General features: G+C 41.8%; 4 protein-coding genes and 1 long non-coding RNA gene across 15 annotated transcripts; 3 read left to right on the top strand and 2 right to left on the bottom strand.

Moving 5' to 3' along the window:
• The first annotated feature begins 9,482 nt into the window (after positions 1 to 9,482).
• CAST (calpastatin) lies at positions 9,483 to 75,152 on the top strand. 4 transcript variants are annotated; one of them, XM_040541743.1, is made up of 30 exons: positions 9,483 to 9,638; positions 15,389 to 15,454; positions 23,256 to 23,327; positions 40,000 to 40,059; positions 45,588 to 45,638; positions 46,943 to 46,999; positions 47,138 to 47,257; positions 48,861 to 48,968; positions 49,428 to 49,529; positions 50,028 to 50,108; positions 50,208 to 50,261; positions 50,861 to 50,956; positions 51,126 to 51,215; positions 51,810 to 51,911; positions 53,034 to 53,117; positions 53,878 to 53,925; positions 55,951 to 56,055; positions 56,344 to 56,445; positions 60,418 to 60,519; positions 61,571 to 61,654; positions 62,452 to 62,499; positions 62,617 to 62,712; positions 63,286 to 63,384; positions 64,521 to 64,622; positions 66,962 to 67,054; positions 67,919 to 67,972; positions 68,437 to 68,526; positions 71,467 to 71,541; positions 72,766 to 72,832; positions 73,902 to 75,152. In XM_040541743.1, exons 1-29 carry the CDS (start codon positions 9,594 to 9,596, stop codon positions 72,814 to 72,816), a joined length of 2,337 nt encoding a protein of 778 aa, XP_040397677.1. In that variant the 5' UTR covers positions 9,483 to 9,593; the 3' UTR covers positions 72,817 to 72,832; positions 73,902 to 75,152. The 4 variants fall into 4 exon arrangements, with proteins under 4 accessions (XP_040397677.1, XP_040397679.1, XP_040397678.1 ...); XM_040541745.1 differs by lacking the exon at positions 9,483 to 9,638 and adding an exon at positions 9,797 to 9,904; XM_040541744.1 differs by lacking the exon at positions 9,483 to 9,638 and adding an exon at positions 9,807 to 9,914.
• An 894-nt stretch (positions 75,153 to 76,046) lies between these two features.
• On the bottom strand, positions 76,047 to 92,911 carry ERAP1 (endoplasmic reticulum aminopeptidase 1). 2 transcript variants are annotated; one of them, XM_040541741.1, is made up of 18 exons: positions 92,128 to 92,911; positions 91,462 to 91,600; positions 90,098 to 90,232; positions 89,398 to 89,518; positions 88,899 to 89,053; positions 88,236 to 88,349; positions 86,708 to 86,839; positions 86,018 to 86,149; positions 85,786 to 85,869; positions 85,268 to 85,425; positions 84,686 to 84,765; positions 84,224 to 84,407; positions 81,234 to 81,390; positions 80,962 to 81,146; positions 80,063 to 80,224; positions 79,044 to 79,184; positions 78,857 to 78,938; positions 76,047 to 77,527 (listed from the first exon to the last, which is right to left on the bottom strand). In XM_040541741.1, the coding sequence occupies exons 1-18, from the start codon at positions 92,613 to 92,615 to the stop codon at positions 77,381 to 77,383; spliced, it is 2,796 nt and encodes a 931-aa protein (XP_040397675.1). In that variant the 5' UTR covers positions 92,616 to 92,911; the 3' UTR covers positions 76,047 to 77,380. The 2 variants fall into 2 exon arrangements, with proteins under 2 accessions (XP_040397675.1, XP_040397676.1); XM_040541742.1 differs by lacking the exon at positions 76,047 to 77,527 and adding an exon at positions 77,801 to 77,956 and having other exon boundaries at positions 92,128 to 92,848.
• A 7,445-nt stretch (positions 92,912 to 100,356) lies between these two features.
• On the bottom strand, positions 100,357 to 102,643 carry LOC121062106. The gene is made up of 3 exons (XR_005815410.1): positions 102,524 to 102,643; positions 101,289 to 101,381; positions 100,357 to 100,493 (listed from the first exon to the last, which is right to left on the bottom strand). It is a non-coding gene; the product is annotated as an uncharacterized LOC121062106 (long non-coding RNA).
• A 2,591-nt stretch (positions 102,644 to 105,234) lies between these two features.
• LOC121062107 lies at positions 105,235 to 107,114 on the top strand. The gene is made up of 2 exons (XM_040541748.1): positions 105,235 to 105,764; positions 105,904 to 107,114. Exon 2 carries the CDS (start codon positions 105,991 to 105,993, stop codon positions 107,020 to 107,022), a length of 1,032 nt encoding a protein of 343 aa, XP_040397682.1. The 5' UTR covers positions 105,235 to 105,764; positions 105,904 to 105,990; the 3' UTR covers positions 107,023 to 107,114.
• Positions 107,115 to 117,558: 10,444 nt separating this feature from the next.
• On the top strand, positions 117,559 to 140,339 carry MELK (maternal embryonic leucine zipper kinase). 7 transcript variants are annotated; one of them, XM_040541625.1, is made up of 18 exons: positions 117,559 to 117,898; positions 118,341 to 118,453; positions 118,740 to 118,825; positions 119,280 to 119,396; positions 119,961 to 120,104; positions 121,953 to 122,021; positions 123,164 to 123,256; positions 124,052 to 124,150; positions 126,759 to 126,827; positions 127,399 to 127,497; positions 128,368 to 128,454; positions 129,592 to 129,720; positions 133,726 to 133,872; positions 134,593 to 134,821; positions 136,549 to 136,642; positions 137,091 to 137,259; positions 138,639 to 138,742; positions 139,852 to 140,339. In XM_040541625.1, the coding sequence occupies exons 2-18, from the start codon at positions 118,390 to 118,392 to the stop codon at positions 140,027 to 140,029; spliced, it is 1,977 nt and encodes a 658-aa protein (XP_040397559.1). In that variant the 5' UTR covers positions 117,559 to 117,898; positions 118,341 to 118,389; the 3' UTR covers positions 140,030 to 140,339. The 7 variants fall into 7 exon arrangements, with proteins under 7 accessions (XP_040397559.1, XP_040397556.1, XP_040397558.1 ...); XM_040541622.1 differs by having other exon boundaries at positions 117,822 to 117,898; positions 134,596 to 134,821; XM_040541619.1 differs by having other exon boundaries at positions 117,839 to 118,024.
• Positions 140,340 to 142,879: the final 2,540 nt, after the last annotated feature.

The raw sequence follows: 142,879 nt of genomic DNA on the forward strand, positions 1-142,879 counted from the left end.
TTGCACTCAAACAGTATGTTTGTTTGTTTTTTAAAGTGCAAAACTATTGTCAGTTTTAAGGGTCTTATGGCAGGGAACATTTACTTTCTCACTTGAGGCCATTGTTTTTGCCACATTTACTAATCACACAGTTATTCTCTAGCTTATTGCTCCACCCCCTACACTGCTATGCAGCTGGCCTACTGCCTCACAAGAACAAAGCAGAGCAGATTTGTCACCCGACATCTGCAGACTCTGAATCACAGCAGAGGTATGAAGCCAGTGGAGAAGTTCTCACTCTGCCACCCAGCAGACACAAGGCTGAGGGAGAGATTTGCTTCCCAACCCAAGCCCACAGTCTGGCACAGCTCCGCTGCGAGGGGTTTTCTCTGCTGCTTGCTCTGGAAATTGGCATGTAAATTGGGCACCCTGGGGTGTGGAAAAGGCACAGGAATGGACCGCTTGTGCCAGGGAGGTGGCTGGGGCAGCCAGGCGGGTTTCTGCAGAACAAGGCTGGGCAGGGTGCAGCTGTCCTGGGCCAAGTAATCTCAAGTAGTGCAAGACCAAACAAATGCATTTCCTCAAGCAGAGTACTTTGCTCAGATTTTACTGCTCTTCTACCCTGCAGTTAATTGAAACAGCTTTCTTTTTGCAGCCTCTGGGGCTATCTGTGTCCCAGATGTGCCAGCATTGATGAGAACAAAATATAAGTTCCTGCCTGTCTCAGATCAGAAACCCTGTGCCTGTGCTAGCCACCACATTGCTGCAGTTGCTGTGTATTTGCAAGTGGAGCTCATGTCACATGCACACGGGAGGCTTGGGGCAGCCTGTGCTGTGCAGCAAAGGGCATCCGAATATCTGCATGCAGCTTTCCGAATGGACACTACCTGGAGGGAATCGCAGTGGCACCTTGGACAGCTGGGCTGCTGGTCTCCTGCAGCCTGGCTCAGAGATGCAACACATTATTCTGGGTAGAAAATGTGGATTTGTGGTTCTGTGATGTGTTCAGGGCTCTGTTACCTTTGTAATGTTTTGCAGATCAGCTGGAATTAACTCATGCTGGACTTCTGCACTAAGCAGTTTCATGGCAAAACAAGTCCTTTGCATTCCTGTAGTGAAGTCTGGTCCTGAGCATGCATGGCAACAGGTCTCACTGCAAGACACAGCCACCCACAGCACATTGCAGCACAAACATGAAACTAATGCACGGCTTAGAAAGGAGAAGTACTCCCAAGAGGGAGTGGTGCACTGTGTGAGGAAGTTTTCCACACTCCAGCACCATTAGTGCCACATTTGCTCTCAGGAGCGTGAGCTGGAAGGGTTGCCGCTGCAGGCAGGGCTACCCTACAGCAACGTGCTGCAGAGGCTGTTGCCCAGTCACCACTGCTTGGCCACTCAGGGAAATCAGTGGTTTGTTATTGTGCTATTCCACAGCTACAGAACATCTGCCATCAGTTACCAAGGGGGGAGTGACTTCTTTAGTGACTGAAACACAGTAAAACTAGGGTTAGGGATGCAGCAAAAGGTGAGGGCTTCTTTTCCCTGCACTGAGCACCATGGTCCTATTTCCAGGTGCTCACTTATCTTTTATTGTGTTTAGCATTAGTGCTTCCTTTTCCTTTTCCTTTTCCTTTTCCTTTTCCTTTTCCTTTTCCTTTTCCTTTTCCTTTTCCTTTTCCTTTGCCTTTTCCTTTGCCTTTGCCTTTGCCTTTGCCTTTGCCTTTGCCTTTCCCTTTGCCTTTCCCTTTGCCTTTGCCTTTCCCTTTCCCTTTCTCTTTCCCTTTCCCTTTGTTTCTTTCTTTTTCCTTTTCTTTTTCTTTTTCTTTTTCTTTTTCTTTTTCTTTTTCTTTTTCTTTTTCTTTTTCTTTTTCTTTTTCTTTTTCTTTTTCTTTTTCTTTTTCTTTTTCTTTTTCTTTTTCTTCTTCTTCTTTTTCTTTTTCTTTTTCTTTCTTCTTTTTCTTCTTTTCCTTTTCCTTTTTCTTTTTCTTTTTCTTTTTCTTTTTCTTTTTATTTTCCTTTTCCTTTTCCTTTTCCTTTTCCTTTTTCTTTTTCTTTTACTTTTCCTTTTCCTTTTCCTTTTCCTTTTCCTTTTCCTTTTCCTTTTCCTTTTCCTTTTCCTTTTCCTTTTCCTTTTCTTTTCTTTTCCTTTTCCTTTTCCTTTTCCTTTTCCTTTTCCTTTTCCTTTTCCTTTTCCTTTTCCTTTTCCTTTTCCTTTTCCTTTTCCTTTTCCTTTCTCTCTCTCTGTTTCTCTCTCTTTTTTTTTTCTTATTGTGAAAGATGTTTATCACCTTCAAAACAGCATACACCTGTGAAATATTTGTCATGTTACCCGTATTTCTGTTCAGACCAACACCGGTTTCTTGTTTCCCACACTTTCGAAACAGGAAAAAAATCCTGCAAAACATTGTTGCAGTTTTCCATAAAATGTGTTTTAATAGCCTGTACTTACTTTGACTTCCTATCTGTGGTTTTGACTGGAAGCTATATATTTTTTTTTTTTTTGAAAGACACAAAGAATAGTAACAACTGAAGAAAAAAGACTGGGACAGGAGAGATTCTGTCCTGCACAGAGTGTAGAGTCTCCAGTGAAGAAGAGCTTAAACTATGCAACCCAGCAAACATCAGAGCAGGGCAGTAATGGCAACGTGTCAGATAGCCATAATGGATTCAGGAATGTCACGCTGCAAGCAGACCTCTGTTTTGGAGACATGATGATTAATATCAATGCAGCTTGTAGCATGTTAATCTCACTTCCAGATCCAAGTTTATGCAAGACAAACCAGACGGTAACAAGGCTGTTAAATGCGTGACAACATGCACTAACCCCAGTACAGCCAGCAGGAGGTGATTCAGCAGTGTGGTGCTCACCTAAGAGGTGGCATTGTCTTCTTTCATTCCTGTTTTCAGGAGTACTGTGCAACTGTGATTAGAAATGTAATTGACAAGGTTTGTTTGTTTGTTTTTTCTTGCTCTAGAATGTAACACATAGATTATTTGTGCATGTGTGTAAAATGTGTATATGTTTGCATGACTGTGTCTGCATATTAATTCATTTTGCACAGATAACTATGCCCGTATGAAAGAGTGTACACTTAGATGAAAATGACAGATTTCTCACGGTCTGCATGCCAGAGAGGGCAACTTATATAACAACATTTTTCTTCGTTGTTGATATAACCCTGTTTTTAAGCTTGATAATCAGAACAGAAATATGGTGTGATATAAAGTGCTGTGCATAAACAAAATTCAGGGTCAATGCCTTTATCCACTACAAGCACCCTGTGTGACCTTGGACCTTCCTCACTCCTCCTGAGCCTCTGTTTAGCAATAGCAAAGGCAAAAGCCTTCCCCTTCCCCAGAAATGCTTGTGAACAGATGAAAGCCTGTGGGACGCACAACCTGCCATGGCAGGTGCAACATCCCTGCAAGGACAGGTGTGCTGCAACTCACAAGAACAGACAGAGCACAAAATTATAATTTCCTTCCCTCTCAACAGGATTTTCTTGTTTGCCCAAGGATTTTATATAGCCTGCCACAAGTGCAGAGGGAAGCATTATGGAGTTACTTTTGCAATTGCTGACATCTTGTTTCGCAGTCAGCTGCTGAAAATAAGTAAGAATGAGCATCAGCTCCCAGCCATCACAGCACTGGGGAAGAGTTTTCAAAATGATAGTAGGAAGAATATATATATATATATATATATATATTCTTGTGTGCAGTGCATGCAGGGCTGCCCTCCTACCAGCATGCTCCTGCAAGGCCCCAAGGGCCAGTCACAAAAATGATCACCTTTTGTGGTGCTGAAAGAGTCAGGGCCACCTTGAACTGCTGCTACCACTGGTAGCTACAAGTCAAAACCAAACTAAGGGGTCAGGCTCTGGCTGTCCCTTATGAACGCAGAGCAGAGGCAGGTGGAAAAGCTGTTTTTCTCCCTTTTCTGATCACTGCATGGCCTTAGAGATTCTCTAAGATTTCTGTCAAAATTGGGTATCAAGGTTAATATTCTGTTATGTAAGTTAGTGTAAATTACTTATAACTTTCGCTGCTGTTTTTCTGTAAATGATTATTATTTCATATTCAGTCCTTTTATTTTACCTGGGATTCGTGGTTAGTGTTCTAGTGCAGTATATCACAGAATTGTGCAAAATCATTGCAAGGCAGACACACATACATACATACACACACACATATATATAAATATACCATAGATATAAAAACATATATAATATGTATAAATACACTATTTATAAATTCAACATTCAAAATATTCCTCTGTTGGTTTTGTTTTTGCTTTTGGATTAGTTATAAACTACACTTGCATCTGTCTTGGGCTTCTTGAGCAGTAATTGCATATAGATCTGTGCATAGGCAGGTGAGAAAAGGAAAACATAAAACAAAATAGATAGAAAAAGAGGCAAAATATATCATGATGTGGTGGCACTTAAAAGCTTATCTTTGTTACCCTGGGATGGCCCAAGGCAAGTCACCCACAGAAATGATTTTCCGCATCATTACAAACCATTGCAAACAATGTTTCAACTTGTTTTACAGGATGTGTTTTCAGAAATCTGCTGTTTTTCACAACCCTTCCTCTGTTAATTCTCTTATAATACAGAGAACCTCAGGATGAATTTCATCTAGAGGTGAGTATTTTTTCTTACAAAGATGGCAACACTGTGTCCACAGTGGAATTAAATGTCAGTTCCTCTCCCTCCAAAACATTGTTTCAATGGCAAATGGAGATTAAGATAGAAAATACCCAGGAAGTATATGAAAGCTTTAAACTCTCACATGGATTTTATGATTTGCAAGGTAAGGCATTGGCACAAATAAAAACAGTTTGTTAAATTCTGCATGGTAAAAATGTGCACTGTGCTTAAAAGGTATGTATTTGATTTCACTAGCATAGTTTTATATTGATTAGTCTACAAATACTTTAAAATTTAGCTCTAAACACATGGAATTTTTTCATCTCAGGTTACATGGTGCTCTCAGACTTCCTTATGAGTAGTTTCTAGTTACAAAGTAATCAAAGCCTATGATTCGAGAATCTGAGACTATGGTCATTTTGATATGTACAAATACAGCATTCAGCAAAGTTCCTCTAGGATTATAAAAGATCAGAAACATCAAAGACATACATTTGCTATAATTGTATAATTTACTTTACACTTGAGAGAATATAATTCATCTCAGTAAAGGTCTTTTTAGACAAAACTAGCAGACAAATGAACTGCAGGTTAGCCACTCCTGCATAGTTGCAATGTTTGACATTCATTAGGGTAACGCCTCGCTCATCATACTTCCTTTTGGACCTCACTTTAGAGTCATAACCTTGTACAGTTCATATCTATATTCAACCCAAAGAAATGCCTGCAATTTAGTGAAAGCTGTATTTATATTGAAACAAATCAATGGCTTGAAACATGCATTCCCAAACTGTTTCCCATTCAATGGCTAGAAGTATTTGGGGAATATGGTGGTCTTATCTTAGTTGCCTGGAATCTCTGATGATTCCCAAAACTGACTGCACTGTTTGGTTTCCGCACCAGAAAGTGGCTGTGCTAGAAAGAAAGAACTTAACACATGGCAGTGGAATAGTCTTATGTGATGAAGCTTACAACATACATTTTTTTTCATTGACAATATGATGCATTCTGCTGAAGCTTCGCAATTTTCTCTATTCCAGTGTAATGTGCTTCAAACCACTGAATAAATAAAAAGCATTTGTGCCTATCAACCAAATTCAGTTCCGATGATTATTGAAAATTAATTTCCTTTTTTTTTTAATTAAAGACCAGATTAGCATTTTGTGAAACAATAAAACTCAAGGGAGACTATGGAATTAATAGTTATTTTGGTTGGTGTAAGGGTTTAAGACTTCTGTCTGTGCAAAGCAAATTCCCATTCAGCAGAGGGATGGAGTCCAGCAGGAAATCTTCAAGACAAACTAAATGAACAGAGGCCATAGAATTTATATGGTAAAAGAGAACATTTATGATGTGTACAAAAATATGGGCATCAATATATACAAAAATAAATACTCATTTTTCAGTAATAAAAGTTTGAAATATTGCTTTACAATGCAAGGATTGCTTTACAGTGCGAACTATTTGCCTATATCAACAGATAGGATGTCTGTAACTGAAAGTTCCAATTTCCATATACCAAACATTTTGTGAACAAAAGCAGTAGAAGAAATGAAATGTACATTGTCCATCCTTGTTACTGTTAGTGTGTGAGAGCAGGGTGGGACTACATGCATCCAGTGGGGGCAAAAAAAAAAAAAAAAAGTAGACCCTGCAATGGCCATAAGAAAGCGATATTCTGGCTTTTGGAAGAAGAGAACAGAAAGAGAACTTGTGAGAAGAGTTTCTTGGTCAACCAGAAGAAGAGGAGGAAAGAGGCTAAGTGTTGGCTAAGACTTGTTTGTCTGTTTTTTATACTGATTTCTGTACCTTTTTTAAACTGTCACAGATTAATATCCAATTATATGTGAGATTATGTATTTCATTTGTAAATTTGTTGAATGACTAGTAAACTTGCAGCACTACTATTATGCAAGTTACGTTAATATTATACATATACTTGGTAAAAAAAATCATCAGATCCTCACAGAAATTTGAGCACCTTTTTGCTCATAGGCATTTAACATTAACTGCAGCCCTTTGTTTGGATATGGTAGGGAAACATGAATCTGTGATTCTGAATTCCAATTTTAGTCTTCCAATACCTTGATTTTAATGTAAACGTGTCCATATAATGCATATCTCAATGACTGTTGAAAACATAAAACCAGGGTTTTTTTAACACTTGTTTACATTACACATTGTCGCAGTAAAGAACCCGTGTTCCTGATGGAGCTGCCTGCTCTTGCTCCAGCTAAGATACATCGAACAAACCATATGTCTGGGCTATCCATCACCTCTTTTAACTGTTTCTGACCAGCCCTGTGCAGAACTACCAGTGCCATATAAAATCTTGGCAGGCATCCGTGAGTTTGCTCACTTGCACATAACAAGTGGAGATGCTGTGAAGGAATAATTAGAAAATGCAACAGAAAAACAAAACAAAACAAAAAAAAACATAACTTTCAAATTGCACACCTGTACAATACTGAAAGCCTTCTTTTTTCATGACTAAAGGTAACGGGTACCAGATTGATTTGGATCATTACTAGTAACACCTCCACCCAAATACCCAGATTTTACCCAAATGAGCAAACGTTTTGACTGGTGCTTAAGTCTGCAGCAGTTCAAGAGATGACGTAGGCACCAGCCAGCTGAGACGACTTCTGTTATATGAACAGGTACCTGCTTTTTAATTCTCTGGTAAACATATGATGTCTACACTTTTAACACGTAGAAGTTACATAAACTAATTAAGAATAAATTATGTGCAAAATGGACAAATAAAAATGGTTTCCAAATCAGTGGCAAACTAGAGAAGCCATCTAATGGAGAAAACTGTGCATCCCCCTTTGCTCCAAAGCACAACTTCTTTGTAAGGCTGGAGACTGGTCAAACTCCAAAGCACTGCAGGCACACGCAGCAGCTGCAAGGTCTGGTTTAAGCAGCGGGAAGGCTCTGCTCCTCCCTGCAGCTATCCTGTGCTCAAGGGTATCCATCATACCTTGCTTGCTGGGGGTGGGTGCCATTTTAGGCACGGTGTATTTGAGGCAGGCTGAATCCTTTTGGAATGTGTGGTAGGTGTTTATGTACAGCAGAGCTGAATGCGATTTCTGAGAGCTGTTTCAAACTTCATTTTGATGCCTAACTTCTTCCTGGGACAGCTTTAAATTGACATTGTGATGGGTCAGCAGAATGCTCAGCACCTAGTATGACGCCAGACAATGTCACCAAGTTTTTTACCATTACTGACTTGTCACCATAAAACTCCACAACTTCAATCACTGACAGCATTGCCTGCTGCCACCAGGCACGTAGCAAGAGAAGGGGTGAAGCAGACAAAATGCTTCCCAGAGCACTGTGTCAGCAGGGAGGGTCCTCTGCCTGCAGCCGAGGAATGCAGTACTGTCTGTTAGACCTGCTGCAGTTACCACAGGTAAAGCAGCACACAAAAGGCTTGTGCAAAAGTAATGCAGTGAATATGTCCCTTGCCTTCATCTCTTCTGGAGCACCTTGCCTAGATGTGGAGCCCTGTGAGGTGCTCCTGTGTAATTGCTTTACATGTCCATGGTCAGATGCAAGACAGAGCTCAGCCAAGTGCTATGTGCTTAAAATTTTAGGCAGGTGACCTGCAGAGTGGAAAGCAAAATGCATACATGCCATAGCCCACATCACTTCAATGGCCAGCCATGAGTCTGCACTGAGTACAGAGGTAAAAAAAAAAAAGGAAAAGCAGGGATTGCTTTAGGCAGGTGATGTGTTTGAACCATCCTGGAGGTTCAAACCTGCATTCTGGAGGTTGAAGCCATTCTCCAAGGCCTTGGGGGACTCGCCTGCATCTACGTCTCCTTCTCTCTGTCTGACTGGAGAGGGCCTGAGCACTGACTGGGGCTGCTCCCCACTGGGTGACTTTGTCCTGCTGCCTCTTCCCGAGAGGTGTCAGGGCACAGCTGCTGAGGGGGCAAGAAATCCCCCCAAACCTGTTGGCTTCCTGCTGTTGACACACATGGCCTCCTCACACATGAGTGTGTCTAGGAACCACTGCTGATAATACTTCTTTGGAGTAGTTCTTTCATCCAATTGCCGTTCTACCCAACCAGCTTACATTTGGGAAACCTGGCAAAGAACACCTTACCTTCCTATTTCCTCTACCCCAGCTGTGCACAGACAAGACCTGGGCAAGACAAGGCAGGCTAGACATGCCAGTTCACGTACATGACCTGTGAGTGTGAACACGCATGTCCCCACACACAGCTAGGCGCACCAGCTCACAGGCAACTATTGCGTTTTGAACCCCCGCCCGCTGGAGGTTGACTTTATGTTATTATTTACGCCATTCTTGCCATAATAATTGAAGAATATTTACTGCATTGCTTTAATTCGTTTCTTCACCAAGGCGGCGGCGAACTGCTTTCTGTCAGCAGCCAGTTTCTCGTTTCAGCCACACATCCATGGGAGCAGATTTGACTCAAGTCTTTTTCCTCCAGGCACAGGATTACACCGTTCCTTATCACTTTTTATCAGTGCCACTTGGTCACGATCAACCTTCCAGCAGCTTTGCGTGACCATTAGCAATCCCTGACGGACTCGGAAGGGCTCTCACTACGATTTGGGCACCGTATTTCTGTGAAGTCTGAGCTTATTTCTGTGACGACCGGGGCGCTGAGGGTCGGGGGGCGTCCGAGCCTCGAGTGACGGCGAAACAAGGCCCCGGGGCGGGCGTTAACGGCGCCTAGCCGTGCGCAGCGGGCGCGGCCTCCCCGAGCTCCGCTCACAACCCGAGGCCCCGCCAGGGTGCTGAGGGGAGAGCGAGCAAGCCCACCCACAACCATAAAAATCTTCCAGCGATCCCTCCCAAAAGCCAGTCCCAGAGGCTGTCCAGACCGCCCGGTCCCGCCCCCGGGCGGCCGGAGCCCCCCGCCACCGCCCGCCGGGGCAGGAAGAGGCGGGACGGGCTTCGCTGGGCGCCGGTGGGGCCGCGCCGACATGTCGCAGCCGGGCCCGGGCGGGCCGACCTCAGGCGCCGCGGCGGTAAGTGGGGAGGGGGTGGCGGGGGGGGAGCAGCCGCGGCGCCGGACCCCGACCCGTCTGGTGTCCACCGGCCCTCCCCGGGTGCCCCCCGGCCGCTCCCCAGCCCCACGGGCACCGCCCTGCCCCGGGGCCCGGCGGCGGGCGGGGCGCGGCCGGGGCGGCCCCAGGCTCGGGGCGGCGGGCGGGGCGCGGCCGGTGCGGAGCCGAGGCGAGGCGAGCCGGGCGGCGGGGAGCAGCGGCAGCGCCATGGCTTTTGCTCGGTGGTGGTACGCCATGGTAAATACGGGGCAGGGGGCTCGGGGCCGCCGGGGACCCCCGGTGCACCCCGGTTTGGGAGGAGCAGGGGGCGGCGAGTGGAGGCTGGTGGGCGCCCGTGCTGCGCCTGGCGACACCCGTTGAGAAACGGGCGTTGTACGGGCGTAGCTCCCCAAATCCTCCCTGCCCTGTGCGTAAGCGGCGCTGGAAAAGGGGCTTTTCATGCTGCTGGCTGTTTTCGTAATCCTATGAATAATGATCACGGTGTGCCACCCGATCAAATCTCGGCGATTAGTGCTTGGCAGCATAAGGCAGAGCTTACGTCGGACTGTTTCTGCTTGCGGAAGGAACTGTGGTGCGTGTCTTTTTTCAGAAACATGCTCTTAACTGCAGGTACGTCATGGAGGTGCCAGGAATAGTTTTCGCTTGTCAGATACTCCTGAGTAAACCACAGCACTCTGATGGCTCTTTGTGGTTTAGTTCAGCTTGGGTCACTGCTCATTAGTGTGATGGATCCTGTAATTGCTTTAAAAAGTCTTTTAACTTATTTATTAATTATTACTCATATTTATTATTATTACTCATATGAGGAAACAGTTGGTCTTTCAATGGAGTGGCGAACAAAAAAACAGCACTCTTAAAGTTTTAAAGAAAGTATGTGTCATGTAAGGTAACTTCCAGACAAAACATCAGTTTATTTCCTGAACATTTAAAGAGGTAAAAGGAATCCATTTGATTTCTGATTGTAGTTTTAAACTGATCAAAGTAGATTATGTGATTAGTAGGTTATGTGATTAGTAATGTTTTCAAGTGTCATCCATTGCATTAAGTCAAATCGGTTCAGTGTGGTGAAGCTAAGGCAGGGTCAGAAGTAGGGAAGTTTGGGAATAGCTGCATTAAGTGATGGCAGGAACATTAAAGGCCTCTGTAGTCATGGCCTCTTGAATCCAGGGTACAAAAAGATACCAGGACAACCTTGCTACCTTTGCTCAGGTAAGGAAGCCACTCCTCCACATGCTGTGTGGGAAGTCAGCACTCATAGCTACTGGCACCAGAATGTCACTGGCTGTCCTCTGCATGAGACTGGTGTTCTCCTGTGTTCTCTGTACGTCTGTCACACAGGGCAGTTTCTGCCTGCAAGGCTAACGATTGAAAGATGGTCTAAAAGATGAGGAAGTGGAAGAGAGAAACGGACACAAAAGAGATTCAATGCTTGTTTTACCTTTTTTTTTTTTTTTTTTTCCTGGATGGTGTGTGTAAAGCAGAATGTAATGACTGTAAGGAGAATATATCTTTCACCTGTCCGTTCCATTCATTTCTCAATTCTTGAGTGTAGCTCCCTGATGCATCTTTCCAACTGGCAGTTTTCTTAACAGCATCAAAGATATGTCTGTTTCCCAATTATAATTGGAACCAATGGTCAGATTCCTATCAGCATTAGGTGATTGTCTTCTCTAATACCCATAAGGCAAAATTAGTTGATTTCAGCTGAGAGTGTTGCAAATAGACTTCCCTTCTTACCCAGTTACTACATGTGTCGTCACTACAGTCCTCTGAGATGCTGTGCAACATCTTTGAACCGAAGGGACTCCTGGGGTTTAGAAGGAATGTCTTGAAGCAAGACCTTTAGCTGAGTTCTGATTTTTGCAAGTGCAGGCTGAGAATGCAGTTATGCCTTCAGTTATTATTATTTTGCTTGGTGCTTTTTGCTTAGGTCAGTTACTTTATGGCTTATGAATGCCCTTTGAGTTGGAAGATAAAGGTGTGTCTATGAAACAATAGCGTTATGGTGCTTTTGTGCACCACAGAGCGTGATGAAGATCTCAGGGTAAACTTTGTTGCTCATGTTACTTCTTCATTTATTTTGACATAGATTTTTTTTTTTTAAAGATGTTGTGATTATGAATGTTGTCCTCAGGCAGTAAAGTTGTAAAATATTTTGAACCACTTTATTTTTCCAACAACTATAAGGAAGTGTTATTAAGTTATCTGGTTAAATTTAAAATCTAACTTAGGTTGTATCTTAGCTATTTTCTTATCGTGGAGCAGGAGCTGCTGCTGCCTACTAGCTTGGTTACAGATATGTTTCTACTGTGTACATACACTTCTTTGGCATTGTAAGAAAAGATGAGCAGGGAAAAAGGACAAAAAGCTCAAAGAAAAAGCAATCTCTCTCACCTATAAAGGGATGTAAAGGAGCAAGTCATGCATACCTTCCCAGAACAACTTAGCTTGCTAAGCAAATTGATTTATTTATTAATTTATTTAGGCTAGAAGATTGGAAGCTTGGAAATACGGACAGACAGGAGCTGTTGAAGGGAATTTTTAAAATAGGGTCCCTTCTCATATCTTAAGAATGAGCTCTTTAAGGAACCAGTGTGATCTTCCTAGAAAGTATATTAGAAAGTTGTACATAACTAGGCTACCTCCTCAGGATGGCAGGTGAGTGAGGTAATACTTCCATACACTGTTTGATTATTGGAGACCATCAGCACTTCATCTGTACACAGTGCATGACTCCAAGTGACTGGATAAAAATTACTTTGGTTGGCTTACGTCCATATGTGCTTTGTTCCAAGTGTTAAACTAAACAGTATTTGGATTTTAAGTCAAAGCCTCAGTATTGTAGATGTTGTTAGACATAGTCTTCTGGTGGGAAGACTGCAAGCACCTTGCCTCTGTCTGACTTGAGCTGAGGGGTGCCAGAGTTGTGGTCCTTGTCCTCTCTGGCCAGTGAAGCTGCACTGGTGTCCCTCAGGGATGTGGAACTGATCTGCTTGAGGGGTGGCTGAGGGAATCCTGCTGGCCCTCTTGTCCTGTCCTTTACCTCCCCTCAGGTGGTCTATGGGGACCACAGACCGCTGTACATGACAGCCTGGTCAGGTGTTGGGAAAACAGCTCTGACAGCTGAGAGGGGATGCTCTGAGCTCCAGACGGCTGCTGGGACACACTGTAGCAGTGCAGGGACTGGTGCCTTATTGATGCTATGGTCCCATCCGGCACAGGTTTCCTCGGTGTGAAGATGAGGAAATGGCATTAGGGAGGAAGGGTAGGACCTAATTTGTCACTGGGCAAAGTCTGCTGTACTCGGTAGGAATTAGGTAAGGTTCCTGCTCTCTGTGACTTGAAAAGTTTAAAATAGATTAAAAAAAAATGAATAGTCCAGACTTGAGTTGGTGTTACTGTTTTTAAAGCTGTGTCCAAACCAGAGGAAACAAACCAATGAAAACAACAAAATATGTGCAATGTACAGGAAGGCGTGCTTGCTTTCTTGGCCAACCTCCATGACAATAATTAGGATCCCACTGGGATGCCAACGAAGCCTAGCATTCCATGAAGTATGCTTTCACAATTGTACGCAAGTTAGATGTTTTCTGTGTTAGTAACAGTAAGGGCTGCAGGGGGACTCAGCTTCTAACGTGCTGTGGCGAAGGGTCTGGAGGGGAAGATGAGGAGCAGCTGAGGTCCCTTGATTTGTTCAACCCAGCGGAGAGCAGGCTGAGGGGAGGCCTCATGGCGGCCTGCAGCTCCCTCATGAGGGGAGCAGAGGGGCAGGCACTGAGCTCTGCTCCCTGGGGACAGCGACAGGACCCGAGGGAACGGCATGGAGCTGGGACAGGGGAGGGTCAGGCTGCCTGTTAGGGAAAGGTTCTGCACCCGGTCGGGCACTGGGACAGGCACCATCCTCAGGGATGTGGTCACAGCACCGAGCTCAATAAGCATTTTGGGCAACGCTCTCAGATACAGGGTTTGGTTTTGGGTGGTCCTGTGTGCAGTCTTGAGTTGGACTCAATGACCCTTGTGGGTCCCTTCCAACCTGGGATATTCTGTGATCTTATAATGATATGCTGAGCATATCCGTTTAGGAACAGAGCCTAGTCTACCCTAAGAAGCTTTGCTGGGCAACAGAACTAGGTCCCAAGCCTTACAGCCGTGTTGCCTCTGGAGTCACCATTTTGTCAGTGAAAGCATGCTTACTGACATTGCTTTTATGGGTGTGCACGTTGCCTGTGTGTCGCATGCTTTTGCTGTAGCAATAAAAAGCGCAGATAACTAGGTTAATTGTGCCTGTACTGAAAGCACTATTATGGGGCTGTGAATCAATTCACCTGTAACCTGAAAAGACAGCCTAAGTGGTTTGTTTTTCCACTGACGAGGCAAATTTGGAGTATGAGAGTAGTACTTCCATTTTAAAAACTTGTCAAGTGAAGCCCAAACTCATTTTAAAGTCTTTAATTATTGGGGGTTGTTTAAAACAATTCATGAAATTTTTGTTTTGTGCTACCAAAATAGAAACAGTTAAGAGACATGATGCTTTTTTTTTCTAGTTGTATTTGTTCATTCAGCTCTAGTGTTTCCCAAACCTTTTTGCTGAAGTGCTTGAATACATTCCAGTTGAAGATAGTGTAGTGATACATGGATCATTACTTTCTCCCTGTAGCCATGTAAAGAAAAAGCTGTAGGAACTCATTACTTCAGTGGTTTAGAAAACTTCACCCTCCTGCTGCTCAGTCTTAGAACCAGGAAGTAATAAATGTTTCTGAACTCATCTCCTCTCTTTACATAACAAAACCAAACAGATGTGAATCTTCATTCTCAGATGTCTGAGTTGTTGTAGGAAGCTATACTAACAGAGATATTAGATAATAGCTTTATTATCTTGCTTTTTACATTCATGGGAAAAGATCTTGCTTTTTACATTAATTTTATTCTGAGATTAAGCAAAGAATTTTTTTGAGGGGCCATACTCGCCATTTTCAGAGATGCACACAGTAAAGGTTGTTCTGAATAGAATGTACTTGCTGAGTAAACTGTCATTTTGTCTATTGCCACATGTGGGGAACAAATGGGATCACATGTCAAGTTAGATGAAAACAAGAAGTTTAATGTCTTGGATGGAATGAAAGATACAGTAGGATTGAGAAGGAACTGATGTGCACCTGTGGCTGAAACGTAACAGAGATTTTATGTACCAACATATGAATCTTAGAAGTTGTAGTAACAGATTTCTCCCATGTTAGGAGGTCTGGGCATCGTGAGCATTTGAGTGGTTCTGAGGAAAGTTCAGGTGTTGGAGTAGATGGTGATGATGGGACATGCAGTGTTGGTCTATCAGAGAGAGCTGTTCTATTTCTACTGAAGCCAGTGGGACTCGACAGCATTACTGAAGAAATTACTGAGAGCACTGTGCTAATCAAGAATGAGTGATTGTATGAATGATGGTATCTTCCAGAACTTTTCACAGGAACAGTCATGTTTAAATGTTCTGCCACGAAGGTCATTTCTTTTCAACAGATTTTACTTGAAGTTATCCAGCAAGTCATTTAGAAATCCTGTCCATTAGCAAGAAGGGAAAGGGAAACTCCGTGTTCCATTCTGTCATATTGTGGTGGATGAAAGCAATCATACGTGCACTAAGATATTTCGGACTTTCTCTGCATAGAAAATATAATTTAAGATCTTAATATTTACACATCTGTTTTTTCTACTTACAGCAAGGTGACAAGAAGGCAAGTGAAGCTTCTTCCAAATCAGGACAGAAAAAGGCAGAAATGACAGAGGTAAAATCAACTGTTCAAATATATTGACAAGAAAAGTTTGGTAATGCATTTCCTCTGGTACAAATTTTTAAAAAAGTGGTAGTTTTCAGATAAATAACTGGTGACTGTAGTCACACATAATTAACTCCATGAATGCATAGTTTTTTCTTGCGCTGATGAGCAGCCTAATGGAAATATTTCTTTGCTGTCTTCTCCTTTCATAAATACTTCATGCTATTTTCAGTGGAAATTATCTCAGTGGATTTGTCTATTTTGCAGTGTAGGTACACTTTGGTATGCATCTGATGGCTTTGGCTTTTTGATTGTCCAGAAGCAGGGATGAAGCAGAGTGCACTGTGGCTCTTCCAGCCTTGTCTGTATCCTGGATTATCTTTCAAAGGGAAGATTCATACACAAATTTTGCACATCTGGACCATATCCTGACGTTGTTACAAATGTGCTCAGTGCTGTATTTTCCAGAAATACTTGTTTTTGGAGATGATGCTTCTTCAGGAATGGATATTTAGTGGTCAAAAGTCCATGACAGGCTGTAAGGTTGAGTTTACAGCAGGCAATTTTATAGTCTGATCAGCCAGTGTTAAAAAGCAGAACCCATGTGCGTTGTGGACAGTGTTAGGAACAAGGTCACCCTTCTTGCAGCCTCCAAAGCTGTGAGCCATGCAGAGAGAGTGTGCTACAGTGAGTCATGCTGGTAATGCAGTTGAAGTAGTAATTCAGAACCTTTGTACTATTTTTCCAAGAGTTTGCAATGCTATGTTTTTGTTTAAAAGATGGAGAATATTCCTGTAGTCTTCAGTTTTTGAAGCAGAGACTTGTAATGTGTCTGTAGATAGCTGTGGATGCCCATAAATAGAATGAGTTTGTTCATCTTGCTCCTAGAAGAGCTTATATAAATGATACACAGGATAAAAATGGTAAGGAAATGTTATGATATTTGAAAAGCTCATATTCATATTGAAGGGCAATTTTTAAAGCCCATCTACTCATTGCTTGGCTAAAATTAATAAAAAATGACCTTGTCTTTCACATTTTTAAGGTATGCAGTTCTCAAGAAGTAAGAGATAATGAGTAAGGCTTTGAAAAATAAAGTAATAAAAGGTCTGACATTGGTTTGAATAGGAGATGCTAGGTAGCCAAAACATCAAGGAGAATTCAAAATGAGTACCATCAGGGTGTAGAATAGCCTTTCTTCTGAAGCCCTTCATTCTTGGTGGCTTAAAAGTAGACTGAGAAAAGCTCAGCAGGTTTACTGTACATAGAAACCTACTTTGGTAAGACCCTCTTGCACAGAGGGGTGGTGTTGAGACACAGGGCTAGAATTGCCTTACTTAAGGCTATCCTACTGCTCAGTAGGAGAGAAGAGAAACCAGATCAGCGTGTACTAGGCTGGCGCAAGCAGCTGTATGATAAACAGCTTCCTCAAAGCCCAAAGGGAAAGCCATGAACATAAACACAGCGAAATATGGAGCCTGCTTTTCTTCCTGCATGGTATCAGTAGCCTAGCTGGTGGCAGTAGGCTACGTCTACTCCTCCCCTACAAATTAATCTTTTACAGTCCATTTTCTACTGCACTGAAGAGGCTGATGCTGGATTCACACAGCTAATGTATGCCAATGGACTGACAGGAAGAAACAGCGAGGAAGTGAATCAAGTGTCTGTTTCCAGCAACCTCCATTCTGCTTGATGGCTGTCTTGCCTGGGAAGTAGCTAAGCATGGTCCTTCCCAAGGGTCCATGCTAAATGTAGTCTGTTTAGTTTCTGAAAATAAAAACTAAGATGTGGCCTTAGGCAACATGCCCATTTTACTTGAACCCTGGTCCTTCATGGCAGCCAATGATAGTTACTTGGAAGTACATTGTTTGCACTAATATTCGGTGCTATTTTGACTAGCAGGCAGAGAAATGTGATGAAACTATTTGGTAAGGATAAGACTGATATCCTGCTCTACAGGGCCATGTTCCACTTGGAAGGATTGATCTTGTCTGTTTCTTTATTCTGTGTACGTTATCAAAGGAAAGACGCCTTCATACTGACATCCAGTTGCCTCATTTCGGTGGTGTTACTTAAGCTTCAGGTCAAGATGGAGGGAATCTGCTTACCATGGAAGTGGTCAACTCTAGGTTGAAATACGTATCATTTGTTGGTCTAACAATGAACTACAGAATGTGTAGTTGTATACAGTGTCTTGTACAGATACACAAAAGACTTGCTGGAGGGACAGAGCTGGAAAGTTCAGGTGTGTTAGAATATGTAAGTGAAAGGAGATATAGGTAGCTCTTTATCAACATGGTCCAAAGTCAATGTGTTCATGTGTAGTGGTTGTATTGGGCACTGTTCATGGACAAAGATTCAAGTCACAGGGCATATTCCTGAACTCTTTATGTCTTGTTTTTCGGAACCTTTAATTTGTTAAATTCTCATTCTAAGAGAATCAGACACTTGAGAATCTAAATCAGCTTTAATGAAATGTTTTCATTGCTTGCAGTGGGTAGAAATTGGCATAAAAGAAATGCTCATTGTTGGAAGTGGTGGTTGCTCATGCATGTGATGCTGTTTCACGTGCTTGCAGCTGGGGTGTATCTGTCATGCACCAGAAATGAATGATGCGGTCCCATGTTCCCATATCCATCCTTCTGTTTTCTCACTGCGTGAAAACTTAGGACATTACAATTTGCATTATGCCATTGCAAAGTGTATAGCAAATTTCCTTTCTTCTCCTTTCCTCCTGATGTTTCAAGCCTTTTGCAGTTTTGGATGTGAAGTTTTAGCATGTGAGAGGCAACTGATGTAGTTTTCCTCTACCTCTTGATATCATCTTCGCTTTGCATGTGCTTTTCCACCAGTTTCACATCCCTGACTGCATACAAAATCCAAAGTGTATTAGTGTTATAGCTGTTCTTGGATGCTAGAAGATAAATGGGTCAAGGGAAGATAGGACAAATTCACTGCAGAGTAGCCCAGGAAAGTTTATAAAATACACTGCAATTGAAATCACTGGGACATACATTGAGTCTGTTGTTCTCTGAGAGTATATTTAGAAGGTCTATCAGCATATGTCTGACCTATTTTACGTCACTGTTTTTGTTTTCTTTTGTACCCACTGTTGGCTACTGCGAAAGAGAGGGAAATGGGTTTTGTGAAGCTTTGGCCAAACTCAGCAAGGCAGGTCTTGTGACCATGCAACTCCCTGTAAGACGCTGTCATGTTCCTGAACACTATGTTCAGTATTGCCCTTTCAAAGGGCTGCTAGTGGGGGTGAAGGGTTAGCAGAAGAGGGAAACTCTTTTTATGGGAATCTGGGCTAATCTGATTCCAGCACAAGTCCTAATCCTGTCCTAAACTGCTATGAAGCATTCCAAAGTGATAGGCAATCCGGTTACATTTGTGGGGTTCATGGTGAGGCTATTTGTGTTAGATACTGTATGGAGCTTTTCTTTTAATTATACTTAGACATGAGACATGGTAGATAACTTTGAAGTGTGGGCATTAAATACAGCAGTACTTGTAGACAGAACAAAGGCAGTAAGTTTAAATTCATCTGGTCGTGATTCAGATTAGCTAACTTCAGAAAAATTAAGTTATGTTATATTTAATAATACGTAAGTATGACATGGTCCTTTGCAGGTTGAAGTGTACTTTACTACATAATCATGTGTGTAAATCACAACTTTGCAGGCCAAACGCTCCCATTGTGTGCAACTGTGGTTTGAAATACACTTACTCTGTTTTGAATAGGCTTGTTCTTGTGCTATTAACTGCACAAAATCTGGAAAGAGCTCTTGTCTTCCTATTGTAGAGTGAAATACCACAGAGAGCTTCTCTATCAGTCTAAATATCTAGTCTGTGCAGCACTGCTGTCTGAATGTAAAAATGAAGTATTAAAACATATTACCCTTTTTTTCCTTTTAGGAATTTGAGGCCCCAGATGAGTGTGGACATATTTTAACAGAGATGGTGTGAAACGATCCTTCCTAACACATCCTGCCATTTCAAGCCATGCTTTCAAGCAGTGTAGACAAAGCATATGCTGCTTGTTTAAGTTCATCTTTCTTCACTCAGCAGGAAATACATTCTTTATTTTGAGAGAATGATAATGATAACTGGCTTTGAAACATTACTGTTCTTATAGAATTGATTCTTTACTCAACACCAGGATTTCTGTGATGGTTTTTAATCCTGTTGCTTGTGACACAGATTCCTTATCCAAGACAAGCATTAGAGTTAGCTGGAATTCAGGAGGGCAATTCAGATAAATGCACTATGACCGGTAAAGTTTGTTAGGGTGCCCACTGTTGATTAAAATTATGAGGGTTCGTAGGTGACTTTAATTAGAACATTTGTAAGATTTCTTTCAACTTCGGTAACAAATTATTTAAACTGCATTGTTTCATTTTTTTTCCCCAGAGTTTAAATGCTTCTTAGAACACCAAATACAGTGCTTTCAAGACTTCAGAATGCAGTTTAGCTTTAGCAGTATGCTAGTTTTCTGATAATATTCCTGATAGTCTGTGTAATGGAAGAAACACAGGCAATCAATACAGTGATGCAGTATCTTTGGCATCATTCAAGGAGTTCAGGGTGAAAACTCAACCATCTTTAAAAATGAAAACAATCAGTAAACGAAATGATCAGTGTTGTTTTTTTTAAAGTTACATTTATGTACTGTTATAGATGTGTTCAAATTTTAGAAGCCACTGTAGATGAGATCTCTCTGTTCCTTGAGTAATGGTTAATGGGAGAAGGTGATCTCTCCATGGGGAGGTGTGGCTCTCCAGTGGATCCCAGAAGGAAGCTACATGCCACCACCTCCTTTTGGTGAGGGGAGTGCCTGCCTTTAAGTGCCCTCGGAAGGCTGGCACTCTGCCCAGCGCTGAACCTCAGGGCCGTCTGGTGGCCTGAGGGGAATAAGGTATATCTGATCAATCCTATGTAGAGAAGTGGAGTGGTTTGGGAGAATAAAGTACTACTTTGTTTGCCTGTTTTTTTTTTTTTTTTTTCCTGTGCTTAATATGCAAAAAGTGGTTAAAAAATCAAATCATTCTAGTTAAGTTTTGATATTACTTTAGAGCTGTTATGAATCGAGACTCCTCCCATCTTAGGAAGAAATAGTGATTTTTGCTCATGTAAGTCGTGAATCAAAGATTGAAAATTGTAGGCTGAATTACTGCTCAGGGTTGTTAAAAGCATTTCCTGAAAAGAGATTGCATATTCTTTCCTCCTGTGATGATTTTTTCATAAAAGAAAACTACACTTGTATGGGAAAACTTGCATATCAAAGGGATATGTATTTCATCTCTGCTTTATTAAACATGGGGCAATTAAGATTGTTTCAGAACAAAATCAGTGTTATGTCTTTTTTTGAATCTGTTGCAAATAATGAAGAGTAGACTGTAAGTATCTGTATGCCACACATGTATGGCTTTCTTTCTTTCATACACAGCTCTGTATAGGCTGCTGATTCTTCTAATTTGTTTTGGAAAGAAGGTGTGCTTTGATAATTTGCTAGGTCTGTTGTTGCCAGGTTGGAAAATGAGGTCTGAGTACAGCTGCAAGGTGATTCTGTAGCTGACCGGGTCTGAGACTGCCACAGGAAAAAAATACTCTCCTGCCTCAAGGAGGGGGAGAAGATGGGAACAGCATTGACGGATTTGGCAATAAAGGGCGTTGGAGCTGGTGTGCCTGGAGGGAGCGTTGTCCTTCCCAGTATCTTTCCCATGCACAGTCGTTATTTTAATAAGCCTAGGAGGATAAACCTACTAGCTTGATGTTGCCATTTTTGTCCCCTTTTAGAAATGTCTTAAGGAGTAGATAGCAAAGAGGTTGGTTTTGAAAGATGGCCCTAGGAACTAAAAAGTATTACTCAGCCTTTCATGTTCTGTATTCAGCAGAGGATAGAAATCTGGTGGTGTGTAAATTTCCATGTAGCTTATCTCCAGGTAGCCTTTCTTATTCAACAGCAGAAAATGTATCTTCTTCTTTTCCTCTCTCTCCCACCGTTATTACTGTTCCACTTGCCATGAAACAGAGAAATGTTAGCATTAGCCATTCTACCTTTTTTTTTTTAACACTGTTTAATTGATTAATATAAGTTGATCATCGGAACAAGGGTTTATTTCAGTCTAAATATAGACTTCTCACTATTTCTAGTTTGGACTTGATGGGGGGAAAAAAGAAAGGGCAAGGCTTGTGCCTGACATTTTTTAATTTTTTGGCGATGGTGGTAGGTGTTATAAAAGGTTCTTCACACACCTGTACTTGTGGGTTTTCAGTTATGCTAGGTACATACTAACCAAATTAAGTTCTGAACACCACGAACCATGAAGTCCTGAAGCAAGGACTGCAATTTCAGCTGAGCTTGAGGTGCGAGTAGAGAACTGTGGTTCTGAGGACATAAGCAGAATCCTGATTGCTCTTTAGATGTCTGTTCTTCTTGAGAAGATGTTTTTGAGAGTATCTGTAGGCACCCCTGGTCTGTGGAGTCATCTACTCGATTGGTGTGTGTGGGGGGACCACCCACCGGTCTGTGCTGGGCGCTAGCAGCTGGGCAGGCGAGGTCCTGGCCAGAGCTGCTGGAGGAGGCAGCCACGTCCTTGCACTCTTTTAAGGGGGGAAGTCACCATTGCTCTTGTTTTTTGTGACACACTGTGAAGTCTTACTTGAGTGTCGTCGTTTTCAGCGTGACCAGTACTAAGTATGGAATCTTTAAGGTAAATATTCTCCTGTATGTCAGGGTCTGTACTGTTGGGCCAGATTTTCGTGATGTTAGTCTATGTAAATGGCCACAAAATACCACGGTCTGACTGGAGGTTGACAGAGGAATGTGCAGCTTTATTTATGTGAGATGCTTTCCTGTTTTTTTGGAGCTAAATTACAAGAACGTGATGTGGAAATGACCTTAGTACAAAAGACTCTGAGACTACAATCTGTTGCAGTAGCTATTGTAGGATCATTTGGAAAGTGTGTTTCTGAATTTGAATGCAAGTTTGCCAGTAGGGTCTCTGAGCCATTGTTCTGCAGACTTCTCTCCTGTAGAGAATAATCAGTGTGATCTTGAGCTTCTGCTTGTCAGAGAAAATGGTGAGGTCTTACCCATCTGTTGCCTCCAAAGACCTTATGCTTTTTGCTGTGTTTATTACTAATGATCGATTCTTCTAGTCTTTACTATGTATGATGTTAGGTAGTTGCCGAGTTGTTCCAGCAGTACTTAGGGGTCCTTGCTAAATAACAGTCCTGCATTAACGGAAAAATGGAGGTTCAAAGGGGATGTCCTATTTTGTTTCTGTTGCAAGTTTATTAATTAGCTAGGAAAGCCATTGTTTTGCTCTCACTTACGTATCTCTACTTCCCTGCCTGAGGTATAATATCAACCTTCAGTGTCACTATTCAAGTTATTTCTGTACAGTGGTAGCATACCCATCTTATTTTAATTGATACTTGTCATTAAAGTCTTACTCATAAATTGTCCCTGCTTGTATGTATGGCTACTGTTGGTTTAACTCTTAGTTAAAATGAGTTGCTCTGCCACAGGAAATAGCATAGACTTACGTTTATTCCATGAAATAGTACTAGAGTACTCAGCCTATTCTGTGCTGGGCAAAGCCATCTGAAATAAGTCCACATGAATTAAAGTTACATAGGATAACTTACTTTTTGGATGACTCACCTTTTTAAAATGTTGTGATGGACATTTTTTTAGTATATAACTTTTAATACTATTTTTGAGTATACGGTTTTACTTGGCTTTTCTTTTTCTTCATCAATGTTTCTGTTGTTTATTATGTTTCTTTCATTTATTTTGCAGAAGAGTTCAACAAGTGCTAATGTCACTCAGCCCCCCAGAGGACAGACAAGTGGAGCACCTTCTACTGTCAAGGTAATGCATAGTGACTAAATGGTCTCTTTGAAAAGTGAAGCGAGTGTGATGTTAGTTCATCCCCTGCACTGGGATGGAAAACGGTTTGTGTTCGCCAGCATTTAGCATCACTAAGAGATGTTCTTTGTGTTTTGCTAGAAATTGTAGTGAATGAAAATAAGAGGAATACAAGTCAGCAAAAGGCAGGCGTTGGATATTTGAGGAAATAGACTTGGAAAGTGCCTTCCCTTTTAAGTGTGCTTAGCTAGTCTCATAGTTACTTTAAAAAAAGAAATCCAGTCCTGTTGATAGCAGTGGCAAACTTAATTTTACCATGGGGCTAGGATTCTTTTTTTTTCCACTCTTAAGTACTGTTTATGTGTTTGGATTTCATTTATTCAGCAGGAACAGAGAAAATCAAAACACTGATAACTTTCTTTGTTTTTGTAGCCCTTGGAGCAGTTCAGTTGTTCAGGAATTTAGTGTAAGGGACATTATAAAGACGAATGGCATATTGGAGTGCAGTTGGTACTCCGTGAAGAGAAGCAGGCTTTCTTAAACATGCTGAGGTCTTGCAAAATGTTCAAACAGGGAGTTGAGAATGCATTTTTTTAATAGTGGTCACACGTGAACTGATGGCTGTAGTTGGTGTTGTCACAGTTAGGTGTATATTCCATACCTGCAGCTGTCCTATCTTTTGGCTTATATTATCAGCAGCAAGTATTTCTGCAGCAACTATTTGAACAGCATTTTCCATTTTCTTAATGCTTTTTTAAAATAATACTCACCAAAGACACTGCTATGCTACCTAAATAATTATTTTCCTCTATTCAATAAACAGCAACATAAGAAAGGGACAACAGCATTTATATCCTTTCAGTGCTTTTGTCCGTCGCTAAAAGTATCCAGACATTTTTGCTGATTTTCTTTCTCTTCATCTTAGTTTGCCAGTGCCTTCTTCAATGTAGCAGTTCATGTGATAGCTCTACAGAGAGGGACTGTTTCTGGGTTGTTTAGCCTGGAGAAGAGGAATCTCTGAGGAGACCGTGTACCAGCCTGCCAGTACCCAAAGGGGGTACAGCAAAGCTGGGTAGGGACTCTTTGTCAGGGAGTGTAGGGATAGGACAAGGAGTAATGGCTTTAAACTAAAAGAGGATGGGTTTAAATTAGATATAAGGAGGAAATTCTTCCCTCTGAGGGTGGTGAGGCACCGCCACAGGCTGCCCAGAGGAGCTGTGCGTGCCCCGTCCCTGGAAGTGCTCAAGAGCAGGCTGGATGGGGCTTTGAGCAACCTGATCTAGTGGGAGGTGTCCCTGCCCATGGTAGGGGGGTGGGACTTGAGGGTTGATCTTGTAAGGTCCCTTCCAACCCAAACCATTTCGGGATTCTGTAAAACGTAATCTTTCTGAATAATAGTTGCTGCTGCATAATTCCATGAAAGCTCACATCTAATTTGCTAACTAGCATTTATGTATTTGTTTCTCTTTGTTTTATTTCTGTTGTAAGCATATCTTCTACAGCAAATGTGTACAGTACGATTCCTGTGATCCTATTGAGAGAAAGAACTAGAAAATAGTATACTGAAAAAAAAGTGACTAAAAGCAATTGCCAGATATTGCTTTATGTTATTAGCTTATGAGGCTATGTATTTTCTTCAGTACTGTATGCTCCTCTGGTTTCTGAGATGTTCCAAAATATTCATTTGTGAGGATTATGTACTGCGAAAATATTTACCTCATGCTATCATGATTGACTCTTAATCAATGGCTATTTTAAATTTAATCTTTTTCCTTCACAGTGGGCCATGACTACCTTTCTTCAGTTAGACTACACTTTATTTTAACGGTATCTTTTATTTTTTCCAGCTTCCTGACATCCTACAGTATTATTTAATATAGAGCAAGACCAGTTTATTGTTCTGTTCATGTAGTTTGTGTGACCTGTACTTTTTCTTTGTTAAATATCATTTGGCTAGCTGTATTCTTTTCCACACTTTTTTTTGTCTTTAAAAATACCTATTCAAAAGAAACATTAGGTAGGGATTTTTTTACATGGATTTTACAGAAAAGGAAATACTCCTTTCAAAGGCAAGGCAGCCTTTTCTATTTTGCTACAAAACTAGATCAACTCCTTTAACGAAATCAAGAGCATTCCAGCATATTTTTTGACAACTTTGTGATAGCTACTTCTTCCTTTCTTTTTTCCCCCCTGCTGTAGCTTAAAGTAGCTTAATGCTGTAGCTTAATGTGTTCCAAGTGCGAAATCTCTTGGGATTCCTCAATTGTCCTAATTGTTTTGTTGGTCAGTAATACTTTTCATTAATGTACATTGTCCAAGATGAATTGGGGGGGGGGGAGGTGAGGGAGATGGGAAGAGTGAGCGAGAGCTGCTGCAGCTGTTCAGGCTTTTAATCAACTCTTACCCTATGGTGGAATTACTTACTGTAAACAGAATAGATTGTGTTTTTTTTTTTTTTTGTCTCTATATTATGGCCTGATTCCTTGCCTGTTAGTAAGTAGTAATAACTGCTGGCTCTTGTTTTGCTTGGGTTTTCTGTTTCCAAGTTTAAAGACACAGGAGCTTGTACTTGTCATTGTTTAATGCCTGGCTAATATGTGGGTAGTTTAATTTTCCTGTGTCTGCACCTTGTAATGCAAACCACTACTAAGAGTAAGTGTTTATCTGTCTGGATTCATTTTCTGTGTATCTGAACTGCCATTCTTAGTGCTATGAGTTTCTCCGTGCGTTCTTTATTGTTCTGCTCTTAAGCTGCTGTCATTGCAGCCGGTATTTACTCAGCGGCATATGCTCAGTGTCTTCTTATTCAGGTTTTAGTTGGTTGCCTGTGCCTTCGTGTGGTGGAAGGAAGAAGTGCTGCCTCTCTACTCCTTTCTTTTATATCTGTGTGGATTTGCTGTTCTCTATGTCATTTTGAAGCTCTTCACTCTTTGCTCTGGAACAAACTGTAGCAAGCCTTTCTTCTGGTTTTGATGTAAAGTTCTGTTTGGCCGCTGTATTGTACCAAGGTGTCTTCAGTAAGCATATGCTTTCTACAGAACACTGTCAGATAATTTGAGGGGAAAAATAAAGACTCAGATAAGGTTGTTAATACTTGCTGGTTGCTGGTGAGCAGCCTCTTCCATGTATTCCTTAGCTGCAAAGGTGTACAAACCAGGAGGTCACTGCCAAAATTATTAACAGGCAGTAGTGAAGAGGGAAAACTGAACTAACATCCTTCCAGTTCCAAAGGTGCCTTACCAGCACTGGTGTATTTTCTTTTATGGTCTTTTACATTTGCTTTTACAAATTCCATAACCAGCAGGAATGCCAAGTTCTAGCTTAGCATTCAGTCATAGCCAGAAGACCCTAATATTTGAGTACAACTGGATCAAGCTATCCTTCTTGGATCTTTGTGTTCTTGTGAGATAACTATACTGATATCAAGTGGGCTTTACAGTTTTTTTTGTGTAAGAAATTTTTGGTATTGTTCTTAGTGAACTCAGTGAATTTTTTTTTCTTTTTGTTGCTGGCATCTGTAGTTTAGTGAAGTGTGCATCATTGCCCATATTAGTTCTGTGGACAGTTTTTATTAAAGTGATGCTGGCAGAATTCAACAACGTTGGAAATGCATCGTGTATTAGTTTTATTTCAGACTTGACTGATCTTGAATATATTCAGAGGAAGTCTCTTGATCTTAAAGTAAGAAATTTAAGATGACTTACTTCCAGTTCTCATCCAAATTAACACTGTTTTCCAAGGGAGTCAATCTTATTTTTTGTGCAACATACAGGAGAGCTGTTGTATTTGCTGAGTGTTTTTTTTTGCTATGTACCTTATTTAATTGTCACTAAATTCCTATTTCTGGGAACTTTGCACAAACACATTGTTGTGAAGGAAGACATTTCTGAGTAGAGGACATTTGAAGTTGCAGTACTGATTTGGCAAGTCCAAAGAAATGTGCAAAGTTATTCCTGACTGTGTTGCCAGTAAAATAGTGAAAAAGGGTCAGATGATCATCTCTACATTTTGGGATTATTCCAAAAAAGATCTACAGTCTTCTGTTTCACATTCTCCTTAGAGCAGCTGATTGCACAGATCCTCAAATTATGAGTGCTTTGTAACGCTGGGGTGTTTTCTACAAGTTGCTCTCACAGTTGTTACCAATGGTTACCTTGTATTTGAAAAGCATGAGAACTGTGTCAGCGTGGATGACAGTGCTGGTTTTCTCAGTCACAGAGGCATGCTAAAAATGAACCACAACATTAAAAAATGGAAGCTGTATGAATATGGAAACTCTGTGGAAGAGCTGGCTTCATGTAAAGCTATGGCATGAAGCTTTGGTCAGCAAAGGTAATCTTCACTTTTGAAAAGTAGGACCATAAAAGAAGCCTCTGATCTAGACAGTTACACCTACAAAAACTACAACTTGTAATGCTCTGCAAGGATTTAAAATTAATAATATGATCAAAAGCAAAAACGTCTATACTTAACTGAGCAAAACTGTATTTTCCTCACCAGCCTGTGTCATATCCTTGGGTGTTCTCCCTCTACTTCCCTTCTTCAGATGGGTTTTGTTTCTTGTTCCCTTGAGGTAAAGGGCATTGAAGCTATTATGAAAAAATGATGTTAGTAGTGTGAAGGCTTTTTGTTTAAATACATGCCAGCAAGCAAACAAAAAGACTTCCAGATTGTGTGTTGAGAATTTGATTCTATACCAAAAAAATAGTTTAAGAGCAGGTCGCTTTTGGTACTTCAAAAAGCTTCAAATACTGCCTTTTAACTTCTGAATTAATGTAAATGATTTGGATTTTTGTGATCAAAATAGTGGTCTTAATCAGTCCAGTTCTGGTGGCTTTAGCTGGTCCAGCCATCTGATTTAATCTGAGTGATACCACTTATTTACTCTGGCTCCCCAGGTAGCCAGTCGCGGTGCAGGGAGGTGCTGGCCCCCAAAACACACAGTAAGTGTTGGTCTCGTTTAGGAGAGGTGGGTGGGTTTCTTCCCTCAGCACCCGCACCACGTCTCAGCAGGCTCAGGATGAAGGCTTCTCTCTGGGAGCTGATGGTGACCCCACTGAGAGCTGAGCCCTTTGCATAGGCCTTGCGCCTCTGGCCTGGCTGTGCCCAGAGGGGAGATGGCTCCTGCTACATCTGGGGGTACCTCTGCAGCCACAGCGGGGCTGTGGCAGCTCTCCCTGTGCCACGGGCACTGCTCCCGAAGCGGCGTGCCTGCCTTGCCCGCCCCACACGCCAACGGCAGCAGGCACGGCCCTGCCAGCCGGCACACGGCCTCTGCGAGGGCTTGGCTGGCGCTGTGAAAACTGAAACCACAGCCTGCTGGGCACTGGTGAGAGAACAGCCTCACCGGGACGCTCGTGCTGGGAACAGAAGGCCCACCCGTACCAAGTAAGCTAGCTGTTCTTACTGGCTTTTACTTCATGTTACCCCTGCTTTGGGTTAATTCACATTCTCGTTGCACTTCTCCTTTTTTCTGTCTCTCTCTTCCGTGAATTTTGTGGGCTCAAAAAAGACTCGCTGCTGACTTCCAGGGCTTCCGACATGATCCTTTCATCTGCAGGCTTGAAGAGCTGTCTGTCCATAGAGAATAGGCTTGTTAAAATAATTTTACATGTTGCCAACATTCTTTGTAGATGCTAACTCTTTAAGAATGCGTGTTTTGTGAGTGATACAAGAAGTGTTTTACGTGACATAGCAGAATCTGGAACAGGAGCAGGATGAGAAAGAGCTGACTCTTTAAGTATTATTTGAGTTGTTCTGTATTTACTATGTTGGGGCTCCGTTGTTGTTGTTGGTTTTAGTTTTTTTGTTGTTGTTATTTTGCATTGCTTTCAGCCTATGCTGTCCTCAACTCATAACCCCATATAATTTTTTTTGGCACATAAATGTAAAGCTTGCTATACCCACGGCACATACAGAATGTTGCATAGTCAGGGTGTGGTGACCTGTAAGAGCTGTTTCTTGGGTAAAGTATGTTTAGGTGTCAACACCACCTTGACAACAAGTGTTTGTTATACCTAAGTATAACTAAGTATACCTAAGTGTTTGGTATACCTAAATCATGCTAAAATTTCAGATACGTAAAACCGTATGAGAAACAAAAATGCCTTTTACTAAATTGTATTCCGAAACTGTTGTTTCTGTACTAGTAGAAATTAGGTAGGTGTTGCTTCTGTTATGCCTGTGCTTGATTATAGCTACTGTAAAATGAATCTTCTGATCCATAATCATGAATGTTTTATGTTTGGTCCGAAAACAAATGCAGAAAACAGGATCTAGTTTCTAATGTGAAACATGAGTATCGGTATCATCCCTCCTTCTCATTTTTGCCCTTTTGGAGAAGGTGAAAACAGTGTGATAAGTGACACAAAGTTCTCGAACATTGCAGAGACCCCCCAGTCTTTGAATTATCTTTTTTGATTAGTAGTTTCTTCATTCTTGTATTTTTATTTAATTAAGGTAAAACATACTGGATAGCTTTTTTTATAAGACATTTTCTTTTCCAGAGTAGTTGTTACTGTCAGCCTGTTAAATAAAATGCTGCTTTTTTTCTGTTTCTGTTTTTAAGGGAGTGGTTAAGTATGACAGACACACAGAACTAGCCAGAAAACCCTTGTCCTGATCTTAGACTTCCAGAAGGGCTTGTCTCACAGATGAGTCGCTCTGCCAGTGTTGTCTTGCAGAGCTATTGCTGTTAACTTTGCTCCTCAGGTGGACACTCCCAGCGTGAAATCTGGGAGCAAAGCTGCGTTGCATGTAGGTGGTGGATCTTGAAGGACTGGAAATGTGTGTGGAGGAGAAACACAGATGGAAACCCCCATCTCCAGAACCACCTTTGTCAGTAAGCTAGTCCTCAGTGTGTCAACTTCATTTCTGCCATTGTTTTCCTGAGCAAGAAGAACCTGGACTCAAAAAAGGTTGTGACTTTGTCCATATTCTCTTCTGCAGAAGGAAAAATCTAATAGGAAGGCAGGGAGGTTTGTAGCCTTATAAGCTAACTCCTCAGGAGCTCTTCAAGGCCCAGAAGCCTTACTGACCCTGGAAGAAATAATCTTTATGCCTTGCTTCATAGAAGTGCTAAAAATTTTAATCCCCAGGAACATAACCTCTGTGACATATGACAGGATGACATGGAGATGGAAATTTTAGATTTTTCAATTGAGCAATAATGTTCTTATTCCTACAGAGCATGCACCGGACCATTCTGAAGCAGTTTTTTTGTGTGCTTGAGTTAAGAGCCCATTCTGAAACAAGAAATGCCTCAATACGGCTATTTTTAAGTAGGAATAGTGAATCAATGTTGAGTTTTTACTTCTTTTGAACAATGCCTACATGAAGGTTAGGCAGTGTTACTTTTATATGATATTTTGAGAGCAAAAATCTTCTAAAATTCCTTGTTCAGGTAATTTTTGTTTGTTCTACTGTCTTATTTTCCAATCATGTGGGCAGCAAACACCCTTGTGGCAATGTATGTATCACTTCATATAGCTTTGTTAGTAATATTTTTGCTCTGAATCCTGAGGGTGGAAAAAAAAATCTCTAATTCAGTATCTCTCACTAGTTCTTGTGACCACTAGCTGGCCATTATGAGTATTGTCTAGTTTGATTATAGTAATAAAACTAGTCAAGCTCGTAATCTTGAAGATCTGTAGTTGTATGAAGTCCTCTTTTACATAAAAATTTTAACTTTTTAACCCCAACACTTTAAAGACCGCTGTCTCAGTTTGTAATTCAGTTTCTATTCCTGCCCTCCTCAGGCAAGGCTTTGCATACAATCCCTGGGTCATACTGCACACCAAGTGACACAAATCCTAGCTGAACTCAGCAGCTCTGCGTGGCATGTGGCTGGCACCACATAGCTTGTTTTCCTGGTGTTTTCTTATCAGCCTTCAATTTGCTGCTGCAGATAGCTTTGGAACATTCTGTTGTTTAAAACCATTCACAGAAACTGCCACGATGTTTACAGCTAACTATTAACTCTTTGCAGGACACCGCTGTATATTAAAATGTAGAGCTGAGAAGAGGGATTTTGAGCTACCAATGAAAAAGGAGAGCTCTGCTACTGTGATGAGTACGTACTTTACTGTAATGCAGTACTCCCTTGTGCAGAGTGGGAACCTGAGAAGAGTGCTGACAGTATTGACACACTGCTTCTCATACTTGAATATGACTGAATGGAAATAAAATTCCTGTATGTGCCAACTTGTAGAAGTTACTGTGTTGGAAACAGGAGTTATCCAAAGGCAGATAACTGAGGAGCACATTTTAAGAAATAGAAATGGGGAGTATAAAAACAAATTTTTGATGTCAAAACGCTTTTCATGACGTTTCTATATGTCCAATGGGGAGTTTTACTTGATGTTCAAAAAAGTGGCTTTTTGGTTATTTCTACATGCATAGCCAAAGGAACTTTCATGTCAGGTCACCCATTCTGGGATCGAGTGAAACTACCAAGTTCGCTATCAAAATTACAACAAAATGAACGTCTTCAGCAGTGAACAGTAAGCATGAAAGCAGAATGCTTTTTACTTGCCTCATGCTATGACTGGGAGAACCTTTCCCATGAAACAAAGCCTGGTGATGGGGAGGTATGATCTGGATTCAAAAGATGAACTGTGTTGCAGTCTGTGCTTTTAACTCCATTTAAAGCTTTTTAAACATTAATGTTTAATATCACAGCCTGTGATATTAAAGTTGTATTCATGGAACCTGAAGGCAGCAGGTAAACTCTGCTTTTCTATGCTAGGTACATACTGGCTTTCTTTCCGGATCAGGAATCTTCTGCCCACAGATCAAACTGTGTGTATGTTAAGATTCTTCATGTTTAGGTACCTTGCATGTTCTGTGACTGACTAGCAAACTGTTTTCTCCTACTTCCAAAACAGGTAAACAACAAAAAAAATGTGGAAAATATTAGGCATAATAGGAGATACTAACAAATAAATGGTCATTTCCTCTTACCATCACCTGTGGGGTAGTTCTGAATTTTTCTATATATTCTTAACTTCCTGCATATGAGTAAGTATAAAATAAGAAGTAGGAAGCTTAAGAAGAGTCAAATGGCAAAAGAATGTTCTCAAGTTGGTTGGCATTCACTTCTCTGGGTTGTTTTTTGTTGAACTGTAAGCTGTTTTGGAGTCTTAATAGTGACATTAAAATAATAAAAAATCATACCGGTGTGAAGCTTTGGATTTGACATAGGTTGCTGAAATCTTAAAACAGACACCTAACTCAAAGATGGTTTGACTGATCAGTGTCTAGGTGGTACAAAGTCTTGTACTTCACTTTGGTGTAAATATATTTCTGACTTCATTCAGGGATTGTCCTTGATAACACCTGATTCTGTGTGACCAAACTCAAATGTGAGTAGATTATCTCAAAACACTGCTTACATGGAACCTGTTACTTTAAGTTAGAGTAGTATGGTTAATCAGCTTTAGCTGATGCATCAAAATATAGTGATTAAGTATTACCAAGTTTCTTTTCTGTGCTAAAATGGCCTAAATATTGTTCCAGTACGCAAAATAGAAGAAAACAAGAGGTGTGAGTCTGTGTTACGAAACTTGGCTGGCTGAATGCCCTGTGTTCCTCAATAAATTTAGCACCACTTGAGGCTCTGGGGAAAGGAAAAAAAAAAAAGTTTCATGAGCTATTCAGTTCTTCCATTTCTTCGTTCAGACAAGTGTCTTTAAACATTTGTTATGTCTTTGTTTCATGAGAAAATGGATTTATTCACTTTCTCTATGCTCTTAACATTTCTAAATGATGGTTGCTCTTGCTCTATTAATATTTGCTGCAAATATTTATTCCAAGAATGCAGAATGAATGAAATTTCAGGGTTAGTCTTTTCTACAACAGTAACAAGGATCATCTTTTCAATGTAGTTTTTACAGGGAGACAGTGTTACTGGTGGTCTTTGGTGGGTTTTGTCTCTGATCTTTACAGCTGACTTGGAAAAGCAGCACAGACATAATCCTAGTGCTTGTTATCAGTACTGGTATTGTCTAGGAGGGCAGTGTGTGTGGAGTCTGACGGTCATCAAGTAGAAAATCCTCTTCTGGAGTGCTCCTGCCATCATCGAGGGAAGTCCAGATGAGTCTTTGCCGATGGCTTCACCTGTCACCTCCTTGCACACGAGGCCTTCTCCTGGCAGTGTGCTTGTGCTCCCTTCACCTCCAGCAAGCTGTAATGCTGTTTCAGCTCAACCCCTAGCAAGTGTACCTGCTGAGGTTTCTTCATGACTCTGCAGATGAACATATTTTAGCTGTACTTCAGTTTATTCTTCATGTTTGCTCTGAACTGTGAGTGCACGTTTGAAAAGAGCAAATCTATTTCAGTGGCCTTTAGCTGTGTGGGATTTTCCTGACTTTTTTTTTTAAGGGGGACTTCATCTTTAAAACCATTTACAAAACTTGACAAAGAGAACAAGAAAAATAAATGTATTTACTGGTAATAGTTTTTACAGACTTTTAGATTGTATTCACACATCCTGACTTTATGAATGTTAAAAGCTCAAGATGCATCCCTAGAAATGGTGGCTATTGTTTTTTAAGATGAGTATTTAAAACAATGCATATTGTGGAATTCATGCTTTCCTGTTTGAATTCTTCAAACTGCCTATTCAAATGAATCATAATGCTTGCAAACTTGAATCCTGTTTCGTTTGCTTTGCTTTATGGTATCAAGTGCAAAAGTGGAGGGGCTTTGCTGAGTCAGCACTTTAATGAATTTAGTGTTGTCTACCAACATTAATAAATAACTTTACATTACATTAAAATATGGCAACAAAAAAACCCCAACTGTCTTTAAGGACTGTACTTCTTTTTCCCCTCTTGAAATGTCATGAACAGTAGACTTTGTTCACTAAAACTGCATGTTACACATTTTAGCAATGATAATAGGCTTTATAAGTGAAAGAGCCATGCTGTTAGTTAGAATATAAGTCCTTAGAACTTCCAATGCAAATTGTTTAGAAAGGAAATTATGCTGATTACTTCAACGAAGAAACTCATCACAACAGGACAGCATAGTTAGTGTATATATATCATATACAGTAGGAGTGTTTTGTGTAAACATACTGCAGACTGGGTAATATGCAGGTACTAACTGGAAACCTATATCCTGTTGTTCCATATTATTATTAAGTTTTTAATATTAAACCTCCACAATATTAACTGAGAGCCTGAGACCTGAGAAGGAAATACTGGTCTCAGGTGTGTTTTTTTTCCTTCTATTGAACAGATGTTGTTTTTCATAGCAACTTAATAGTGAAACTATTTCTCTGTAATAACAGTAGTTACAAAAACTGGATATTTCCAGAATTACTTGGGATGGGAAATGCCACAGAAGCATTCAAGTTTGTAACTTTTAATTCAGCTAACTGATTCAGTAACTTTTAAATCAGCTATTGTATCAATTACATTCTTAACAGTATGTATAAAGAGGCAGTTTCAGTGCTACATATTTTCCCAATTTTAAATCATTGCCTATATTAGCTGCAGTGTAGCTTTAATCATGCACACACACATGCACAGAAATATGCAGATTTTAGCTCAGATCACATCTTACAGCTCCCCTTGGTATATGGAAAATGAATGGAATTGTGTGCATGCCACAGATTGTAATACTGATTCTTTGGCATGAAAGTATGTGGAAGATTGTATGTTGTCTTGCTTGCATTGTAATGAAATGCATTGTTAAATGCACTAATGGCCTATAAATGCCAGTCGTGGCCTACCTTCTGTCTGCTAAAAGGCTTCTGGTACATCTCAGGGTGGTAAGGGTTTCATAGCCATTGCAATATGCCTCTAGAGCAAGTGGGAGAGTTAACCTGTAACTACTCAAATGGCATTTTACATTTCAGTGAAATAACCCATTACTTTTTTGCAGTTCTCCAAACAGCATTTGTTGCATGTCTTACACATGCTGTTAGTTGGAAACAGAACCATTCACATAAACAAAAAATCTTTAATCAGACCGGATTTTTGCCTGTATTACACAGCTTTAACTAAAGTAACCAAAGCCAGTTTACATTTATACATAAATGTTTCAACTTAATGTGTTACTGTTCTGTTCCGTAGGCTGTTTTTTCCCCCATCATATACCCTGTAAATTAATAATATTGAGATGAAAATTTTGTTACCACTAAGCCCAAGAAGTAGTCACAATTCATATGTATGAAAGGTGTGTAAGCCCAAAAGGGAACTCAAGTAGCTCTTCAGCCTTCTATCCTAGACCGAACACAGCTGGATGACCAAGCAAGCATGGACATAAGCTGGTCCAAAGGCTTCAGGGCTGGAAGTGCCAGGTTTGTCTTGGTACCCACTTCTGTGCAGTGACTGTTTGCAGAAGAAAAGTCTTTGATCTTTAACTTGAGACATTCTTTGCTCTAACAGTAAGTCAGGTTCTTCCTTTCCCACTTACTTGGCTCTGACCAGAGGACAAAATGGCAGGTGCCATCATCCCCATCATCCTTTTCCTGTGACATGCACAGCCCTCACACTCAGTTTTTCAGTTTTTCCCCAAAACTTGTCCTCAAATCTGTTTGTTTCATTTGTGCTGGAGTGTGTTAGTCAAGCTGATCCTAGGACTTGTCCCAGAGAGGTTTAAGCTGAAAAGATGGAAACTTATTCCTGTATTTTACATTTGTGTTTATAATATAATGGTTACAGTTTTTATCTTGATTCTCCTTTGTTTCTTCAGGCAATAGTATCTCAAATTGTGGCACTGTAAAATTGCAAGTTTTTCTTATTAGTGCTGCCTGCATATCCTTTGTTGTTCAGTTCCTTTTCTTTTTTGTTGTTGCATCTGATCTTCAACCTGAGAGCAGCCTATCAGAGATACTCCAGGAGCTGCGCTGGGGCCTCCTTCCTTCTCCACCCCCTCTCCCCGGCTGAATGCATGTTTGTTAGCTAGCCCTGCACACTTACCTCCCTGTTTCAACCAAGAAAATAACATCCAGCATACTGTGAAAAGTAGTAGTCAGCATGTCCTATGGAGATTCTTTCTTATTCATTAGGCTTTTTTCCATGTTTGAATGTATTTAGTGTTAGATAGGTTTTGCATGTGTTCTTCTTTGATTCTTAATCTCATTTTATCTAGGTGTTTGTGTATTGGTTGTTTGGTAAATACTTTCAGCATCTCTTCTGTTTCTGAATTAGCTGGCTGGTAAGTTGTTACTTGATAGTTCCTTTTAAGGGCTAAGCAACAACTGTTTGCAGTCTGAGGGATCTTCTGTGTGTTTTTCCAAAAGTAATAGCTTAAGCTGACAGTAGTTTTTGCTGTATTGTGTGCGGTGCAGTTTCAATGATTTTTAGCTTGTAGTAACTGAGACCTGTCATGGGGTTTTTCACCTGCTGTTCTGTTTTTCCAAAAGACATCTGCATGCAATTCCCTGAATAGATAAAGTTATTTTTTTCTGATGTTTGTCACCATTGTTCTCTTCACCTTCACTTGTACTTCCATGTCTCTGGAACATGCACAGTGACATGAGATAAGTTTTTGACAGGCTTTTTCTCTGGATTTACCAACTGCTTTCTCACTTCTGACACTGTTCTCTTTCAACATCAGCATAAAGTCTGTCCTGTTAATTTGACGGATTGGTTTTGGAGCTCCTGTGATGGTGGCTGCTGGGGTCTCTGGTGGCTGGCTGGCTGCTGGGGGGGCCATCTCCATCCACTCCCTGCTGGCGACTTCCCTGCGTTTGCTGTGGACTTCATGTCCTCTCCCAGCCCACTCTGGGTGCTTTGGGAGCCATGCAGCAGCTGTCCCCCAAACAGGGAGCTCCTGGCAGCCCCCCTCACCCCAGGGACCTTCTCTGGGCATCCCACGGCACTGCCAACATTTCTGGGGCAGGACCCACACGGGTGCGGGTGCAGGAAAATCCCTCGTCAGTGCTGATGACTGATGCTCATTTTCCATCTGCTGCAGGCTCTGCGCTCTGTGTCTGTAACAAAGCAAGAAAAAACTGCTTTTTCTGACAGGGCGCGTGCGTGGCTTTCCTGCTGTCGCCTCCAGCCCCGAGGGCAGCTCGAACTCTCCTCGCTCGTGCCTTTCTGTTGGGCTGTTCAACCTTTCCTGTTTGTTTTGGACAGGGCTCCTCTGGCCCGAGTGGCGGCAGGCGCTCACCATCCTTTCGCATGAGCAGGGCGTGCCGTGCTGAAGTGTCCGGGAGCTGTGCGTCAGGCAGTTTTTGTGCCAGTTGCTAGGCAGCACGTTAATATTTACCTCCGAGCCTGGCCTGCCTTCGTGTGCTGCTTTGGCAGACAGCTTCACCCGCTCCGTGGCCCCACCGTCAGCCCGCAGCTATTGCAGCACTTCCCGGTTGCCTGCTGTGGGCTGAGGCACACAGCGCTCAGAAGAGGAAAACCAGAACATGCCACCGTGAGGAGTCATCGCCCAGAATGGACTTGCAGGAGTCAGGCTGTCTTTTAAAGGCTGCGCAGTAGTTATGAAACAAGCATTTAGGCTGTGGCAGCTCACTCTCGCTGCAAGGCTCAGTGTGCTCACAGTGAACACTGAAGGGCTTGGAAGGACAAAATACCCTTTTCTCCTTCTAGTGGCTCTGCAGGCAGAGAGCCTACAGGTGGAGAGGGAAAATTTAAAAGCCCTGAGTATGGAGGAACACAGGTGAAAAGCACTGTGTAAATGGAATGAGGCATGCTGTACCCTGGGTGGCCATAGGACCTGGCAGTACGGTGCTCTCCTGCAGGTAGAGGTGGTATGTGGCAGGGAAAGCCCTGTGCTCCCCCCAGACTCCCTCTATGGCTCCCCAGGAAGTGATTTCATTTCCCCATGCCAACCCCACGTGTTTACAGGGGAGGACGGCTTGCCCTGCACCGTGATCAGCAGCCTCTTTTCTATCCCCCAGCTATTCTTTTTCCTCCTTGAGCATTTAAACTCCTCATCTCTCCCTAAGTTCCTGCTAATGACTATCGTTCAGCTGGGTAATGCAGAAAGTAGGAGCTGTTTTCTTTGGGAGATTTTAACTAACAAACAGAGCTTTAAAGATGCTCTGGGACAGGCCATTCAAATAAGATTGCCTTCCACCTTAACACCTGACAGTAAGCAGCACCAAAGACTGTCACTCTCAGCAGTGCAGCAGCACCGGATCTCCGCAGGTTGCAGTGGTGCTGCTGTAGTGCAGCTTGGGGAAGAGTTTTCCAGTGTATTGCAAGAAAAAGGCTCTGTGTGGGAGTTTCTGGAGGGTAGGAAGGGAGAAGTTTCAGATATCTAATAAATAAGTCATATTGTGTGGGAAACAGAAATGTATCTTTACAAAATGAATAGGGACTAGGATGACTAATATGAAGGTATAGAACAGATACATACTTTTTAATCATGTAGAAGGAATTTGTGTTTCACGAAGAAGAAAAGAAAGAAAAATCCGTTACAGGGCAAAGTAAGAAATATGATGTTGCCTACAGATTACCTGATAATAGGTAGTGATAAAGTTGTTTACAAACATTTGTTATGTCCTGATGTATACATTCTTACATTTATATATACATTTTTTATACATTCTCATGTATGTCTCCACCCATACAAAAGTTCTTACCTATTATGTGATCAATCTATATGATATGCATATATGGAAAAATAAATTATTATTTGCTTATATTTCTGTAGGGTGGCAACTGCAGATTCTCTCTAGTATATATTTAGAGTTGTTAAACCTCTTAGCAAGTTATGCAAGATACCAAATGCCTTGGAAGGGAGAGCACAGTATAGTTGTCACACTTTTGGAAATTAGAAAAAATTCTATGTGGAAATATGAAGTCACACCAGGTATGGAATAATTTACAGCATCTAAGTTCTTTCAGACTGTACATGCTTTAATACAGCAAGTGACATGGCAAGCATCTAAAGAAAAAAAGCCTAGAAGAAAATGTAATTTGTGCTGTTCATTTAAATGCAAACTGTGGATGTGTTGCTGCAATTGAGTTTGCAAATACAGCTTTAAGCAGAGAAACAATAAGCAGGATAGGGAGGTAGACATCTGTATAAAGTATTGATGAGAATTAAACTATTTCTGGGTTGTGAAGTTTGATACAGTCACAGCAGAAGTAAAATATCTGCTGTTCTCAGGTTAACGTTTATGAAACTAGGAAGCTGGACTGTTGGCAGCCCTTCTGTAAGGGTTGCATGACATGCACAAACACTTCTTGGTGTGTGTTACATGGAAAGTAACTACTGCTTCTCATCTCAACGTTTTTCAGCTTCCAATTTAGTATTAAATATTTTTTGTGACAAAGTAACAAATCCAAAAGTATATCTTTATAAAGAAATAGTTTTATAGTTTAACTTATATTGTAGTTTTATACTATAACTTTTATAGTTCTTTATAAAGAAATTTGAAATGTGGAAGAATCCTGCACAGTGGGTATATATAATGCAGTACAAGAACAGGGTTTGAGTTTGTTTTGATCCTTGGTATCAAATTTGCTTTTGGTACATGTCAGAGGGGGAAAAAAAAAGTTGTGAGAAGATCTATAGTTAAGATCTCACATAATCACAAAGTAGAAATACAAGTAAGACATAAGATACAAAATGTTAACTTCAATATAATTTTATTCTTTATTCTTGGTTGTTTATCTAAAGATTCAAGCTGTTTATGTTTGCTTTATATATGTATGTATAACAAAGTTAAATTAGTTTTTTTTTCTTTTTTTCTCAGAAGCAGTCCCCCTCTGCAGATGCATCAAAAACACTCACTATGAAGCCATCTGAAGTAAAGGTATGAATTCCTGGGAAACTCCTGCTTGCAGCTAAGCGCAAATATATAAAAACAATGGAATTTCTTTTTCCATACTTTGATACTGACAAACTTTACTTTGTGTATTTCTCATCTACAGCTTAGTTTCTTCATCAAAAGCTATTTAAAAAAGGCTGTACAAAGTACTCAGGATTTTAGGAAAACAATAGCAGCTTTTAGGTCAGTCATGCTTTGTGATATGTATATCGCTCCCCCTGGTGTTATTACAGGGTTATTCACTTAATGGTAGTTTCACATATCCAAAGAATTGAGGTCTAGTTTCAGCCTTTAGTATTTGCACAGTTGCATTTTCTCCTAAATCACACGTCTGTGGCTGCCTGGCAGCATCCTTGCATTTGTTCTTTACACTTGTTTTCTGTCTTAAATTATGATGACCACTTCTTCAGTGTAGAAGCTATGCTTTGATGGTTAGAAGAGTCATCCTTTACTTTTTAAAAGACAGGATCTTATGCCTCTGTTGCCTAATAAAATTTATGAATATTTAAGCAAACGATTGATTCTCTTCTTCCATTTTCCATAATCATGATAGTGAAACCAACAAAAATATTGAATACCAGCCTCAGCTAGCAACAAACTGTGCAATAGTAAAACTTAGGATTGTCTGCACCTTGTGTAAATACAAATTAAAAAATACTTGGAGTAGTGAGGTTAAAAGAGGCATCTGGATGTCATCTGGTGTAACCCCCCTCTCAAAGCAGGGCCAGCTCTGAAGTTAAGTGAGACTGTTCAAGGCCTTGCCAGTTAAACCCTAAATACCTATAATAGTGCAGATTGCACAGCATCTCCAGGTAGCCAGTATTGATGTTTCGTGACATTTTTATGATAATTCATTTTCCTTTTATCAAATCGGAAGTTCTTTTGCTGTTGTCATAGTGTCCACCTCTTAGGATGGTCTAGCTCCATCTTCTCTGTATTTGAATTTAGCGATTAGATCACCCTCAGCCTTTTAAAACCCTTTTCCTCCACAGACACCTGTAAGACTTAGGCTTGTAGCAGTGAGCTGCATGACGATCATCATTACTAGTTTTTGTGTTTGCAAGCAAACTCATTTGTATTGTTTGCAACTGATGCTGTTCAATGTTGAACCCAGACAACTGTCTAAATGTAGTTAGTCTTTTACCTACGTAGGATTTCAAATAACTCACAGAAGAATGTAGTAAATCTTTAGTCAGTTCTTTAGAACTGTTGTTTGCAAGATGAAACAGAACTACAGTAGCAGGGGTATACATTTCAGTGCTGTGAGACTGGCAAACACAAACCCCTATTTGAAACACTGTCCTGCACTCACATGTGTGAGGCAGCAAATGTTTTCTTTTAATGTCTGTTGTGTTATCGATGTCTTTTGTTCTGCTGGATTACACAAGCCATCTGCATTCTGACAGTAGGCTTTTCTGCAGAGACATCGTGTTGCAAGGTCTTGTAGTGTTCATCTCTTACTGTGAACTTCTGGCAAACTAACAATTCTTTCCTAATTCCCTGCTGCAATCAGGTCTCACTTCTCTGTCTCAGAGTCTCTCTAGTGTGCCACAATTCTTAAAGATGCTCTGGACCTCTCTCTGACCTCTGAGCTTCCAGTTCTGTATATAAATCTTTTCTCTTGAATTAGCTCTCAGTTTTTTGCCATTCTGAGAAAGCTGTGAGTTACTACAGCTAAGCAAGGAATGTGGAGTTGTTTTGTAGGCAAAACCCAAGGGGTTAGGTGGAATGGTCTGAAGAACAGGGTGGAGAGAAGGTACCTTGTGGCTTTTGCTGGAGGAGAAGAGGAAGTAAGGTGCTGGTACTGCCACAGAGAAAAATATTTCCTGTTCAACTTTCTGCCTTTTCCTGGTGCACACACTTGTGCAACTGCAGTGTAAACTAAGTAGCAGAACTGAATTAGCTTAAGAAAATTTTTTTGTTGTTGTTGTTTGAGGCTATTTTTCAGTTTCCCAAGCCAGTACGGGATGAGGTCTCTCAGGTACTGAGACAGTGCAGGTGGAAACAGGCAACAGAAGAGGAAGTAAGACATCTTTTCTCTGTAGGATTTTTGTATACTCTGTAAACTGATGCTGTGGCTTCAAATTGACTGCTCATGATTGATGGTCTTTAAAGGATGACTGGCAAAGGATGACTAAAGGATTCAGAGTAGCCTCTGAATATGTAGTCTCATACTAAAATAGAACACTGCTTTGACTTGCTGGGTTTTTGTATTACATTTGTATAAATTATTAAATTTTGTATTATTACTGGATTTGAACTTTGTTATTGCTGAAAGTCTATCTAAATGTCTGTGTATGTGTGAGTATGTATATATTCATGATCACATAATGTGGCCTTAAGCATCTTGAGGTCGGTGTATAAGTCTTGAAGTAAAGCATTGCTCATATAAGCCCATGTAAGCCATGAAAAAGATAAATTTATAGTATGAGCAGTATATTTTAAAAGGTGTAGAAGCATAATGAATAATGCATACCCTACAAAATGTTGAGTAAAATACTGTCTAATATATTTTAAAATAACGGCATGTAGTCGCTAATAACTGGGTTGTCAAGCTGGAAATTTGGTTATGTTCTATACAGCTGTTCTCAGGTGTAGACAGAAATGCAAGTAAGCTCTTCTTCATTGTCCTGCAAAGAAAAGGTGTGTTTACTTCTCAACGCATGTAAGGAAAATCTGTACTCTAACAACAGGCTACTTCAAGTCCTGAGCAGCCAGTAGTCCTAGACCAGGAAAAGTCAAATTATGTTTATTGTAGCTCATGCTCTCAGTTCTGTAACATTTCTTACAAAGTGAGAGAACATGCTACCAAAGGACATCTCATGTCTGATTGACTCCTAGCTTTAGATGTTACATAAACGCATCCAACCTTCTTGCGTGAAAAGTTAGGACTACCTTTTCAATATAGGGTTGTATGCAACTGGAGGTCTGTGTCTTTGAGTTAACCATATGGTAGTCGTATAACAAGGACATATGAGTGGGAGCACATAGAGTATGGCCAAACCTGATGAGTACTGTGTTTTAAAAAGGGTAGACATCAAGAAAAAATCCAAGGGGAAAATCAGGGAGGTTAAGTGATTATTATTGTTGTTTTTTTTAATTTCTTCTTATTTTTTCCCAACTTTGGAGTCCAAAAAGTTGTCCATCTTCTCTATCAGTATTTTGCTTTTCATGACTTGCCCTTTCTGGTATCGAACATCCTGTGGTGGTGTGTTCTCTTCTGTGGTCTGTAGCCTCCAGACCTCTGCCCGCTTATGCCTGTACGTGTTCAGGATTTTACAACCAAGTGTCTGTGGTTTTGTGTGTGGTGTGAATGCATATGATAAAAAGTGATAAACAAGTTAAGCAAATTTCTTTATGTAGTCAGTTAGTATGCTTGAAGCTGGATGTATCTAAATGGCAAGTTGGCAGCTGAAACAGGAAAAAATTACAAAACTATGAACAAATGTGAATTGAAGTCTAATGAAGTGTTATTTGGTTGCTCACTGACTTTCAATAGGCTTCTGGGAAAAGAAAACTCTATTGTTTGTCTCTTAGTAACTTCAAATGTGCTCAGAGTATTAGTCAGATAGAGGGGATAGGGAAGCTTTCCGTCCGTGGCCACGCATTTCCAGAGTTCAAAAGCTTCATGGCTGAATGTGGACACCATGCCATGACCCAGAGTGCAGGTGTCCCTGGTCAGCTGTGGAGCAAGCACAGCCATGCCAGCCCCGAGGGGGAGCTGCTCTGCTTCCACCACCCTGTGGGCTGTGCCCTGCAGCTGCTGCTTCCCTCCCTGGGTGATGGTAGAGGGATTTGTGCTCTGTTGCATGCATGCAGATACGTAATGTTCACTGCGTGCTCCTAGATGTTTTGTACCTGGTTCTGCTCCTAGCCCTGGCAGATGAAATCACGCTTCCCTGAGTGCACGAGTTCCCGTGGAGATTCTGCAGAAATCTTTTCTCAGGTTCACACATATATGTTCACTTATTTTTGGTGTCTCCAGCTGTCTTTCCAGTAGCCACATTGGCTCTTTATTTGTTAATTATAGCATGGTTAAGGTAACAACAGCAAAAACAAAGTAGTAAGAAGGGTGTGATGAAGGAGCTGGTGCTTAAAATCGTAGAATCACAGAATGGTTTGGGTTTGAAGGAACCTTAAAGATGACCTAATTGCAACCCCTCCTGCCATGAGCAGAGACACTTTCCCCTAAACCAGGCTGCCCCCAGCCCCATCCAGCCCGGACTAGGGCACTGCCAGGGATGGGACAGCCACAGCTTCTCTGGGCAGCCTATGCTGGTGCCTCACCACTCTCTGAGTAGAGAAGTTGTTCCTAATATTTAATCTAAATCTACACTCTTTCAGTTTAAAACCATTACTCCGTGTCCTGTCCCTACACACCCTGACACAGAGTCCCTCCCCCGCTTTTCTGCAGCCCTCTTTAGTCACCGGAAGGCCTCTATAAGTTCTCCCCAGAGCCTTCTCTTCTCCAGGATGAACACCCCCAGCTCCTTCAGCCTGTCTCCACAGGAGAGATGCTCCAGCCCTCTCCTCTGTTCATCCTCATGGCCTCCTCTGGACTCATGCTAACACTTCTGTGTCCTTGCGGAGGAGCCCCAGAGCTGAGCGCAGGGCTCCACGTGGGGCCTCACGAGAGCAGAGCAGAGGGGAACAATCCCCTCCCTTGCCCTACTGGCCACACTGCTGTTGGTGCAGCCCAGGGTACGAGTGGCTTTCTGAGCTGCAAGCACACATTGCTGGCTCCTGGTGAGCTTCTCATCAACCACCACCCCCAGGTCCTTCTCCTCAGGGCTGCTCTCAATCCATTCTCTGCCCAGCCTGTTTTTGTGCTCCTCCCTTTTGTGTTTGGGATTGCTCTAATTCGGTTGCAGGACTCTTGCACGTGGTCTTGTTGAACCTCATGAGGTTCACACAGGCCCACCTCTCAGGCCTGTCCAGGTCCCTCTGGATGGAATCCCTTCCCTCCAGCGTGTTGCCAGTGCCACACACCTTGGTGTAGTCTGCAGACTTGCTGAGGGTGCACTCGGTCCCACTGCCCGTGTCACCAACAGGGATGTTACACTTCCTTTTTTCTTATTTTTGTTTCATATATAACTATAATTTAATTTTTCAATGTCTGTTCTTATATGTTTCTATTACTATTAATTTAGTGCTTTCTGTACTTTGACTTGGGGTAAATGGTAAGAAACAATTTTCTGTCATGGCAGTGGAAAGTTTTCAGGTATAAATCAATCTGTTTATTATGTTCATTTAATGGCATCTTTCCCTCATTTTTCAGAACTCCATATAAGAAGTGCTTGTGTGTATCTGTTTGCACTGACTGCTCATAGTTTGCTGGAATGAGGTCTGTGCCAGGTTTTTGTTAAATTGCAACATCAAAGCGCTGTGTACTAGTTATATAGCATGTGTGGTAATGAGTGCGAACCTGTCTGGTATTTTTTTTGGTTATTTCTAGTGGGCAGCTTATTAAAGCGTATTAATCTCTGTCTGAATGTATGTTGTTTATATTTCAGTCCACACCAACAACCAAAGCAGAACCTGGAAAAAACGCACAGTCATCCAAGGTACATACTTAACTTACAGCTTTGGTGATCTTTTGCACTTTGTTCTTTGACCAACTTTGAAGTGATAGGTTAAAGTCTTTGCTTCTGCTGTGCTGCATAAACTGCTGCGTGAGTAGTAACATATCCGTGTGCAAAAGAGCTATGAGCTAACAGGTGTGGAAATACAGTCTTTGGGGAAACAGTCAGTATGCATTATTGTTTCAGAAAAACTTAACTTTTGGGGTAACCACCTTTGAATATATATTGTGCTTATTTAGGTGAAGGGTGGCAGGAAGACATGGAGAAGGCTAGTGTTTTCATTTTTCCAGATAGCGGTCTTGGGACACGGTGTTGAATTTGCTTAGACACCAGTCCTGAATTCTGGACTTTTCCCATCATTTGCTTTTATGCAACTTTATCTGAAAAGAAATAAGCAGTAGCCTAAATTGACTTGCCCATTGTAAGGAGGCTTTAAGTTCCTTCCTTTTTTTTCCCCGTTCACTCTCCATATTTACCATTCCCACTTTCCAAAAAGAGGAGGAAAATGTGACTTATAACAAAATAAAAACATCCCAAGTGTAAAAAATAAATAAAAAATAACAAAAAATCCATTACCCCAAAAAAACAAAATCCCAAGCCAAAAGGTCAAAGTTACTGCAGTCTTAATTTGAAAAAAAAGGAGGGAAGGGTAATTGGCCGAGGAGACATAGTTTAGCAAGAATAGGTAAGAAAAGTTAATTCGCTTTTCGGTTTTGACTAGATGAAAACATAATTTGAAATAACGACTTTTAAAGGATAAATGACTGATAGAGAATGGAGTAAGCATGTTTTTCTCCTCATACACTACCTAGATGTGGCTGTACCTGTGACTTTTTCTCTAGTTAAATGTGAGCTATGCATTCCATGTGAATACAGTTTGAAAGATAAATTGTCTGCCTCCTTTAAAGCTGGATGTGCATGTCAGAAATGTGTCTGTGTGTAGCTGGCTTAAAAATAGAACTTCTTAAAAGATAGTGATTTTCTAAATGTGGCTGTTGTGTGTCTTGAGTCTTATTTTTTCCTGTAAAAATAAACTCTAGGAAAGTAAGCATCCAAAAGATTGTCCACTTCAGAGTGTATATTCTGGGCAAGAAGTGCATCCTCCTTTATACAGTCCAAATTTCTGAATTCTGGTCAATAAGAGGAATAGTTTTTTTCCTACCTACTGATTCCCAGTCTGTAAAAATGTTTATTTGTTGGTATATTGATTGAACTAGTATAGATCATGTTCTCTAGCATTGAATCATGGTAATGATAAATAATCTTAACTTCCTGTTTTATGACAGCCAACAAACTCTCAAAATAATCAGCCGTCTGAAGAAAGACAAAAAGAATCCAGCGGTGTAAGTTGTGCAATTTTTCTCTTTTTTTCTCTTCAGGACTTCTTGTGATATTTTTCTTCTTTCATTTAAAAAAAAAAAAAAAAAAAGACAATGGCCCCAAATTATTTCCCTATCTAATATTAAGTTATCTCTCTACAGGCAAAAGGACAAGTCACGCCTTCTGTGATAACAGCTTCTAAACCAACTAATACAGGAAAGGAGGTAGCTACAAGTCAAGCTGAGCAGCCTTCACAAACAACCTCCAGAGAGGCAGCACAGGTATAGTAAAAGTAGCAATCCAATTTTTATTATTTATGTTACTGTAAAGGTTAGAAATGCACATCAAGATGGATTCTTATGCTAAGTATTGCCAAGCAAGACTGAGCCCCCAAAAGTCAAAATGTAGAAGAACTCAGAACCTGTCTTGTGTTTAAAAGTGCACATTACAAACCTCTTGTGCTGGTCTAAAATTTGGAATTTCTGAAACTTTAAATTCTACACACAAATTAACACCCTGAATATACTGAATCCAGCTAACACGTGGTAGTGGTAATTGATAAGGATTGGCTGCAAAGCTAGATAGTGTTGGTAGTTTGTGCTAGTTGTTTGGCGATCCTGACATGCATCTGGCATCATACTGCCTAGTACACTGTGGCTTTTATTCAAGCAAGCAATGCGAAGATTATTACAGCTGTGGCCCTGTTTAGGCCTTTTCCTGTATGTTAACGTACTTAAGGCTCCTCTATCATTCATGCAAGCTTTTTGCAGATTCCATGCAGCTACATGGGGGTGATTGGTTCCTCATAATTTTTTTCCCCTGCCCCTTCACTACTGAAGGTGAGCAGAAGGGACTGGTCAGTCACGTGAATGCTTTGTTTTTTTTAGCACTGCCAGCGTGGAACTGCTTTACCTATGCAGTTTCAGACATGCTTCTAGTAGTAGCATTTGCTCCAAATGCAGAGGTCAGCAGGTTATCTGTTTACAGTAGGACAGCCCATACCCCATGACTGCAAGGTTGGGAGGAGGGTAGGAAGACAAAGGTTGGGGAAAAAGTTTGGGGGGGATCACTTCAGAGGGGCAAGTGGTGAAACTGCTGGAGCAAAAATGTATGGTAGAGTCAGGATCTGCATCTTTTGGTCTTCTGGCCTGCGTATCACCAGACAGGGTGACAATGCCAGAATACTGTGAAGAACTCCTGCAGCTCTACTACAACATAGTGTTTTTTCTTTTATTTTTTCTTTTGTAAATGTGAATGTCACTAATGCAGAAGTCTGTATTCTCTATTGATGTTTCTCTGTCACCTAACTCTCTGAAGTAATAGTAGGCAGTTTACACTCTACTTATTTGAGCAGTATTTGCTGCTGGTTTTAATGGTGTATTGAGGACTACCTTCTAGATGTAAATGAAAGTTTTCCTCATGATCGTTTTGCACTGCTAATTTCTTTTGCTGGCAAAGTAAAAGAGGTAAAGTTCAGTCTTAAAATTGAATGCTTTTTGCATGCAAGGTCACATTGGAAACAGTGCATCTATGTCGTACTGCAGGTGGACAGTAAGCTCATTCCGCTGAAGCATCTTGACGCTGTGTGGGTGTATTAACTAGTTGCTGAGTCCAAAAAAATAGGTGCAATCTCTGAATTTAACATTTTAGGCTAGTATCATCATGCAGACTGCAGTTACCCAGCTTCCAGACCCCTCCAGACCTACCCAGTATGTAGAACTAACTTATGTTTTTTATTCAAAGTGTAGATGAAGAGGAACAGTAGATCTACATGACTGAGTAAAACATCTCTGTTTAACTTTGTGTTTTCTCCAGAATTTTTAATGAAAGTTCACATATATTATCACATCAAGTGATCTCTTACATTTTCTCTTATTTCTCCAGCCGAAGTCTGAAAAGACATCCGCAGCAGGTGGTGCAGCTGATGCACGTGCTGTTGGCGCAGGTGCTGTTGCGAGTGCAGTTACTGCAGCTGATAAGCCAAGCACTGAGGTTGGTAAATACAATTCCAGATAAATGCTTCCCCTGTATTGACCTCAGGGAATGTTTCAGAAAAGAAACGTTCATGTTTCAGGAAAAAAAGGTAACTGCTGAAGTATTTATGGTGGTAAAAGGACTACCTGAAAGAATTGGTAACCAGCTAGTGGCATGTTATTTCCTTTTTATCAGATAGGATTTCTTTAGAATCATTTTTAACACATGTAGTATAAAACTAATTCCATCTTGAGTTATATTTCTACATCAGCTGCCACATAAATAGAAATGATCTTGTTACTGACACTGCGAAATGAGTTTAAGAACAGTTCTTGCTGAAAAATTTCGCAAGTGCTGGACCTGCTCAAATCTTCTGGTCTAGTTTCCAGGAATTTTCAGTAGATTCACCAGATGATTCAGGTTTTGTTTTTCTTTCCACAGAATGATACCTTTTATAACACTCTGCTTATTTTTCAGACTGGTATGGATGAGTCAGCACTAGACAGTCTAATAGATACACTAGGTGGACCTGAAGAAGATGAGCCTACTAGCCCAGTTTACACTGGTCCAGAAGTTACGGTATTTTCCTTTTTTAATTTTATTTTTTAGAAGATTCATCTCTCAGATATGTCTATAGTTGTTTGCTATTACATTGACCCAGTAATTGTCTCTTTGATCTGCTAAGAGGTAAAATAAAGCTTGAACAGTTGCATTTTAGTGGTTTTCAGTAATACAGAAATGGTGTAATTATGTATATATCACAGTAGGAAATGGTTAAGTGTCAGCAAAGTTGCTTTTTTGAATTGACTTGCAAGCATGGTATGTAGCAGATTTACAGAAGGCAGTAATGGAGGTGTAGGAGTGCGTTAAAGAACCTAGGAGCTGTCATATCTACTTGCAAAAGAGTAAAACATTAAGAATTTGGGGAAGAACGCATACTTTTCTGAGCTGGAATGGGAAAGTAACAAAAGGGGGGTTGAGGTTACGTGCTTAATACAGTACTCAGACATAGCTCTACATTAGAACTTAATTTCTATAAACAGGAGTACAAAAACATTGTGTGCATTCTTTTCAAAGGAAGATATTTCTTCAAGATACTTAGAAGAAATGGGAAAACGAGAAGGTAGTCTCCCTCCAAAGTATGTTGAACTGCTGAAGGTTAGTGAATTAATAAAATAAAACAATTCTTTGTCCTTGCTTTCTTTCTTTTTGTATGTTTTTGTTTCCCATTAATTACAAAAGTAATTATCCTTTTAGAGCAAAGGAGATGGCAAAGATGGAGGCCCACTAAAAGCAGATGAGCAATCTGAAGTAAGACTTTTTATTATTTTGTATTGCAGGGTGAAAATAACCCAATCATCATTGGATTCCTTGGAAAATTAAAGTGTTGCATGTCTTCCAAAAATTCCATGAAGTAGGAGAGGGCTGTGGGCTGCCAGATAACATAGATATTGATAAAACTAATAGACTGGGCACAAGGTGGTGATGTGTGTTTTTTTGTTTTTCTACATAAAGAGGTAGGAACTCTAATGATACTGACAGAAACAGAATCAAGTCAAATAAATAAATGCTTATAGAGGTATTTGGCATAATAATAACAAAGGGAGGAAATAGTGGGCATAATAATAACATAGGTAGGAGATAGTAGCTGTGCATACAAGAATCTCCTAGTAATCTTTTTAGTAAAAAGTACTTCAGTTTCTGCGCTTAGCAAGATTATTCTGTTAGCCAGTTTAATTTGACTGTATGTTCAACATATAAAAATAAAAACATGTCTGAAAAATGATTGAACAACTGAGGGAAAATATTACGTGAGTAACCATGGAACATATTCAGATTTTAAACTGAGTTTGACAACTTCAATATTTGAGCATCAATAATCATAACCTAGTTTGCAATTTCTTCTTCAGAAACCAATGACAGATGATGAGCTTGCAGATGCCCTGTCATCTGACTTTACCTGTAGTACTCCTTCTGCTGAGGAAAAGAAGACAAGTCTAACAGAGGTATTGATTCTTTTTTTTTGGCCATGAAAGCTTTTATCACAGTGAAATGTTTCCATTATTATCTTAACATTTTACTTGAATTTAAAAGAATGTTGACAGTTTTCCCCTCCTTTTATTTTTGCAAATATGCCTGTAGTTAAATTTGTTTCATTTTATTCTTATGTAAAAGAAACAGAGTAAGGAAGGAGAAACCATACAAGCGCAAACAGCAAGCTCAATCAAGACTTCGGTTCCTCCTGAGAAGAAAAAATCAAAAGAGGTATAGAGGTCTATCTTTTGACCAGTTAACTTCTAATTACAATTTCACTTTACAAACATGTCATATGTGTGTGTGTCTGATCTTGGAAAGATGCTTGTCATCTTCATTTTCAGTTAAAAATCCCGTTTAGGCCAGAAGGTATGGGAATAATAGGAAATGTGATTGCTCAAACTGTACAGCATTTTGAAGATCAAATCTTGATGGGTCAGATAATTCTCCTCTCCATTCCTCTGCAGAGTAACTGTTGTTGTTTTGTCTGGAGACAGTAGAGGAGTAAAACGTGTTTTTGTGAGGTTGTTTAAAACCTGAACGTGGTTTCATTTTCTTGTATTTTACAAACCATTCATTTTACCACTCTAGAAAGAGTTATACTGCCCCATCCCCAAGGGAAAATGTTTTGATTTGACTGTGCTGAGCTTATCACAAAATATACCATATGCTGCAATGTGATGTTACAATCAAATGAAGCCAAGTAGAGAAGACCGGTGTTGTGCTTGCTGTTTCTTTCATACACACCATGAAAAATATATGTATATTAAGGTCTGTGTCAATTTAAAGAAATAACAACATGATTCTCGTATTTTCTTAATGCAGGAAATGAAAGAGGATGCAATGGAAGCTCTTATGGATACTATTGGTGGACCTGAACCTGAACCTGAACCTGAAGATGTTACCACTATTGTAGAAGTGTCAGAGGTATAATCTTTCTTTTTTCTTTTTTTTTTTTTTTCAACGGCTTTCAGAATCTCCCATGGAATCATAGTTCCTTTTTCTTAGGTACTGTACAAGTGTGTAACATAATGACAAAGCAACTTCCATATCAAAAGCCTAAGGAATGTCTGAGTCTAGTATGATTAGGAAAATAAGAAATTACAAAATCCCAAGTGGATACAAGTAGAATAGAATATAGTAGGACAGTCTGGAGTATTAAACTATTTCATTTTTTGTTATATAGACATAAATACATATACCTTTCACACTGGGTACAATTTATATTAATCTTTTTTTTCCCTGCACACATTTGATTGTGTTTTTTTTTTTAAATTAACCTTTGTGTCTTTTTAACAGCAGATGTTCTCCTTTTGCCACTAAATACTATTGCCTTTGTAATTTGGATGTTGCCTTTTGCTGTGTCTTCTCAGTCTTTTGTTTTTCTTCTACAGTAAGATTTCAACAGTAGCATTATGTTTGCACATTAAACTTTGCCTTTTAATTCAGTTTTTCAGACTCTGCTTGTAACCCTACTAATCTCACTTACATTCTCCTGTCTTCACTTACAACTCAAAGCAGGCAAATGACAAGGAAATAGTAGAAAATCAGTTGCTGCTTTAAAAAAAAAAAGGTATTGAAGTTCAATTTTGACACAAAAGTTCATGATGTTGTGTTGCAGATTTGGTCAGTTTGGGCCTTCAGATGTCTTAGTGAATGCATTGCTTAATGAAGAAGGTTTAAGAAGCACTGATGGAAAAATACAGAATTATAGCTTGTATAGTCAGAGTGATGTAATCCAGGGAAACCTAAGAACTTTGAACATCCTGAAAAGTCTAAAAGTACTGGCCACGAAGTGACAGTTCTGAGCAGAACTGAAGAAATTAAAAAAAAAAAAAGTTTGTTTATGGCATTAATTCTTAAGCCATAATTCTTTTACCACAGAAATTTGATAGGAGTAAATTGAGGAATTTGAATATCTTGATGTATGGAATAATTTTATCTTGCTAATACTTCTTTAAACATTAGGCTGAGCAATCTTGATAGTGATGTTGAGTGAATTGTAATTTTTCATTTCACTAAATATTTTTGTTCTTTCTATTTTTTCAGGCAAAAGCTAGAGAGAAAAAAGAAAAAAAGGCAGGAGAACGTGATGATACAATACCTCCAGAATACAGGCTAACACCGGAGTTGGTATGTTTTTCTAATCTCCATTGCTTTGTAAATAGTGCAGCTACCTCTGACACTTTCCTTGGTCACAGACAGGGAAAAAACATGGGGAAAACAAGCAGTAGTAGTATTCAACCAATGGCTTTACCCTCTTGGTGATTCTTGTGTCTCTAGTTTCATTCCCTTCCTTTATGAGGAAGATTTATTCAGGGTTAAGCTAACTGACAGTAGAGCTGAGATGTTTTTCTGCGTAGTTCAGTTTCACTTGCAGAATTCGAAGTTTTTGTGATGGTTGTTAGTATAATTGACGTTAACAAGATTGACATATAAACTGTGCCTGGTGGAGCTGTGTGAATGGAGCAGTTTTACCCCTCAGTTAGAGGTTTCACGACTGCCCAACTATAGACATAGTTTTAACCCACTATTAGTATAAGCACGAAAGATTGTCTTTTACATTCAGAGCTTGCTTTTCTACTGGATTAGTTTCTGCTGTTTTACTATAGAGTTTTTCTACTGCATAGTGATACTGATAGGAATGAACACTTTTTTTTTCAGTTTCTTGGCCCATTTGTACTGTATTGGCATTAATTTTTTGTTTTGGTTTGTTTTTAAATCTGCTCACCTGATGATGTAACAATTCCATTTGTTTAGGTGAATGCCTGTTACTATGTCACTGATTCCATCTGGTGTCTCTCATTTATTATTTTGTTACTGATTATGATGAGTATGACACCTCTTACTGACATTTTTCCATTGTTCTAATACATACTTTCTTCACTTCTAGGATAAAGATGGAAAACCAATATTGCCAAAGCCTGAAGAAAAACCTAAGGTTAGAAAACTGACAATACTGTAGGAGTGTGAATAGATACCCTGTTTTCTCCCCCCTCTGTCATCACTTCTCTCTGTGCCATTATGTAAGTCTCTTAATCTGTTTGTGTGTTTACTTCATTGCATAAAACATGCTAATCTGAAGGGTGAAGTGGAAGCTGTTTTTACGGAAATTCACCGACTGTGAATGAAGAGATCATAGAAAAGGATTTAGAGATTACTAAGACGTTACAGAATTATGGAAATGACTGCTAACACAAAGAAAAGCTGTATCAAAGGATTTGTTTAGGGTATCCTGTAGAAGTACATTGAAGCTGTTGAAGGACAGAGAGAGAGTTGAGGCAGGAAAGTCTGTTTTCTTGACAGTTAATCATCAGATGTAAAGTAATACAATTGGAAAGAAGGAAAAAAATATTGCAGTCATTTTCCTAATCACAGGGAACAACTTGGATTTCATAAGAATAATCTCCATCGTGGCCTAGAATGTGCAAAATAGATTGAACAGATTAAAATAAAAGCTTAAAGGTTACTTGAAAATACACAGGAAGAAAGCAAAAAAAATAGGAAAAGAAAAGGAACTGAAAAGAAAAGAAATGAAATACTGTGAATTAAGGAGTGCTGCCAAAATATCTGGGCTAAAATTGGAAAAGTACAGTTAGCTAAAATGAGTGTGAAGGTCAGGACCAATCTGACTGAGAATGTAACAGTGCATTTGTAACAGAAATGTGTTATTCAAGCTTGAAGTATGGAGGAATGCAAAGGTGGTGACAAAAAGACTTTGTCTCTATTGTGTCTAATGTGTATTGTGTGTATAATTTGTGTCTGTCACATCATAGACATTCAGCAGTCTGATTAGTTGATGTTTGAGAGCTGCACAGAGGACCATCTGCCAAACATATCGTAAGGAAAAAAAAGAGCAGCTATGCATTGAGGGAACCAGATACTAATGTTAGGAGACAAGTCCTCTTGTTTCACAGGGAGCATAAGACAAAAGATGGCAAGAAAGAAAAGTTACAAAAGAGCATGGTAGGAGTTAAAGGAGGTTGGTTGATAGTTTGACTGAGGTTCAGAGCCAAAGCAAAACAGGAGGTAAGCTCAGAATCATGAGGTCTTATGGCAAAAGAATGAAGGGGTTAGCAGAAGAATAAGTATTCCTTTGCTCTTCTACCCCTATCAGTCTGAGACACAAATATCACTGAGTATTTGGTCTGTAAGTGAATGACAGGAGTATCTATCTTGCACTATTGTTTTCTGTGCTATCTCACTATTTATAATTTGAAGAAGGCAGTTCTCAGCAAGTTGTTTGCCAGTATTTCTATGGTGTCATCGGTAATGTAGATCTCTGAAACCAAAAGCAGAAAAAATAATAAAAATGTCACTAGCTGACAAATCTTCAATCGCTTCCTATCTCTTTCTCAATTCCATAGGAATGCAAAGTTCTTATTCCTTCTTGATTTCAGCTGAAGCTTCTAGTAATTTGGGTCTCTATTTTGCATACCCTTAAGCACATGTAGTGGGATTACTTTTGTAAGAAAAGTTCCCTCTAAGGGAACTGTACTTATGCTGGGGGAAAAAAGGAGAATCAGAACCTGATGCTGCTGCTTTCCTGTACCTATAAAATTTATACTTGAAGTGTTGTAACAACATGATGTTGTTATAGTAAATATTAGCCAGTAAACATTATTATTCTTTTTTTTTCTAATTAGGAGGTTACATTTTCATTTTCAGTAGCCCAGTAAACAGTATTGAACATAATATTCTCTAAATTTTGAGTGTAATGTTCTCTACATTATATTGGCTTTTAATAACAAAGCAACTGACTCATTTTGGAAAAATATATATATATATATATATATATAGTTCTGTGCTCTGTGAAATTCATGTTGTTGGATGTGACTGTGAAAGGTTATTTGAGTGCAGGCTACAAAAGTTTGTTTGCTTTCCTAAAAGTTGAAGTATAATTCTTGGAAAAATACCTTAAAAATAGACAGCGAGTCACGCATAACACATATGTCCTTTTTTGCAGCCTTTGAGTGAATCTGACCTTGTTGATGAATTTTCAAAAGACTTTGCCTGCCCTGCACAGCCTGCAGAACAATCCAAACCAATGAAGTCCAGTAGCACATCCAAAGTATGTCTCTCTAGTTCACATAAAATCCTGACTCTGACAACTTTTTTACAGCTGGATAATGCTACTGTTCATTCAAGAAAAAATATTTTGTTTTCTTTCCTGTTGCTTTCAGTGCATTATAACAACTCTGCTTGTAATTTAGTTCTTAACAGAATGATAACTGTCTTTAAATTCAGATTTTTTTTCATTATTTCGTACTGTAATTAAAACAAACCAAAAAAAAAAAACAGGTATATTTGGGGTTTCTGAGCATATTCAGTAAAATGCAGTGCAACTGTTATGTTTCAGAAATCGTCAGCTCCTGAGTCTGCAAAGACTACAAAGGATGAAGTAGTCCCTCGTGCCACAGCCTGCACTGTGCAGTCTTCAGCTCCAGCATCTGTGTCATCAGTGAGTAGTTAGTCTCAGCGGGAGCTAAAGGAAAACTCAGTGCTTCATTTATGCAACGGTATAGCATATTGTCAAGATGGGTATTTCAGGATTACATACTCTTCCTCAGTAGAGTTGAGTCATGAAGGATGGGTGCTTTCAAAACTACAATAGAATCATAGAATAATAGAATGGTTTGGGTTGGAAGGGAGCTGACAGAGCACCCAGTCCCAACCCCCTGCCACGGGAAGGGAAACCTCCCACCAAACCAGGTTGCCCAAAACCCCATCCAGCCTGGTCTTGGGCACTGCCAGTGATGGGGCATCCACAGCTTCTCTGGGCAGCCTGGGTCAGGGCCTCACCACCCTCAGAGTCAATAATTTCTTCCTTATACCTAATCTAAACCTACCCTCTTTCAGTTTATCACTCCCTGATAAAGAATCCCTCTTTCTTGCCTTTTCTTTAGCCCCCTTTTAGGTACCAGAAGGCTAACTATAAGGTCTCTCGGGATTCTTTTTTTCTGCAGGCTGACCAACCCCAACTATCTCAGCCTGTCTTTGTAGGAGAGGTGCTCCAGCCCTTAATCATCCTTATGGCCTCCTCTGGACTCGTTATAATACTTCTGTGCCCTCCTTGTGCTGGGGACCAGAGGTGAATGCAAGGCTCCAGGTGGGGTCTCATGAGAGTAGAGCAAAGGGGGGCAATCCCCACCATCACCCTGCTGGCCATGCTGCTGTTGGTGCAGCCTAGGGTATGGTTGGCTTTCTGAGCTGCAAGCGCACATTGCTGGCTCATGGTGAGCTTCTCATCAACCAACACCCTCAGGTCCTTCTCCTCAGGGCTGCTCTCAATCCATCCTCTGCCCAGCCTGTATTTGTGCTTGGGATTGCCTCAGCCCAGATGCAGGACCTTGCAGTTGGTCTTGTTGAACCCCATGAGTTTCACGCAAGCCCACCTCCCTGACTTGTCAAGGTTCTCCTGGATGACATCCCTTCCCTCCAGCGTGTTGACTGTGCCACGCACACACATAAAGTCTGTAAACATTATGAGGGTCTCCGACAAAGTTGTTAAGTAGTGCTACTCCCAATACTGACCCCTCAGGAACACCACTCATCACTGGTCTCCAGCTGTACATTGAACCATTGACCGCAACTTGAGTGTGTCCATCCAGCCAATTCCTTACCCACTGAGTGGTCCATCCATGAAATCCATGTCTCTCCAATTGAGAGGTGAGGATATTGTGCAGGACAGTGCCAAATGCTTTGCACAAGTCCAGGTAGATGATGTCACTTGCTTTTCCCCTATCCACCAATTATGTAATCCCATCATAGACGGCCACCAGCTTTGTCAGGCACGATCTGCCTTTAGTGAAGCCACATTGACTATCATCCCTCACCTCCTTATTGTCCATGTGCCTTAGCAGAGTTTCCAGGAGGATTTGGTCCATGATCTTGCTTGGCTCAGAGATGAGTCTGACTGCCCTGTAGTTCCACGGGTCTCCTTCTTTCCCGTTTTAAAAAGTGGGGGTTATGTTTCTCCTCTTCCATTCAGTGGGAACTTCACCGGACTGCCACGATTTCTCAAATATGACGGACAGCGCCTTAGCAGCTACATCTGCCAGTTCCTCAGGTCCCATTGATTTGTGCACCTTCAGGTTCCTTAGATGGTCTCGAACCTGATCTTTTCCTACAGTGGGCAGTTCTTTGTTCTCTCAATCCCTGCCTTTGCCTTCTGTTACTTGGCTGTGTGACTGGAGCACTTGCCAGTGAAGACTGAGGGGAAAAAAGTCATCGAGTACCTCAGCTTTCTCTGTATCACGGGTAACCAGGTTTCCTGTTCCCTTCAGCAGAGGGCTCACTTTTTCCCCTTGTTTTCCTTTTATCACTGAGGTACCTACAGAAGCCTTTCTTGCACTTGATGTCCCTTTCCAGATGTAATTCTGTCAGTGCTCTAGCTTTCCTAACCTGATTCCCAGCTATTTGGACAGTGTGTCTGGATCCCTCCCAGGCTACGTGTCCTTTCTTTCACCCTCTGTAGATCTCCTTTTTCTGCTTTAGTTTGGCCAGGAGCTCCTTGTTCATCTGTGGAGGCATCCTGGCATTGTTGCCTGACTTCTTCTGTGTTGGGATGCATCACTCCTGAGCTTGGAGTAGGTGAATATCCTTGAATATCAAACAGCTTTCTTGGGCAGGCCCCTCTGTCCTCCAAGACTTCTCCCATGGTACTCTATTGAGCAGATCCCTGACAAGGTGATTAAAAACTGGACAAAAAAATGACCCTTTGGAACATTTTAGCTGTCAGTGGATCTCTGGAAAGGAGAACTCTATTTACAGAGGAGACACTGATCAGTGTTCCTTTACACAGAATCATAGAATCATTAAGGTTGGAAAAGACCTCCAAGATAATCTGGTCCAACCATCCTCCTACCAGCAATATCACCCACTGAACCATGTTCCAAAGCACCAAGTCCAACCTTTCCTTAAACACCCCCCAGGGATGGTGACTCTGCCACTTCCCTGGGCAACCCATCCCGTTCCAATGCCTGACTACTCTTCCTGAGAAGTGATGACTTTACACTGATGCATAGTGTAACTTTTTACATAAGTTTCAAAATTTTTAATACTTGAATAAATTAAGACACTTAATTGAAATCTGAATCAGGAATGAAAACTAGAATTAGCTGCTACTGAGCAGCTACCAAGCCACACCACAGGAGTCTCAAAAGACACTGTAAGTATATATTACATATGTATGAGATATAAAAACAGTAGAAAAAGTGGAAACATTAAACCGAACACAAAAAAAATAACAGAGGTCATTCCCTGCTTAATGGAGCTTTTTCTAATGTTCTTCCTCGGGGAAAAAATGATGTGACATTTATGAATTACAAGACTTCTCAGCCAGACATTTACAGAATACAATTCTAACCTAAAACATGCAATTTTTAATTATTAAAAAGGAATGCCAGAAAAACTGCTTAAAGCATGTTTAAGACAAATGCAGACAAAGCAGATACTGAGAAAGCTGGGCATTAAGCACAATTTAACAAGCCTACCAGCATTCTGTCCTTCAAAGCTTTACATATCAAATCAAAGCACTGATAATAATTCTTATTTTTTGTTATCCCAAACTTGCCATTAGAAGACAGAAAACTGACATCAGAATAACTTTTCTAAACTAAATTTGTTTTTGTCTTTCCTCTACCAACATCTTCAGAATCCTCATCCTTATCTTTTCTAGCTGATTTGGTCACTGATGGTATGGTAGCCAAGTTTTAGCTCTCAGAAGAATATGGGAAAGTGTGATGAGTTGAATATAGTACAGCATTTCTGAGGGCAGGCAAGTGTGGAAGCTAGCCAGAGGACTTACAGACCAGCGAAGCAGGATGGAAATTAAGAATTTTCTTGCAGTTTCAAAGCCAGGAGACAGAAGAATGTCTTCATAGAGTTGACTGCAAAGTAGGCATGGGAATCAGAGAAACTCTTAATTCCTTCTCTAATGGTATTAGTATGTTTCAACAACTTGTCCTAGACTCTGAAAACCCTGAAAAAAAATAATGACGGTATTAAAAGATCAGGATTTATATTTATCAACAGGGATGTTTGGAGAAGCCGATTAACAAAGTACATCTTAAAACCCAGAACACTGCTATTAGTCTTCATTTTAATAAAGTTAATCATGTGTACAGATAAAATGATCTAATACAATCTCTAATACAATAAATTGAATAGAGGCATAAAAATCCAATAGTTAAAAGACTAAATTCATGCTCTTGTACTAAATCCAGTGATTGAGTTATAAACACCTTGAACTCAGCAGGTCCCATGTATGTGGACACAACTGGGAAGGGAAGCATTATAGATTTTTAGTTTACTTATCAGATTTTATTTCTAGTAATGCGTGGCTGTCAGTTGTAGTGTATAAACAAGTTTCTTCATCTGCAGCTGAATTCCAGGCTAAGAATTATATTTTACTGTATTGATACTCTTGTAGGTTGGTCATGTGACAGATGAAGCACTGGAAGCCTTGTCCAGTAGCCTAGCAAAGAAGAAGCCTGATCCAGAAGAAGAGAAACCTGCTGTGGACAAAGTTAAGGTAGAAAATAATCAGATCTCAAAAATACCCTGTTGATGTACTTATCTTCAGCATTACTGTATTTCCACAGGCTAAAGAAGTTGGATATAACATTGTCACTTTTTAAAAACAAAATGTACTTGTGAAACCAGTTGTATTCTATTTAGGAAATACTAGTAGGATTTGAATAGTAAGTACGTTTTCTTAATCTTTGTGCCCATAACAGTACTCTACTACATTATCTTCCCTCAGCTTCTGGAAACCAAATTTGCTTAGCATCCTACTGCTGAAACAATACAGAAATTAACACACACATCAGAGCTAGTGTGTAATTTAGTCCATTTTCAACAGGAAACATGTTTATGATAAGTTCTTTAAATTAAGAATAGCATATAAAACTTGTTTTTTGTCACTGGTCTTGTTATTTTAACATGGAGCCTAAAGTACATCACAGGAATATGCATACTCTGTATAAAGGAATGCTGTTTGTAGCCACAATCTAATATTTTTTATTTTTTTTATCTTTTACTCAAATTATTGAGTGTAGCCACAAAGAAAGGACTTGATAGTATGCTGGAACTGTGTCAATAAGAAGTTCTCAAAGTTAGCTTCATTACCTTTTTTTTTTTTTTTTTTTTTTTTTTACTGATCATCTTCCAATGTAACTTGTATGGGGAGGAGTCCTTTATGGATCTGGCTACTGCATTCTTTGCTTAGGCTTTCTTTGAATGCCAATCCAGGTAGCTGTTGAATGCATTTGAAATAAAATCAAGAATTATGGCTCAGAGGTACACTGCTATTTTGCCATTGGCCTGTGCTTGTCTTAACTCTGTTGGTCTTCATTGTAATAGGTGGATCTAGTCCCACCAAATGCAGGAAGAAACACAAAGAGAAATGAAGCCTTTTTCAAGAAGGCTCTCTGAATTTCTGTGAATTTTTTTCACTTGGCAGTGGGACTGAATTAGATTAATTGGAATCGGTAGAATGAAGACACTGAAAGCTTGCTTATGCGTTTCTGTTGCGATGTGGTTATTTGGTTTTTATTCATACTATTTTTATTTTGCCTTAAAAGGAGAAAAACAAGCAGGAAGAACACAAAAAACTGGGGGAAGATGAAGAAACAATTCCTCCAGAGTACAGATTAACAGATGCAAAAGTAATTTATTTACTATGCTATTTTAGTCCTTAAACACCTTTCATTCTTCAGTGTACATGGTTGAAACTGGAACTCTTTCATTTTGAAATGTTTGTTTACTTCAGGCATTTTTATGGTATATAAAAATGGTGTTTTGTAGTTCCTGAATATCTGACATCTGTCATTAGATGCCTACAGAGGCACAGAAATGGTTCAAATGCAAGTACCTACGTATGAGTAATTTTGTCTGAGATTAGTTCACTGAGTCTTTCATTATTTTTTGTGCTGTAGAATTTGATAAATAGTGATTAGTTAAAGCTGCTGTTTAGAAAATAAAAAGGCAAACCAACAAGCTTCAAGTTGGTATTTTTACAGACATCACCATATAACTCACTTGACATAAATGGGTTACTTAGTTATAGCCAGGACTTGCACAACGCCTGCCATAGATGCCAATGTGAAAAGACATGGCCTTCCTGGACTCTGTGTCCAGCAATATTGCTATAAACTGGAAGGTGGGGTTTTTATTTAATTCCGCTACTTCCATGGCAGTTGAAGCACAAAATAGGGAAGCTCAGAATCCAACACACTGCATTGCTTTTAAGCGGTCATTATGTTTTTAAGTTACAGGAGCTTTTTTTTTTTTTTTAAATGACACTTTGGATAACAGTAGAAAATGCTAGAGGTTACTGGTTAGATCATTTCTTATTCCTTGTATATAGTGTTATCTGTTATTAAGTCAGTTCTCTCAGAGTTCTCATATTGCATGGTCATTTAAGGACTACTTGGATTAATGCAAGAGGATTTTTCTTTTCTAGGATAGAGATGGAAAACCACTGCCACTAAAACCTGGAAAAGAGTTCCAGGTAAAAAAAAAAAAAAAAAAAAGTGAATATATATGTATTTGGAATGCTTCATTCATTAGTTTTAAAATGGGGATATACTGTTACCTGATGACATTTTTTTTCTCTTTTCAATGATAGCCGATGAGTGAAAATGATTTGTTAGAGGGTTTGACGAGAGGTTTTTCCTGTTCTCCAGCACAATCTGCACCACTACCTGCACCAAGTGTAAAAAAGGTGAGTATATTTGTTTTCTGAAGATGTTCTATTTTCATGTAATTTCAGTAACCCTGACGTTTTTGAGTTTCCCTTAAATTTTACATAAACTTTCTTGAATAAATATATTTTTTTAATTTTGTTGCAATGAAATAATAGGACAGAGAGCAGGACTGTAATAATAATAGCTTAAAAAAAAAAACAACACACACCTAGGTAAATAAGGTGTCATATCTTTTTACCAGTTGCTTGCCTATGTAGTGCTTGAACTTTTAAAAATGTTACTTAGAGATGTAGATGGTCTTGGTGAAATCTTAGTTCCACTGAAGTTCTACAAAACTTGTCTTTGACTTAGCTATGCCAGGGTTTGACTCAGTAGTTGAGATGCAAGACTGAACACGAACAAACTGAGATGCAAAACACCTGCACTGTGCTTCTCAGGAAGGGGTTTCAATCTGAAATAAGTTGAGCTTCAAAGTAAAATAAAGTCCTTGAAATAAACTGTGCAGGCATTGCATTTCAAATGCATGGAATTTGATAAATATTTTTCCTCTTAGTCCTCTCTATTAGTAACAATGCTGTGTCTTGTTTCAGAAAACCAAGGAGGGTAAAAAGCCTGACGCTTCCTCAGATGTTATCTCTGCTGCTACAGTTTCCTCAGTGCACTCAGCAGCTTCTCTACCTTCCACATCAGTAAGCAGCATTTTCTCTAGATACTTATTTCAAAGAAAGATTGAAGAGAGTGTGATTAGGACAGTTGCACAAATATAGGTTGTTGTAAAGTTAAATGATTTATTGTAAATACTGGTTATTGAGGGGAAAGAACATGTTTCCTCTGGAGAAAAAAAGTTTGAGGTTTTATTGATTCTTCATCGACAACAGAATGTTAAGACTGTTCTGTCCATTTCGTCTTAATATCGCTTAATGTTGTATTTCAGGCTGCTTTTGAAAACTCCTTGCCTGCACTTGGAAAAGGAGGTGCCCAGTCCTGTGCTGATTCCTCCAGAATTACAGAGGACATTAGCGGATTTGTGCATTTCATTTCTATGGGTAGATGCAGTTAGTTAGCTATGTGCAAGTGGTTTCATTTTTAGGCTTGGGCTTTTAAGTGAGCCACATCATTCTTTTTTTAGTTAGATAATAACAACATTGCAAATAATAATAGAGTAGTCATCATCATAGTGGTGAAGTCATCTTTTAAGCCTGAAAATAAAGGAATTCAAGGTCAATGAAGGCACAAGCAGTTCTATGGCCTCCTCTTAATACCATTTTTATTTAGTTCCATTGAGCAGTAATGTTGCATGTCTGTACTTTTTTCCATCTTGATTTGTGCAATGAGAGCTCCCTCTAGTGTTTTGAAAAGGAAATTTAAAGCTCCTCCCACCTGCCACAGTAAAGATTTTTTTTCTCAGCAGTGTTTGAACAAAAGTACTGTGAATTAGCAAAAGACCGTATATATTGTGAAGATAAAATGTTAATAAGTTGTAATTCAGATTTACACATGCTTAGCAACTAATCTGCAGTGATAATGATGTTTGCAAAATGAATAACAGCTACAAAAAAAAAACACAGTATTTTAACTGTTCTCATTAGTTCCGTTTTGTAACAAAACAAAGCCATTCAAATCAATTCTGTAACCCCTACTTCAAATTATGTTCTCTGTAAGTCTAAATATTCAGATATCTTTCGTTATTACTACATTGCAATTAGAAAGGAAGAGCTGACAATTGTTCACTGAAGTTGTTCGTTCATTAGTTAGTATTTATATTAGTTTGAAAAAATATTCTCACAGCAGATTTGCTTTCACAAACGTATTTATACTTTATTAGGGAGGAAAAGAGATGGATGAAGCCTTGGATCTCTTGTCTGATTCCTTGGGACAGAGAGAACCTGACCCTGATGAGAACAAACCAGTTGTGGATAAAGTAAAGGTAACAAAAAACATTCTGAAATTTTGCTGGCTGAAAACAGTTGAGATATTTACCTTATTTCTTAAAGATTTTTTAATAATATAGATTATTGAAATACTTCTTATATACTCGTATGGGTACATGGCTTGTGATTTTCAGATGCAGGAGGGAGGTTACTAGGAAAAAAACACTCTGATGTTGCCATGTAGACAAATTAACCATTTTTTGTGGTTTTTTTTTGTGATTTTTGTGAAAAATGTTGAATTGTACACTTCAGACATTTGGAGGTAATTGCTGAAATATTACAGGAAATTTGCAGTAATTTGACTTCAGTGCCTTTTATTGTCATTATTTTTCAAGTTTTTTCTCTGACATTTGTTTCTAAAATAATTTTGTGGCTTTCTTTTTGTCAAACTTAATTGACTTTTATAACCCAACATGCATCAAGTTCATCAATGGACATGTTCATTTAATCAGTTTTGTTTTTCTGCTTGCTTGTTTCTGATTGATTTGACTTCATTTGGTCTCCATTCCGTCTTTTTTCATATAATTGTGTAAAAGCCTTTCTGCTAATAAGGAAATCACATGCATCTCTGCGTAATAATGACAGTTACAGTAAACTGTAAACTGAAATACTTAAAGGATTGTTAGTGGGGTAAAATCACCATATGCTGTCCATGAATAAATTTAGGATGGAAATTAGGAGGTTTGTAATCTAAGATGAGGCCCCAGCGTGGTGGTGATTGGCTGCCTAATGAAGGTTACAGTCTGGTTAGTGTTGTCCCTTGTCATAGGAAGGTGGTGAGTGCTTGATATTTGAGACTTCTGCAACTCCTGTGCTTCAGCGGTAATGGAGATGTAAAAGCTCAGCTTTCATGTGTTTTTTTTTTTTTTAAGGCATAGAAAATGTTCATACCAGATTGCATTTTTTCAGAAAGAAAGAAGAGTTCCTTAATATGCCTGCATTTACAAATACAAAAAATATTCTTCAACCCTATGCTTAAAAACCTATTTGCATCTAAACCAGCTGTTGTATTCGGGATGGTATACTTGACAAAGCTCGAAGAATTATAGATGAAAAAATAAGCTTAGTGGAACCGCTTCCAACCTTGATGTGTTTTTTTGGAGCTTTCGGTGTCGTGTCTTGTAGTTATGTTGTATTTGAAAATGACTCTGGCTCCTAAGCCTGATAAGAAGCATAGGCCAGATGTTGTGTGGGCAAGTGCTCTGGGTTATGCTATAAAGGTACACAGATGCATGGCTCAGGTATTACAAGAATATAAGCTTTGTTTTAAAACCTCGGTGCATGGCTGAGATTCTGTGTGATAGTACAGATTGACTCCTTTTAGTCACATTCTTGAAGAGCAGAACCTGAAACGGAGGTGCACTATGCACAGTGTATCCATCCAGTCAGAAGAGGTTATTGTCCCACTATGTTTAGTGTTGGTGCTGCCTCGCCTTGAGTATTGTGTGCAGCTCTGGGCTCCACAGTATGAAAAGGATGTTAAGGTACTGGAAAACATCCTGTGGAGGGCAGCAAAGCTGGTAAAAACGTATGGAAAGAATGTGCTGTTAAGAAAGGCCACAGACACTTGGTTTGTCTGGAGCAAGGAAGGCCAAGAGGCAATCTTGTTGCACTCTACAACGTCGTGAGCAGAGGAAGCACAGAGGGAGGTGCCCATCTCTGCTCCCTGATGGGAGGATGCCTGGGAATGGCAAAGAGCTGCGCCAGCAGGGGGTTCAGACCAGACATCAGGAAAAATTTATTTACTGTTGTCAGACGCTGGAACAGGCTTCCTAGAGAGGTCATTGCTGCCCCATGCATGTCAGTGTTCAAGAGGTGTTTAGGCAATTACCTCATTAATATGCTTAACTTTTGGACAGCCCTGAAGTGGTCAGGCAGTTGGACTTGATCTTTGAAGGTCCCTTCCAACTGAACTATTATGTTCCATTCTGAAATTTGACATAACTCTTTTCGTTATGTTGGGATGCTGCTGCATATATACATGTTTAACTTGCTAAATGTCTGCACCTGTTGAGAGCTAGTAATCTTAAAACTTTCAGGCATGAAACACACTTCATGGTGAAATGAACATATGGGTCTTTTTTCCAGTAGTTTTGAAATTTTAAATTCAAAAAAGGCAGCTGTCCTCATAAATTTTTATAATGAACACTCCAACTTACTGTTTTCTAATGTTTCTAACATTTGTCAAACTAATTGGGCAAATACCATATTTGTCAAACTGTTAAATGATGCACAATATAGAACTACCTATGCGTTAAGTATACAGTTCCATATTAAAACCTCAAAGCAACAAAAGAGCTAAGTATTAAAGTTGTTTAAAATTAAATGCTTTCAGGAAAAGTCTAAATCTGAACACAGAGACAAACTTGGAGAAAGAGATGATACTATCCCACCTGACTACCGAGAACTTCTGGAGTCAGGTGACCAGGTAAGGAAAAACTCTATTAATTTTTAATTACCTCACTGCAACACTAGAAGTTTGTGCATATGTGCCAGTCTTTCTGTGGAATTACAGGGAGAACAGCGAAACTGGGTAAGGGAGTAAGCGTGTGTGCTATATTTATTAAGGTTCAACACACAAATATTCTGTTCTTAGAGAAGCTGTATATATCCGTGCATGCATTTGATTAAAAAAAAAAAAGGCAAACAAAAACAACCTAAGGTGTGTATGTGTTGTTTTTTTTAACTTTTTACAATTGGACACTGAACAGATTAGTCATTTTAACCACCTAATAGCAGTCAACATGATGGAGATATGGCAGTACAGGTTTCAGTTATACTGTCTCATTTTCTTAGGTGTTCCAGAAAACTAGGTAAACAAAAAAAGGGTGTCACCCTTTAAGAAGCTTGGTTTATATTCTCCCACAAACAGGAGCTACTTGCAAACTATAGTTAAAAATGCCTATTCCTTCCAAGCAGCTTCATGTTTAAGGACAAAGAATATATACAAGTATAACCTTCACGGTATACACCTGAAGCCCTGTGGAACTGACATTCACTGTAATGAGTGACCACTCTGACAGTGATTCGGTCATTTCTAGATCAAGAAACTATTTTTCCAGTAGACTACAAAGACAGACAAAATTACACGCATAGTCAAGTAACAGAGCATGAAAATATGTTGTGAACTGGCTTGAACACACAGCTTAAGTAATAAAGAAATGAGTACGGAATGGTTCAACTTTCATGGTGATCTGAAAACTCCCTATTTAATATGTGTAAAAGCACATGATATATCATAAAACTAATCTGACCAGATCAAAATGAGAATAAAATCTTTATTATTTCCAAGGGTAAACCTGTAAAGCCAACTCCAAAGGATGCTTTGAAACACAAAGAACAAAAGGTAAAATTTCTTCTCTTTTTGTTTTGTGTTAGTTTGTTGTGTGCTCTGATCTTTTTTTTTGAAGCAGTGTCAATTGGAGGCTTTAAGTTTGCATTATTGCAAACTCGCATAAATGCTATTGAATGCAGTAGGTAATAGTAAAACTTTTTTTACCTACTCAAATAGGTAATAGTAATTTTTTTTTACCTACTAAAAATAGGTGTACACAGTAAAACTTTTCTTAAAAGTAACTATCCGTAATAAATGGGCAACTATGCTATTAATGCAAATGTCCAATATTCAAAGAAATTGTGTAGTTTGGAAACATCAAATATAGATGTCTCTGTTCTGACATATGTTTAGAGCTAAGATATCTATGTATTTAAATAAAAGGATAATTAAGCCAGTCTTAAATGCCTGAAACATTAATTCAGCTGTCAGAAAGTAGTGCATATTGTATGACTTCAGAATTAACATTATTGCAGAAGCCTACAGATGAGTCTGCGGCTATCGATGCTCTATCAGGTGACTTTGATACTTGTGCAAATGCTCCTGCCACACCACAGCACTCAAAGGTAGGACATTTTCTGCTAATAACTTGCAAAATAAATAGTTTTCCACTACTTAGTAAAAGTTTTATTTGCTGTAGCTCAGTTTAGGTTTAGAGATATACTCTTTGGAAGGTGCTGTCAAAATTTAATGATTGTCTTACTATTATAAAGGAAGTTTGTGTCTTCCTGAGTACTAAAGGAAGAAGGCAGGCTTGTGGTATTTGGTGTCCTTTAGAGAAGTAAGACAAGCTTGGAGAAGTGATTTAAGCAGAGAATTCTGATTAACATGTTTTGTATAGATTCAAGTGTCAGAAAAAAGATGTAGAGAAATCTGTGTTTAATAAGGCATGCACTATCTAGCAATGGTTGTAGGCTGGAAATGAGAAACAGTTCAAGACGGTTTTCAGAGAAATGCTAGGATTAGAAAAGAGTTTTAGGTATGTTAGGGAAAATTGTAGCACCAACAAGAAAGATGAAGGAATGGACTGAAGAGGTTTTGTAATGAGAAATGTAGTATTTGTCATAGAATCATCTTAAATACCTGTCAGACTTTTCCCAGAGAAGTGCTGTAAATGTGAGCCTATATGAAGTGAGGTAGCAGTGGTAGCTGCATGAATTTGGAGGTCCGCCAACATAAGGATGGTACTATAGTTGATAGAGATGTGAGAAAGGATGGTTGTGCTGGAAAAGAGTATGAAGGAGACTGAGATTTGTTAGATAAGATGCAAGACTGTGAGGCTTATTTTCTGCTTGCTCTCCATCATCCTTAACCTGGTATTTGCTACTTTTGCTACTTTTTTTTTGCTACTTTTTTTTTGCTACTTTTGCTACTTGCTGGTATTTGCTATTTGCATTTGGAGATGACTTGAATGGCTGTGAGACATCCACTGTGCCTGTTGTCACAGGGGAGGAATCTACAGTTATCTTACAAGACTCCTTGGTAGGGGTGTCTTCTGGGGCAGTTGGTGGGATGTTGGAGCTAAAGTCCTGGACTCCTTGTTTTCCACAAGTGCTCAAACTGTAGTTAAGAACCAGTAACCACCTCTTTTTAGCCATTTGTTCTCTTACATTGTATGTGACATGTTCTATCCTAGGCACTGGTCCCTCACCTCCCGGCAGAGGGAATGGTGAAAAATTTTTTGAATGGTGAAATTTTGTACCCAGATGGTTAAACCAGCTGCAGTTGTCTCTAATCTGCTACTAACCTCTTCCTGTCCATCCCTGCCTTTTTCCTGCAGTAGTGACTTGCCTGCTTCCTGCAAGCAAAAATAAAAAATAAAATAAAAAATAAAATAAAATCACAAGACAAATAAAGCTTGAATTTAATATAACTTTGAGCAAGCCAGTCTATTAGTAGTGAAAAACTAAATCTCTTGGACAGACAGAGCCGTGGAAACATAACCAGTTCCCAAGTGAAATTCTGCATTAGCATCCTAAGCTTACACTAGTTACTAGTGTACCTACTTACTAAGAGTGTATTATAAGTTTGTTCATACTTAAAATGTTGCTTATAATCATCTGTGCCTCTGTGCTTGAGTTTGTTTCCTCAGGGTAGGATAAAGGGGAGGAAGAAGCCTTGAAATGAAAAGTTCAAATCAGATTTAACTCCTGGGAGAAAGTAGCTGTTTCTAAATATCTCTCCTGATCACTGCAGAGTGACAAAAGTTTGCATAGTCATCCAGTCCCCATAGAAGAATGTACGTTTTTTATCTTATGGTTGGTGGGGATTCCAGCCTTCCCCAGGGTGCCCACGTATTACAAAGAATGTAACTAAAGGACTTACTACAAGTGTTGAAGTGTTGCTGCCTAGGAGTATTTGAGGACTGGAAGAAATTGGTTTGTTCGTATCAACTCTCCCGCAATGTGTTCTGTTAACCTTCTCCTCGAGAGGGGAAGGAATTCCCAAGAGTTTACCTTGACACTGAATCCTGAGACAGCTTATTGAGGACTAACTAATCCCCCATGGGAAGGTGGTTCTGAAAGGCAATGGAGTCCAGGAAGGATGGACCTTTTTCGAGAACAAAGTAAAATACACAGGAACTGGCCGTCCCAGTGTGCCAATAGTTGAGCCAGCAGGGGAGAAGACCAGCCTGGCTGAACAGAGCTTCTTAACGAGCTCAGGAAGAAAAAAGAGTTTGTGGACCCTGAAAGAAGGCAGGCAAGTTAGGAGAGTTGCAGAGCTGTTGCTAAGTTGTGCAGAGAGACAAACAGAAGAAGTAAAGCTCACCTAGAATTCAGGTTGGCTACTGCAGTAAAAGACAGCCAAAATGCTTTTATAAATACATTACCAGCAAAAGGAAGACTGAGTAGAATTTCCATCCTTTGTTGGATGTGAGGGGAAACATAGTGATGAAAGATGAGGAAAAGGATAAGGTAATTGATGCCTTTTTTGCCTCAGTCTTTATTAGTAAGGCCAATGATTCTCAGGGTACCAACCCTGGGAGTTGGAAGGTTGTGATGGGGAGTGAGATGGAGCCCCTGTAATCCCATGGGAAACTGCAAGGTACCTCCTACACGTTCTGAACAATCCAAAGTACATGGGGCTGAATGGGATTCACCCAAGGGTACTGAAGGAGATGGTTGAAGTACGCACCAAGTCACTTTTATTATTAAGTCACTAATTTACCAGCAGCTCTGGCTAGCAAGGGAGGCCCTAGTTGACTGGAGGCTGACAGATGTGCCTGGGGCTGGAAGGACTTTCCAGGGAATTACAGGCCTGTCAGTCTGACGTCGGTATCAGGGCAGGTTACGGAGCAGGTGATCCTGAGTGCTGTCACACGGCACCTGTGGGACAGTATTCAACAAGGATCCAAATTCCAGTTTCATGTGGATTAAGACAGTAGTTGTATGTACGCATCTTATATCCATACATTAAAAATAATGTGTTATGACAAATGTCCGAGTAGGAGTCATCAATTATCCGATCTGTTTGTAACTGTAATTATTTTTTTCTTTGGAGTGTAGGACAAAAGTGGAAAGGAAACCATCACCACTAAACCAGCACCTAAGGATGAAAGAAAACCCAAGGATCCTAAAACGGTAGAAATATATTAAAATATGAACAGTCAGTGTTAACATACACTATAATTGTGAAAGACAAACGTGAAATTTAGATTTATATAACATAATAGCACTCTGGGGAGAATTATGAGCACTATGTCCCATTTGAGACATTTATGTAAGCGTGCACATAAGAGAGAAGCACCTGTCTATTTCAAGGGAGATTTTGGATAAATCAGGACTAAAACCATCATTATTTTGAACTGAATACGTTCTTGTACAGTGGGATCAGTGTATGTTCCACAGAATGCTTATTCCCGTATTTGCTATCTAAAACTCGGACTTCACTATAACTGCCTCTGGATCCCTATCACTTCTCTCATTTATCTCTTTATTCTACAGTGGTTTCTCACCTCTTTCCATTTCTTCATCTTTTTGATTTCTAAAACCCAATGCTCTGCACTCAGCACAAGAGGTGCTCTCTGTGTATATAATAAGCATAAACGTAAAATGCTAATACTGGAGTATCTTGTCAATTTCAAATAACAGAATTCTGAAAGTTATTAAAATGTATTCTTTCAACTACATGTCCTTTACTCAAGTTCTTATAATTTATTTAAAAAAAATGAATGAAATTAAAGCTTACATATATTTGTAATTACACGGAATGAATCTATGGGAAAAGGAAAGCAGTTGTTTCTATATTAAAAAAAAAAAAAAAAAGGGGGTTGGATTTAGGTAAGGATGAAACTTTTTACATCAAGTTGTTCTTTCATAGAATATGTGCACATACATGTCTGAATCAGATGGTAACATCTATCCTGGAAATTTTGTTTTATAAACTTTAAGTGATGGGATTTTTGTTTACTGTGGACTGGCCATTACTTACTTTTGTGTAGTAACCGAAGTGTCTTACAGTTTTCAGTTTAAAATTGGAAGGTCTTTAACTCCTCTTCAGAAGGATGTATTGTTTTTTTTTAAGGTTCTTCGTAGTGACTGGATTACTTAAATGCATAAAAAGAAGTTGAGAGATAGGGAATGAAGAGGTCAGCCATGGATCTTGTTATTTGAAATAAAGTGACAGAGGAAAAACGAATATATACCATAGAAGTTACAAATACTCTTTTTGAACCATCTGTATTTCAAATGCAGATTGTATTTACATCTGAACTATAATTTCTGATGTTATCTGTCACTGTTTTATTTCAGATTTAAGCTTAGTTTAGTTTCTTACTATCTCTTACTTCTCTTGCTCTTCTGTAGGCAAAGGGACGGTCCTCCAGCAGCAAATCTGAGAAGCAGAAAACAAGCTAAACGTTAACGTTACTGGGTGAGATTTCTTCTTATCTGTTCTCTGAGCTACCATAAAGATAACTCTCGCTAGTGTTACTAAAGTTAAATTTTATAACAGCCTTAACTGAAACCAAGATGTGTGTAGAGAAACTCTTACAGAAAACACTTGGAATGACTTCGAACTTCAATACATAATCCTATGCAGAAAAGGCCTTACTATTTTTTTCATCCTTTGTCCGTACAGTTTGTACAAAATTACCTTCTGTAGCTAAATTTATTTAACGAGATGTAATTTTAAGAATTACAAACCATTGCATACTGCTTCCCTAATAAGACCTTTTACATAGAATTTATATAGACCAAGCTCATTTCAACTGGTTGTTTTTGTCTTTAGGACAGTGAGATTATGTCTCCACCAGACTAATTTTGGAACAGCATCCAGAACACATTTTAAAAAAAAAAAAAAAAAGCTCACAGCTATGCTGACAGGTATAGCAGGTTTCAGTGTTCTTTCCTGGCACAAATACAGCCTTGTTCAGTGTACATGTTCCACTGCCACTGTGTACTTCTTTCTGTTCAGCTTGATCACACCTGTAATGCAAGTAATTAGTCTTTCCTCATCATCTTTAGTTCATGAAAGTATCGTCGTAACCACACTGTGATGCCTGATACAAGTCCTTTAGGCAAGCGAGTTTAATGGGGTGTGCAGGAGAAAGCTAAAGGCACACCCAGAGTATGTCTCCATTCATCTGAGTACTAGTCAGGAGGGTTCTAATTCCAGCCTTCTGAGTCACATGCAGAGGAGCTGCTGCCCTCTGACTTGAGAGGCAGATTTAATTCGTAAGAGAGCATCGGTAATTAGATGGAGCTAAATCCTGTGGGAAGATTTAGGGAAGACCAAGATGCATCATTGCTCCGTATCAGCAGTGAACTGCCAATCTTACTGCACTTACTGCAGTATCACTTTTGAAAAAATACCTCCTCTCTTTTGATATTTCTTCTTTCTGGATTTCTTTCTGTCACTAGGTATTTGTTTCTCATTATCCTTCACAGATTTATTTATTAATGTTCTTAACTCTTTCATTTCTTTTTTTCCTCCCCCTCAGGATCTTGGCACTTGATGTGAAAAGACTTCTTTTTATTGGGGATAATTACTGCTGAAGAACAAAAGCTGATGCAAAAAGCATGTAGCTATTCTAGGTGTTTTTTGTACAGTGGTATTTTCTGGACTTTTTTCATGTTTTCTTTTTTTCCAGTAGTAGATTAAGATTTTTTTTCCTAGCCTTTCACTTTACTGTACTGTTATACTTTTTTTTGTAATTTTCTTCAGATCTCAGAGGGAAAGGATGCTTTATATTTGTAAGAAATATATTTCAGAAACTAATAGAAAAGCCAAAAAAAAAATGCAGACTTTTGCACATAATCTCCGCATAGTGCCTCTAAATCTCCCAAGAAGTCATATGTGCTAGCATTTTTAGCATTGCAGTGAATATATTAAGCATTCTGGAATATAATGAGCTTTAGTTATCATCAGCCCACCTCAGCATGGCTGTATACAGTCTTTCCTAAGTTCTTGGTAAGAAACCAGAGGTAAACTGTGGTTATCTAAAGAGCAAAAAACTGGGGATTAATTGCTTCATCAAGCACATTCTAATAATAAAGCAGGTATTTCTGATGATGCCTTAGCTGCTGTTAAAACAACTGCAAAACGACACCGATAAGGATTTTTTTTTTTTGATTTCCAACTGCATCTATACTGCTCTTGTATAATTTCAGGCGTCTCCTGGACTGAAAAGATAAAAATTTGCTGTGTACCACTGATACTATTATCATCACAGAACAGAAAAATAAAGTACATAAGCCTTAGCAGATATTAAGAGAAATTCAGGTTGAAAGATGGACATTTTTGTGTTTGCTTTTTTTCACTGTTTCTAGTCCTTACTTCTGTTCCTCATACTCCAGAAGGGAATGCAGAAATAGAACAAATTAATGCAGCAAGGAACATTGTATTCACCTGGTCTTCAGGATAACAGGCAAGAGCGGGCCTCTAGTATGTCTGTTAAAGGTAGAGCTTTTGGGACGTAGGTGTACCAAGTTCTTCCATTTGTTTTCCTCTGTCTTCATAATTCTTAAAACATCTTATTGCACATCTTACACACATACTGCTTCACCATTAGTTTACAGAGGAAGATCATACTAGGGCCAATATTTGTAATGATTCCAATAGCTGATTCTAGAATGTAGTGTGGCAGACAGGTGGCCTTGAGATTTATGTTGGAGAATAAACAGAATTTTGACTGTCCTTAGCAATCTGTACTGAGAACCTTTGTCACACTAATAAAGTTTTTAAGAATGCACTGTGATGTTTGTAACTTTTTTATTTACTACAGCTGTTAATGTGAACAGATACAGGAAGGCAAAAAAAAGCTCAGAAATTACTTAAAAATATATATATAGGCCTGTTAAAACTGAATCTAATGTGTTTAAAAAGCATCTAAAAAATACTTGTCAGAGGTGCTTTATGCAGCCCCCACCAATCTGATCAGGATCCAGCTGCAGTTTTTTTCTCCCCTTCCCTTTGATTTCTAATGCTATTTAGAAGCTAAATAGGGCCAAATGGGGCTTCAGGCCTGGAAGAGCTAAATGGGTATGCACAAGTATTTTAAGAAACAAGATGAAGTGACTATTTTGCTGAAAAAAATCCAGTTAAAATTTGAGACATAATACATACTAGTGATAAACAGTCATTCTTAAGCGACAGAAGAAATATTTTGTTTTAATGAAGTTTTTGAACTCTGCAGGCATCCCTGTAAGTGTTAAGATTCTCTTGTCTATGTACATAATAATTTCAGTATTATGTGATTCTAGCTTTGTTTGCAAGCTTTCTTCTTGATGCAAACATCTACACGTCTAAAATCTTGGTTAATGATTGATCTGTATGAAGTGACACTATGAAATCTACTGTGGGATAAATAACCTATCAACATACCTGTCTGTAAATAACTGTCTTTGTACCATAGAGAGGGGTGCAGTGTATCTGGATCTATGCTTGAATTGATTCCAAAAAAAAAAAGGGGGGGGCTGTGTTATGGGGAAGTCTCGGAAATCTATTTTTTCTCCCACAGCTGAAAAACAAAAAGAAATCCCTGCAGCTCAAGATGAAGCAGTTAAAGCAGAAACCAGCAATGTTAGTTACTGCTTACAATAGCAAAAGAAAAGAACATACACACAGAAATGAAGTACTCTATGTAGAAACATATAAATATTGCTTTTTATTAATTTGCTTTCTCAGTTTGCTCTGAAATGTTTTTAAAGCAAGCAGCAGTCATCAATATCTGAAATAGTCGGTCTCAACACCTCCCACTTGTTTTCAATTACTGCAAGACTAGATAGTCATCCAGACATCCCACCACAAAAGAAATTACGTTTTAGTCAAGCTGTGTACCTGTCTACTACATCATACAACAGTACAGTACAGTAGTAGCTTTGCAAAGTTCCACTGGCATTGTAAGACAAGAACTAAACATCAGCTATTCATTAGAATGCAAAACTTGGAAGTCAATCTGAATTACAGATCTAATTCCTAAATTTTGGTGAACAGGGTACACAGCCTTTTCAGAATGCATTTCCTTAATGTGCTATGAGGTACAAGATTCCTTATATGTAAATGGATAGAGAAAGCAGAGGGAAACTTTTTTTTGTACAGTGCTGTGACAGAACTTTTGTCCTTCAGTAGCAGAATTCAAAAGCCCTTCTGAGCTCTCAGAAAGTAGGTTCCTACTTCTTGGGCAGGTATTATTTCTAGCAGAGAGAAAAGGGAACAAGGCACAATTGAAAGGTTATGATTATTCCACCTCATGCATTTTTTTTTTCTTAAGTCTTAGTCTTTGTTACAGTTACTGGCTGCTTCAGCCAGTAAGGAAACACCAGAGAAAATAAAAACTAATGAATCACATCAAGGATATGTTTGTCAAGGCAAAGAAATCAAGTGTTAGAAATCAAGCACTTAGGGTAACAGGTGGATTTTTTTTTTTTTTAATACTAGTACTGGAATTGAGGAATTTTCATAGGTGAGCAGAGAAGAAATTCATTCACTACTGGGTCTTTAAAAAAAAAAAAAAAACAAAACTCAAACTTCAGCTCATTTCTTAAGTAACATAAGCACATAATAACACCTTTTTAGCACATAATATTCATCTGTTCTCGCAGTAATTAGCTTACAATCCTTAGAGATAAGAAATAAAGCCTATTACAAATGACTATCTGTCCTCTTAAACATCAGTGAGTAATTATGGTAGCAGTTGCACTTCAATCAGGTGTAAAAGGAATAATTAAAAGCAAAATTTCCAGCTAAAACCAACTGATTAATCATCTAAAATAAGATTCAGATGTTCTGCACACAAAATGCATGCTCATTTCCTTAACATTACCTAAAAATACAAGAATATTTTCAGTCAGCAGCAAGAGGAATAGTGCAGACTTAGCGTGCCCTCTAGAGAAACTAACTTTTAAAATTGCTCTGCTGTTCCTCCTATGAATTTTCAGTGCCTTACAATTGTTTTTGACAAAAATAAGTTATCCTAATTTATAGGTGATTCTTTTGCAGCCATGTTTTGATATCCTCAAAATTTCTATCCATCCATTGTATATTGTCCTCAATGGTTTCAATAGCTTGTTGGATGCAACGAAGCTGTGCACTTTTTTCCTCCAGAGAACCAAAGAATTCTTTAACCTGTTGAATAAAAAAATGTGGAAGGACAGCTGATGAAGAGGCAGCAGTGTCTCTTATTTTCACAGGAACAGTAGCAGGATATTTGTGATATTTGACCTGACATGAGAAATTATCTTAAAAATTTCAAAACCTTCGAAAAGATACTGACTCAATCTCACAAATTGATGAAGATTACATTTAACATTAGATTATAAAAAAGCAGTTGCAGGAAGTGACAAACTGTTGTGCAAGGGAATCTGTCTGGTTCTTGCTCATTCAACAAATTCTTGCTCATTCAACAAACCTTTGGACAGCAGTGTCTGTCTTTGTATAGACTCCCCCAGAGAAGGAAATGCATCCCCTACTCTGCCTCTTGGCTGCTTGGTTGGTAACATACCTTCACTTGGCAGTTCAAGTAACGTCTCAGGCTGTGAACTGAAACGGTCCCTGCTAATATACACAGGATGCAAGATGCAAATAGTTGTACAAACTACACAAAAGGTACAAGTAGAATACATGGAAAAGAATTGCTGGATTTTCTCTCTCCTTATACTTCCTGTCTGTCTGCCAGTGTGTTCACAGTGACTCTCATGTCATAAATCCTGCAGATCCCCTAGGGACAGAAACGTCCTTGCAGCCTATGGCACTGCTATAGCATTCTATTGACACGCTGTCAGAGTCCATTTGGATTTAAAACGAGTGGTGAGAATGAAGTACAAAAGAATGCACTGCTCCCTATATTCTTTCATTTTGTACTTAATATGGTCATATTATTTCTGCCTGTGTTTTGACCCAAACCAGGGAATCTGGATTTCAGCTTCCAAAAAACGGTCAGGGATCCCATTTTAGGACTTTGAATCTGCACACTGACCAGTCTTGGTTTTGTTTGTTTGTTTTTTTGACACTGACAGAAGTGGAATAGGTGGACAAAATGATTATCATATGGTGACATCCAGAAGCATGGATAATTCTCCCTGGAGTAGCAGACATAGAGCACACTATACTTATCACTGCCCTTCAGCATTTGCCCTTCGGTCTGCTCAGTGAGAAGACCTACTTTTGTTCTTATTTTTCCTCAGTACTCTCCAGAAGAGAGCCATGAACATTACATACACATACATACATGAATACTCTGCATCCAAGTCCACTGCTTAAACAAATTCCATCTTTCTCCTTGCCACTGGCTTAATGCTCTGCCTCAAGGAATTAAGCTCAAGGAAAACACAGGATATTATTCTAATACTTCATAACTAGTCATGCTTTTAAGATGTTAAAATTTAAACCAGAGTTTTGTTTCAGTTAAACTACAACTACTTTTTAAAACCAGAACAGCTAATCTGAATGGCTTACCTGTGCAAGCTGTGGCCTAGTCGAGTACTGATTTGTCACTCCAGTGACAATGGTTGCTATGGCATTCGAACCAAGTTCAAATCTGTCAAAAAGAATAACCTACACTCAGAAAACCTACAGTTTGGTAGAAAATAGTGTTTTAAAGTACAATTGGGTACAGGCAGCAGTGAAACAACACGTTCCTTACTTTTCTACGACTTTCTCCCAATTTTCATTTAAAAACGTCCAAGCAAGATGATAGCCAGATGGGTTTCTGGCAACATACACAATAATGTGTAGAAGATCCTGAGTTTTTATGATGTCACCACGGAGACCTTGATCCAGTAACCTAAGAATTAATAATAGATATGGAAATTGTTTAGACCAGTAAAGATAAAAATGACAAAATGATTACTTGCTTAGTATTTTCTACTGTTTATAAGGTTCACATTTCTAAAGGTCCCAACACTGTTGGGTTACTTCCAAATTTTTACAATGTATATCCATCCTTCCCATTACTATTACCTTCATAATTACAACTATTTAATAGACCTGCATGCTGAATATAAATTATAAGAATAGTCTACATTTTGGTTCTATTCAAAAGTTTCCAACTTAATAGGAACCTCCCTAATCCCTTGTAGGAAATAAATTTGTTCTACACTGTCAGTAGAATATTCAGGCCTTGCAAACTCGTGACTAACATGTCCAAAGAACAGCAAATACAAAAAATAACATTATGAAACAGCTATATAGCTACATGCTAAATGAGCGTGACATTCCATAACTCCCACCAGAAGGCAGAAAGCAGGTTTACAGAATGCAAGCTTTGAAGGTTTGAATATCTGAAAACTTCAGTAACACTCAGTTTTCTCAAAAGTGGGAAAACACACAATTTTTGTAAGAAACAAGAGTATATACACCTATAACCAAAATAACTAAAAAGGTAAACAATGAAGTGTCTGTCAAGCAAAGACAAGGTATTTGAATAGGTTTATATTTCATCCCAATTTGCTGCTGCAATGCTGAGCACATTGACTCCTGGCACTAAAACCCTAAAATGAAATGCTGCAGCCACTTGCTCTTAGTGTATAAAATCTGTAAAGCATTTTATAAATCCTGAAATTCAACAGCTATGTAACAAGACTGAGCGATACTAGTTCCTGTGTCAGTATTTAGTTATTCACCCCAAAACACACTTCTGTTCTTGTGTAACACACTACTCACCACTGAAGTTTGTCCTTGTTTCTGGTGAGGCTGAGAGCTAATTCAATTTTACTTTTATCTATGCTGAATGAGTGCTGTCTGTATTTACTAAGGAGGAAATCCCAACCTTCAGATGTTTGTGCTCCAACAGCATACACTGCTGTCTTCACATCAGCTGGCAAACTACAACAAATTGAACACCAAGTTACTCTCCATGTCATATTTAGGCATGTTTGCAGAAATATAACCTCGACATCATCATACATCAACTGACATAACAGTTTCTTAAAAATACTGGTCCTTCATGGGTATTAGTGATCCTTATTGCTGGGAAACAGTTAAATATATCAGGTTGTATCACAGTAGTGTTCCTGCCCTGGAAACGATTTCCAGAAATTGACTCATTCCTTTATTTTTTTTTCTTACTTATTTTGTATATTCCTTTCCTGTCTATCTTGTATTTAAGCCCAGTTGGATACCAACACAGTCTTCTATGGCCTTCCCAGAACAGTCTCTCAGAGATGTTTTGGAGGGTGTTTTAGAGAGTTCTTATGTCATGGTGAGAAGCACAAATTACACAAATGTCATGAACAGTAGCTACCTATTTTTATAGAGCAGTCTCCAGACAGATACAGGACGGAATATATTTACATGTAATTTTCACTTTTCTAAGAAGAATTTTTTCACCTATCTAAGAAGACAAGCTGGGGAGTACCACGTGACATATGTGCTAGTTTGGGTATATAATATTCACCAACACGTGAAGGAAGTGAAAAGTTAAAGTATGAGATACAGAACTAAAAAGACTCAACTTCAGATTGCTTAGAGAACTGCATTTCAGCTCTTTCTTAATTACCTTTACTATAATTAGAGTATCAGAAAAGACAGTATAAGAAAAAACAGTTATTTGCAAAACGGACCTCAAGGTTCCATTGGATTTCTGCCATTTCAAGAAATACTCTTCTGCTTTGTCCACGCATGGCTGGTATCTGCGCATACATGCGAAGAGCAGCAGGGACTGCCGAAGCATTCTCTCAGACACTGAGCCGTCATCACTCCAAAGCTGTTTGTCAATTAGGTCTTTAAATAAATTGACTATATACTCCTAAAATAAGACAATAAAAATGATATATAAAGCACTTTTTACAAGGTACAGGCAGAGTTATGAAACTCTAGATACTTAAAATGTTACCTTTAACTGTTTTTCTGTATCATCCATATCCCGCTTCTCCATCAGCTTGTATATAGGAACCAGCTCATTCATACCTTGGAGTACAGGCATGATTTGTGTTTCCCGTTTCAGGTATAAAGTTAAATCAAAAGCTTTAGAAATTGGCATTTTTTTTATTCTAAAGAGAAGAAGAGAGGGGATAAAAGAAGTTGCAATTAAGCTTACAAAACAAACGTAAAAGCAAAATCCAAGACACAGTTTTTTAGGTTTGTTTTTAGAAGTCAAATGTGGCTGAGCAAGTAACATAAGCTATGAAACCTAATATCTAGTCTTTGAACTAAGAAATGGACTGTAAGGGAATGTTATTAGTAAGACCCACTTTTTCCCCTGTCCCGTGGTCATCAAAGCACTGTCTCTCTCTTGCTGTCTCCTCACTTTGCTCTATATAGCACATACAGAAGAAAATCCAATCACTGAACTTACTTCTTCTGTAACACCTTTCTAGCTTGACACGCAGGTACTTAATCTCTTGTAGTAAAACCTCACAGCTATAATCCCAGCTGGTTCTTCACTTTAACTAACAGCTCAACCCTTCTATGTCTGCCAGGATATACCTCAATTACTTATTACAAGAGAAAATAGAGAAAATGGAAGAGGACTTATTTCACTTCATCCTGGTAATTTTTTTATCCTTCTGTGAAACCTTTTTTCTGCTTCTTTCTGCCCATGCTATCTCGCCATATACGTTCTCATTTTGTCCTTATTCACCTTTCTCTTCTTCAAAATACGTCACCCATCTTAAAAGGAACCAAGTTTAACCCAATTTGCATCTCTAATTGTCCCTTCTTCCTTTCTTCTCTAAGCTTCTTGAACACAATAAGCAATCTTTCTTCAGGCTCCCCTTTTCTCTTCAAACTTTGAACTATAAAAACCTTTCCTCCGCTGTCCGGATGAAAAAGTTGACTAGCCCTGCTGGCATCTCTTTATGAGCTGCCACCTCAGATTCATGTGATTGTCTTCCAGCTCTCCTTACCCCCTTTTTTCTTGAATGCTGTAAGATCAGCAATTAATGCATTCGGTTCTTTGGTTCTCTTTGCCCCTCTGAGTATACACACCTGTTGCAGATTTTGTTTGCAAAACACCTCTAAGACACACTTTTTTGTAATAACATCCACAGAACTAAGACTAACTGTGGCTATAATCGTATCACATTTTTATTACTGTAAGAGCCTTGTTTCTAATTGACAAATGGAAACAGTGTCTTTCCAGGAGCAAAAACACTACCCTACTCCATCACTTTACACTGGCATCTTTCCACTAGTGTGTCTGTATTGAGCACGACCTGTTTTTACCCCCCTTTCAAATCTGTTCTGTTTTTCATCTGTGAAATGTCGTGCTGAGAATTTAACTTCTGACTGTCTTCTAGTGTTTTCTGCCATCTTCCATCTCTGACTTTCAGGTTTCTAAGTGAGTATGTTTCTCCCGTCTCCTCACATTAAAAGCTCTTCAGTCAGAGCTACTAGTCAAAGCTTCACTGGTCTTCTTCCTCAGGTCCCTGCTTAAAGGTTGGCTTTGCTGTATTGTCCACATCAGAAATTAGGCATGTATTGAATGCCACAGCTCTCTGTTGTACGCTGAACTGAGCTCACTGAGCAACCCTACCTGGCTGTAATTCTGCCACCTTTGACTGTAAGCTTTTTCTGAGGCAAGTGCAAGGGACATCTCGTTTTTTTTTTTTTTTTTTCAGTTCAACAAGATACAGTTCAACTGAGATATATGTCATATATATATTCAACACTGAATATAGCAGGTCTTTCCCCAACATCTCATCCTGGAATGCCTACTGAAAAACAGTCTAAAAAACTCCGCTGAATTACAGAGTAAGAGATTGTATGCCCTACCACCTACTCAATTGCGTTTTTGCTCACCAGCTGGACCAGGGAAGTTATAATATTACTTCCATGCTCCCCTTTCTTGAACTTGAGAGAGAAAGCACAGCTACCTGTGATGCAGGACAGGACAAAGATTTGACAGTCCTAGAGAACATCAGTATTTCCACATAAACACTCTCCTAGCATTAGCTCACTTGCAAAATCTTGACTGAGAGATTTAATAGGTTGCATGAAGATGTGCTGGTGAGCATTTTGGGTACTCAGAAGAACACTTGTAATCAAGACACTAAGTGTCCACATCTACTGAGCTTCCTCAGAAGCTAAAATTTTAGCAGAAAATTATACGAAGAAAATATTCAAAGAAAAACAAAGTTTTATCAAAAACAGATACATGCTCTATTTTGTATGCAATCATTAGCCCAATGTTAGCAGCAGAAAAAATACCTTTTACTGCTATGACCTCTGACAGCTCCATGTCTTAACCCATATTTTTCACTTAACCAAATGTGTGCCACATTTACACTCTCAATGTCTTCATGGTGTAAAAGTGTTACTAGTTAAATCCAAGCTGAGGAGAATTAGTGTGACAATACATTAAGAAGAATTACCTTATCTTAAAGAAAGCCTTAACTTGCAAATAGGATGTGGACTCAGTTTCTTAGTATTTCTTGTAATCTTGCGTGAAAGACCTTATTACCACAATAAACAGGTCATTATTATCAATAGTACACATGTATTTACCACTTCCCTGTGAAAGCTGAACTCCAAAATTACAATTAAAAACCACGTGACACTAAGTTAACATAGCAAATGCAGAATTTCACTGAGAACTTCACTCCCAATCTCCCTTTTCAAAAAAAGACTCAAACAGTGAGTTACATCCTGTTTCAAACACTTCACAGACCATGAGGATTATGTCTTCTTGTCTGTTTCATTAAATACACTTGGATAAGGCCACTGCAAATGAGAAATCCTGGGTTTACATTGCTGTAAGCAAGAGAAGAACATGCTCCTATTTGAATGATTTAATGAAAAATGTATATGTAATCAACACTCCTTTAGTGGTATATACTCATGAATGCAGTTTGTATTGTTTTTGACTAGCACAGCATGCCTTACCTTACAAGCTGGAATATGTTGTTAATGAGACTTGCTCTGTCATTGTTGCTAATCGCTGTATGGTTCTCTTTCAAAAGGTTGATCAGATGATCCCATCCATCATCTTCATAGTGCACAATGTAATAACCATTCATGTACACATTGAATTTGATCCACTCAACCTCTTCCGGAAGGATAATGACATCTACAAACAAAAATATAACTCCTTTTTATTAGTGATTCAAAATCACTCTAATATTATACCCAATAATAGTCTCACTTCAGAGATTTAAATAAAACTATAACATGAATCCTGAATATACTAAGAGATTATTATAGCGATGCAGTTGAGATGACAAAAAATCATTTGTCTTGTACTAGTAGCTGCAGTTGTCAATTCTGCAAAAAAACACCTGCAAAGCTAAAAAGCTTACAGAAAAACTTCGAATAAATTAGTCACTTATAATTAATCAAATAAATTACCTGTTTTAGTTGTCATCAAAAATCTTTGCACAGTGTCAGATTTGCTCGTAATGTAGGTTAGTGGAATGTGCCACAAGTACCTAATGCAAAACAGAAATTTAATGAAAGAACTCTGCAAAAGCTTCTCCAGCCTGGCCCAGTCTAACAGCTGATGAGTGTCTTTTACCTGCAGGATGACAGCAATGACCTGCACTCACATCTCTTTATTTTGGTGCAGAACCACATGCACCTAACTAGCCCTAATTTAATTTGCTTGGGAGATCATTAACAGTGAAGCTGCAACAATATGGAGTTTCAAGCCTAGTTCCACTGGCGTGTCCCAGTATGAGTTCACACAGCTCACCTAGGTGCCCGGCCACTGTAGCTGTGCAGCTACTGGTAACTCGGCCAGGCATGCCAGGTGTGGCCACCTGTACCTACTGCAGTAGTAGTACTGTCTTGAGCTGCACAGGGAAAGACTCACATCCAATCAGTTCAAGGAGCATTCCTTAAGAAACAACAGTGAAAGCTATTATTGTATATCTATGTTTGCCATAGGTGAGTATTATGGTTTTTGTGCTGGGATTTTCCCATTTTCTTTACCCTGTGGATGAATGGGAATCTGCTCCCTTCATGTAGTGCTCCTGCTGCAGGTGGACGTTCTTTCCTCTCACTGTGACAGTTACCAGGGGAAAACCTTTTTGCAGTGTCCAAGTGTTCATCATTGCCCTCACATCAAGAGTCTCTCCTTTAGTCCAGTGCTGTTTGTTGGTGAGGGAAAAAGAAGATACATAAGAAGAGGAGGAAGATGGAGTGCATGGACAATGAAATGAGTAGCTAAGAACTTCATAAAAGCTGCTGCAAATTTGTAAGCTCAGCATAGTTAAGTTTAGACTGGAACATGGGATATCAATGACAACTCCAGCTGTTCTTTTTCTGGACACTTTTACGTAGTTAATGACATCTCTTTAAATAGTGCTGTTTTCCAATCAGCCCTAGGCACAGAGGTAGGATTTCTTACTGTACACATACCGATGCGGCAGCACAGAATAGTAACATGAGAGGACTCAGATAAATATCAAACTCCCAAATACTGATGAGTAAAAAAAATAGATGCTTACTGCATTTGAAGATGACTGTTGGTTCCTTCTGCAAAAGCCATCACCTTGTTGTTCACTTTTATCGCTACCTACTGTGGGACAAATCTGTAGAAGAAAGTTTTGGTCATCTGTTTTTGATATCATTACCATAAGTATTGGTCACAGTCCTCAGTAATATACTACAAAAACACACTATTCACAAAAAACTATGAAATTTGGAAAAAAAAAAGTAAAAAGAGTAAGAAATACTTGCATTTGTCATACTGTCCCACAAATCTTCATTTTTTGTATTCTGATAGCTGTACTTCTGCAGGTACTGCACAAGCCCAGCTTTAAAAACATTGTCAGTCAGGTAGTCCCTCAACATATTTAATATACAGGATCCCTGAAAAAAAGTGTGACAAAATGTTTACAAAACCACTCCCTAGATAGCAAGATGCTTCTTTCAGAAAATTTTCAGACTAACCTAAACAGCAGTTCAATTTTGTATGTCTGTCTGATAAGAAATAATTGGGTTTTATGTATATTTAAACAGTAATTTGGCTTTCATAAATATATTTTCTTAACTATATTTTGGATTGAGTAAACTATGCTATTATTTTTTGAATTACTACATAGAGCAGCACCATATAATGCTCCAGTGAAAAACACTGGTTGGTTTAAGCACCTAAAATAATGTTTTAATGTTTAAATTGATACACAATAGATAAAAAGGGGTTAAAACCTCCTCTTTTTATAGATGGAACAGGAAACCACCATTTGAACTACATTCAGGAGTTTTGGACTAGGAATTAGTTAGAATATAAAAATAAAAATAATATAAAAAAGTATATTAACACCATGGTTCAGGGATGTCTTGTATAAAAGACTGACTGAAATCAGTACAATGCAGATGTATAGTACAATCAGTACAACTGAGAACAAAATCAGTTACAAATTTTACCTTATCATAAGAAACATCATCAAACATTTCTAAAATTTGAGCTGGATCTTCCACAGGAGTAGACACAGGATGCGATGAATTTAATGCATCCACTTCCATGGCATCAAAGCATCTTGTTAAGAAATAATCTTCCTAATAGGAGGCAAAAATGATTATTACTACCAACTTTTGCACAAAGACTACTGAATTCCTGTTAGTTCACATTGCGGTCCATTCTACATGATGTTCAAATCCCATAAGGAAAACCAAACATATCTTTGTTTTCATTACTGAGCTTTATAAAAAAAAAAAAAGAAAAAAAAAGAAAAACAAAAACGGTAATATAGAGAGACAAACTGCCTCTACCCTTCTGAACTAACTTTAATACTCCAGCTAGTGAGACTTAAAAGTAATTCCAAAAAGACATGCACACGTTCCAACAGTTTGATGACAAAATGAATGGTCAGTAACCACAAAACAAACCAAAGGGAAAAAAAAAAAAAAAGCAAACGATGAATTTCTTCATCATCATTCCACTGCAGTTTTATGGCAAGTTTCTGCATAGATCTTCCCAGTGCACTGTTCATTTCACGTTGGTTGAACTAGGCATACTTGCAAAGTTTCATAGATTGAACCTGTGCTAAAGCTAGTGGAAGGATTTTAGGATTTAAGTCTGACTATACATGATGAAAAAAAATAAAAATTTCATAGAATCATAGAATAACACGAGTTGGAAGGGACCCATAAGGATCATCAAGTCCAAATCCTGGCACCGCACAGGTCTACCCAAAAAGTCCGACCATGTGACTAAGCGCACAATCCAAACGCTTCTTAAACTCCCGACAGGCTTGGTGCAGTGACTACTTCCCTGGGGAGCCTGTTCCAGTGTGCGACAACCCTCTCAGTGAAGAACCTCTTCCTGATGTCTAGCCTAAACCTCCCCTGCCTCAGCTTGACACCATTCCCGCGGGTCCTATCACTGGTGACTAAGGAGAATAGGTCGGTGCCTGCCCCTCCATTCCCCCTCATGAGGAAGCTGTAGACCACGATGAGGTCTCCCCTCAGCCTCCTCTTTTCCAGGCTGAACAGGCCAAGTGACCTCAGCCGCTCCTCATATGTCTTCCCCTCTAGGCCCTTCACCATCTTTGTAGCCCTCCTCCAGACACTCTCCAACAGGTTAACGTCCTTTTTGTACTGTGGTGCCCAGAACTGCACACAGTACTCGAGGTGAGGCTGCAGCAGCGCAGAGTAGAGTCACTTCCCAATCACTTCCCTCGACCGACTAGCAATGCCTTTATACTTTTGGAAGTCTAAAAAGCTTTTGAAAAGAGAATACACTGTGATTGCAATCATTAACTTCCATCACCAGTTTCTGAAATTATTAGATACAATTAAATCAATATTCTTACCCTTCAAGTTAAGATCAGACAATTCTTTCAAAGAGAAATCGAAAACTATTTCACAGCATAAACATGCTTGGTCTTCACCCTTACAAATTAGTGGACTTAGAATGCAGATATAAAATAAAAATACAGTAAATGCTGCTTACAACTTTCAGTTCTGGATGGGTAACGTTGACCGACACGAACTCCATGAATTTTGCAAACCCTTCATTTAACCACAGGTCATTCCACCACTCCATGGTAACTAGGTTGCCAAACCACTGAAACAATAACAACAAAAATTTTAATTTAAATACACAGTTTTTCACAAAAGCTGCTACTGACTGATATGAAATTGAATTTATAGCATGTCACTGACATTTAAGGCACATTTTTTAGTAATACAGCTTACTCTGGCCTCTTTCCATTTCATTTCTTATTTTAATGGTAATACTCTAAAGCACTGGTTTCCACTACCATTCCATGAAACGTTATAAATAAACCAGGTTTGATAGGAGAGCCACATATAAAACTGTAACATTTCTGAACTTTTTTACCTATATTCATGCCTTGCAATTAATTTCAAGGGTTAACAATGGTGCAAAGGCCCCAGAGCACTACAGCTACTGAACTAAACAGATTTTGGTTACAGCCCTTCATGTCTATGAAGCCCAACTAGACTTTACTGGGAACAGTCTCATGATTCACATATGAACACCCTCAAACTGAAACAGCTATTTTCAGTCTATATGTCAAATATCTCCCCATCCACACAGCTGTGACCACTCTGTGGTCCCTTCTGATCCTTTATTGTTGCTCCTAAATCTCACCTGATGAGCCAGTTCATGGGCTATTATCATAGTAATCCAAAGTCTAGAAGATGCTGAGGACTTCTCAGGGTCATACAACAACGCAGATTCCCGATATGTGGTCAATCCCCAGTTTTCCATAGCACCAGACTGGAAATCCGGAATAGCTGCTAAATCTGGGGAGGGCAGTGGGGAAGCATTAATAAACTGCTAGGATTATTTTACCCAGTAAAGTACCCAGTCACCTGCTCATCCCACTTCACAACTGCTCCCACATCACACATTCTTTAAGGGCTCTCCTAAATGTAACAGCAAAAACATACCTTTTTAAAAGTTCTATATAGAAGGATTTTCAGTTCTCAGTGAAGCTTTTAAATATACTCTTAAGTTATACGAAGCAGGCAGTTTAAAAGTCTGTGAGCCAAAATTGTCCCAGTCTTACCTAATTTATTGATTTTGTGCTATTTTACTCTCTATTCTTAATGCTATTCTTGAATACATTAAATAATTTAACACTTACCTTGTTTAGGTAAGGGATATGAAATGCTGAAGTAATCCTCATAAAAGTCTAAAAGTTTTACTGCCGCATCCAGTGCATAATCAGCTTGGTGGATCTTCTCTGGTACCGTGTATACAGAAATCTACAGTAAACAAGCGGGCAGTATTTAAATGCCAGCATCAAAAGCTTACAGAATTTGTTCTTTAACACAGGTAAGTGAGTGGTCATGAAAAGTGACAGTAGAGCACATACCTAACAGCTCTCATACAAAAGTTATTTTTTAAAAAATCCAGATACAAATATGATCAAAATTAGAAATAAGAATTGTACTTTATCCTCCAGAACCACTATGCCCGTAAAAGGACATCCATAGCTTCCATCCCCTACCATGCCAGGGTTGTTTAACTAACACTGTTTTGTTTTATTCCTGATTCTCCAAGAAAACGATATTTAATTTCCCTTTAATCAAACAATCTTACATGACACAACATTACCAATGCATGTAAGTATATAAAAAGCAAGCATATTACCAAAAACTTTTGAAATTAGTAAAAGTCTTAATGCAAACTAATCATCAAATTACAAAGCCAACTTTTTTCTGTCCTCTTGTTCATGTAAAACTTCACGATGTATAAATGCAACGATTTAGCTTGAAAGTACAGTATATGTTTCCATATAGATTTTGTTATAAAAAAAGCTCTTAGAAAATCAGAACAGTTACCTTAACTCCATGACTGGATATTTTGCTGATGGACTTGAAATCTGAAACAATAAAGGCCACGAGGTAGGTACTCATCTTGACACTGGTATCAAAATGGTCTTCAACAAGCCATGAATTTATATTCACAGTCTTCATCTAAAAAAGACAAGCACAGCTCATCATCCCATAGTACCTACAAGGACTTTAGCACCAAAAATCGACGTGTTTCTTTTCAGTTTCACTAAGACAATTTTAAAGACGTTGGAAAGAAGTCAACCCCATGCCAGCCCGTTCCCACACAAAGAAAGAAAACAGAAACATATAGGTAGTTTCACTCATAAGTGTTACTTCAACATTGCTAAAGCTAGATAAATAAAAGTACTGGTTCAAAAGCTTTAAGTTTCCTCAGTGTCTGCCAGCACATCAATCTAATTAAGATCACACTTGAGTTGATCAGAAATTGTCTAAATCTAAACATCACTTGTTACACACGAGAGAAATAAACTACTCCAAATAATGACTCATCTCTGTCAGATATCTATTTCACGACAAAATGAGTCACCTGTTTGAGGTATCTAGTTTTCCCTTTTGATTCGCCTTAGGTAACTAATTTAGACTTGGAGTATATTTAGCCACGTTGAAATACTAATACTGGCACCCACCCTTCATTCATTATTTTATCCACTTTTCAGTGCAAGAACTGTTTTTTTTTTTTTTTAAACCAACTTTCAAAAGACTTCATTTTTTTGAAATGTACTTGGTCTATGGGGAGGTGTTGTTCCGTCACTTATAAGTGTTAGTTTCCTGGCAAATCAGGAATCAATAATGCAGAAGAATTTATGAAGAATCTCTTATGCACAAAGTAAGATCAAATGTATGACATGTGACCCACCCTATATATGCCTACATATTTGTAATTGCAAACAATATTTGTAGGTATTACACATACTCCCCTTTCACAGATATTTTCTGAAGGCCAAATTAACCTTTTTTAAAATATATATACATAAAAGGTCCTGATTAATAGGATAATTAAGTTAATACACATGAATTATATTATGTCTGTATTCAGATACATTTTAATATTAATTCTTAAAATCTAAGACAAAGACTGCAAGCATTTTATGAGTAAAATAAAGGTTAGGGAGATTACATTGTTCTCAAACCACTGCTGAGAACAGGAACCCATTGGATCCAACATCTGTTGCATTCCTTTATAACTGTGTATCAATACTACCAGCAATCATTTACGCTCAGAAAAGAACTGCCAGAATCTTTAGGTCAATATTCCCATGAACAGCAACTTCCTAGATATTCTGTTCTCCTTTTACTTTCTTTTTTAAAGGTCATCAAGCAACAGCACAACATTAAATGTATCCACCTACAAGTGGCATGTTGGACAGCGCAAGGTGCTTTGGTTCCCTCCTAATCTTAACTGAAAATCTGGCTTTGAAGGCTGGTTCATCAAAACATGGAAAGGCCATTCTTGCAAATGTTGGCTCAAACTGCGTTGCTGCAAGCACTCTAAGGAAAAAAGAGAAAAGCTTTAGTCCACATACCTTCACATGCACAGTGTTCACTGCCTCGTGTGAAAATCAAGTAATTTCACACTTATCAAATAACTTGAGTACTTTCAAAATCTTTTGCATGCTAAGAATTACCATTTCTCAGTCTGTTGTGGGGAACAGAAGTGGATATATAAAGTTTCTCGACCAATATCCCTGATAAGGGGTTCTGGAATAAGAGACAACTTGTCATGAGCCCAGCAAGTCCCCGGACTCTTCCTCTCACATCACTGCAGGATGGACGGATGTGTTGGTGGATTAAGGCCTGCTAAGGCTACAGCCAAGAACCCCATAGCTACCTGAAAGAACAGCAGTCTCTGCAATATCCCATTATATATACAATCTGGTGCGGTTTTTTGTCTGACAGGAACCTCAGCAACGGATAATTTCAAAGAAAAATTACAGAGCAGCTGACAACAAATTCTAAAACCAGTTACATGTAATATCTAAGATGATGTATCTATTACTTAAAAAGAAGAAGATTACCTGAGTTCTCCTTCCTGGGTCCTGTAGGTGCTTTTGTAAAAGCCATGGAAGGAGTCAGAGAGGTTGGCAGCGTACTGGATGGTGATGGTGTAGTTGTGGCCGGCCCGCAGCGGCTCGATGGCGAGCAGTGCCACCTGCTCCAGCGCCCGGTGCTCCAGCACCCTCGCCTCCTGTGCCCCGATGGCCGCCCAGGCCACATGCAAACGCTTGCTGTGCAGGATGACGGTGCTGGTTTGACGGGTGACGGTCAGGTCTATGGCAGCTGTCCCCGAGAAGGTCTGCGTGGTGAGGTTAGGGTGGATGAGGAGGTGGTAGTGCAGCGGGACAATGTGCTCAGGGAGCCTCACCCTGTTCCAGGGAAACGGCATGCTGCTGTCAACGCCGAGGCCACCACCGACAGAAGAAGCCACCATGGCCAGGCCCAGCACCACGGACACCACTGGGGCACACGGGCCCCGGAACGAGGCGGCCAAGTGCGGCGCTGCCATTTTGGACCTAGTGAAGGGAGGAGGCAACGAGGCCGCCCTGCACCCGCCGCCTCATGCTGCGGCGGGGAGCAGCCCCGGGACGGCAGCCCCCGCTCCGCGCTGCGGGACCCGCCTCTGGGACCGAGGGAGGACGCCGGCACCGAGAGGGTCCGAGGGAGGAAGGCGACACCGAGAGGGACCAGGACCGAGACGGAAAGCGAAAGTGAAGCCAGCCGGCCGGCCTGCGCCCGCCGAGCCCCGCCGCGGGGCGGAGCGCGCCGCCGCCGCCGCCCATGGAGGCCGCGAGGGGCCGCGAGGGGCCGCGAGGGGCCTGCGCGGCCCGGCCCCCAAAGCAGGGGCTTGGTGGCGTGGGCCCTGCCCTAAAAAAGGCATTGGCCACCAAAGCAGCTCCTCGTTGAGCACGTGTTTTCGAGTACTGAATCCGTTTCTCATCAGAATTTCCCAAAGGAAGCCCAGCGGACGTTACCGCCGTGTATCTCGCAGAACCCCTGCCAGGCTGAGGCTGGAAGCGCCTCAGGAGGCCACCTGCTTCAGCCACCCCAGCACGGCCACACAGAGCAGGGTGCCCGGCACCATGTTCAGGAGACTTTTGGAGATCTCCAAAGAGGAGACTCCGCCGCCTCTCTGGACAACCTGTGCCTGGACACCACTGAGAAGAGCCTGGCTCTTGTCTTCTCTTCACCCTCCATTCAGGTATTTATAGACATTGATGAGATAGATCTCCCTGATCTTTCTCTTCTCCAGGCTGAACAGTCTGGGCACTCTCAGCCTTTCCTCAGGTAAGTAGCAGAGATCATCTTGGTTGGACTCTCTCCACTACACTCACATGGAAGTGGAACATGGAAGTTGTACATGGAAGCCCAGAACAGGACCCAGCTCTCCAGCCTCACCAGTGCTAAGTAGTGAGGAAGGATCACCTTCCTCAGCCCGCTGGCAACACTCATCATATTGCAGCCCAGCACACCATCAGCCTTCCTTGCTGCATGGGCACATTGCTGGCTTATGTTCAGCGTGGTGTCCACCAGGAACCCCAGATCATTTTCTGCCAGGCTGCTCTCCAGCAGGGTGCCCATAGCATGTCCTGGTGCCTGGGGTTGTTATTCCCCAGGTACAGGACTTTCCACAACACCATGAGATTCATTCCTCCAGCCTTAAAAGACTCCTTGCAAAGGAGTTCAAATGAAAATATGCTCTGTCATCACGGTGGTCTGGTCCATTCCAAGTGTTTCTAATCAGTCCTGTGGCTACAGAAAAGAGTTCCTGGGTCCATGTGTACCACTGCTAAAGGACAAAGCCACCCAAGGAATGCTGGGAAACTCTAGGATGACCAAGTCAGGTGAGGTCAGAGCAGAACAACTACCAAAAGAGGTTCTCACCCTGCAAAAAGAGCAGATTTCCGCTAAAGGACAACAGGGACAGATATCTCTGCAATAAGAACTGAAAGTGGTAAAAAAGGTCCTGGGTGTTGGTGCTGGTAACCTCTCCCCAGCAGCATCACCAACATCAGGATGAAGGTACAGTTTGAGACCTCAGATACAGACTTGCTAGCCTGGTAGCCTGATCTTATTCTTCTCACAGAGTCACAGAATTGTAGGGGTTGGAAGGAACCTCAAGAGATCATCGGGTCCAATCCCCCCTGCCAAAGCAGGTTCCCTAGAGCAGGCTGCCCAGGTAGGCATTCAGACGGGCCTTGAATATCTCCAGAGAAGGAGACTCAACAACCTCCCTGGGCAGCCTGTTCCAGTGCTCCGTCACCCTCACCGTGAAGAAGTTCTTTTGCATGTTGGTGCGGAACTTCCTGTGATCCGTTTTGTGGCCATTGCCCCTTGTCCTATCCCCACAAACCACTGAAAAGAGGTTGGCCAAATCCCACTGTTTCCCACACTTAAGATATTTGTAAACATTGGTAAGATCCCCTCTCAGTCTTCCCAAGGCTAAACAGACCCAGGTCCCTCAGCCTTTCCTCATAGAGAAGATGCTCCAGGCCCTGTATCATCTGTTACCCTCCGTTGGACTCTTTCCAGAAGATCCCCATCTTTCTTGTACCAGGGAGCCCAGAACTGGACACAGTACTCCAGGTGAGGCCTGACCAGGGCAGAGTAGAGGGGGAGGATCACCGCCCCTTACCTGCTGGCCATGCTCCTTTTTATGCACGCCAGGATCCCATGAGCCTTCTTGGCCACCAGGGCACACTGCTGGCTCATGGTCAACCTGTCTTCCACCAGGACCCCCAGGTCCTTCTCCTCAGAGCTCCTCTCCAGCAGGTCATCCCCCAGCCTGTACTGATACATGTGGTTGTTCCTTCCCAGGAGCAGGACTCTACCCTTGCTCTTGTTAAACCTCATTTGGTTACTTCCTGCCCAGCTCTCCAGCCTGTACAGGTCTCATTGTACTCAAAATTCTCATTTGTACTTTATGTAGTACTAGTGTTATGCTTGTGTCATTTGGTTGGAAAGGTGAATTTGAGAATTTTGTTGATATTAGTAGGGACTCTATTTTTGGAATATACCCCTGGCCATTCATGTGTAGCTTCTTAGCACAACAATCAGTACAACTGCCTGCAATTGCAAACAGTTGTGAGAGTGGGTAACAGATATGAGTACTGCTGGCACATGCCTGTCTATGAGGAAGCCCATTCCTTCTTGTGTTTGCTGCTCATCACTGCCCCCACTCAATATCTACATATTGAATTAACGTGATTCCAGCAGGTAACCTTACTTCTTCTAATGCCTTAGCCAATTGGGTATGTGCTGGTGTGGGTCTGTGCTTAAATCTCTGGGGTAATTGAGCAAAAATATGCTGTATTACTTCCAAAGTAAAAGCAAATTTGTCTTGTTCCTGCCGTGGTAATGTGACCAAAAGATATCTCTAACACCAACGACAGCCATCATTTAAATCCTGCTGTATTAAGCAGATTTGGTTTGTCAGACAGACTGGATACTGTGGCAGTCAATGGTTTAGTAGCTGCATTCAACTTTCTGTAGTTTACTGTAAGCCACCATGTCCTTATTACTTGTAACAGGCCATACTGGAGAATTAAAAGGGGAATGGATTTTTTTAACAGTTCCCCTCTCCACCAAATATTTTGTTAATTCATTGCCTTCATGCCTCTAGTGGAATCCTTTACTGTGGGGTATTTGTTTCTTTGCTGCTGGGCAGCAGTTCAATCGTTTGTAACAAATTCAGTTGTAATGGGGAATGACCCATGAGGTCAAATCCCTGCAGGACAGTAATTTTCCATTCCCAAACAAAACTATCCATCACTGTCCTTGGAAAACATCCATCCTAAGGATATTCATTTTTTCCCCAAATAACAAGAGGGATTGTATCTCATGACCATCAACTAATTCCAATTCAGCCTTGTCTTGAGGATGCATTGTTACCTTTCCATTAATTCCCACAATGGATAATGGTTGTCTTTTTAATGGAGCAGTTCCACTATACTGTTCTTCATTAGCCATGTACATTTATGCTTCTGTATCAATTAGAAAAGTTAATTGGAGCCTATCTTTCACTGTCATGACTAATTCTGGGGACAATCCCTTATTATACCCATACCAGAGGCTCAAACAGGTGCAGGAATCACCTCATCACCTAGTTTTTTAAATCATTTCCCTCATGGTCACCTCAGGGGCAGGAAGGTTTGACAGACCACCATTGTTCCTGGATGTGTTGGATTGGTTGTGATAGATTTAATTTTGTCCATAGTAGCTCATGTGGTACTATGTTTGGATTTGTAATGGAAATAGTGCTGATAACACACCAATGTTTTAGTTGTTTCTGAGTAGTGCTTACACAGAGTCAAGTTCTTTCCTCTTTCCAGGCTGCCTGACAGCAAGTTGATTGGGAGTGCAACAAGAAGCAGGGAGCGGACACAGCCAGGACAGAAGACACAAACGAACCAAAAAGATAGTTCATATCATATAACATCATGCTCAACAATATAACCAGAGGAAATAGGGTGGGAGGAGGCAGATGTGCACTGGGGACTGGCTGGGCATCAGTCGGCTGGTGGTAAGCAACTGCTCTGATTAATTCAGAGTGTCCAGTATTTCAACAAAACTCGCTTTTTTTTTAATCAACTTTTGGTGTGATTTTCAGCAACACAACTGCTATGAGGACTGCAAGTAAAATGCTTGCGAGGTTTGCAGCATAATACCATTAGCTTGTATAAGTTATAAGGCATTAGAAGTCCTCCAGTAAAGGACTTTGTAAATGCCACAAACTTAATTGGACAGACTGTTTCCTCCTGTAGGTAGATTATTCAGATTATTTCCTGTAACTGAAAAAAAGCAGTGTTTACTCCGAAATTTATCCATTTTAAGTAGAACACATATTTTAAAAGTCTGTTTCTGCTACAGTTATGTGGAAAGATTTTACCCCAAATCTTCATTCTACACAGTAGAAAAAAAAAATAAATTTCAAAGGACAATTTTCAGATTCACATTAAGGCTGGAGTCAACCTCATTTTATAAGACTCTTCTACCAGCTTAGAATATCACCACTAACACATTGTTACAATTCCTCTACAGGTAGTCAGCTCAGCTTTTGTCATTTATATTCCAATGGGACAGGAACAGATTCACTTCTATAAAAGTTTGTGAAAAGTAATTCCCCCACACTTATTTTATAGCCTGGCGGAGTGATGCACTGATAATTTTCTCTTCCCTATCGGCACATTTCAAAGCAAGGAGTTAAGCCAGTGCATGACATCCGTTGTTCACCCAGACATTTTTAGGTTGAGTCTATTTTGCCTTTCAGCAATTCGTAAGGATATTAGCACGGTAGAAAATAACAATAAGGCTTAGGAAACACAATGAAAGGAGGAATAAGAAAAGGCAAATTTGAGCTTCAGAGCTGTAGTGATAAATCCTGAAGGTCTGTGGGGATTCCGTAAGTTGGAAAAGCACAGCAAAACTCATGCCTGAGAATAAGGGACCATGAGGCTGTTAACACGCTAAGGTTACTTACTGTATTAGTGTGCTTAATTACAACAAATTAACAACATGTATTTCTTACCTCTGTTATTAATTCCGGTATACTCTCCCTGCTCTGATTGTGAAACACGGAAAGCTCTGTCACGCAGTCTTCGTCAAGGTGTCCCTGCTGCAAGAACATGGACTACATTAAAGCTTGAAGCTTTCAGGTTGTCTCACTGAGACACATCTGACCATGACACTGTTGTGATATGCAGCAGGCTGAGTCCATAATTATCCATGATTTCAAATTTTGTATTTTAGCTAGCATCACAGCTAAATACTGCCGTGAGTAAACAGAGTCACACAACTTCAGCAACTTCAGCGTCTCGGCCCTCCTTGGTGAGAGTTTCTGAACTCACATACGAAAGCCTGTCTGCAGATGAGATTTTTCACTTGAGTGGAAGCTACACTTTTATCTCTTCTTAAATATGCAAAGCTATATCAGGCATGCACGTCTTTGCCAGAGCCACTTAAAACTGACAGCGCACGTGCAGCAAGCTGTTCTTTACCTAGAGAAACAGTGGCACCCAGTGGCCAGCAGGAGGCATTGGCAAACAATTGGGAGACAGGACAAACGCTTTCAAGGAGGTCAAACTGTTAGTCGAATGAGCAATTCTCTGAGACATAGAAATAAGATAAACCATAAGCACGTCCAACATGCTCGCAAGAAAACTTGTGTTTTGCTCCATCATGGGTTCCTCTCCACGGAGGAAGAATTTCAATCATGTCTTCACAGACATGTTAATGAGATCCTTAGAAATGGATTGTAGGCAATTTCACAATGCAGCTTTACTGGGAAAGTAAGGCAAGTTGAGCAACACACATGATCAGCATGTGGATCCGAGAAGCCCCATTATCCACTTTGCTTTTAATATATTACTACAGATCAGGAGAGAAGGTAAAACAGAAGTAGCATCTCCTTGACTGAGGACAGGGCTGGAGGGCAAATACCTCGCAGGAGCTACCAGAGGCGTAAGATCACTCCAGAAATATTTTCTTCTTACAGGAGTTATAGCAGATACTTGGTTGACTTACGTATTCCCAAATGAAGAGATGTGGAGCATTCCAGGGAAAGAAACACTGTGTGCAAGCACTGTGATCCTGCTTCCAGTCATAGGACCATAGAATCATTTGGGTTGGGAAAGACCTCTAAGATCATCTGGTCCACCCTTTAACCTCGCACTGCCAAGCCCACCATTAAACCCTGTCACCAAGCACCTCATCTACACGGTTTTTGAATGCCTCCGAGGTGGTGACTCAACCACTTCCCTGGGCTGCCTGTTCCAATACCTCTCAACTCTTTCAGCGAGGAAATTTTTCCTAATAGCCAACTCAAACCTCCCCCAGCACAACTTGAGGCCATTTCCTCTTGTCTTACCACTTGGTGCTTGGGGACACCAATCCCCACCTCGCTAGAGCCTCCTTTAAGGTAACTGTAGAGCTTAGATTCAAGCAGCAGCCTTCCAACAGCTTTGAGCTGAGATTACAGTACATTTCAGCATCTGTAACGCTTGAAATTCAATTCCACAAGCATGCCTAAGTGTCTCCATTTCAAGCAATTTTCAGCTCGCAGCCACACAGAATTAAAACAAATTCAGAGCAGAAATAGCAAGCCTGCATCTTAACACCTGTGAGATTTCCCTCTTCCACTGCACTCAGACTGAGTTTTAAAACTTGCTCGTCTCTGTTCACCTCAACAAGTTCCACTGGCCAATGTTCCACCACTCCAAAGAATGCAGCTCCTGGCTCCTGCGCGTGTTAGGCAGTGAGGCCTCAACTCTGCAGAAATCATCCTTGTAGACTCCAAAACCTCCTGTCCCTCCTACCAGGACAGTCCTTGAATCCTCTTCAGGATGCTCCTCTACTTTTCAGACATACCAAGCTCTTGGTCAGGGAAGGAGAAGCAGGTAGAGGAAGCCAAAGACCTCAGCCAACACAGCTGTTCCGCACTCCGCTGGCTTACTGGAGGCTTTGTGCACAGAAATTTGCTGGCAGCCTGCAAGTGGATGGTGGAGTTGTCTACAGGATGCCAAACAGCAGCTGTTTAGCTGCACTGGGAGGAATTTACGGGGAAACAGAACCAACGACTCAATGCTGTTACTTACTACCTATTCAGCCTTTTCTGTTGGAGGCAATTTATGGGGTCTTGCACTTCCTCCTCATTCTGGACAGAGAGGTGCTGACAGACAGCACACTGAACGTAACCCAGAGGTGTCTTCTGGCACAAAAGATGCCCAACACTACCACGGGCTGAATTAGGAAGCAGCACCACCAGACCAGGGGGCTGAGCCCTCTGTTCAGCTCTTGTTGGACAACATCTACAACACTGCATCTAGGTTTTGGCCCCCCGCAGGAAAGACATCAAATGGAAGAAAGCTCTTTGCATGCTCATTCTGGACGAGGAAATCGCAATAGTGGAGGCAGAATCCTGCCTTTCCTAGAGAGGAGAATAGCTGGCATTCAAGAACACTCAATGTTGGAAAATCCAATGGCAGATTTACAGTTCTGTCACAGCATACGGAGAAGCCAGATGAAATCCCACCCAAAAATCCAGCCCATTGGCAAGAAAATTCTTCTCCTGAAACTCCACTTGCTATCATGAACCAGTTGCACCAGGCTAGAGTACCCTGAAGGCCAATGGAACAAATCCACAAAATACTGCTAGGAAGAGCAGCAAAAATGGACAAAATGCAGCACAAAGGCCTTTTCGCCTTAGGCAAAGCTCAGCAGGTTCTGTCACCAGAAAAGCAAACCTCTTGTAACACTCAGCCATGTCCCTCCTAGCACAATCAATACCTACCATTATCCTCCTGTAGACTGCCATGACGTTGTCATCATCAAAAGGGAGAAAGCCACACAGCAGAGCATACAGCAGTACACCCATGCTCCAAATATCTGCCTAAAAAATAAAAGTGAGTAGATGTTCACAAAGCAGATGTATCTAAAAGGGCTTCGTGACAGACCATGTTGTCCGCCCTTGGCAAAGTCCACATACACTTCATGAAAAGTAGGCTCGTCTTGTTGAAAAACAAACAAAAAAAAAGCAAGAATCAGAGGCCAACAACAGCGGTGAAAAGCTATGAGAACAAACAAAAGACTGACTCCGTCCTAATAGCAAAGCAATTCAAGCAGCATGAAGGGATTCCCATTAGAACATTTTGGACAGATTAACAAATGCAAATTGCAAGTAGTCCCAGAGTTCCAGGTATGAAATCAAAGCTGAGAAACCTCTTCACATTTTCTGCTCTCAATTTTTACAACATTGTGCAACAAAAAGGGACCGAGTCTTCACGCACAACTTGCAAGCTAAAGAAAAGCCTGACAAATCATTTAAGACTCTGAGACTGCACAAAAGTTTGTGACAAGCGAGGAGTGATTGACAGAGTACATTGCTCCTTCAAAGATTTTGTAGTAGAAGAACATTACTGTTTTGTAGGGCACTAAAAGATGGAGCAACTGGTGTAGGTAGGTAAGGATTAGCCAGATACAAACTAGCCAGCTACCTGACCTGTGGCCAATGGCACTGTTTTGAGTCTGCGACTGCTAAGGCTACTTGAGGCAGCTGTGGGAAGTACCAAAGTAATGCTGTCCAGGGGCATTCAGGAGGGAAACCAAGCGAGCGTACCCCAACTTCACTGCCTTTACAGACAGGGCACCAGAGGGAAAAAAACTCCACTAAAACTCTGCTACATACCTCTGATCCAATATATGCTTTGCCCTGAATTAGCTCTGGTGCTGCATAAGCTGGGCTTCCACAGCAGGTGTTCAGATGGTAATCAAGACCTCCCTAGAATAACACAGAAATCAGAATAGTCACACTGAAGCCTTGGCTTTAACACTGTTTATGTCATCTAGTAATGACACAGTAGAAGCCTCAGAGGCTCCCTCTTCATCTGCTATGCATCTATGTTCACCTTTTATTTTGCTTTGTTGTCATATATGGATACACTAAGCAAACAGTCTAAGACCACAAACATCCTATACACATTCTGATCCCAAACTGCTCCTTTATCTATGTTCCTTGGCAAGATGCATTCTTTTCCTTAGCTCCTCATCTATTAATGAGAATTCCCTGTGCAAATGTGCAGATAAAAGATACAAACTGTGAAGAAGTGATCTAAGAGCTACTGGGCATGAGGCTAGCTGGTCATTTATGACAATACTTAACGCAATAACTTTTCAAAGAACCACTGATAAAATACTTCCTTATCAAAACCATGTTATTATTTCACATGCACTGTCTTCTACACAGGTCACAATAAGATGACGTTATTCCACTGAGTTGATGCCCTGTTGGGTCTCGACTACCAGCATGATGCTCTAACTTGCTCTACTGAGTCAAGTAAAACAATCTGAGGGTGAATAACTCTCTTGGAATCCCTAAAACTGTCTTCCCATTACATTGATCTTCACCAGCACCCGCCTTGCATGTTAAAATAGCAAACAGAAAAGGCTCCTAAAAACTTTTTTTAGGATCAAGAAACAATTCAGTACAAACACATAAAACCAGAGGATCTGCATATGTCACCTGTATAAACTGGTTGGTTCTGTCCACAATCTCCATCTCCACAAAAATCTTTTGAAGAAAGACATACACAGTTGAAAAATGCATGAGGGAAAAGTGCATGCCAACCTAGTATTACGGGCCCTTGTATGAGACAGAAGGTGCCATACGTACCAGATGATCTCTGCCTTAGGTTACAAAAATACCAAGTCTACATGGAGAAAACCATTTAACAGGCTGCTCAGAACCACAGCTGTTAACTGTTCTCTTGCGCAGTTCAGTCCCTTCCACGGAAGCAGTAATTGTATACCAACCACATCAATGGCTTTACTTTAGGGTGTTTGGGCAAGTCACTGCATTGCATTCTGTGGTCAAACATGCATTTCTTGGGTGCACATCGTATTGGATCGAGCAGATGCTCTTACCTTTGGCTTTGCACAGAGTCCGAAGTCTATCAGCTTCAAATTATGTTCCTCATCAATCAGCAGATTTTCCTGGTGAAAGAGAAGGCAGCAAACAATGCTTTTCAGCTGAGCATCCGAGGAACCACCTTTTCTTTCATTAGTTCTTGCTGCTGTCAGCAGTTAGAGGCTGCGAAAAGCTCTCCTCTACAGACCAGCATTGGCTGTCAGCAAGCTCACCCCATAGTCCGGTACCGCAGGTGGCAAAGACTAGTTTGTATCTGCTGAACAGGGCACAAAAAAGGCACAAAAGATGCCCAGCAGTACCACGGGCTGAATTAGGAAGCAGCACCACCAGACCAGGGGGCTGAGCCCTCTGTTCAGCTCTTGTTGGACATCTACAACGCTGCATCTAGGTTTTGGCCCCCTGCAGGAAAGACATCAAATGGAAGAAAGCTCCGTGCATGGCCTCCAGTCTGCTCAGGGGCTGGGGCCCTTGCTCTGTGAGGAGGGGCTGAGGGAAAGATGTTTGGTCAGTCTGCAGAGGAACCTCATGGCAGCCTTTTCACACGTACAAGGAGGGCAGCAAGACAGAGCCAAGCTCTTCTCAGCAGGGCACGGTGGGATGATGACAGACAGCAGGCATGCATTCACTCAGGGGATGGTCAGGGACTCAACAGACTGCCCAGAAAAAGCGTGCAGCCTCGTCCATGGCAGGGCTTGAAGATGGCTCTGGATAAAGCCATCAGACACTGGGTCCTGCTTTGAGCAGGAGGTTCAAGCAGAAATCTCTGCAGTCGCTTCCAACCCAAGTTATCATATCCTCCTCTGGATTCACCAGCTCATCAGCTAGAAGCCAATTCCTTGCAAAAGGCACAAACAACACTTTCTGTTTTTGGGGAAAAGGCTCTTTGCAGACAAAGATCTTATAAGCTGTCTGGGAAATTGCTTGAGCTCCAAGGGTTTGCTTTTCTTGGAGATATCAGCATCTCTAAAAATATGAAGTTCTAACACATTGGGGAAAAACACGTAAGTCCGACCACTTAACCTAAACCTTTCCTCAAATTTTATATCCAATACATCACACTCATGTCGTGGGTGGTAAAAATCACCCAGGGGAGATGGCAATTATTTGGGAGTTCTGGTGTCCCACAGACCTTGCTGATGCTATTTTAAAATAATTTAAAAAGCAAGGCAGGAATTAAAATTATTTCAGTTATTGTGAACACAGAAGAGTGGCTTTTATGAGAAGGCAGAAAATGTAAAGTATATTCAATTTAACGTTTAAACTAATGGATCTTGATCACACTTACCAATGAGATGACGTCATAGAATCACAAAACGGCTTGGGTTGGAAGGGACCTTAAATCCTATCTAATTCCACCCCCTGCCCCACCATGGGCAGAAACACTTTCCACTAGACTTTTTCCTAGACTATAAGGTCTGCCCAGAGGCTTCTCTTCTCCAGGCTGAACAACCCCAACTCCCTCAGCCTGTCTTAATAGGAGAGATGGTCCAGCCATCTCGTTATCCCTGTGGCCTCCTCTGGACTCGCTCCAAAAGGTCCACGCTGTCTTATACTGGGGGCGCCAGAGCTGACCACAGGGCTCCACATGGGGCCTCGGGAGAGCAGAGCAGAGGGGGAAAATGGCCCTCGCCTGCCCTTCCCCTCCTGGCCACGCTGCTGTTAGTGCAGCCCAGGGCATCCCTTCCCTCCAGCCTGTTGATAGCACCACACAGCTTGGAGTCTGCAAGCTTGCTGAGGGTGCATTCAATCAGGAGGCGTTCACGAGGGGAAAGTGCTGCTTAACGCACTTGATTTCCTTTAATGAAGTGGTCAACCGTCTAGTTGGCCAAGGGAAGCCAGCTGATGGCACCTGTTTGGATTTCAGCACAGCTTCGATACTGTTTCCCACTGTCTCCTTCTGGACAAATTGAGCAGCACACAGCTAGAGCAATGCATAATGCGATGGGTGAACAAGTGGCTGACGGGTCGGGCTCCAAGGGTTATCGTAAATGGGGTTGCATCAGGCTGGCAGCCAGTCGCTAGGGGGCTTCCGCAGGCCTCCATTTTAGGGCCAGTTCTCTTCAGTGTTGTCCTAACTGACTTGCATGTAGGACTTGAGGGCATATCGAGTCCATTTACGCGCGATGCTCAATTGGGAGGAGCGTCTGACTCCATCGAGGGGAGGAAGGCCTTGCAGAGAGATCTGGACAAATCAGAGAGCTGGGCAATCCCCAACAATATGAGGTTTAGCGAGAGCGAGTGAGGGATTCCACACCTGGCAACGGGCAACCCTGGCTGTACGGACAGTCTGGGGGGATGAGAGGCTGGAGCGCAGCCCTGCAGAGAGGGCTCTGGGGGTTTTGGTCGATGGCAAGTTGAACGTGAGTCAGCCGTGGGCCCTGGCAGCCAGGAGGGGCAACCGCATCCTGGGGTGCCTCCAGCACAGCATCGCTAGCCGGTCGGGGGCAGGGATTGCTGCGCTCTGCTCTGCGCCCTTTCAGCATCACCTCGAGTCCTGTGTGCACTTTTGGGCACCGCACTATCAGAAGGACATAAAACTATTAGAGAGAGAGCATCCAAAGGAGGGCTTCAAAGTGGTGAAGGGTCTGGAGGGCAGGACAGATGAGGAGCGGCTGAGGTCCCTGCGTTTGTTCAGCCTGCAGGAGACTGAGGAGAGGCCTCATGGCGGCCTGCAGCTTCCTCACGAGGGGAGCGGAGGGCCCGGCGCTAAGCTCTGCTCTCTGGGGACGGTGACAAAACTCGAGGGAATGGCATGGAGCTGTGACAGGGGAGGGTCTGGCTGGAGGTGAGGAAAAGAGTTTTCACTGACACGGGGCTTGGCCACTGAAACAGGCCTCCCAGTGAAGTGGTGAGGGCAGCAAGCCTGCTGGAGTTCACAAAACGTCTGGGAAATGCTCTCAGACACGTGCTTTGGTTTTTGGGGGTCACCCACAGCGATGGGCTCTGAGGTCACCCAGCGATGGGCTCTGAGGTCACCCAGCGACGGACTGTGACCTCACGGCCCTCGCTGCTCATATTGGGGTGCCGGCAGAGCCTGCCCCAGCCTGGCTCGTGCCTGGATTCCTGCTGAGCGTTTGTGCGAGGCTTGGAGCGCCGAGCAAGGATTTGGTGGAGCTGTGCTGTGGGGCCGTCGGCAGCTGTTCTCAGTGCCCGTCCCCGCAGCCAGTGCCTGTGTTTCCCCGGCCCTGCCTGGCTCAGGCAGCCGGGGCCCTGTGAGGAGCACTTGCAGCAGCGCAGGTGAGCTGTGTGGGGACACGTGCCCCGGGGCAGCCCGCGGGGGGCATGGGACGACCCAGCCGTGGGGCTGGGGCTGGGGCTGGGGGGTTTCCTGCTGAGGGGCCGGGGCACAGCCAGTGACCTTCTCTCTTCCTCGCAGGGTGTGCGATACCTGCTTCTGCAGTGCCGGTGCAGGGGAGCAGCTCATCACCATCAGCTCTCCCCAGCGCACCTTAGCGTGAAGATCATGGCCACAGAGGAGGCGTGGACGTGTCCCGTCTGCCGGGAGGGGCGAAAGGACGTGGCGTACGCGACACCATGTAACCACCAGTTCTGCCTGGGCTGCATCCAGCGCTGGGCAAAACTGAAGGCGAGCTGCCCACTCTGCAGGACGGGCATGAGGACCATCAAGGTTTCCGTGCGGGGAGAGGAAGACTACCTAGAATGCATCGTCTCCCCTCCCGCAGTGCCCGTACCTATTGGCTTCCAGGCAGGCAGCGCCACCGCCCCCCACAGCCCTGCAGCGCTGGCTCCGTCCTCTGTGCCAGCCGAGGAGAGGGCTGCGGAGCCCGATACCCGGGCTGCTGTGGGCGGCCTCCTGCCCGAGGACTGGGCCATGCTGTTCAGGGAGCGCAGGGACATCCTCAACCCTGTGCTGCCCTGGCTTCGCCGGGAGCTCTCAGCCATCTATGGGACACGCTGGTGGCAGGCGAGAGCTGCAGAGAGCTTCCTCCTGCACTCCCTGTGTGTGATGGGGCTGGACAGGGACGCCATGATTCATCACACACAGCCCGGCTTGGGGCCCCTCACCGTGCCGCTCATCGACGGGCTCGTCGGCACCATCGTGGGTCTCTGCGGCCAGGAGGCACGGAGGCTGCTGGGCCTCGAGAGCAGCCGCGCTGCCAGGGCGCAGGAGGCCAGACCTGCAGCTGCTTCTGGGCACGCTGCTCCAGCGCAGGGAGCCTTCAGTACCAGCCCCGCGCCCTCCAGCAGCTCTGCAGACCCTGACACGGAGGAGATCCCCAGCACATCCGGCATGCTCCAGCCTGGGGGTCCTGGCGAAGTCCCAGCTGCAGACAGCCCCAGGGAGCAGGAAGAGCCCCGTGAAGAGCTGGGGCAGGAGGCAGCAGCAGGTCCCTCTGCCCGGGCCTGCAGGCGCAGCCCCTCCACTCCTCACCGCTCGACTCGGGGGTCCCGGCGCCCCAGGAAGCGCACCCGCGCGGGCAGTGCCCAAGACTCTCCCCAGCCCTGCAAGAGGCCGCCCCCCCGGCGCCTCTAGCAGGGCTCCTGCGGGTGGTGAAATAAAGAACAATAAAATAGATTGGATATACCACAGAAAAAGTCTCGGTGTGATTCAAACCAGAGCTGGCACAGCCCCTTGCATGCTGCTGCCTTCCCTCCCTTTTCCTGGTGCCGTCCCCGTGCCCTGCTGGCCCCCACTGTCCCTTTGGTCATGGGTGATTAATGCGCTTTGAAATGCCATTGCTTTATCATAGCAGAACCTCAGCTCAAAGAATGTTCTAAAACTCTTTTCCAGCTGCGAGTGCTGTTCTAGTAACTCACACTGCAGTACCTTTCCAGCTATTCATTTGATATAAATCAGCATTTGACCTATTAGACAGGTAGCCTTTGAAAGCATCCAGAAGCAGTCTGTGTGGCTTAATGTCGCTCGGCAATACGGTTAGATAGCACAGGCACCTGAAGGCTGCCCTGAGGAGGAGCAGAGGGCAGGCACAAGCCTCGCCTATCCGCAGTCTGGTGCTGCTTTGGCTAAGTTGGTCAAAGCAACACGTGGGCATTTTGATTCCACTCCAAGAATGGTTAGATTTAGATTTACTCTTCATTGACCTAATCCAAGCCCGAGTTAAGTGTTTTAGTCAGAAACAAGAAAGGCCAGAGAGGAATTTGCCCTGTTTGAACAAACCAGCCTGCTTCCTCACAAGTTTTCTGGAGAGCCAAGTGCCTCTCCTGTTGAGGTGACCTGCGATCTAGAAATATGTTGAAATACAAAATACTAGTGACAAGGTCATATCAGAAATTAACTGAAGAAAACTGTTAAATGAAAAGAGAAAAGGGAAAAGTGTACAGCAATTCAAAGGTGAGCTGGTATGGCTTGCCTTCTATATTGATTTTGTTTCCTGCTTCGCAACAGGACTTCATGGCAGTTACATAAAAAAAATACAGAGAAACCTCTTGCTGTTGTAGAAAACAAAACAAAACAAAACCTAAAGAGGTAAAAAAAATGCAAAATTCTTTGGGATAACTTCATCTAGAAAGAACACTAATATCAGTCTTAGGTGGAAGTGTTACTAAATAGAAAGATTCAAGTGGCAAAATACAAAACCAAAGCAACTGGATCAGTAGGAATCTAAGTGGAAACACATTCTTGTGGTTGAAATGTCTTTGTCTATAGTTTGTTTAAATAAACCTTCATACAGAGTCCAGTTCAAATACATCACAGACAACAAAAGACAGAAGAAAAAGAAGATGGGGAGATGGGAAACAGCTTAGAAAAATGGGCAATCCATAATGGTCTCTTTCAGAGAAGAGGGTGTAGTAAACATTATCTACATTTTCAGGATGAAACAAGTGTTTATTTTATTTTGGTAACCTTTTTTATCTCCCTTTCTAATGATACTCTCTGGAGTGTGCTCCCCAGAAAGCATGATTTTACCTGTGGATAGACACCATCATCCTGGAAGATGCTTAATGTTTTCAGCTGTCACTGGAGTTAACTTTAGCTTGTTGGGAGTTAAATACCCTTTGCAAATATGATCAGCCTCTTTTGCTCTGCATGGCTCTCTCTCCTGTCTCGACAAAACCATCCCATCATGTTCTGCTCTGCTTGTTTTGGTTTTTGTTGTGTTTTCTTGGGGAACAGTCTCAAAGATTGCTCTTCTCTGGACTCATCAGTGGCAGCTAAGGAAATCACATGTCTTTTGTCCAAAGGAGAAATAAATATCTAAGATTATTTGGCATGAGAAACATCGTACAGGGAAGATTGTTCTTAAGAAATCATAGAATGGTTTGGGTTGGAAGAGACCTTATAGACCACCCGCTTCCAACCCCCCTGCCATGGGCAGGGACACCTCCCAGCAGCCCAGGCTGCCCCCAGCCCCATCCAGCCTGGCCTTGGGCACTGCCAGGGATGGGGCAGCCCCAGCTCCTCGGGGCAGCCTGTGCTGGTGCCTCAGAGTAGAGAAGTTCTTCTTTCTAGATCACCTAATCTACCCACTTTTAGTTTCAAGCCCTTAACCATTGGCCTATCCCTACTCCCCCCGACGCAGAGTCCCTCCCCAGCCTTCCGGTAGCCCCCTTGAAGCACTGGAAGTCCACTGTAAGGTCTCCCCAGAGCCTTCTCTTCTCCAGGCTGAACAACCCCAACTCCTTCAGCCATAGGAGAGGTTCTCCAGTTCTTTGATCATCCCCACAGTCTCCTCTGGACTCATTCTGATACTTCTGTGTCCTTCATGTGTTGGAGGCCCCAGAGCTGAACACAGGGCTCCAGGTGGGGGTCTCACGAGAGCGGAGCAGAGGGGGACAATGCCCTCCCTCGCCCTGCTGGCCACCATGCTGTCGGTGCAGCCCAGGGTACGAGTGGCTTTCTGAGCTGCAAGCACACATTGCCAGCTCATGTCGAGCTTCTCATCAACCACCACCCCCAGAACCCTCTGCTCAGGGCTGCTCTCAATCCATTCTCTGCCCAGCCTGTTTTTGTGCTTGGGATTGCTCTCATTCAGATGCAGGGCCTTACATTTGGCCTTGTTGAACCTCATGAGACTCACACAAGCCCACCTCCCCGGCTTTTCAAAGTTCTCCTGGATGGCATCCCTTCCCTTCAGCATGTTGACAGCACCACACAGCTTGGTGTCTGCAAGCTTGCTGAGGGTGCACTCAATCCCACTGTTCATGTCAGCGACAAAGATGTTAAACAGCACCGGTCGCTATAGTGACCCCTCAGGAACACCACTCCTCACTGGCCTCCCCCTAGACATTGAGCCATTGACCACAACTCTGTGAGTGTGGACATCCAGCCAATTCCTTACCCACCGAGTGGTCCATCCATCAAATCCGTGTCTCTCTAACTTAGAGACAAGGATATTGTGCAGGACAGTGCCAAATGCTTTGCACAAGTCCAGGTAGATGATGTCGGTTGCTCTTCCCCTACGCACCAATGCTGTAACCCCACTGTAGAAGGCCACCAGGTTTGTCAGTCAAGGCAAACCTTTAGTGAAGCCATGCTGGCTGTTCACCACTCACCTCTTTATTTTCCACGTGCCTTAGAATAGTTTCCAGGAGGATCTGCACCATGATCTGACTGGGCACAGAGCTGAGGCCTGTAGTTCCCTGGGTCTTCCTTTTTCCCTTTTTAAAAATGGGGGTTATGCTTCCCCTCTTGCAGCTGGCTTTAGATATGGCAGAATGGGAAAAATGCTCGCTCTTTCTCCTGACCCGTGGATGGTGGCAAATGCCCTGTGCAGGAGGTTCAAGCAACGGAAGCAGAGCTGCTGGCAGCACAGGGGCCAACCCATCTGGGCTGCTGCACTGCGCCAAGATCTTGCTGCCCAGGTAGAGAACCTGGTTGTAAAGTGCACCACGTGGATGCTCACGTACCTGAGCAGGGCCGCAGAAAAACAGCAAAACAACCAGTCCAGGCTGCTCAGATTGAAGTGTTCCCGTTTACACTTCACCCACAAGACCCGCCTCTTTACAAGCAGCAGGTCTAGGAGGGCACCTTTCCTAGTCAGCTCTCCTAGTACCTGTACCAAGAAGATAGCATCAACGTGCTTCGGAAATCTCCTGGACCTCTTTGTCTCAGCGACGTGATACTCCCGGTTGATGTCTGGCACGCTGAAGTCCCCCATAAGGACAAGGGCAGACGATCTAGAAGTTTTCTCAGTCCCTTAAAGCATAATTCATCAGTCCCTTAATTCATCGGAGTCGTCATCCTGGCCGACTCATCTACAGCGGACTCCCACAATGACATCCCTTTCAGCTGCCTGTCCCTTAGTCCTTACCCAGCGGCTCTAAACCCCATTGTCACCGACTGTGAGCTCCGTACAGCCCAGTGCCTCCGTTACGTAGCGCGTGCCCCCCGCCCCCCCCCCGCCTCACCTGCCCTGCCCGTCCCTTCTGAAGAGCCTGGAACCATCCATCACAACGCACCAGTCACAGGCCTCTTCCCACCAGGTTTCACTCATGCCAACAGTGTCGTAGCTCTGGGATGGGGCCAAGGCTTCTAGCTCCTCTTGCTTGTTTCTCATGCTGCATGCGCTTGTGGAGAAATGTTTCAGATGTGCTTCATTGAACCCAGCCCCTCGCTGGGCAGACTGAAGGGTCTTGCTAGCAAATAGTCCCTCCGTTTTTGGTGTGCAGTCCATAGCTTATCGCTGGCAGGCCTGGCTTTGTCCCTTTCCGCCTCTGAATCTAGGTTTAAAGCCCTGTCAACCAGCCCTGCTTACTCCAAGGCAAAAATCCTTTTCCTCCTCTGAGAAAGGTGCTTCCCACCAGGACCCAGGTGGCTTGGTGTCATGTAGACCTTCCCATCAGCAAGGAACCCAAAACCGTGTTGGTGGCACCAGCCTCGGAGCCACTTGTTCATCTGCTGGGTCTGCCTGTCCCTTTCAGTATTGATACCTGCTACTGGAAAGATGGAGGAACACACTGCTCGTGCACCTAATCCTTCAACCAATTGCCGCAAAGCCGTAAAGTCCCTTTTGATCACTCTTGGATTTCTCTTTGCTACCTCATTACTGTCAACGTGAAAAAACAATGCAATGTTCGAGGGGCTTGCCATGGAGAGCTGGACCTAACCAGGGACGCTATTGCACGGGTTATGCCAGCACTTGTCTGCCAGCAAAGAGGCTTGCGGTGCACAAGGAGCTGGGAGGGGACAGAAGCAGGACAGCTGAGCTGAAGTAGCCAAAAGGATGTTCCATAACATAGGGCATCGTGCTGAACAATTACTATGAAGTGCTTGGCCAGGGTGGAATGAGGGCTGCTCCTTGGGGATGGGATAGGCATCAGGAAGAGGTTCTTCACTGAGAGGGTTGTCGCACACTGGAACAGGCTCCCCAGGGAAGTAGTCACTGCACCAAGCCTGTTGGAGTTTGAGAAGCATTTGGACTGTGCACTTAGTCACATGGTCTGAATTTTTGGGTAGACCTGTGTGGTGCCAGGAGTTGGACTCGATGATCCTTATGGGTCCCTTCCACCTCAGGATATTCTATGATTCAGTGATTCTGTGATTCTATGCCCCCAGAACTGGGCAGCGTCCAGGCACCGACTGCCAAGTGTAATTGTGGAGGACGCTGGCTTCCTTAAGCATGAGGCTTATTATTTGAGTCCATGCAGCCCAGTTTCCCTCCATTAGGACTCTCCTTTGTGAAAATTCACCCGGTGACAGGGAGCGACCTGGAAGCTTCGCAGCATCTGTATGCAGATGCCGTATGCAAGGAAAGCATAACCCTAACAAGCAATGGAAACAGCAAACGCTGCGTGCAAAACCACTCTTCTGCTCTCTTCATGACTTTGAGAGCTATTGTGTTAGGGATCTCTCCCATGTTTTAGGAATGTGTTCTCTTTTTAAAGTCTGTTTTGCGGAGAGACTGCTGCTGTACTTGCCATCCTGTGTGTAAGCAGAGGCTGCAACTTGCAACCCTACTCCAGCCAGGGATGGGTTTGCCACTTCACTCTGTGGGTATTTCTTCTTCCCCTGGACAGCCCTAATCTTCCCCCGATGTTGTGCTTAGGTTTTGGGATTTCTGTCCTCAAGAAGAGCTTTCTATTTCTTGCCTTGGCCTAGTGTTCAGTGCATTTTTCCTTTGGCCTAGAGAAATAACATTTTTAAATTAACCTCCATTTCTTCTGTTTCAGGCACAAAGGTTCCTTTTCTTCGGTCTTGTTCCCCATACACGACGTGGAGGAAAGACGCTTCTCCTTCCGTATAGCCAACATTATGACCATACTCATTATTCTACACAAGATGAGTCATCCTCTCCTCAATACCATACAGAAAAAACATTCCTAAATTTTTCTTTCTCCTTTCCTTTCTCCTTTCCTTTGCTTTCTCCTTTCCGTTTCCATTTCTGTTTCCCTCTCCCTCTCCCTCTCCCTCTCCCTCTCCCTCTCCCTCTCCCTCTCCCTCTCCCTCTCCCTCTCCCTCTCCGTCTCCCTTGCCCTTGCCCTTGCCATTGCCCCTTGCCCCTTGCCCCTTGCCCCTCTCCACTTTTGTTTTTAAATGTAGCATGCTTAAGGATCGAGATATAAGGCTGGGGGCTGCAAGAGAGCAGTCGTCAGCAATGTTGCCCTTCTACATTCAACAGAGAAAGCAGTGGATGGGAGCAGATTTGCATCTGTTGTGTACAAAGCTCTTCACACAGGGACATTGCAAAAGGCCAAAGGGATATTCCACAACGCAGGGCATCGTGCTGAGTTATTACTATGAACTGCTAGGCCAGGGTGGTATGAGGGCTGCTACTTGGGGATGGCATGGGCATCTGTCAGCAGCTGGTCAGCGGTTGCACTTTGCCTCGCTTACCTTCCATATTCTTTTATTCTTGTTCTTCTTATGAACATGAGTATGATTTTCTCTTTATTGTTATTATTATTATGTTATGATTATTTAACTCCCCCCAATCAATTGGGAGGGAAAATGGTAAAAATACGGTGAAAATATTCTGGGAGTTCTTAATATCACCTGAAGGACAATGCAGTCATTGATCACAGCCAACGCGGGTTCACGAGGGGAAAGTGCTGCTTAACGCACTTGATTTCCTTTAATGAAGTGGTCAACCGTCTAGTTGGCCAAGGGAAGCCAGCTGATGGCACCTGTTTGGATTTCAGCACAGCTTCGATACTGTTTCCCACTGTCTCCTTCTGGACAAATTGAGCAGCACACAGCTAGAGCAATGCATAATGCGATGGGTGAACAAGTGGCTGACGGGTCGGGCTCCAAGGGTTATCGTAAATGGGGTTGCATCAGGCTGGCAGCCAGTCGCTAGGGGGCTTCCGCAGGCCTCCATTTTAGGGCCAGTTCTCTTCAGTGTTGTCCTAACTGACTTGCATGTAGGACTTGAGGGCATATTGAATCCATTTACGCGCGATGCTCAATTGGGAGGAGCGTCTGACTCCATCGAGGGGAGGAAGGCCTTGCAGAGAGATCTGGACAAATCAGAGAGCTGGGCAATCCCCAACAATATGAGGTTTAGCGAGAGCGAGTGAGGGATTCCACACCTGGCAACGGGCAACCCTGGCTGTACGGACAGTCTGGGGGGATGAGAGGCTGGAGCGCAGCCCTGCAGAGAGGGCTCTGGGGGTTTTGGTCGATGGCAAGTTGAACGTGAGTCAGCCGTGGGCCCTGGCAGCCAGGAGGGGCAACCGCATCCTGGGGTGCCTCCAGCACAGCATCGCTAGCCGGTCGGGGGCAGGGATTGCTGCGCTCTGCTCTGCGCCCTTTCAGCATCACCTCGAGTCCTGTGTGCACTTTTGGGCACCGCACTATCAGAAGGACATAAAACTATTAGAGAGAGAGCATCCAAAGGAGGGCTTCAAAGTGGTGAAGGGTCTGGAGGGCAGGACAGATGAGGAGCGGCTGAGGTCCCTGCGTTTGTTCAGCCTGCAGGAGACTGAGGAGAGGCCTCATGGCGGCCTGCAGCTTCCTCACGAGGGGAGCGGAGGGCCCGGCGCTAAGCTCTGCTCTCTGGGGACGGTGACAAAACTCGAGGGAATGGCATGGAGCTGTGACAGGGGAGGGTCTGGCTGGAGGTGAGGAAAAGAGTTTTCACTGACACGGGGCTTGGCCACTGAAACAGGCCTCCCAGTGAAGTGGTGAGGGCAGCAAGCCTGCTGGAGTTCACAAAACGTCTGGGAAATGCTCTCAGACACGTGCTTTGGTTTTTGGGGGTCACCCACAGCGATGGGCTCTGAGGTCACCCAGCGATGGGCTCTGAGGTCACCCAGCGACGGACTGTGACCTCACGGCCCTCGCTGCTCATATTGGGGTGCCGGCAGAGCCTGCCCCAGCCTGGCTCGTGCCTGGATTCCTGCTGAGCGTTTGTGCGAGGCTTGGAGCGCCGAGCAAGGATTTGGTGGAGCTGTGCTGTGGGGCCGTCGGCAGCTGTTCTCAGTGCCCGTCCCCGCAGCCAGTGCCTGTGTTTCCCCGGCCCTGCCTGGCTCAGGCAGCCGGGGCCCTGTGAGGAGCACTTGCAGCAGCGCAGGTGACCTGTGTGGGGACACGTGCCCCGGGACAGCGGGCAGGGGGCATTGGACAACCCAGCCACGAGGCTGGGGCCAGGTGGTTCCTGCTGAGGGGCCGGGGCACAGCCAGTGACCTTCTCTCTCCTCGCAGGGTGTGCGATAGCTGCTTCTGCAGTGCCGGTGCAGGGGAGCAGCTCATCACCATCAGCTCTCCCTAGCCCGCCGCAGTGAGCCAGCGCCATGGCCAATGAGGCTGATGTGACCTGCCCTGTGTGCCAGGGGACCCCAAAGGATCCCAGCTATGTCAACCCCTGTCAGCACCACTTCTGCTTCGGCTGCATCATGCGCTGGGCCAAGAGAAGCACCACCTGCCCCCTCTGCAGGCAGGACATCACCTCCATCCGATACTCCATCTGGTCAGAAGATGACTTTCTGGAGGTCCAGCTTGCCCGCCATGCAGAGGCCCCAGATGACAGCCCCCCAGGACGAGCAGGGGGCTGCAGAGCTGGTGCCCCGGACTGCCGTGAGTGGCCTCCTGCCTGAGGAATGGGCATCCCTCTTCAGGGAACACCTGGAAATCCTCGGTCCGCTGCGGCCCTGGGTGCGCCAGCAAGCCAGGGAGTTGTTCGGGGCTGCCTGGTGGGATCAGGACGTGCTGGAGGCCAGCATCATCGCTTGGCTGTGCCGCTGCGGGCTAGATGAGCAGGCCTTGGTCCGGGAGCTGCAGCCGTTGCTGCAGGGCCACACGGTGAGCTTTGTGCAGCAGCTCATTGACACCATGGTGGAGATGTGCAGCGACGAGTTCCTTGAGGAACTGGGGCTCCTGGAACCCCCTCCTGCCAGCCAGCAGCAGAACGGCCTTGAGGTGGACCTCGAGGGCTCCCAAGACACCTGAGAGCCAGAAGACAGTCCTCCAGCCACCCCCAGCCCTGCTGCCTTCCCCTGGGACACTCCTGTCACCATCCTGCTCTCCTCCAGCAGCCCAGAGGGTTCTGACATCGAGGAGCTCCCCAGCACCTCCAGTGCCGCCCTGCGTGGGGGTCCTGGCCACCTGCCCACTGCACCTATCCCCGGGGAGCAGGAGGAGCCTTTCACAGAGCCAGGACAGGTGGCAGCAGAAGATGCCGTGGTGCAGGGCTGCAGCCACGGGCCCTCTCCTCCTGGCCGGGGCAGGGACAGCTCACCTGGGGGGCCCTGGCGCCCCTCAAAGAGGAGGGCCGACAGCAACCCGGACTCTCCCCAGCCCTGCAAGAGGCCCCGGCACCTTTAGCAGGCCGCAGCTGGTTGTTGTAAAAATAAAAAGTTGTGACTCTGCCACAGACAGTGTCTTGGTCTTCTTCACAGGATCACAGAATCATACCATCATAGAAATGTAGAGTGGCTCAGCTTGGAAGGGACCTTAAAGATCATCTAGTTCCATTCCCCCTGCCATGGCCAGGGATGCCACCTACTACATCTGGTTGCCCAGGGCCTCACCCAACCTGGCCTTGAGCACCTGCAGGTTGGGGCATCCACAACCTCTCTGGGCAACCTGGTCCAGTGCCTCACCACCCTCTGAGGGAAGAACTTCCTCCTAACCTCTACTCTAAATCTCCCCTCTCTTAGTTTAAAATCATCCCCTCTTTTCCTGTCATTAACAACATTGTAGCCCTCCTCTGGACCCGTTCTTACAGACCCCTATCCTTGGGTCCCATATGGGATTTACTGCTGGGAGCACCAGGCCTGGATGCAGCACTCCAAAGGAGGCCTCCAAGAGCAGAGTAGAGGGGTGCAATCCCTTCCCTTGCCCTGCTGCCCACGCTTCTGGTGATGCAGCCCAGGAGGCAGTTGGCCTTCTGGGCTGCAAGCGCGCACTGCTGGGTAGGGAGCAGCTCTTTATTTTCCACGTGCCTTAGAATAGTTTCCAGGAGGATCTGCACCATGATCTTGCAGGGCACAGAGCTGAGGCCTGTAGTTCCCTGGGTCTTCCTTTTTCCCTTTTTAAAAATGGGGGTTATGTTTCCCCTCTTCCAGTCAGTGGGAACTTCACTGGACTGCCACGATTTCTCAAATATGACGGACAGTGCCTTGGCAAGTATGTCTGCCCATTCCCTCAGGACCCGCAGATGCATCTCCTCAGGTCCCCTGGACTCATGCACGTTCGTGTTCCTTAGCTGGTCTCGAACCTGATCTTCTCCTACAAGGGGTGGTTTTTCATTCTCCCACTCCCTGCCTTTGCCTTCTGCGACTCGGGCTGTGGGGCTGGAGCTCTTGCCAGTGAAGACTGAGGTAAAAATAGTCTGTAAGTACCTCAACTTTCTCCACATCATGGGTAACCAGGTCTCCTCTTTCCTTCAGCAGAGGGACCACTTTTCCCTTGTCTTCCTTTTGCCACTGATGTACTAGAGGAGCCTTTCTTGCCCTTGATGTCCCTTTCCAGATCTAATTTTGTGAGTGCTTTGGCTTTCCCCACCTTATCCCTGGCTGCTCGCACAGTGTGTCTGTATCCCTCCCAGGCTACCTGTCCTTGCTTCCACCCTCTGTAGGCCTCCTTTTTCTGCTTGAGTTTGGCCAGGAGCTCCTCCTTCCTCCATGGAGGCCTCCTGGCGTTTTTTTGCCTGACTTCCTCTGTGCTGGGATGCATCGCTCCTGAGCGTGGAGGAGGTGATCCCTGCGTATCAGAGAGCTTTGTCCGTCCTGCAGGGCCTGTCCCAGGGCACTCTACTGAGCACGTCCCAGAGGAGGACACAGTCCCCCACAAACGGCCCACAAACAGCCCACAAACACCACCCCCCCCGGTGCAGAGCGCCGACCCTCCCAACATGGCCACCCCGCGGCGCCACCCGCGGCCGCAACCTCCCTCCCGTCGGGCACCGCGCGGCGGCAGCGATTGGCCCCGGGTTGGCGGCGGCCGGATGCGGGCGGGCGGTGCGGGAGGTTCGAACGGCAACGGCCGCGCCGGGAGCCGCGGCGGAGCGTTGAGGGCGGGCGGTGCTGGTGCCCTGCGGGGGGGCTGGCGGCGGGCGCCGGTCTCTCTCCAGTTGTGCCCGGCGGCAGGACGGGAGGCTGCGTCTCAGTGCGAGGGGGCACTTCTGTGCTGTGAGGTGACAGCGCTGGGACGGGCTGGCCAGCGGGAGGTGCTGCCTGCTTCTCTGGAGATGCTCAGAGCCCGCCAGGGCGCCGTCCCGCGCGAGGTGCTCTGGGTGGCCCTGCTCCGCGGAGGGTCGGAGTGGGAGATCTGCGGAGGCCCCCCCCCCTCCAGCCCCAGCCGCCCAGTGATGCCGTCGGTGTTACTGCTGGGCAGCTGCGAGTGGACACATGCAAGACGCCACGCTGGCGCTGCTGCAAGTGCCCCCTTCGCTTCTCGGAACGTGCTTAGAGTAGGACAGCACAAACGCAGGTTACGCTTTCTCATTGCAGGTGCTTGGAAGAAGTGCACAAGGAGTGCACCTCCCTTGCTGGTCTCACCATGTCTGTCAGCACCTATGAGGAAATTCTCAAGTACTACGAGTTACACGAAACAATTGGAACGGGTAGGAATAATCTCTGAACAAAAACACGTGCCTGTTTTCTGTCTGACCACTCTAGTATTTATCTGAGTATAGATTAACTGTTATTACAAAGTATGTCAGCTTTCAAGCTCGTGTGTTTTTGGAACAGAATTCTGAAGCTAGTTGGCAGCCAATAACTTTAATCACCTCTTCCTCTAATGAAGACGTTGTACACAATTATGCTACGTACTCTGCTGTACAACTGAGACTAAAAGGATGATAGCACATCATCACACTGAGCTTTAAATGTCTGTATTTTCAATTTTAGGTGGGTTTGCAAAGGTAAAACTTGGACAACATCTTCTTACTGGTGAAAAAGTTGCAATAAAAATCATGGACAAACTTGCTCTAGGGGTAAGTCAAAAACATTTTACAGTTGATAGCATCATCTGGTTCTTGTACAGTTCTCAAGAGCAAAGGGGTGTGATATATAAAAATGCTACCTACTAGTCCTGCTGCCTTTTAAAGGATGCTGTAGAGTTGAAGGAATTTTAACAGTGACAGAAACCTTGTGCCTTCTTGTGAAGTGGGCAATATTCACTCACTGTAAAATGGAAGAAGTTGAAAATTATTACAATAATTCAAACAAAATGCTGGTGAAAATACTAGATATTTTACATTTTCGGGTTTTGCTGATCAGAATTATATGGGGGGAATGGAAGAGCTGTAGATGAGTTGATGTTGAATCGTATACTGTCATAAACATGCTGTGAAATTTTGACTTCCACAATAGTCTGCTGCTTACTGTTGTGTCAAAGTAATGTCAAAGTAGTCACCAATTTCATACCTTACTTTCATGGTCTCTTAGGATGACTTGCCTCGTGTTAAAACAGAAATTGATGCCATGAAGAATTTGAGTCACCAACATATTTGCCGGTTGTATCACGTTATAGAGACATCCAAGAAAATATTCATGGTCTTAGAGGTAAGAAACAGTATTTCTGCCGTGCTTGAGGTTACAGTACATGATCTGTCTGCTTTAGCAATATACAATAATATAACAGAAAAGCTGAAATGAAGCATTTCTTAAGAGGTTATCTAATTGATGAGTTTGTTCAAGATTCATTACTCTAAACATTAAGCTGAAAAGACATATTCTGTCTTCTCGTAAAAGCCACTCTTTGGTGTTCCCAATCAGTGAAATAAGTTTAATTCCTACCTTGCATTTCAATTATTTTAAAATAGCACCAGCAAGGTCTGTGAGACACCAGAACTCACAAATGATTGTCATCTACTGGGTGGTTTGCACCACTCATGACAGGAGTGTAATGTGTTGGATACAAAATTTGAGGCAAGAATCAGACTTCTTGGCTTGTGTGGTTTGCTGCAGTGGTGACCCATGCCAAACTTTTGGGTACTGATAAAACAAAGGGAATGGTAGAGCATCCTATAGCTGCTGTCCGGTGCTTTTTGTGTTCTCGTTGCTACTTAGATTTCCTGGATATGTTCTAAACATAGTCTCATTTGAGCTTTACCTTTCTTATTGCAGTATTGTCCTGGAGGAGAGCTGTTTGATTACATTATTTCTAAGGACCGTCTTTCAGAAGAGGAAGCTCGTGTATTTTTTCGGCAGATTGTTTCAGCAATTGCTTATGTTCACAGTCAGGGATATGCCCACAGGGACCTCAAACCAGTAAGCATGAATAGTAGTCACATTTTTGTAAATAATAACAAATGATCTGACATCTTCTGGAAATGTATTGTTTCTGCTTGAAACTATGTGCCTCGGCTGAAATGGATGTGGCTGACCCTGAAGAAGGATTTTCCTCTGAAATAGAAGTAGAACATCAGTACTGAGAGTACTGCGTTCAGCTCTGAGGCCTCCAGCACAAGAAGGACACGGAAGTATTAGAACAAGTCCAGAGGAGGCCACAGATATGATGAAGGGCTGGAGCACCTCTCCTACGAAGTCAGGCTGAGGGAGTTCGGGTTGTTCAGCCTGGAGAAGAGAAGGCTCCGGGGAGACCTTATAACAACTTTCCAATACCTAAAGGGGGACTACAAGAAGGTTGGGGATGTAGGAATAGGACGAGGAGTAGTGGTTTTAAACTAAGAGTGTAGATTTAGATTAGATATAAGGAAGAAATTCTTTACTTTGAGGAGTGTGACGCATTCAAGAGGTTGCCCAGAGAAGCTGTGGATTAAGGCTAGGCTGGATGGGGCTTTGAGCAGCCAGGTCTAGGGGGAGGTGTCCCTGCCTGTGGCAGGGGGAGTGGAATGAGAGGATCTTTAAGGTCTCTTCCAACCCAAACCATTCTGTGATCATGCTCTGAATGGGAGTGGAGCAGAGACATGGAACTAATTTGGATGTTGGTTAGGCATTTCTATTATGCTCTTTGTTCCAGTAGGCACCTGGAGAGAGCCTTGATAGTGTCAATATGTTGTGCAAACTGTTACGGTTTTGTGCCTCAAAGAACAGAGTCTGATAGCTTAAATGGAGGATACATATAGAGAGGGTGCAGAATAAGATGCATGCTATTGGTCCCATCCTATGGCTTTTCTGTCATTGCAGATCAAGCACTGGTTTAGTGGTTGGAAGATTTGAGTGTTTCTCCACAAATGGGTTAGAACTTTGCATTGTTAGAGATGCTGATATCTCCAAGAAAAGCAAACCCTTGGAGCTCAAGCAATTTCCCAGACAGCTTATAAGATCTTTGTCTGCAAAGAGCCTTTTCCCCAAAAACAGAAAGTGTTGTTTGTGCCTTTTGCAAGGAATTGGCTTCTAGCTGATGAGCTGGTGAATCCAGAGGAGGATATGATAACTTGGGTTGGAAGCGACTGCAGAGATTTCTGCTTGAACCTCCTGCTCAAAGCAGGACCCAGTGTCTGATGGCTTTATCCAGAGCCATCTTCAAGCCCTGCCATGGACGAGGCTGCACGCTTTTTCTGGGCAGTCTGTTGAGTCCCTGACCATCCCCTGAGTGAATGCATGCCTGCTGTCTGTCATCATCCCACCGTGCCCTGCTGAGAAGAGCTTGGCTCTGTCTTGCTGCCCTCCTTGTACGTGTGAAAAGGCTGCCATGAGGTTCCTCTGCAGACTGACCAAACATCTTTCCCTCAGCCCCTCCTCACAGAGCAAGGGCCCCAGCCCCTGAGCAGACTGGAGGCCATGCACGGAGCTTTCTTCCATTTGATGTCTTTCCTGCAGGGGGCCAAAACCTAGATGCAGCGTTGTAGATGTCCAACAAGAGCTGAACAGAGGGCTCAGCCCCCTGGTCTGGTGGTGCTGCTTCCTAATTCAGCCCGTGGTACTGTTGGGCATCTTTTGTGCCTTTTTGTGCCCTGTTCAGCAGATACAAACTAGTCTTTGCCACCTGCGGTACCGGACTATGGGGTGAGCTTGCTGACAGCCAATGCTGGTCTGTAGAGGAGAGCTTTTCGCAGCCTCTAACTGCTGACAGCAGCAAGAACTAATGAAAGAAAAGGTGGTTCCTCGGATGCTCAGCTGAAAAGCATTGTTTGCTGCCTTCTCTTTCACCAGGAAAATCTGCTGATTGATGAGGAACATAATTTGAAGCTGATAGACTTCGGACTCTGTGCAAAGCCAAAGGTAAGAGCATCTGCTCGATCCAATACGATGTGCACCCAAGAAATGCATGTTTGACCACAGAATGCAATGCAGTGACTTGCCCAAACACCCTAAAGTAAAGCCATTGATGTGGTTGGTATACAATTACTGCTTCCGTGGAAGGGACTGAACTGCGCAAGAGAACAGTTAACAGCTGTGGTTCTGAGCAGCCTGTTAAATAGTTTTCTCCATGTAGACTTGGTATTTTTGTAACCTAAGGCAGAGATCATCTGGTACGTACGGCACCTTCTGTCTCATACAAGGGCCCGTAATACTAGGTTGGCATGCACTTTTCCCTCATGCATTTTTCAACTGTGTATGTCTTTCTTCAAAAGATTTTTGTGGAGATGGAGATTGTGGACAGAACCAACCAGTTTATACAGGTGACATATGCAGATCCTCTGGTTTTATGTGTTTGTACTGAATTGTTTCTTGATCCTAAAAAAAGTTTTTAGGAGCCTTTTCTGTTTGCTATTTTAACATGCAAGGCGGGTGCTGGTGAAGATCAATGTAATGGGAAGACAGTTTTAGGGATTCCAAGAGAGTTATTCACCCTCAGATTGTTTTACTTGACTCAGTAGAGCAAGTTAGAGCATCATGCTGGTAGTCGAGACCCAACAGGGCATCAACTCAGTGGAATAACGTCATCTTATTGTGACCTGTGTAGAAGACAGTGCATGTGAAATAATAACATGGTTTTGATAAGGAAGTATTTTATCAGTGGTTCTTTGAAAAGTTATTGCGTTAAGTATTGTCATAAATGACCAGCTAGCCTCATGCCCAGTAGCTCTTAGATCACTTCTTCACAGTTTGTATCTTTTATCTGCACATTTGCACAGGGAATTCACATTAATAGATGAGGAGCTAAGGAAAAGAATGCATCTTGCCAAGGAACATAGATAAAGGAGCAGTTTGGGATCAGAATGTGTATAGGATGTTTGTGGTCTTAGACTGTTTGCTTAGTGTATCCATATATGACAACAAAGCAAAATAAAAGGTGAACATAGATGCATAGCAGATGAAGAGGGAGCCTCTGAGGCTTCTACTGTGTCATTACTAGATGACATAAACAGTGTTAAAGCCAAGGCTTCAGTGTGACTATTCTGATTTCTGTGTTATTCTAGGGAGGTCTTGATTACCATCTGAACACCTGCTGTGGAAGCCCAGCTTATGCAGCACCAGAGCTAATTCAGGGCAAAGCATATATTGGATCAGAGGTATGTAGCAGAGTTTTAGTGGAGTTTTTTTCCCTCTGGTGCCCTGTCTGTAAAGGCAGTGAAGTTGGGGTACGCTCGCTTGGTTTCCCTCCTGAATGCCCCTGGACAGCATTACTTTGGTACTTCCCACAGCTGCCTCAAGTAGCCTTAGCAGTCGCAGACTCAAAACAGTGCCATTGGCCACAGGTCAGGTAGCTGGCTAGTTTGTATCTGGCTAATCCTTACCTACCTACACCAGTTGCTCCATCTTTTAGTGCCCTACAAAACAGTAATGTTCTTCTACTACAAAATCTTTGAAGGAGCAATGTACTCTGTCAATCACTCCTCGCTTGTCACAAACTTTTGTGCAGTCTCAGAGTCTTAAATGATTTGTCAGGCTTTTCTTTAGCTTGCAAGTTGTGCGTGAAGACTCGGTCCCTTTTTGTTGCACAATGTTGTAAAAATTGAGAGCAGAAAATGTGAAGAGGTTTCTCAGCTTTGATTTCATACCTGGAACTCTGGGACTACTTGCAATTTGCATTTGTTAATCTGTCCAAAATGTTCTAATGGGAATCCCTTCATGCTGCTTGAATTGCTTTGCTATTAGGACGGAGTCAGTCTTTTGTTTGTTCTCATAGCTTTTCACCGCTGTTGTTGGCCTCTGATTCTTGCTTTTTTTTTGTTTGTTTTTCAACAAGACGAGCCTACTTTTCATGAAGTGTATGTGGACTTTGCCAAGGGCGGACAACATGGTCTGTCACGAAGCCCTTTTAGATACATCTGCTTTGTGAACATCTACTCACTTTTATTTTTTAGGCAGATATTTGGAGCATGGGTGTACTGCTGTATGCTCTGCTGTGTGGCTTTCTCCCTTTTGATGATGACAACGTCATGGCAGTCTACAGGAGGATAATGGTAGGTATTGATTGTGCTAGGAGGGACATGGCTGAGTGTTACAAGAGGTTTGCTTTTCTGGTGACAGAACCTGCTGAGCTTTGCCTAAGGCGAAAAGGCCTTTGTGCTGCATTTTGTCCATTTTTGCTGCTCTTCCTAGCAGTATTTTGTGGATTTGTTCCACTGGCCTTCAGGGTACTCTAGCCTGGTGCAACTGGTTCATGATAGCAAGTGGAGTTTCAGGAGAAGAATTTTCTTGCCAATGGGCTGGATTTTTGGGTGGGATTTCATCTGGCTTCTCCGTATGCTGTGACAGAACTGTAAATCTGCCATTGGATTTTCCAACATTGAGTGTTCTTGAATGCCAGCTATTCTCCTCTCTAGGAAAGGCAGGATTCTGCCTCCACTATTGCGATTTCCTCGTCCAGAATGAGCATGCAAAGAGCTTTCTTCCATTTGATGTCTTTCCTGCGGGGGGCCAAAACCTAGATGCAGTGTTGTAGATGTTGTCCAACAAGAGCTGAACAGAGGGCTCAGCCCCCTGGTCTGGTGGTGCTGCTTCCTAATTCAGCCCGTGGTAGTGTTGGGCATCTTTTGTGCCAGAAGACACCTCTGGGTTACGTTCAGTGTGCTGTCTGTCAGCACCTCTCTGTCCAGAATGAGGAGGAAGTGCAAGACCCCATAAATTGCCTCCAACAGAAAAGGCTGAATAGGTAGTAAGTAACAGCATTGAGTCGTTGGTTCTGTTTCCCCGTAAATTCCTCCCAGTGCAGCTAAACAGCTGCTGTTTGGCATCCTGTAGACAACTCCACCATCCACTTGCAGGCTGCCAGCAAATTTCTGTGCACAAAGCCTCCAGTAAGCCAGCGGAGTGCGGAACAGCTGTGTTGGCTGAGGTCTTTGGCTTCCTCTACCTGCTTCTCCTTCCCTGACCAAGAGCTTGGTATGTCTGAAAAGTAGAGGAGCATCCTGAAGAGGATTCAAGGACTGTCCTGGTAGGAGGGACAGGAGGTTTTGGAGTCTACAAGGATGATTTCTGCAGAGTTGAGGCCTCACTGCCTAACACGCGCAGGAGCCAGGAGCTGCATTCTTTGGAGTGGTGGAACATTGGCCAGTGGAACTTGTTGAGGTGAACAGAGACGAGCAAGTTTTAAAACTCAGTCTGAGTGCAGTGGAAGAGGGAAATCTCACAGGTGTTAAGATGCAGGCTTGCTATTTCTGCTCTGAATTTGTTTTAATTCTGTGTGGCTGCGAGCTGAAAATTGCTTGAAATGGAGACACTTAGGCATGCTTGTGGAATTGAATTTCAAGCGTTACAGATGCTGAAATGTACTGTAATCTCAGCTCAAAGCTGTTGGAAGGCTGCTGCTTGAATCTAAGCTCTACAGTTACCTTAAAGGAGGCTCTAGCGAGGTGGGGATTGGTGTCCCCAAGCACCAAGTGGTAAGACAAGAGGAAATGGCCTCAAGTTGTGCTGGGGGAGGTTTGGGTTGGCTATTAGGAAAAATTTCCTCACTGAAAGAGTTGAGAGGTATTGGAACAGGCAGCCCAGGGAAGTGGTTGAGTCACCACCTCGGAGGCATTCAAAAACCGTGTAGATGAGGTGCTTGGTGACAGGGTTTAATGGTGGGCTTGGCAGTGCGAGGTTAAAGGATGGACCAGATGATCTTAGAGGTCTTTCCCAACCCAAATGATTCTATGGTCCTATGACTGGAAGCAGGATCACAGTGCTTGCACACAGTGTTTCTTTCCCTGGAATGCTCCACATCTCTTCATTTGGGAATACGTAAGTCAACCAAGTATCTGCTATAACTCCTGTAAGAAGAAAATATTTCTGGAGTGATCTTACGCCTCTGGTAGCTCCTGCGAGGTATTTGCCCTCCAGCCCTGTCCTCAGTCAAGGAGATGCTACTTCTGTTTTACCTTCTCTCCTGATCTGTAGTAATATATTAAAAGCAAAGTGGATGGGGCTTCTCGGATCCACATGCTGATCATGTGTGTTGCTCAACTTGCCTTACTTTCCCAGTAAAGCTGCATTGTGAAATTGCCCACCATCTGTTTCTAATGATATCACTAACCATGTTTGTGAAGATGGAACAGGAGGTCTGGTGGAAGTATCTGCTGCAGTAGTGTGGTCCTGACGGATGGACCCCGTGGTACAGACCTATATTGGAGCAGTTGCTGAAGAGCTGCTGCCTGTGGGCAGCCCCCGTATGATGCATTCAGGAAGGACGGCATCCCGTGGGAGGGACCCCACGTGGAGCAGGGGCAGAGAGGGAGGTGTAGGGAGCAGCAGAGACAAAGCATTATGGACTGACAACAACAACCCCATTCCCTGTTCCCTTGCATTGCTCAGAGGGAGGAGGCTTTTAGTTCTCACTGCTCTAGTTTGTTACCAATTGTCAATACATTACATTGATCTTCATTACACCGTGTCTGTTTTACTTATAACGGTATCTGGTGAGCCATCTTCATGTCCTTATCTCAACTCACAAACGTTTTTTTGCATGTGGCTGTTCTTCCTTTTTGGCTGAAAAGAGATGTCACTATCACCTAAGTAATTTAATAATTCCATTTGACCTAACTATTCAAGGTTCATTCTACACCCTCTTTATTTTTTTTTCTGCAGAGAGGAAAATATACTATTCCCAAGTGGCTCTCTCCTAGCAGTACGCTGCTGCTTAACCAAATGCTACAGGTAAAGGTGCTGCTTCTATTCTGATAGGTCTATAAAATGCTATTTCATTAGGTCGGAATACTACATCAACAAAGTACTTAGAAAATATTTGGTGTTTGAAGATTAACTCTTACATGTCTGAATCCTTGAAGGAAAGGTTAGCCTTGTCTTCTTCAGAAAATTCTCACATAAGACTGTAATAATACTTCTTGGATATAGAAATAATTAAAATGTAAATAATTAAATTAAGTCTTGAGGCACCTTGCATTTGGGAGTTCTATTGATACAGCACAATTAAGAAGTGTTTATAAATGAGATGTGTTATAAATGAAGCTGAACATATTAAATATGCCCTCAGGCCACATCTAGGCAGTCTAGTCAATGCAGAATGTTCCTGGAACGTGTACTGTAACCACAGCTTCCGTAACTGCTCTTCACAGCTCAGACATTTAACCTTCCTTTTGATGGGGTTCTGAAACACTGTTGGTTTCTATTCTATCGGTTCTAACAACCAGAAGGTCTGAATAAAAGATAAGTTGTTTCTTCTGTTCTCAAAGATTTGCGTAACAACTTGATTCTTCCTGCCCACTAGGTGGACCCAAAGAAGCGGATCACAGTTAAGCATCTGTTAAGTCACCCGTGGCTCATGCAAGGTTATTCAGATGCTGTCCAGTGGCAAAGTAAATACCCAGTAAGTACACTTGCCAGGAGGTTCCTCGGCATTTCATGTAATCTTATTTGCTGTCACAATGGTACTGATTGTTTGCAATTTCTTTTGAGGAGGCATTTCAAGATGTGTTGTCTTTGTATTCTGTAGTTGATGCTTAATTAGCAAAACAGCTAGCTCCTCATCAAAATGTGCAGAATTTCTGTATATGAGCAACCAGTTGATTCTCCAGGCTGCTTGGTCAGTACTTTGTTTAGGGGGTAAAAAGCAAGTATTCTTGTTTTCCTTGGACATGCTTATCTTAATTCCAGTTCTCACTGAGAATTGCTCGTTTGGCCAACAAGCTAACCTCTTCAAAAGCGTGTTTCTCCTCTCTGTCCCTCCTCAACTCTTTGTGTGTGAGATGAGGGAAGTGTGGGGGCTTGGGGGAAATTCCAGCTGTCATTAAGTGCTGAGGAGCAGCTGATGCTCATTTGCAGCCAATGCCTCCTGCTGGCCACTGGGTGCCACTGTTTCTCTAGGTAAAGAACAGCTTGCTGCACATGCACTGTCAGTTTTAAGTGGCTCTGGCAAAGACGTGCATGCCTGATATAGCTTTGCATGTTTAAGAAGAGATAAAAGTGTAGCTTCCACTCAAGTGAAAAATCTCATCTGCAGACAGGCTTTCGTATGTGAGTTCAGAAACTCTCACCAAGGAGGGCCGAGACGCTGAAGTTGTGTGACTCTGTTTACTCACAGCAGTATTTAGCTGTGATGCTAAATAAAGTACGAAATTTGAAATCATGGATAATTATGGACTCAGCCTGCTGCATATCACAGCAGTGTCATGGTCAGATGTGACTCAGTGAGACAACCTGAAAGCTTCATGCTTTAATGTAGTCCATGTTCTTGCAGCAGGGACACCTTGACGAAGACTGCGTGACAGAGCTTTCCGTGTTTCACAACCAGAGCAGGGAGAGTATATCAGAATTAATATCAGAGGTAAGAAATACATGTTGTTAATTTGTTGTAATTAAGCACACTAATACAGTAAGTAACCTTAGCGTGTTAACAGCCTCATGGTCCCTTATTCTCAGGCATGAGTTTTGCTGTGCTTTTCCGACCTATGGAATCCCCACAGACCTTCAGGATTTATCACTACAGCTCTGAAGCTCAAATTTGCCTTTTCTTATTCCTCCTTTCATTGTGTTTCCTAAGCCTTATTGTTATTTTCTACCGTGCTAATATCCTTATGAATTGCTGAAAGGCAAAATAGACTCAACCTAAAAATGTCTGGGTGAACAACGGATGTCATGCACTGGCTTAACTCCTTGCTTTGAAATGTTCCGATAGGGAAGAGAAAACTGTCAGTGCATCACTCCGCCAGGCTATAAAATAAGCATGGGGGAATTGCTTTTCACAAACTTTTAAAGAAGTGAATCTGTTCCTGTCCCATTGGAATATAAATGACAAAAGCTGAGCTGACTACCTGTAGAGGAATTGTACCAATATGTTAGGAGTGACATTCTAAGCTGGTAGTAGAGACTTACAACATGAGGTGGACTCTGGCTTTAACCTGATTCTAAAAATTGTCCCTTGAATTTGAATATTTTGAATAAGGGAAAACAGTTCTCACAATTAAGTTTGTGGCATTTACACAGTCCTTTACTGGAGGACTTCTAATGTGTTATAACTAATTCAAACTAGTAATACTATGCTGCGAGCCTGTCAAGAATTATACCTGTGGTACTTATTGTAGTCAAGTTGCTGAAAATCACACCAAAAATTGATGTTGCTTGGGGTTAGGCTGGAACATGACACAAAAAAATGGGAGTCTGGTTGAAATACTAACCAAACAGGGGCTTTGCCATTCACTTCTGTAGAAAGATTCTTGTCTTAGCCTTAGTTTTCATTCTTGATATTTTTACTATACAGTAGGTTTCAAGTATGAAGAAGCATCGTCTTTATTTCAAACATATTGTGTGAATCAGCTCAAGTCTGAAACTTTCTGAACATGATCAAACTTAAGGGTTGCACGTCAGGTGGAAAAAAAATCAGAAATGTAGAAATTGTCAGAAGGCTGAGCTTACTTCCTACTTACAACTTTTCCAAAGACATCCAAATACCTTTGTTTTCTAGTGGAATTACGACCAATTGTCAGCAACATATCTCTTGCTTCAATCCAAGAAGGCTCGTGGCAAGCGCGTTCGCTTACGGGTTCCGTTGCTAACACAGCATGCCAGCACAGCTCAATCAGCAGGCCCAGAGGTAAGTTTCAGAGTTCAACAGGACAACATACTGATAAAAATGTTTCCGTGTTACCAAAGTTCTGCCTGGGAAAACAGATTGATGCCCTAATCATCAGTAAGAGAGCATGTATGCAGCCAGCTCACCTGCATGGTGGATGAAGGGAAGGTGGCAGATGTTGTCTTTCAGGATTTTAGCAAGGACTTTGATTCTGTCCTTATGGCATCCTTCTGGACAAATTGTCCAACTATGCGATGAACAGGTGCACACTACTCTGGGTGATGAACAGGCTCAATAGCAGAGCCCAGAGTGTTGTAGTGAACGGGCCTACATCTGGCTGGTAGACAGTCAATGGTGTTCCCCAGTGCTCCATTCTAGGGCCAATCCTGCTCAACATTTCTATCCATGACCTGGATGCAGGCGTGGACTGCATTCTCGGGGAGTTTGCTGATGATACTCAACTGGGAGGTGCCTCTGACTCCCTGGAGGGAGGAGAGGTCTTGCAGAGGGATCAGGATGGACGGGAGCACTGGGCGATCAGCACTGGCATCAAGTTCAGCAAAGGGAAATGCTGGGTGCTGCGCTGGGATGGAGCAGCGCTGAGGTCGGGCACAGACGGGGGACGAGTGGCTGGGGAGCAGTTCAGCAGGAAGGGACCTGGGGATGCTGGTGGCAGCAGGCTCAACGTGAGCCAGTGGCGAGCCCTGGCAGCCAAGGGGGCAAACCTGTGTTGGGGTGCATGAGACACAGCCCAGCCAGCCCGCCCAAAGGGGTGAGTGTCCTGCTGTACTGAGCTGGTGCAGCCTCACCGGGAATAGTGCGTGCAGTTCTGGGCTGCACAGCATAAAAAGGATGTTGAGGCACTGGAGAGCATCCAGAAGAGGGCAACAAAGCTGGTGAAAGGGCTGAAAGGCATGTGCAGTGAGGAGAGGTTGAGGATACTTGGGCTGTGTAGTTTGTAGAAAAGGAGACTGAGGGGTGACCGCATTGCTCTCTGCAGTTTCCCAAGAAGGGGAAGCACACAGGGAGGTGTTCACCTCTGACCACTGGGAACTAATGGAAGGATGTGTGGGAGCAGTACCATGGAAGGTTCAGACTGGATGCCAGGAAAAGTTTCTTTGCCAAGAGGGTGGTCAAAGACTGGAACAGGCTTCATAAAGAGGTGGTCGATGCTCTGTGCCTGTCAGTATTCACGAGGCATTTGCAGAATGACCTTGTTAATATGCTTTAACTTTTGCTTAGCCCTGAAGTGGTCAGGCAGTTGGAACTGATGATCTTTGAAGCTCCCTTCTGACTGAACTGTTCTGTTCTAAACAGTTCAGTCTCCTCATTGTTTTAGCCAGCTGGGCTGCTACTACAAAGTAGCAGTACTGGAACAATCAGTGGGGAGTACATGGTGTGTTGGGAGTACCGCAGAGAATCTCCCTTTGGCAGCTCCTGGAACCAAAATAGCCCATTGTTTGGCCTGTGTGAGTGTTCCAGATTGTCTTTTGTGATGCCTACCTTTTTACTTTTCCTTGTTTGTCTCTAAATATTGTTGTACCTTGTTAGTTGTGTTTGGCTTAGTAAGGAAGGTCTTCTGAAACATCCTGGCATATCATCTGGGCAGCCTACTTTGAAATGACATGGATACTACATGAGTGGATGGTTAAAGGGCAGAGACCTGCTCTTCCTCATCTGCTTCCTTTTTGAACAGAATCTCTGAGAGGAGTCAGGTTATTTTGAGTAAAGGAAACGTTGTTGTTGTTGTATTTTTTCTGAAGAATTGGATTCTGAAGTGCTTTTTTGTGTAGCTAGTTCTTAATTTTTGTTCCTGTGCTTTGGCAGAAAAGTGCACATAAGGTGTTTCAGAATTTGTCTGAAGTTGCTAAATTGCTTGCAATATCGTATGTAGTATGCAGCTATCTGTGATGTCAGCAATAATTATGCTTTACAAACTCAAAAGCATTCAGTAAAATTTCAGACTTAGTGTAAGCCGTTCCTTCTTTGACCTCTGAACTTCTGTGTAAAATTGTTAGCTAGCTAACCAAACATGCTATTCCCTGTAAAGACAAGCTCTCTCAGTAAATACATTATTATGCATCTAATTCACTTGCATGTAAATTATTTCAGTTCATTCATCCAGCTGCTCTGTAATACAGATGAGAATTCTAAGATTAGTAGTGCTGCATAACAGACTATGTATCATAAGTTTTGCTGACTATGTATGATGTGATTTCTGTGATCAAAGTGGGTTATTTTTGGCACTCAGACCATTATAAGGTTGAGCTTCTTGGTTCAGCAACCAAGTTGATGAAGTTACTTCATCTATATTTGTGGAATGGTATCTCAGGCTACTTTGATCTGGCTATTTAACATATGTATTATGTCTTAAGTGATTGTGAAAATCATGTCCACGTAATACTAACAGCCCAGTAGCCCTACAGTGCTCAGGACAAACTTTACTTGCCTGCATGTAGATAATGCAAGTGAGTGTCAACTGCATCTGCTGAAATACCCAACCAGCAAATACGTCTATTTAGATCTGGTCTCATGTAAACAGAACCTTTCACATAACCAATTACCTGGGGGGGCTGTTCAGCCTGGAGCAGAAGAGGCTCGGGGGTGTGTGTGGGAGGGAGGTTGTCTTATCAATGTGTGTAAGTACCTGAGGGGAGGAAGCAGTGAAGAGAGACCCAGGCTCTTTTCAGTGGTGCCCAGCGTCAGGACAAAGAAGAGGCAATGGGCACAAACTGGAACACAAGAGATTCTGTTTAAAGATAGGAAACACTTCTTTACTATGTAGATGACGGAGCACTGGCACAGGCTGTCCAGAGGTCTTATGGAACCTCCCCTTCTGGAGATATTCAAAAGCTGCCTGGACGTGGACCCAGGCGTCCTGCTCTGGGTGTTCCTTCTTAAGCAGGGGTATGGGACCATAAGATTTCCAGAGGTCCCTGCCAACCCTATCCATTCTATGATGACACAAGCCTATGCATAATACTGCCTTATTTCAAACTGTTAGATGTAGAAAGATATTCCAAAAAAATCACCATGCAATATATTTCTTCTAGAACACAGTAGTCAAGATATCCTGTTCAGGATTTCATATTGTAATGGAACATGATGTCAGCTATAATACAGGGTTGTTGGATTCTTGGCTGTAGCTAGCAGCCCTCTGGTAAGGGCCTTTTAGTAAGTTATAACAGGCGATCTAGTACCACTAGTACTACTACTTTCAGTAGTAATGAGACGTCTGATCATTGCAATATCTGTGAACATAGGCTGAGAGATGTATTTCTGCCAGCAGAACATAGTTTTGCTAAAAATACATACATTCTAGCTCAGGATTGATAATTTAAACTAGCCACATGTGATTTCAGCAAAGTGGTATGAAACAAGTCCTTGGGAAAGCGGTTCCTGAAATCAAAAACTAGAAACTAAGGATACTGTGATATCGTTATTGAATGTGGTGTGGGGCATGAAGGTGAGAAATCTTGACTGAAGTTGTGAATTGTATGATTTAGTAAATCATACTTTGTCTAGGCTTGCACATAAGTGAAGTCTTCTGAATGCTGGTTCAAGTGGTACTGTGGATTCTGCAATCACATGTTTTGAATGTGATGTGTTTACTGTTATCTGGCCCCCTTTCAACCTTCGCTGCCTTCTTCTCTGGGGTTCTTTCCAGATTATTATTTGGCTTTTGATGAAAAGAGCTCATGATCCAAGCCTTGAAATCAAAGGCAGGTATTTCTGTGAGTTGCTACTCTTCTTGACACAGGTTGTGAAAGATAACATGTGCTTTGAGGATAATTTCCTATCTGCTCTTGATATAATTGACAAATCATTTGACAAATCCACAATGGCAATATTAAGATCATATCATAAAATGTAGGCTGCTGGCATGGGAATTTCCATTAGCTGTTAGGAACTTCTTAAAAAAAAAAAAGGCAGCTTTAGATGTTACTGATTTTTCTTCTGATGAAATCTCACTTTTAATACTGCAATGAAATCTCAACTTTCTTTTGTCTCAATCTTTCTTTTCAGTCTGAAAAAACTACGACATGTGAAGATACACCAGACTCCAGTGAAATGCCGTATGCATTCGGATCCATGGAATTTTCTGATGCAGCTTCACTGTTTGAAGAGTCTCCATTGGAAGGGTTTATTCTAAATAGTCACAGAACAAACCAGGTGTTTGAAGAACTAGTGTTAGTTCCTTAAAAAAAAAAAAAATACAATTCTTAATGCAGAAATCTTTTTCTCATTGTACATAATACTTATTAAATATTTCAACATTTAGTGTTCCATGGCCAAAAAAAAGTTACAGACTGAGTAAAGAAGTACGCTCAGCTAAATATTTGAAATGATTAATACTTAACATGATTAATTTGATGAGAACTTTAACATTGACCTTTAGTTTGCTTAAAAACAGCCTGTAAAGGAATAAGCAAATGAGTCAAACAGGATTTTAAAACACATTGGAAAATAAGGCACAGCTAATGAGATTTTGGAGCTAGGTTAGAGCTGGACAGGTCTTCGAAGGTACAGGAAGAAGTTCAGTATTGGCAAGAAAATCCATGGTGAAGCAATGCAAATTATACACTTAAACCAAATGCAAATTCATAGCTGTTTTTAGATTAGCTGGTGAGGAACAATCTTAAATGTGGAAGCTGGAGAATTTAGATGAGCAGATAAAAGTCAAATGACTCAATCTGTAAGAAATCAAGTCATTGTAGGAGGGAATCAGAGGTACTGAAGAGTTTTTAACTATTTTGCTCAATAGACGAGTAGTGTATGATACTTCTGTAACCATTGTGTCTGACCTGCTTAGATTTTAGAATTTCCTTGTCAGTAACTTTCCTGAATGTGATCAGAATACAGTCAAGGATGCTTTTTTTGTTACATCTCTAGCAGCATTCAAGTCGTGATGCTCAACTGGATAATACAGAATTCACACTGTCAACTCCAGTGACAAGAAAAGTGGCATCAAAGAATCATGCAAGCAAAGAGAATGTTGATACAGAGTCAGCGTTAAAAAATGAGATACCCTTTGCGCTTCCTGCTCCAAAGACTCCCTTCGGAAAGAGTCAGATTGAGAAGCAAGTACAAGGCATATCCATTCAAGGACCTGCCTTCAAAGGTATGTTGTGTGTAACAAATGAAAACCAAGAACACGTGTTGCTTAGGAATATTGTAAATTAAAATATGAACACAATATTTTTGTATCCAAAACATCTGTTTCTGGAAGACTTTTTGTCACTGTATACATTCACCAGCGTGTACATCAGACAAGGTGCTGCAAGAGGTTTAACCATATGTCAGGGTGTGGTACTCCTATGTTAATTACAGAAGTCATTACTTCTTACAGTTTCATATGAATGTGCCTTTAAATGCACTTTGACTGGGAATCAGGTGTTGTATTCCTAAAACCAGCATGTGTTTCCGCTTTCCCATGAAGGTTTAGAAGATTTCTTCATTCTTTGTTTTTTGTTTGCTATTACCTTGAGTGAAAACAAAGTTATGCTTCTAGTCATCTGGTTTTATTGCTTTTAGCTTTTAAAAGAAATCTAACTGCTGGATTTCTCGTGGTAGCGTATCATTATTTTCACAGTACCTGTCCAGAGTGGCAGTGAAAGTACTTATGTTAACAATGTGTAAGTCTTACAATTATGTGATGGACCACAGAAACCTGCATACATTATGTCAGCTCATGTGAGTTCCAAAAATGTCTGTCCTCAGCTTGTCTAGTTCGTTCTTATAAAAACTGGCGGGTCCTGTATACCTGTTACTGTTTCCTTCAGCCATTAAAACTAAAGTTTTGGTGTTGATATTGTAAATGTTAACTCTGTCATTCAATACTAACGACTCCTTACAACAGGAGACTTTTCTGTTCTAGATAATAGGGGATATTGTTCAGAAACACTAGGTTGTTGCAGGATGACTTATGTTATAAAGGATATTGAACATACCACTGTCCTTCCTTAAGTATTTAAGGAAGTATTTACTGGCTAGTTGTTTGTACAACTTTGATTTTTGTCGTAAGATTATATGTGGTAACTTGTGATGCTTCTCTTAATGATAAGTTTAAAAGGCTAAAGTAGGTACTTCTGAATTGAGAAATGCAGAAATATGGTTCTAGCTCATTTTAGTTAGACGTTTCTGAGAGTTAAACAAATTTTTTTTTTGTTTCACTGAACGTTCATACATTCAGGATAGGTAGTAGTAATTCTTAGAGATAGCAAATGGTGGAAGTAGCAGTTGGTAATTTTGAGATCATCATTGTCTGGGGCCAAATGCAGTTCTGTAATGCTGAAACTTTGAGCATTTAGATAGGGTTTAATTGTAACAACTGTTATATGGACAGTTTCACTTATGGTTTATTTCTGCACATTTGAAACTGTGTTCCACAGAACTCTGCCAGTGTCGATAGTAGAACTTTTTAGACTATTATTTAGTGTGTATTATTAAACATGGCTATATAATTCACACCTTTTCATGTAAAGGAAATGACTTGGTTTAGAATGCAACTGTTTGACATAGCAAATTCCTCAGTATTTATCATAGGACCAGTGGCAGAGCAAGAAAGCAGTTCTAATCCTCTTTCCTTCCAAACTCATAATACTGAACTGCACAGTCACTCAAAGACTTGACTTGTAGAGATCTGGGGAATTCAGCCTCAGTTTTTCTTTGTGTAGCAGGGATAGTCTTGTTATATTAAAAATATGTTTTATTACTCTGAAGATGCAGACCAGAGATAGATAGGGGGCTGGTTTTAAAAAATAAATCACTAATTATGAGAAATCCTGAATTAAGAAAAAATCCTCTGTTTCAAAAACGTACCTGTTTGGCTTGGATGTTTTCTTTCAGAGAGACAGTTCACAACAGTCACTCCAATTAAGAAACCCAAAAACCCAGCAAATACAAATGAACTGACAGCAGCTGAGGTTCTTCCTGAAAGAAGGTAAATGTCCAGTTATTTGTATACATTTCTGATTTAGAGCAGTGCTACCTTAATCCATGAACAGCTTAGGAAGCCTTGTTTACAACAGCAAGCTGTATTCCCACTATCTGGTTTAAAACCTTCCTAAAACCTTGTTCTATATTCACTAGAAAATACTGAAGGCAGAAAAAAGTTTTAAAACTAGAAGTCAATTGCCTTCAGAATGCATTCCTGTTTTCTGTAATGTAAATTCTTTCTTGTTCCAGTTCCCTAGAGTGTGGTTTTTGTATACCTCTCTGAGTTTAAAGCTCAAGTGACCTTTAAATAGAAACTCTCTTAATACACTACACTTCGTTTGATTTTTTTTTTTCCATTCTGTCAGCTCTGGTAATATTGTAATGATGTATCTGATATAGCTAGCTTGTGAATACTGACATAAAACAACTAATTAAATTTTTTTCTTTAACAGGTGTCACTCGGTGGAACTAGATCTCAACCTAGCCCATGTGGATAGCAACCAAAAGAAGAGAAAGGCCAAGATATTTGGAAGTCTTGAAAGAGGCCTAGATAAAGTGATCACAATGCTTACACCAAGCAAAAAGAAACGATCCACTAGAGATGGGCCAAGGAAACTTAAGGTATGGCTGCTGGGGAAATCTGATATGGAAATAGAGGATAGTTATTGAAAACATCCAATACCTTTAGGACTGGCCTTGTGAAAACTTCTGTGGTCTGACTTGCCTGCACTCTACAGAAAATCGCAGTTGCTCTTACTGCGTTTCTGTTAATGTGATAATGCCCCAGTTATTAACAGGGGAGTTAGTGCTAGTCTGGGCTCAGGCAAGTTGCCAGCACATCAAGGGAGGGATTTGACCATTGCTTTTTGTGTGCCATATAGTCAAATAGGAGGGAAACAGGATGGGTTTAAAGGGGAGCCCCAGCTGAAAATGTTTAATCATATTTTTGTATAAAGCTATTGCTAGCTTTCCCATTGGTGCAGTAAGGTGAGTTTTGATGATATCCCTTGCTCATTTTTTGTAGTCCAGGAGTGATATACATGGGAAGGTATTCCAGGATAGTTTTTAGAATTCAGGAGAATCTGAGATTAAGCTTAAAACCTAAAGTACTGCAGCCCGTAAATGAATTTCTGACACTGTCAGCATAATTTTTAATTTTTAAGTTTTGATGTCTCTTCATCCAAGACAGTTTATTACTACTAGTTCTTTAAACAGCCTTAGAATAAGCAGTTCCTTTGCACAGAACACTTTAACATTAAATTAATAACTTGTGCCTACCACAGTTGATTCATAGGTTTGGTATTAGTTTTCTAGAATATACATGCGTTGGCATAACACTAGACCTTTCCATGCAGTGAACAGTACCATATAAATCACTTAAAGGGATTTTATATTTGAAGAGAAGAAGTCCCTTCAAAAGAGAAGTTCAAGAAGTCACTTAGTGGACAAGTCTGTTATATGCAGCATTAAACCTTGATATAAACAAAACTATAATCATAAACTTATGGGTAGTAAATAACCTTGTTTCTTTAAATGCTGTGATGCCTTAAGGCTAGAAAAGCCTCATGGAACTGTGTGTGTTCCTTCATACCAGAAGCACTGTCTTGGCTAAGCAATAAAGGATAGACAATCTCCCAGCTAAAGGGTGCTTTAAGCACAGTCTTGTGTCTGTCTTTCGTAATCCTGTCAAGCAATCAATTCTGGTTATATACAAGACTTTTAACGGTCTCTTTGCTGCCCTGGCCCATCACTGCTACTTCGGATTTTATGCTGGATTAGAGTTTGTGCATGCTTTGATATTAATTATCCGGAAGTTCACCTTTAGTGTTTCTGCTGTTAACTACAGTGTCTTAATGATGATAATATTAGGGATTTGAAGCATTTTTGTCAATACGGTTAGATGTTCTGAAGCTTTTTGTATGAAAAGTTTCCATAATATCTCCAGTTTGGGGAGAAAGATGACTTTTCTTGACTTTTTTTAATGGGCTGACTACTTTTAGGCACACTATAATGTTACCACTACTCAGCTGATGAATCCAGACCAACTGTTGAATGAAATAATCTCTGTCCTTTCAAAGAAGCAAGTGGAGTATGTTAAAAAGGGGTAAGTGGAAACAAGGATTACTTCCGCATATACACGTCTAAATAGCCAGTACCCTAGTCCTTGATAAAGCAAAGTATTTAAATTTTCTTTCTCGGCCCCACTCTGTAAAATATGATACTTTTGCAGAAAGCATAGAGGACATTAAATGTTTGTGTGTGATGAAAATTGCCCACACAACGCAAAGCAATGTTACATGAGGTCTCATAGAGCTCTTTGACAAATATTAAACAGTAATGGTGAGGTGACACTTAGAGGCTGATGAGAGTTTTGTCTATTCTTTGTGAAATTTTAAATATAAAAGATGGGTTATGACACAAATTAGACAATTTGGGAGGGTAATGTGGATACTTGCAACACTTATTATTGGCAGTAAAAACATAAACATTTGGCCAAGAGATCAGTGTATTTTTTTAAAACTGCAGAGAATTCACACTTTGTGCAAGTTTATTTTAAATTTTAGGATTTGCTAATGAGACTAAGTACTAAGACTAGTATCAGTTCCTATTTTTGATCCAAAATTAATGTCTGTTTGCTAGTTTTCCAAAGCATGAAATAAATGTCTTGCATTGCTCATTAATATGTATCTTCTGAAGTGCTTGAATATTTAATTGTCCAGTATGTCAGAATATGCCTGAACCTCTGATGCTCAATCTCAAAATGTGGACAGGTACATAACTACAGAGAAGAGCCCCTCTCTATTGTGGTGATTTTAAACTTCAGAATCAGTTTTTCCATTTCTCATACTAGCAACAGTTGAGCTATAGCCAACCACTCAGCAGTGGTCTCTGCAGAGAGGAGAGGTGTCTCCAGGTAAAATGCAGGAGCACCCCAGTGCCTTCCAGCTCTGTACTCCATGAATCAGGGTCTGTGGCAGCAGTTCCCATGGCTGGGGTAGGCCTTTACTGTCATATATTTGTACTTGGGTGAAACGATAGCATTGTAGGACTAATGTAATCAAAACTCTCAGTTGACTTCATTATGGGTTGTTTTTTCAGTAACGTGAATACCAGTGGGGTAATTTCTGTAAAGTGCTGTTATTCATTCAAAATTGTATTTCGAAACAAACATTAAACAATTAAATGATTTTAATTTTCCTTTGTTTTGTACAGTTATACCCTGAAATGCCAAACACAGTCAGATTTTGGCAAAGTAACTATGAAGTTTGAGTTAGAAGTATGTCAACTCAGTAAACCTGAAGTAGTTGGTATCAGGAGACAACGGCTTAAAGGTGATGCTTGGGTCTACAAGAGACTGATGGATGACATTTTATCTAGCTGCCAAGTGTGACTGGTTGATGCATGTGCTGAGAAAGAAGCAGTTTTGTACTGAGGCTTTAATCATCATTCCGAAAGGATCTGTTTTGAAAAGTAATTATTGATCGCATTCACAGTTGTATTTGAGATTCTGTCATCCCTTGTTTTTAACCATCCCTCTTCGTATATATACTTCCTTCATGTTTCCCCTTTATAAGAAATTTGTCAACTTTTGCTAAATGTTCTGCAATTGTAACTCTTCTGAAATAAAAGTTTAAACTGTCTCCCCCCAACCCTGCTTCCCTATTTTTCACATATGCAATTAAAAAAGGTATTGGTGTTCATATACTGAAGCTTATTTTGGTATGATTTCAGTTATCACGTACATGTGGTATAGAAATTCATTTGCATAATTCTTTTCTCATCTCTGTTTAAGTAGGATTTATTGAGATCATTAACTAAGTCACAGCTGTGGTTCCCAGAGTTAAAGTATATGCTCAGTGTCATACCAAATAGAACTGTCTTCAATAAATGTGAAGTCAAGAGGGCTAGGATTTAGAGTGTGATCCCATATAAAATATTACTCTAGCTCATTACTAAGCCTCAGTGATACTTAAAAAGTGTATGTACTTTCTGATGCTCTTGTGTTAAGTGGTCGTTGTGTTAAGGGCAACGTAACACTTTTGAATTGTGTGAATGGAGTCATTTGTAACTTACTGCTTAAAGGCAGCTGGGAATGATGTTAAGGGAGGTGAAGGAGTGAGGGGAGTCCTCCAGCCCCTCCTGCCGAGTACTGTTCCTGTCCCTCTTAGAAAATGTATGTTTTACAAGCACTTGGTATGTCACATAACAGTATTTATCCTTTAGCCTGCATCAACAATGTGTCAGAGCATGTGCAGCAACCACACCAGTGTAAATCCAAGTACTAGCAGTGAGAGGGCAGTTTTGTTGAAGCCCTTCTATAAATGGCAATGTTGCAGATTTTTCCTGAAGTACCTAAGAGCAACTGGTGTGCACTGTATGTAAGCCACACGTTATTGCCTCTACTAAAGCTTGAGGCTCACTTATGTAAGAACTGGATGGGGGGATAGTTGAGTGTTCTTGGAAACTTCCAGCTAGAGATGGGATATAGCTGCCAAATAAAATAGTTTACTTGCTGTCTGCAGCCCTGAATGTGGTGACTGAAAGGATTTGTTTGTCAGAGCAGTTATTGACCGAGGTGGAAATCTCCTTTTTTTTTTATTATTTTTTTTTCCAGAGCTGAGTTATCACTTGCCTGCTTTTTGTGTAGGTAAAGGATTTGGGAAGTGTTTACTGAATATCAAGAAAAGGTAGAAATGTATCCGAGGGTATGTGGGAGGAGAGAGCTTCTGTTCCTCTAAGTGTTTTTGATCGAGAACCTTTTACATGCAAAAGGATATAAGAAAAGAGGAACACCCTGAATAAGGAAAATACAATGACACAAACTTGACTAACAAACGCTAGGAAAGGCAGCACTGTGAGCCAAACCTCGTCAGTCATGGATTGATGTACGTGTAGAATGTGGAAATGTTTATCTCAGTAAGATTATCTGACTGAGGGCCTCGGCACAAGGGAAACTAAGGAAAAGGGGGAGTCAGAAACAAGAAATAGAGGGACGTAAATAATGAATGTCAGCAGCCAGGCTGTGCATGTGTGTCTCAGGTACATGCTTGTCTCCACTGCTGCCTGAACCTGCAGCTGTGTCCCTTGGCCCAGGCAGAGACACTGGGCTGGGCTCCAGCAGCCAGCCAAGATCATACTGGGTGGCACTGGTCTGTACTGGGCCAGAGCTGCTGGAGGAGGCAGCTACATGCTTAACATCCCTCACCAGTGCTAATATACAAATGTAGGTGGTGAAGCCCAGCCAGTGAAGGAGATCTTGTCAGGGGTGTGTGACCAGCACATGAATTGTGTTTGTGTTGATAAAAACATACCTAACCTATTGTTCCAACAAATTAGTGTTTAAGGTTTCATATCAGCACTTAAATAATTTCTGTACCTGACTCCTCCAGCTGGAATATTGATTTTCTATTTGATTTTTGGATGTTGAAATTTAAGCCTGCTAAATATCAGTCGGAAATCGGTCAAAAATGCCAGCAGTGCATCCAAGGGCAGTAATTGGTCCATATCTGGAGTGCTGTAGTACTGAGCAAGCTCTGTTTTTTGCTTGTTTTCTTGCTTTTTTTGTTTGAATACAAACTTTTCCCCAAGAATTTGGCTTCTGCATGGAACTTGATCTGCATTGCAATAAGGATAGGAAATAGAAGGGCTGATTGAATGATGCATATTGATAAAAGTCTAGTTAATGAATAGTGTAATATGTTTTAGATCGCTAACCCCAACTGCAAAGCAAATTGGATGAAAAATTGAAATATTGGCTTGCTTTTACCTTCCTTGAGTTTATATTCAGAAATTAATACAGATTTATCCTGTTATCCTTAAATACCTGTACTGCCAGTAGTTAGGAGAAAGTTCTGCCTGAAAATTGTGTGGTCTCTAAGAATGACAAGACTGATGTTATGAAAGGACAAACAGTAATTAAGATGTCTTGTTCCTTCCTCCTTTTTAAGCTAAAAACAACTGGGAGATAATTGATTCAAGTTGTCTTACAAGCTCTGGTGTGTGAAATAAGGTTCCTCTTCATAGGCTACAGACTTTTTTTTTTCTTCTTAATATTCCTCGCTATGAATGAATGACATCTGGTGATAAGAATCAGCGGAATGGACAAGAAGCAAGATTCATTTTTTTGTTTATTTTATTTTGTTTTGAAATTAAACTAATACTTTGCTATTGGTATTTTTTAATCTTCATTTTTTACTGAGAATGATGGAATTGTATTTCAGCTGATCCTCGGTGGGATTCA

The sequence above is a fragment of the Cygnus olor genome, chromosome Z (assembly GCF_009769625.2).
Source record: "Cygnus olor isolate bCygOlo1 chromosome Z, bCygOlo1.pri.v2, whole genome shotgun sequence".
In the NCBI taxonomy this organism is placed as follows: Eukaryota; Metazoa; Chordata; class Aves; order Anseriformes; family Anatidae; genus Cygnus; species Cygnus olor.

Coding starts and splice junctions, on each gene's coding strand:
- CAST (XM_040541743.1), top strand. CDS start 9,594: ATGTCGCAGCCGGGCCCGGGCGGGCCGACCTCAGGCGCCGCGGCG. Junction 67,055..67,918: donor TTCTGGAGTCAGGTGACCAG/GTAAGGAAAAAC, acceptor ATTATTTCCAAG/GGTAAACCTGTAAAGCCAAC. Junction 68,527..71,466: donor CCACACCACAGCACTCAAAG/GTAGGACATTTT, acceptor TTTGGAGTGTAG/GACAAAAGTGGAAAGGAAAC.
- ERAP1 (XM_040541741.1), bottom strand. CDS start 92,615: ATGGCAGCGCCGCACTTGGCCGCCTCGTTCCGGGGCCCGTGTGCCCCA. Junction 89,054..89,397: donor ATATCCCTTACCTAAACAAG/GTAAGTGTTAAA, acceptor TGCCCTCCCCAG/ATTTAGCAGCTATTCCGGAT. Junction 79,185..80,062: donor AACAAGGACAAACTTCAGTG/GTGAGTAGTGTG, acceptor ATTAATTCTTAG/GTTACTGGATCAAGGTCTCC.
- LOC121062107 (XM_040541748.1), top strand. CDS start 105,991: ATGGCCACAGAGGAGGCGTGGACGTGTCCCGTCTGCCGGGAGGGGCGA.
- MELK (XM_040541625.1), top strand. CDS start 118,390: ATGTCTGTCAGCACCTATGAGGAAATTCTCAAGTACTACGAGTTACAC. Junction 118,454..118,739: donor ACACGAAACAATTGGAACGG/GTAGGAATAATC, acceptor TTTCAATTTTAG/GTGGGTTTGCAAAGGTAAAA. Junction 137,260..138,638: donor ATGGGCCAAGGAAACTTAAG/GTATGGCTGCTG, acceptor GACTACTTTTAG/GCACACTATAATGTTACCAC.